We start from the raw sequence: 144,179 nt of genomic DNA on the forward strand, positions 1-144,179 counted from the left end.
GGAACCTTGAAGATGGATCCAAGCAAAGTGGAGGCAATCTTGAATTGGCCTGCACCTAAAACAGGGACTGAGGTTAGAAGTTTCCATGGATTAGCTCAATTCTATAGGAAGTTTGTGAGGAACTTCAGTGGCATATGTGCACTAGTCCTTGACACCATCAAAGGAGGCCTTAAAACTAAGTTTGAATGGACTGAGCAGGCTGAAAAAGCATTTCAATTGTTGAAACATGAAGTAGCCACAAAACCTATCCTTCTCCTACCTACGTTTGATAAGCTATTCACTTTGGAGTGTGATGCAAGTGGAATTGCAGCAGGTGGTGTATTGAGTCAAGAGGGAAGACCTGTGGCATTTTTCAGTGAGAAGCTTAATGAAGCAAAGAAGAACTACTCAGCCTATGACCTAGAGTTGTATGCATTAGTGCAGTCTCTAAATAAATGGAGGCATTACCTACTCCCAAAGGAATTTGTAGTGTTCACAGACAATCAGGCATTGAGTTACATCAACACTCAAGAAAAGCTAAGCAATAGACATCTGAAATGGATGGAATACATCCAATCCTTCACCTTCACCATCAAGCATAAGAAGGGGCAACTAAATAAGGTGGCAGATGCCTTAAGCAGGAAGTTGTTGATAGTGTAAGAACTACAGTTGCAGAGCATAGCAATAGAAGGTTTCAAAGACCTCTATGAAGGAGATGAAGACTTCTCATCAGCTTACAAGGTTTGCAAGGAGTTTGAGAACCATTTCCATGGTGAGTATGCAGATTACACTCTCCAAAATGGTCTCTTGTTCAAGGGTAACCAGTTGTGTGTACCTAGAGGATCCATGAGGGAGAATCTCATCCAAGAGAAACATAATGGCAGTTTAAGTGGACACTTTGGAGTCAACAAAACCTTGGATTTAGTACAGAGGTACTACTATTGGCCAAAGTTGCCAAGACATGTAAAGAGGTATGTAGAGCAATATGGAGTGTGTCAAAGAGCAAAAGGAGGATCAAGCAATGATGGTCTCTATCAACCATTGCCGGTCCCTAACAGACCTTGGGAAAGTATAAGCATGGACTTTGTAGTAGGACTTCCCAAGACTAAAATAGGTATGGACAACATCTATGTGGTAGTAGATAGATTTTCCAAGATGAGTCATTTCATACCATGTAAGACTACACATGATGCTAGCTATGTTGCACATCTCTTCTTCAAAGAGATTGTTAGGATTCATGGACTCCCTTTAAGCATTATTTCAGATAGGGACAACAAGTTCATGGGTCATTTTTGGCAAACATTATGGAGGAGACTAGGAACTAGCTTGTCATTTAGCTCAGCTTACCATCCACAAACAAATGGTCAAACTGAAGGCATCAATAGAGTGTTAGGCAACTTGTTGAGGTGTCTAACTAAGGAGTATGGACAGACATGGGATCTAGTCATTCCACAAGCAGAGTATGCATATAATGACAGTGTGAATAGGACTACTGGTAGAAGCCCTTTGAGGTTGTGTATGGCAGACATCCAAGGGGAGTATGTGAGTTGAGAGACCTTATTATGTTGGAGATGAAGAGCGGGCAAGCAGAGGACTTCACTCAAACCATCAAGGAAGTTCAAGAGCAAGTTAAGAAGGCCATCATTGAATCCACTCAAAAACTGAAGGCCAAAGTGGATGAGAGAAGGAGAGAAGTTCAGTTCAAGGTGGGTGACTATGTGATGGTACATTTGCGCAAAGCCAAGATGCAAAGTGGTAAGCCTACCAAACTGCAGATGAAGAGAGTAGGACCTTGTCAAATTCTAGAAAAATATGGTGAGAATGCCTATAAGGTTGATTTACCTTCAGACTTAGCCATTTCACCAGTCTTTAATGTTGTTGATCTGGTAATGTACAAGGGAGAGATAGCAGGGTAGACTGAGAACCAAGCTAAGGTATTACAAGACTTGGATGCAAATACCTTACCTCAAGTGAAGAAGCCTAAAGAAGAGGAGATCTTCAAATCAAGGGTGAAGAAGTCTACTAGACACTAGGTCTACATGGAGAACTTAGTGAAATGGGAAGATCAACCAGTATTTGAAGCTACATGGGTAGAGGAGAGAAGGTTCAAGACACTTGGAATAGACCCGACTCTCATTTCTTCTTCTTTTTCTTAGTTATGTGTAGAGGGGGAGTATGGTGCAGGAGCACCCTTTCAATCTCTCCCTCCTTCTTGTTTTGTTGGTGTTATGCTTCTTATGAAGCCATTGTATATAAAATAATGAGCCAACTACTCATAGGTCCTAGTGGAGATCTTAGGGGTCATAAGTCAAGATTGTGATTTTCTTGAAAATGGAGGGTATGTGTGTCTTTGTGGTGTTTAGGGGTCCTTTATAACATGGTGGTTTCCTTAGATTTTCCCAATGTGGGTTTAGGAGTCATGAAAAGCAACATTGAGAAAGTTGCTCAAAAGTTGCATGACAACTTTTAAAAGTTGTCAAGTAACTTTTCCACCAAGGGATCAAAATCCTTAATTTAGTGTGGAAAACCCTAATATGGGTGCACAAACCAAGGAATAGGTGGTATAAGTATTTGAAAACCCTAAATGAATGGGTTGGATGTCAGAGATTGTACGACCGAAGCAAGAAGAGCTTGACTGTGACTATTTGTTGGTTACCAGTCAGATTGAATGAAGTTACCGGGCAAGTAAATGGATTAAATTGCATGCAAAGCTATGTAAAATGTCTTCTATGGTGTAAATAATTTCATTGTGAGTGATTAGTTTAGGTTTTTTTTTACCGGTTGAGTGTTCTTGTAAATGGTTTGTAATTTGCAGTTTGACTGTCCAGGTTTGGACTGGTTGTGCAAATGAAGTCATAACTTCATTCCCCATTGTGGAATCACCATAAAACCATGGGGAATGGAAGTGAAGACCTTGTACTATAGTCCCATGCAAGCAGGGCCCTTAAAAATGCAGGAAGGCCAAGCAAAGACCCACTCCTAGATGAAACTGGACAGTGCCCGATTAGGAGAGGTCAAATTGCAGAGGTCTTGGAGAGCAAGGTTGGTAAGAGGAGAGTGCACCCTTTGGAGGAGGTGCAGAGAAGTGTGTGAAGAATCACTGGTGTGAAGGAGGAGCCTCCACCAATCCAAACAAGGTGGCTAAAACACAAAACCTTCACTGTGACCCAAGCAGACCCCAAAACCCTCACAAAAACACTTGAAAACCTTAAAATCCACCTAGGACAGTGTACGGACACTTGGAGGCCTAAAACCTATAAAATCCTTGAGTCCTTTCCAAATGAATGGTAGTCCATTTTGGGAGTTAGGGTTGTTTGTGCATCGGTTGTGAGAGAGAGCCCTAAAAGACCGGGTAGGAGGCCTAATTCGTCCTAATCCTTGTAGCCCTATTTGAAGGGAAAAACACAAAATGGTGAAATCAGTAAGGTGTTGAAGGCTTGAAACCTCTTAGGGGCACATGAGTGGGTGGGAAGACCATGAAATAGACCTATTATAACTTTTCTAGGACCTTGGAAGGTGTAGAACAAGCCTAGACCTTATTAGCCATAGTAAGGGGTTTTGAGTCTCATGAGTAGGTGAGACCTTAGGAGCAGCATAGAAACTCATTGGTGGGTGGATTGGGCAAGGTCAGGGGATTCCTCAAGGAAAGAAAGTCCTAGAGACCCTAGGGTGTGAGGAGAACACCAGGTGATCCAAGGAAAGGATCCAAGAGCATAGACTAGGCTAGTCTATCCCAGGCACCAACCCATCACATATATACAAATAGGAAATGGCACATCTATTCAATGTTTGAAGCCATTTTTTATTTATTAAAATTAAATGAAATCTGTGTTTAATTTCCGAATACAAACTCAACTCTAATCCACATTGTTCTAAACTTCATCCTCGTGATATTAATTCATCACCCCAATTATTCCCATCCTTCAAACATTAGTAAATACTCAACATCAAATAAATATATTCTACATTATCCATACCACTAGGATCCAACTCAGTCTAAAACACTAGTGTCCTAAAATTAGACTTTTTGGACATTTCAAAATTGTACTGGATTATTAAAATTAATAAATCTAATGATCACATATTTTTCGTTACGACCCCAAGTTTTATACAGGTCCCAAATATATCCTTGTAACCTTACAAAATTCATATGGTCAAAATTTTATCAATCCAAAAATATCCCAATAATTTAAATTTTGAGCATCCAAATGGTTCTGTATATGGTGAAAATGGATAACAATAATAACAATATTGAAAGGCTAAATGAATTCAACCACAAAACCCTAGCCTAACAATCAACAAAGATCCACCATAACATATGAAGATTACGTAAGACAATGCAAATCACATGAAATCACAAAGATTATACCATCACATGTCCAATAGGGTTTTGATCTCCATTCTTCCTATCTCCATTGATCTTGCTTGATATATTTGCTCTCAGATTCTATGTGCACAAGAGCTCAACAAAGAACGGAATGTGGTTGCGAGTAGGATCGTAGTGTAGTCAATTGATCAAGTCATTAGGGTTTGGTAATGAAGGAAGCATCTCCTTATATAGAAGACACTATATGAAATGGAGGGATAAGATTGAGAGGTGTAAAAGGAGGTCGGCTATGATTAGAGGGTAGGTAAAAGAAATAATAAAATAATGAGAGGGGTAGGTAGTGTATGAATTAAGAGATGAATGACATGTGTCATGGGTAGAAAAGGTTAATGAATTAATTAAATAAATAAAGATTTATTTAATTAATAGAAGAAGTGGGATAATTAAATAAATAAGATATTTATTTAATTTAGGAAAAGGATAATTTAAATAAATAAATGTATTTATTTAAATGAGAAATAAGGCTAGAAGAGGATAAATGAATTAATTAAATAAATAAGGATTTATTTAATTAATAGAAGAATTAGGCTTAGATAATTAAATAAATAAATTAGACTGGACAATTTTAGGTGTCTACATTTTGCCCCTCTTTGAGACAATGCGGCTTGTCGCGTTGTTTCAAAGAAGATAAGATGAACTGATACAGAGTTGCCCCAGGATGGGAATGATATGCCCCCTTGAGAGATTGGATGAAAATGTCTGAAAAGAGTGCAGACAATCTCTTGATAAGAAAGAATAGGCTAGAATGGACTGACCGGATAAAGTGACAAAGTCACGGGACAAAGAAGACTGACTCGGGAAACGAAGGCGAGGGCTAGGAGTAGTCTATAAGATAGACCATGGGGGAAAATACATCCTCATTATCATCCACACATCCACAAGAGCATATTGCAGAGCGAAAATAGAGCAGGAGCAGTCAACAGCGATGGCTTTCACTCATAGATTCGATCGCGTTCGTCGATTTCAGAGGCGAGCAGAGGCAGGAGAGCCGGTAAGTACCACCAAACCTCCTCGTACTTTGACGCATTTAATTTTGTCATTAATGCATGTCGAATAGGGTAATAAATGTTCTTAGACTAGGGTCCAAAAAGTGTCAAAAACGTCCAGGCGCGTCTGCGTTGGTGCTAGGTGTGTCTGTGTCAAGAAGGCGCGTCTGTGTTTTTCAGGCGCGTCTATGCAGTCTTTGAGCGCGTTTATGTCATGTAAGCACGTTTGTGTTTGAAAAGTATGAATTTGCATCTTCTAGGTCAAATCGGCAGTTCTGTGATGAACATACGCTATCGATTGGATAAGCTGCTGAGAGGATACACTCAAGCAGGTCATCTAGGAAGACTAGGATAGATCTAGGCACTTTGTGATGAACAGTGAGTACCAAGATAGAGTACTTTGTGATGAACAGGGAGTACTGAAATATGAGCAGCACTTTGTGATGAACAGGGAGTGCAAATGTGAGTAACACTTTGTGATGAACAGGGAGTGTCACGCACGTAGTACTTTGTGATGAACAGGGAGTACCACTAGGATAAATAGCAACACTTTGTGATGAACAGTGAGTGTCACTAGGATAGAATGCCATATGCATTTAGATAAAAAGGGTAGCATTTTGTGATAAACAGTGAATGCCACTATAACTGACATGATTGAGTTGTTTGACTGCAAGAGTACTTGCCGATGCTAGAGTCATGGGAGAGATTCCCATTGACTCAAAGGTTACGACCTGAGTTGACAGCCGAGGACAGAGCCGCTATCGAGGAGATGGGTTTGAGACATGTGCTGTATGTGCCTGAGTTTCGGGTGAACATGGGACTGCTAACTACATTAGCTGAGAGATGGCACTCTGAGACCTATACGTTCCATTTGCCGATGGGTGAGATGACAATCACCCTGGAGGATGTATATAGGATTATGAGGATACTGATCTATGGGGAGCTAATCCCCTACGATCGAGATGGCGACAAAGAGGCCCTGAGAAGAGTATTCCAGGACCCTGGACTAGAGATGAGGGCAAGACACGTGGCATGGGACACCATGACAGCCACCGGGTTAGCATTGCTGGCAGTGATCGGAGGAGCTATCAGTGGTTTCCTATGTCCGGATAGGGTGACTCAGGGATTGGCTGTGGGCTGGGGAGGAGCATTGGAGACGCTGGTGACACAGCATACTAGATATGCCTGGGGACCATGTGTGTTGGCCCACTTGTATTATGAGCTTCATCAGTTTGTTTATTATGGATCAATGGGATTGGGCTACGGAGTTACCTTGCTGCAGGTATGGGCTTACGAGCATCTGCCGGTTACCCGACCGATACACTTCAGGGGAAGAGGTTATGGATGCAGCTTTGTGCATTTGTATGATATGATCATATCGCAGCCACGGCTTGGCAAGCTAGAGTATTGGCGACGAGTGATTGATGACATTGATGAGGTCATATGGCGACCATATCTGGGCTGCGAGCAGTGGGAGGATGATGCAGTTGAGCTTCCCTACACCTTCCGGAGTAGGTATTTGATTAGGCGGACACCCTATGTGCTGGAGAGGCAGCTGGTAGACAGGATTGGCCGACAGTTTGGCCGAATTCAGAGGATGCCCCGGGGCTCAGGCATGTATGCCCGCACAGTTAGAGATCAGGCACAGTTTGGGCCGTTGCTGTCGTATGATCAGGCAGTGACACAGTTGGTGGAGATGATACCTCTACCCTAGGACATGTGGCCAGAGATCGAGGACGCCGACATGGATGCCGAGTATACAGCTTATTGGGCAGAGCATCCATTCCCACGGTTGACAGATCCAGGAGAGGCACTGGAGGGAGATGGGGGGGAGATGATGATGATGGTGGAGGTGATGGGGGCCGAGGCCGATGGAGGAGGAGGGGAGTAGTTGGAGAGAGGAGGGTTGCACCTCAGAGGGAGGGTGGAGAGGAGAGGCAGGCTCGGGTGGTGAGGGGTCGCGGTGGATTGTCGCTACAGGTGCCAGCAGCACAAGGTCCTTGACAGGTACAGGCACAGGGACAGGGACAAAGACAGGTACCAGTACAGGCACCAGTACAGATATAGGTATAGGCACAGGGACAGGCACCCATACAGGGGGAGCCACAGGCAGAGGCAGAGGGGGATGACCTGGTGGAGGCCGAGCTGCTAGATCTGAGGGAGATCTGCCAGGGCTAGGTAGATGAGATCCAGGAGCTAGAGAGGGAGAGGGATTGGCTCAGGATGAGGCTCAGGGATACTGAGCGAGAGCAGGATCAGGCTATCCAGTGCTACACAGAGGCTGAGACAGCACTAAGGGTAGGGAGATAGGCAGCTGAGGATACAGGGGCAGGATACGCTTATGTCCTACGGGCAGGAGAGGAGATAGCCTACTGGAGAGACCTCTACTACGGTGCAGTGCCAGTAGATCAGCAGGCGAGGAACTTCCATAGACCGTCGCGTACAGCGACAGCTACGGGAGGGAGCCGGAGGAGATAGGCATCGAGTGGTGGGGTTATGGGTCCTCCACCACCACCAAATAGAGGAGACAGGAGGGATGATCTTGGGGCGGGTCCTTCAGGGGCTCAGATTCCACCGAGGCCAGGCGGCTCCGAGGGAGGGAGTTCATCATAGCCTTAGAGGGCTCCCTATGTATCAGTTTTGTACCATTTTTGTATTGTAGACACCTGCGGGTGCTTTTTTAGCCATATGATTTTGACATCATTGTATCATGACACTTTTGATTATATATATGAGATGATTCATCTTTGCGGTAGCTATATGCATGTGTACCTATGTGATGAGATGTTCTTATGTGATGTTTGTTTTTATGCTATGGATGCAAATATGTATATGATGTAATGCAATATTTTTGTTCTTTTATGTTTTATCTATGTATGCATGATGCAAATGTGAATGTATGTAATGCAGATGAATATGATAATGCAAATGATTATTGTGCTAACAGGTGTTGTGTGCAGGATGTGATGCAGTTGTGATATCTATATGTATGTATGAAATGCTTATATGTGGTAATGTAGGTGCAGCTACATGAAATGCAAATGTTTTTGGTGTGTCATTATACTCAGTCATGTGATAGCAGGCTACGCAGACTCGAGAAGGATGATGGAAGTCAATCAAGAAAGGGGGGATGAAAGACAGAAGATATGAAAGTGAAAGAGCTTCTTGTGCGTTATCATCATTGAGCTTTATTATGGCAAGTAGGTTATGACAATCAAGGCATATGTTCGACCCAGAAAGTCATTGTACCTGTTTGCATGGAGATAAGACAGTCACAAACAAGGAATGCCCCAGTTCATACTAGACTCACAGTGTCCTCATATCCTTGGACAAGTCATAGAATTACTAAGAGATAATCCACAGACAGCAAATACAAATAGGTGACGATACCCCATCCTCGCCTTTCTAGTCAAAGACATCCTGGAGATAGAATCTCTAGTCAGAGACATCCCGAAAAAGCTAAAAGACATGTCACCAAAAAATAAAATCAAAAGAAAACCAAGACTTAACACCAACATCCATTGTAGTCCTCAAGTTTAGTGTCTCTTGTCACTTGTATAAATCTTATTTGATTGTGGTCACAATGTTTACTTTCACAAAAAGGATAGATAGCACTGAACCATAATGTTGTCTGAGTCTGTTGAAAAATTTGATTTGTTGAAGCCCATTGTTGCTACTATGTCTCATCTGAAATTGACTGAATCCATGAAACTAATACTTTATTGCGAAGAAGATGGAACTTTATTGCGGATCTGTGATGCAAATGCTGCTTTATTGTGGATTGTGCGCGGATAGACTAAAGAAAGCTAGAAGAAACTATACTCCTCAGAACGTGTGATGTTCTCAGTTCCACACCCATTACTAGACGTAGGATTTGCCTTAGCCACAGATAGGATTTGATTTATTATGGATGGAAAGGGATGTGAAAAGGGAGGTTTATTATGAATGGCTAACCAATCTTAGGTAGATCAATAACAAGCCATGATGGGAATGGGTAAGTTTATTATGAACGAATAGGTTGTGAGTGTGTGCAAAGTGAAAGGATGAAAGTGAATCCTGAAGGAGGGAGGAGCAATGTCTCTACGCATGGCGCTGGTGACCCAGTTTTCACCATGGTACTTGCCCAGGGCGCCACTGAAGTGGTTGGACGAAATTATTTCTCTTTACTTTTTTCGATTTTTCAATGTTTTTTTTTTTTTTTGTGTCACAAGGCCCCTGTTTGCCAGGTTTTCACCAAGTAACGATTTTTTTTGTTTTATAATTTTTTTGTATTTTTGAAATTAGTATACTCCGAAGAGCTATGTGTAAAACCTGCGAAGGTGCATGTGTTGATAGGATCCTCCAAAGGTTCACCTTTTGTAGTTGAGAGCTGATATGCACCAGATCCATATGCTACTGTAATGATGTAAGGACCAAGCCAATTTGGTTCAAACTTGCCCTTCTTCTCTCTGTCTTGTTGATTTTTAGGATTTTCTCTGAGATCTAAGTCACCCACCTCAAATGTGCGAGGCTTGACCTTGTGATTGTAGTTGCATTGTTCCTTGACTGAATGATGTGTAGCTTGATTGCATGTCTTCCTCGATGAAGGAACTAAGATAGAATTACTAGTGTGTGGACTACACAGGCCCATATGCGTGTCACCTGAAGAAGTTTGGGCATCCTTGATAACAAAGTCCCTTGAGGAAGCTCCATTAAAGGTCCATGACGTATCGCCAGAAGGGAATGGATGTGTGGAACAAGTGGATGAGTTATGAAGGCTTATGATTATGAAAAGAAGTGAAAGTAGGATAGCATGATGGAGACTTAGGATCAACAAGTATTCTTTTTGGCTTGAAATTGTAGAACTTTTGCCCCTAGTTATTTTGATATTAGGGGAGATCAACTCTTGTTCCTTTTCTTTCATAGGATTTTTATCCTTGACTTTGATTTTTGCAAAGTCCAATAGCTTTTGATTTTGATTTGGACTAAAGCACTTTTCTTTATTTTTGACTTTTAAATTTTTCTTTTCAAAGCTTGATTCTTGATCCCCAATGACTAAGGGCTTTTGTGATTCTTGTTGATCCAAGTTTGGGAGATGAGTGGATGAAATGGTAAGGCTATGTGAGTTCTCAAGAGGGCTGGAAATACGCTCAACAGATTCTTCTTTGGAACCACTCTTAGGACTATTGATATCAAGAGATGCTTGCACCACTAGAGGAGATTTGCATTTAGACTTAGTAGCCACAACACTAGGTGGTTCACACCCAATTCCTTGCAAATTGTTTATAGATTGTTCCTGTAGATTGAATGTCTTAGGAGACAATGAGAGTTGATCAACATGAAATATATACTCACCACATCCCATGTCTTTAAACTTGAAATTTTCTTTGATCTCTAATTGTTTGGATGTAGAAGCTTTCAATGATTCTGGATCCACATATGCTGAAGAAGGAATAGCTTCTTGATTGACTGGGATTGTTATTTCTGATGTAGGTCGCAGATTATTGCAATATATAAATGGATTTGGATCTGCTTTGACGGTCACTTCAACTCCATTGTGTGGAAACTTGATACATCGATGATATGTAGAAGGGACTGCGCTCATCTCATGAATCCATGGACGTCCCAAGAGTATGTTGTATGTGAGATCTAGATCTAGGACTTGACAAACCACATCCTTTGTAACTGGCCCAACTCTGAGAGGTAAGGTAACTGTACCCTTGGATGAATGTTCTTCATCATCATATGCCTTAATGGTGATTTGATTTGTTGAATTCACAGCTTTATCAGAATATCCCAATTGTGTAATAGTGCTTAATGTGCAGATGTTTAGACCTGCTCCTCCATCTATTAGGAATCTTTTTATTTGATGTTTGTGTATGAAGGCTTCAATGTGCAATGGTGCATTATGTGGCTGACTTACGGAGGCGTCATCGGCTTCTGTGAAAGTAAGTGAATGTGGAATGGAAAGGTATCCCACCATGGCTTGAAACTGGTCCACGTTCAGATTAGTAGGAACGGTAGTATCTCTCAGGATTTTGTCAAGAATAGCTTTATGTGCGGGAGATATGCGTAATAGTTCAAGGATGGAAATGAGCGTGGGTGTCTTCCCTAGTTGTTCTACAAGGTCATACTTAGGTTTGGTTGATGAAGAAGCGGTGTTCTTGGCTGGAGCACCTTGCAAAGTGATTTTACCTTGACAAGTTGTAACATTACATTCAGAGGTAGGTTCCGAAGAAGATCCAACACCTTTTAGGATGATCTTGGGTCTCTGGGTAGAATTCTCAGACGTTTTGTCCTTGATGATAATGGTAGAGACATAATTGTCCATCGAGATGTGATTTATGGTTGAATCATAGTTATAGGATGCTCTAGTATAGTTGGTTTGATCCTCTGTGGCTTTAGCTTTTCCCTTGTCATGTTTTGGGAATGGTTCCTTAAACATCTTATGTTCTTGATTAGATGAATGTCCCTCAATTTCAATGTCACCTCTATCAATGAGATCTTGTATGATGTTCTTCAGTCGATGGCAATTTCCTATCTTATGACCCTTGCTCTTATGAAATTCACAATACTCATCATCATTCCACCAATTTGGTTTAACCTTTGGTTCATATGGAGGAAAATCTGGAATAGTGATTACCTTGTTTGCCACTAGCTTTTTGAAAACTGACTCAAGTGGTTCTCCCAATGGGGTGTACTTCCTTCGTGATCTGGAAGTTGTTTGAGTATTCACCTGATTGTTTGTAGAACTTGATCCAGAAAAAATGAATTTGGGTCGCACTATGTTGGCATCAACAACACCATCATTGACTGTGTTCTTGTTCTTATTCCAAAATCTTGGCTTGTCTTTTCCTTTAAAGTCATCTTTGTTTTCCTTGAATATCTTAATGATTCCTTGTTCAATTAGGACCTTTTCTATTGCTAAGCCTTTTTCAATGATGTCCTTGAAGGTGGACAAACAAGCTTTCCTTAATTCATAACCAATCTCTTTGTTAACATTTTGGATGAACATTTCTACCATTTGTTTTTGTGGAATTTCACAAGAGCATCTGCTGGCTAGATTTCTCCATCTTTGTAAGAATGATGCAAAAGACTCTCCCTCTTTTTGCTTAGTGTTGTACAAAGTAGTGACTGATATGTCTGTCTCTATGTTGTAGGAGAAATATTGAATAAATGCCTCTGCTAAGTCACCCCATGACTTAATTCCAGGTGGAAGTTGGGAGAACCATTCCATAGCTTGATCACCTAAGCTTTGTGGGAATAATCTCATCAAATATGTCTCTTCTGCTGCTAACTCAATGCAAGCTATGAAAAAATGTCTTATGTGTGCCTTAGGATCCCCTTTTCCTCTATACTTATCAAATTTAGGCGTCACAAAGTGTGTAGGAAAAGGAGGCATTGGAATGCTCTTGTCAAATGGATAAGGACATATGTCTCTCATTGTGTATGTTGGCTTCGGTGTATTTATGTCCTCCATTTTCTTTTGTAAGTCCCTGATTTGTTGTTCCAAATTGTTCTTAGGTGGAGATCGACTTCTTGGACCATACCCCATGCTTGAGGCACCACTTGGAGGAGGAGCATGTTGCATATATGGATGATATTGATCATACACATGTTCATATGGAGGAGGTCTATAGTGATGCTGCATATATGGACCACTTGGTATAGATTCATGTTGAGGAACACCATATCTATTTTGCGCATGTATACCATATTCTACAGGCATGTCATGTTCCATTGTGTTGCCCCCAAATTTGACATGAGGTTTCCTTGTGTCCAAATTTTGAGCATGCCTTTGAACATCCAATTGTTTTGGTGGTTGATCCTTAGCATTAGTATGTGATTGAGCATATTTGTCTGCATAAGACTTCCATAATGGTCTATGAAGGTAAGTATCATATGTTTGACCATGTGTATGTGGGACCTCTAGCTTTTGAAGCAAAGCTGATGGTGATTCAGGTACCACGTGTGGTCCTCTATTTCCTCCACTATTAGGTCTCCTTTGATCCATGTTGGAGTTAGGTTGTTACAAAGGTCGATTTTCCATTATTTGAGACATTTCAAAATCATGAGGTATCTTGGCTCCACTTTGTGCCATCATTTGTAAGAAGTATTGTCTATCCCTCCTCATTATTTCCTCAACCAATCGATTGAAATGGGGATTCATAATGGATTCTTCCACATCTGCTGAATGTACTGAAAAGTTGTCCACATTGTCATTGTGTGTAGCATTGTTTTTTATAGTGTCCATGTTCTCAAAATTTGGAATGTTTCTATAGACATCCATGTCAGGTAATGTAGTATGATTAGAATTGAAAAAGATATCATTGTCATACTCATTAGAACTCATGTTTGTGGACTCTTGAGCCTCTTTAGTTTCTCTCCTAGATTTTTGAAGACGGGTTTCAACCATGAACTAGCTATTGACCAAGATGTGAGAGACTAGATGAAAAATGGAAAGAGTATGGAAGACCAAGAGTTGGATGGAATGTAAATGAATCTGAAGTGTACTTGCAATGTCCAAAGTGTAAGACCAAGTATGTATGTAGTAGAGTAGGTGTGACTTCCAAAGAGAGGATAGTTTCTCTTGATGAGGTAAGTTGACCTTGACTCTAAGTAAAACCAAATGAGACCCAAAGGTAAGAAACCTTGATGAGGGACCACTTAGCAAAGTGTTATTGTATGTAGTGTGTTGACAAAGTATGATGAGGACAAGCAAGTGACCTTTTGACTCAAGTTTAGACAAATGTGAATGTAATGTAAGATGTAAAGCAATGATGGATTTTGTGAGACCCAAAGACAAGTTGAATGCTAGATGAACCCTGGAGAGACGACCTAGGAAGCTCAAGAATTCCGAAACTGACTGTGTTTGTTTGCTGGACTCTAATAGTTTTTCAATTCTGGACACAGACGAACCTGTATACTTCACAGACGCGGTTTCCCGACACAGACGCGGCTCTGTTTAACATAGATGCGCTTCTGAGATTTTTTTTGCAAAGTGTAATGTTGACTGTTGGAACACAGACGCGATTCTACCCTTCACAGACGCGGTTTCATGACACAGACGCTATTATGCCCGACACAGACGCGTTTCTGCAAATTTTGTGCAATTTTTTTTCAATCTGTGAAGTCATTTTATTGTGACCCAATCTAACTATTTGACTTTTTTTCATGACAAGAGGACACAGTGTTGATGAAGACCCAATGTTTGCAAGTGTCTAGACTCAAAATGACTCCAAGAAAAGTGTGTTGTTTGATGTGAAAATGTTTTGCATACACATGAAGACACAAAAGACACAATGTTTTGTTGTTTGGTCTTGAATGTTTTGAATGTTTAACATAAGTCAACCACAATTCTTATGGCTGGCCAAGACAATAGTTGTTGATCCCACATGGGGTTTTACCCCCGAGGCTATGCTATTCAGAGCGGATACTTAGATGCTTGACCTCACTGGCTCCACCCTCAGCACTCACTTCTCGGGTCAGCCAAGCATCAGTCCCTATGAAAACTCCCCATGGCGAACTTTGTATCTCTACTAAGAACCGTATGTGTGTGGGCCGCTACCAGGGGTCCGACCTCCTGCCTCAACAACTAGAAGGATTTGGACCTCTAAAACAAAATGGTGCTAGTAAGGGCATCCGCTTGTGTGGCCATACATGTGGCACTTTCAGGTCTGTAAATACAAAAGGCTCCCAGCCGGTAGGGGTTACGCCCTACAACTGATCAAATAAATTTGATCAAATGGGTTTATGGGGAGACATAGTGTCGGTATGAACTAATCAGCACATGTTATTCATAGTTTTCACCATGAATACATTTGATTATAGTGGTTCGGATGAGGTGGGTTTTCCTCGCTACCACTTGGGTCGTTCTCTCCTCACTAGTAGTCCTAATGACCACACGGGAAGACAGGCCCTCTAAAGATTAAACAAAAAGAGCCTATTGCTCAAGACACAAAAGACAATGATTCAATTTTAGTGCACCAATTGAAGTGTTTTCTAGTCTATGAAAACAAGGCATACAATAAAAATCCAAAAACCCTTGCCAAGGACCTGCAACAAAGAGTTGTTAGTAGTTTGGATTGTTTCAAATGATCACCCCTTCCTGCAAGCACACAAGTTATGTAAATTTTAAAACCCAAAAGACTTTGTGAAAATAGGGGCCTTCAACCAAACGATTTTTCTTCCAAGACAAGCTACACCAATTTTGTTAGCTAGATCTGAAAATGTTAGTCCAAAAATAAACCAGATCTGAAACCCTAAATGCAAAATCCGAAAACTGAATCAATAAAACTTCAAAATTTTGAAACAGGTGATACACAGATGCGATTACCCTTGACACAGATGTGACTCTGTGACACAAACGCGGTTCTGTGAGACACAGATGCGGATAAAAACCACAGACGCGCTTCCCAGACACAGATGTGGATAAAAATGTCATAGACGTGTTTCCGTAACACAGACGCGCCTTTCGGAAACCTAGAAGATAAAATTTTGTTGAAAACACAGACGTGATTCTAGATGTCGCAGACGCGCCAGAAAATTAAAAACGCGATCCGAAAGTATGTAGACGCGAAAATGTCAAAAATGTTGTCAGAAATGCCAGATCTGTAACTTCAAACACAAAATCTGCAACAAAATTTTAAATGCAAAAGGGACAAGGGTCCCACTGGGCGTGCCGAAATGTATATGGTGAAAATGGATAACAATAATAACAATATTGAAAGGCTAAATGAATTCAACCACAAAACCCTAGCCTAACAATCAACAAAGATCCACCATAACATATGAAGATTACCTAAGACAATGCAAATCACATGAAATCACAAAGATTATACCATCACATGTCTAATAGGGTTTTGATCTCCATTCTTCCTATCTCCATTGATCTTGCTTGATATATTTGCTCTCAGATTCTATGTGCACAAGAGCTCAATAAAGAACGGAATGTGGTTGCAAGTAGGATCGTAGTGTAGTCAATTGATCAAGTCATTAGGGTTTGATAATGAAGGAAGCATCTCCTTATATAGAAGACACTATATGAAATGGAGGGATAAAATTGAGAGGTGTAAAAGGAGGTCGGCTATGATTAGAGGGTAGGTAAAAGAAATAATAAAATAATGAGAGGGGTAGGTAGTGTATGATTTAAGAGATGAATGACATGTGTCATGGGTAGAAAAGGTTAATGAATTAATTAAATAAATAAAGATTTATTTAATTAATAGAAGAAGTGGGATAATTAAATAAATAAGATATTTATTTAATTTAGGAAAGGGATAATTTAAATAAATAAATGTATTTATTTAAATGAGAAATAAGGCTAGAAGAGGATAAATGAATTAATTAAATAAATAAGGATTTATTTAATTAATAGAAGAATTAGGCTTAGATAATTAAATAAATAAAATATTTATTTAATTAGACTGGACAATTTTAGGTGTCTACAAGTTCAAATCCAAAACTTGTTCAACTAATGAACTTTTCATACATCTAAGTTTTCCAAACCTATTTTTAGAACCTTAAGTTACTCTTTGGTTTTAAATTAATACCCCAATCAAACCAAATCTATCCCAATCCTCAAATATAAATCCTCCTAATGATTATTAAGAACCATAAACCATAATTAATCAATAACCCAAACAATCCAAATGATCAAGGAAAGTTCCACGTTGGAGTTAGGGTTGGTTTAGTTGAAAACCCTTCCCATCTTATGCCATGGCACAATCTTTCTTACTGTCATAATTTAGATGTTTATCTGTGTTCACCAATTACTTATAATGGAGACAACTAATGCTAAAAAATATATGTGTAAGCCATAAATTTGTGTACATATGTAACAAATTATAATAAAAAGTTACTCTTTTGTCATTTATTAAAATAAATATTAATATTATATTAAATATATTTTTGTAAATATATGTGTAATTTGTTCATTTAATTACAATATTATTTGTTTATTTACTAGTAAATCAATATTTTGAAAAATTTATGTAAACAATGTCAAGAGATATCATTTCGAGAAGACTTAACCATTACTGTAATTCAATCTGACCTTTAAAATATCTAAGAAAAACTAAGATGTGTTTTTCATGCCTAGAAGCAATCCATCCACACAAGGAAATGGAAGCTCCTCCAAATTCATTTTCAGTTCTTTCTCTTTGAAGATAGCTTGGTCTAGGCAATAGATAGAGGTGTTGAAATGATTGAGATTATTAAATTGTCCCTATCTAGCAACTTGTTGAAGAGCTCAATACATGGAAAAATATGGTCATGTTCAAGCCAAGGGAACATAACTTGACATAAAGTTGTCCACCATTGCTAGGTTGACCAAAGTTGTTACAATTCAAGGAATCCATTAAATTAAATAAATAGATGTTTCAATAAAAAATTGGATAGAGACAGTTGAAGGTTTATGTTACATGAGATGTTTGGATTGTATATATATAATTTGATTGAGTTGTATGGATCATTTTACATTATAATTAGTATGAAATAGGAAGATTTATATATTATTATTTTAACCATTCTAAAAAGAATTCATATTGAATTGTCTAAAATAAAAAACAAATGTTACAATTTGATAAGTTTTGGTTCATGTCACAAGCTACATATTTCATAATTATGCTTTTATTGTAGTGAAAGATGCTTTGGATGCTTAAACATAAGTATATCTTATTTCTAATATTACATTGATAAACTCAAGTACATAAATATTAGTTTAAAATATAACTTATGTACCTTATATAACCATTTTCAATTCTTTCATACTCCTCTAAAGAACCCTGGTCATTTTTTTAACCTTTATCACCAAAATGTTTCAACACCCCAACACAAATAACACTTCCACACCAAAATTTCAATTATTGCTAAAAAGTAAGGACTCTTGAAAAATCTAACAATAATCACTGACATACTAATATCACTCCCACATCATAATTAGAAGTGATCGAAGTATAACAAGGGAAGCCCCAAGGCATAATAGAAGTTGCCCTGTCAAAAAAGTGAACAAACTATTTAGGATGAAAAATGGATGGGCTAAACTAGATATCAACTCAACTAGGACAAAACCCTCTTTATTAAACCTTGGAATACAAACCACAAGGGGTTTTAAGATTGACTTGATTTTACTTGAAGAGAGTCAAGAAATCTCTATGCTCTATTGATTTGTTTCTTGAAAGATTTCTTGATTGATTTAAATGTAAACTAACTAGGTCCTAAAGCATGTATGGATGAACACATAAAATAATTAAACTAATTGATAGAGAATATGAAAGCTAAATAAATTATACAAATGAAACAGATTCCTGGAAATGCACCTATGACATAAAGTAGAGTTGAAACTAGGTGGAAACTATGGCTAGGATACCTAGGCCGAACTAGTGCTCAACTAAATATGGAAAGGAGATCTGAAATCTAGATCCTCTGTGCTATATTCCTCCCAAATTTTGACCCAAACTAGGAGGACTATGCAACTAGGTGGTCTAGTCCTAGAGAACTATGATACTAGGCATTCTAATCTAGAGGACATGCGCACTTATTGTTAGAGTCCATGCCTTCTTAATCAAATTTCCTAAGAAGTTTTGTCTCTGAGTCCTAAGTGCTTATGTATCTTCCAATTTTGATTGATACATATTTTTGAACCTTCAAAAGAGAATGAAGATACATATCTAGCTATATAGAGTCTTTCCCCAATCAAGCCCCTATTTAGGTGATTTCCACCTCCATGAATAGACAAGTTAAATATGAAAACAATCCAATGTGTACATTGAACCTTAGGCACATCTAATATTGTGACGAGCGTAAGTGCATTAACATAAATAAGAGCCCTACTCAAATGTATTAGAGTAAAACAAAATTGAAACAATCAAAATTAATCCATAAATTAAATCAAGAATACAAAATCACATAACTGAATGATAGAACTTAGATATGAGGCTAAATTACAAAAATGTAATAATAACATGAAATCATACCAAACCCCTTAGGGAGAGGCTTAAACAAATCATTAGTCACTGGCTCTCTATCATGCTTCAATATTTCTTGAAGCTTCCATCATGATGAATAAATACTGATGAAGACTTGATGTTTATTGATTATTCCTCATATCTATAGACCTGTAGACTCACTTTTTGTTGAGCTCTCTCATAAAAAATATTGCACTTAGATTACTTGCAAAATGTGGAAATTTAATTTACTTATATATGAGTTCAAAGCTTTGAACAGATAAAAAGTTGAACTACAATGGTCATGTCACAATTTCAAGGTAAGATCTATAAATGTTAAGGCCAACACGTTACTCTCAAAACTTATTCTGCCAAAATCAATCAGACTATGTGGCTGACCCATATTGTCACAACAAAATAGGCTCCAATGGTTATAAAAGCAAGATAATAGGGCCCTAATATCAAATCTGGAATATATATTAGGATTGATGACATTTAAATGGGAAATAAAATAATTTGAAATTTAAAATAAGGTAGAACCCCAAATAATCTTGAAATGGTTTAGAAAATAAGGCATAGTAAAGTAAGGGCCCAAATAGGAATGTGTTAAAGTTTTAAAGTAATATATGACTTATATTCTTTAGTTGAGGATTAATTCAATGCTAGAAATGGTCTTAAAATGCTAAGGGGAATTTAAAACTAAAATGACCAATAGAGTGTAAAATCAAACTCATAATCAAAGGAGTATAATTTACGACACTATATTTAGCCCCCACTTTAGTGGGCGTATAACACTACATGCATATGCAAGGTAAATTATAGGAAAGTTAACGAAAAATGATTTTTTGAAGCATGTTGAATGAGTCCCCTAGTGTAACAATACCTACAATAAAATATTAGGAATTGCACTATGCAAAACCACTTTGTTAGTGCAAATCAAAATCACCTAGAATGCTTACTAATAGTGATGAAATTTGAAGGTAGATATATGCCCCCTTGTGTCTAATTTCTCATTTAGGATGTAGAAATAGGGTATCATGTGTACCATGTCAAATTGTGAAAAGTAGTGATGAAAAAATCCAACAATAATCTCTTAAAACCACTCGAGGAGTATTTGGTAAGAAAGAGAATGAAATCATGATTTCAGTGCAATGAACTACATGTAAATCATAGTTCTCTAGCTTGCGTTATAACAAATTGATTGAACTTTACTAAATTATGGTTTTAAAGAGAATTTACCTTTAAATAGTGAGAATTCCACTCTTCATTTGTCTTATTCATTTTTTGTCTCTAGTGCAAAGGTCCATGCTATTTCTATAGTTAGGACATTTTCTTTGCTTGAAATCATTTTTTTTAAAGATGATATCTCTTTGGTGTTGAAACTGTGTAATCTCTCATCAAGAATCCACTCTATTAGGAATTAAGGAAGCTGTGCATTCTTGATCTCCTTATCCTTTCTTATTGTTGAATATTTTATCTTTATTAAATATCTCCTCTCTTTTGAGAAAGATATCTTTAGGTAAAGATATATTTGTTAAGGATATCTCCATAGTTTTGTTCAAGTGTTTATTGTTGACGTGGATATCTATCTTCTATAATATGTCAATATAATAATATGTTTACATCTTAAATGAGACATGTGAGGCCTCCTTGTTGCTTATGCTTGGTGTCACTACAACACACATTTTTTAGTATCATAACTTGGTGCACATTGTAGCACCCATTTTATAGTCACATTTTCAAATTATCTAGAAAATAAAGATTTTAGTTTGTATTCTTCCTTAGCATGAGTCAAATAGCATAATGTACCTTGATAGACTTACTTGAGTCCTACCTCCTGAACATGAATCAAACAACATAAGGCACCCTTTTGGCTAGTGGAATTTTTTCCTTCTTGCATCATTAATTGATGTATGTCTTTGTTATTTATATAATTCCAATTGTTCTCTTATAACAACATTTCAAGCATAGTATTAGTTGTTGAGGCATTTTTCACATTGAGGTCTCTTCAACTAGTTCTGATTAGATAATGTGTGAGAGAGATTGAACCCTTACATATCAGCCTACTAGGTGGGGCAAAGGGATCTCACAAGAAATAAGAAAAGAAACAAAATCAAGAAGACCTAAAATTAAAAACAAGTTACCCAAAAAAGAAAATTTAAAAATTGCAAAAAGGTGAGGTAGTAAGACAAAGAAAGAACGGAAGGGGTCTCTTTAACTAGTTGACATGGAAACTTTTTTTTTAAAAAAATTTTAACATTGTATTTTATGTATATTTGATGGTTATTTCATGGATTGATAAGATCCTAGAATGTGATTATGATTGCCCCTCAAACATAGAGTCATCTTATCCATAGCTTGTCTTTCTATTAGCTGCTTTATCTCTTCATCTTTACTTTATCATGAGTATGAGCATATGTTGATACTCCTACTAAAGTGGGGCCTAAATGTAGTGTTGTAAATTATAAGCCCTTATAACTTCACACTTTTTTTTAGGCCTTTGTTTTAGTGTATCTCCTTTTAGGTCATTTTCAACCTTTCTTTTTGGCCTTATCTCATCCAATCTACCATCATGTACTCTTGAGGTGACTTGATCCAAACCTCTTGGCATGTGCATTATATAACCACTTGTATTTTGCAGTTTTTTGAGTGGACTATGTGTATTGGATGAAAAACTAGGGTTTTACAAGTTAATCCTTGTAAAATAGGAAACTAAATTTTCAAACAAAAAATTAAAGGAATGGAGAACTCAATTGTTCCAATGCAAGAGGATTGATTGCAAATTAAGTTATTTTTCCTTTATCATGTTAAAATTGATTTCAATGCTATATCTAGGTTGAATGATGAAGAATTGACTTGAAATAGTAGAAACAATAGTCTATAGATGACATATAAAGGCATGGAGAAAAGTCTAAATTAGAGAATCAAAGAACCATCTATGTTCAGCCCAAAAATGTGGGACCGTGCGACAATTTGCATCTTGATCCCTGATGTCAAATATGAACAAACTAGAATATTTGGAATTAGGATGTTGCTCAAAATCTATTCCTATAAGCTTAATAAAAATTCTCGGGACCATGGCATTTTTCACCATAGTCCTTTGGTTTTCACCTTTACAAATGTCAAAACTAATTGTCATTGTCTCCTCTATTGGAATCTTTTTCTATGGCTCCTCAGTTTGTTGTCTACACACATAAAAAGGCAATTGATGTTCTTGATAGGGGTTTTCCTATGTCAAACCCTAGGTTTGGAATTAACCCTTGAATTGAATTGAATTTGTAAATAGAAATGTTAAAGTAAATATTGAATGATATAGCTAAGATTTGTTGCAATTGATAGTGGATGATGATGCAATTATCTTTAGACGTGATCACAAGAATTGGTATAACAGCATGAATTAACATAACATAAACATGAATGACCTAATCAAACACATATGATTCCATAAATATTGTTGTATATTTCCTACTCCATGCATCATTTTGAAATGCTTGAAGGATATGGTGGGATGAAATTTTGTCTTGAATGCTTGATATTTATTGTTGAGAGATAAAAAAAATTATGATATGAGTAGATGTAAAAACTAATAGGAATAATACTCTTATATAGGGTTCCCAAGGTAATTCACCAATTAAAACGACCTCCAATGATCAAATTGTGACATCGAGGACCAAAACCACCAAGGTGGGAGAGTGCCCCAAACCATTTAAATTAGATCCTATTTAAGGAGGACCAATATGCCCAAGGCACCCTAGTCCTAGACCATGATTCCCAAGGTGTCATGGTCCACCAAAATAGGGAAAACAAGCAAGAGATCACAAGTGTTGGCATGAGACGTTGCATTGATGATCAATTCTTGTCATTGATGGTAACTGGCATTTGGTGAGTTAGATATCCAATCCACGATTTGTGATTCCTTTATTCTAGAAGATTGATTGAGGTTTAGTGAGGTCCAGTAAGAGAAATAGTGTAACCGATAAAGTGTGCAGTTTGGTGGTCAGCGGATTATTTTGGTTAAGTATTTTTCTTTGCGAATCTAGGAGATATGTTGTGGATATGCAATTCACCTTATTCCATGATTGTGACCTCCAGTGTTAAGTTTGGTGTTGGTTAGAAGATCTGGTAGACCATTTTTCAAGTATAACAGTGTTTTGGTGTAGTAGAGTGTAAAGATTGGTTGTGCGGATTGTGAGGAGTAATTTTGATAATTGTTTGTGTGCTCGAGGTTGATGAACTGAAATATGGGAAGCATGTGGAAATATTTTTTTGGTTTGCTTATCTATTTTTGGATTGGTTTAAGCCGACTTGGATTACACATTTCATGTTATGTTTTGTACAGTTTTTAGGCTGACATGGAATTGATCTAATTTGACGATGCGGATATATTAGTCTGATTAACATGATCATTTGGTAAGTGTGTGATGATGGAGGAATATTGTATGAGCGATTGTACAAAGTTGTGTGAGTGATTGAAAGTTTTGTGATCCAATATATGACACAACAACAAAGCAGAGCAGAGAGACCGAATAGTTGCTGAAGACTAATTGTTCTTAACCAGAACAACTTTTTAGCCTTTGTAGATGCTACTATTTAATTCAGACATTCTTGTTCCTATTTGTAATCACTTGTAAGGAACTGAGCCTTCCTCTAGGTTGTATCCCTCTTTTGTAATTGAGTAGTGAGCTCTAGGCAATATGCCTGAATGCATGTGCATTCTACTTTATAATATTATCATACTCCTGATCACAATATTATAATATTGTGGATCTCAATCCCACCATGTTTTTTCCCTTAACCAGGTTTCCATGTTAAAATATTGGTGTTATGTTGTTGATGATCTTGGATTTATGTTTTTGCATTTACTTTAGTTTATTTGCATAATGTGTTTGTATGATCAGGTTATTGAAGTCAATTTTGTTGAACACTGATTCCCCCCCCCCCTCTTAGTGTGCCCTTGATTCCAACAATAAGGAATATTCTGAGACATGGGTTCTATTCTTTGTGCAAAAAATATCATTAAATTCAAGTACAAGGTTCAAAATGGACCTGAGAGATAGCTAAGATTTAACACACAAAAGTAGCAACACAAAAGGTGGTGTAGATTATGTATGGTTACAATTTATAATGCTATATCTAGCCCCCACTTTAGTGGGAGTATGAGGCCATGTATATGCTCACTATAAAGTTGTAGAAAAAGAGATAGATATGATGAATTAAGAGCAATATCACAAAGAGATAAGGAATCACTAAATTCAAGGAAACAAGATCCCCAAGATTAGGATCTTAACTCATGCAATAATTTGAAAGGACACAGAAGACAAAACAAAAAGACAATAGACACAAAGGGGTTAGTACTAAAAAAAGGCTCCAAGTCAACTAGTTGAAGCAACCTCAATAGTCAAAATATCTCAAACACTAATATCATTCTAAGAATGCTATTAAAAGAATACAAGTGGTCACATAGAAAGAGAAAGAGCATACATCAAGAGATGAACCATGATCCAATGACTATTGAGGTATGTTATGCTTATTCATTCATGGGGGAGAGAACAGAAAAGCATGAATTCCACAAGCTAGCAAGTTGTGTTATGCTAAGTGATCCATGAGACAAAAAGAAAGAGGGAGTATGGATACCATATGCTAGCAAGTTGTGTTATGCTAGGTGATCTATGGAGGCACACATTTTTATGGGACAACAAGTTGCATTAAGTTGTGTCATCCATGTAGGAAGGAAGAGTCGAGTAACAAGATGTGTTATGGTGGATCCACTCATCATAAAAAGAGAGTAAGAGGAGTCGAAAGGTCTAGCAAGTTGTTCTATGTGAGTCAACTCAGTCAAATAAATTACCAAAATAAGGGTTGAAAGGTCTAGCAAGTTGTGTTATACTAGTAAACTCATCCTACCAAAATATCACCTAGTTTCAAGAGTTAAGCATCTCATTTAAGACTTTGTTCTAGTTTAAAGCATACAACAACTTGTATAAGACATGTAATAAAGAAAACCAAACAAAGCACATTATTTTTAAGGAAATCTATGACCTTGAATTGAACAATCACAACCAAGATAGTAATCATGAAAGAAAATATATAACTTGAATAGAACAAGCATAACCAAGCAAGTCAATAACTTGAATTGAATGCGAATAAGAAAGCAAGGCATCATGCAAGGAAATATGCGACTTGAGTTGAACAAGAATAACCAACCAAGGATGCATAGAAATATACAAGTTGAATTGAACAAGGATAGCCACGCAAGGTGTCATGCAAGGAAATCCACACCTTTAATTGAACATATGCTACAAAGAGGTTGTGATGTATACCCCTCTTTAAAATTTCAACATAACCCTATATTGATACCTGTTACAAAATTTTCACCTACAGGCTCAATCAGGTAGAGCCACTACGTTGTCAAGATAATAGTGCATTTTAAATCCTCTTACATTATATTCATTTATTAAAAGTGCAATAACTGTAAAGATTACAGAGTTCAAGGAAATCATTTCATTTCTTGTAAATGAATATAACATAGAAATATTTATACAATCTTTTCAGAAAAATAATGTCATCTTTCTTCATTGAATATGAAAATGTACATGTTGTCTCACACAAGCCATGAGACTAGCCTTTACTTCTTTGGAAAAAAAGAAGAGCATCTAATATATGAATAAGTAAATTAAAAGGCATAAGAATGTAGAGAGGGTAACTAGTCATTGCCTATATGGCTGGTTAAGCATTTTGAATGGCTATTTGAAGTTGGCTGTCCCTATGTGTCCTGAGTCCACCCAAGTGTCTAGTTTCTTGCATTTGATATATCAATTATGTTAGATCTTGAAGGATCTAAGCAATGACTAGTTATGCATACTACATGATCATGTTCTTATGCATATATTTGGTTGATCTCAATGTACATAAAAAAATTAAAGACATATATCAGTAATAAAGAAAGTGTCGTTTGCTAACTTCTTTTGTCATGTGCAGAAACAGGTATAATTAATGTTCATTATCATGCATGTGGGGTAAAATGTGGCCCTCATAAGGGTTGAGCCCACCATGCAAGTGAAATAGTTGCTTCATCTTCCCCTAAGGCTATTTAAGTCTAGAAACTTGTCAAAGAAATAATCAAGTTTAAAGGGAAAATATTGGTGTTGATCTTTGTATTCGTTATCAAAGTACTCATTTGACAAAAACTCTGGACTTGAATTGTCTCAGAGTACTCATGTTAATCATAGATATTAAACTATTAAAGGGACACGACTTTGTGTCCTAAAACCTTTTGGCTTAATCTTACAAGTCAACCATTATTAGAGTTGTAGTCAAATCTATGAAGTAGCATGAAAAGATGCATAAAGGACACATGAAAAACATAAATGTTGCAGGTTTGTGGTTACAACGATAGGGGAGAATGTAGATAAAAAATGTTTTAAAAGTGTGAAATCAGTTCATAATTGGAAAACACGATTAAAAGTAATTGTATAATTATTAAAGGGACATGATATTATTATCGTGAAACCTTTTAGTTAACAATTTCAGACCTAATAGAGCAAGCACTGAGACATTCAGCAAAGGCTTTCAAAAGGAACAAAGAGAGATCTTTACTTTCAATAAACCATGGATACAATATACAAGGAAAACTCTCTACACTCAGGCAAAAATATAATATTGCGATTAATAAACATGAAATAGTCACATCTTCTGAGAAAGTATGACTCAAAAGGGTTAGTGAAAACATAAATCAATACAATTCTAAAGAGCAAAGTAGCATGAAAGGATCATCATTTATAAGGGATTTTTGTGACTGGTGTCAATAAAAACCATCAATGGCTAGACATCTTCAAAAGCAGTCCTTTTACAGTTTCAAGGAGCCCCAGTCACTGTCATGACAATCATATGCCAATATCCAAAATTTGAAGATCAAAGAAAATAACAGAGCATCTCAAGTAGGGATAGTTCATAGGTTACAAATTTTGAATCATAGAGGTGACATCAAAAGATAGTAAAGTGCAGGCATAAAAGCGTTGTTCATAATGAGCAAGTGAATCAAAACATATACATGTTCGATAATGACAATAAAAAGACCTTGTCATGGTCCTGTTGTAGAACACTCATGCACAACCATGCACAAAGAAAATATACAATGATTAGTCCAGTCTCAAAATTACCATTTACTATCAAATGATTAGTGATATAGTTGTGATCTTGTTAAGAGCATATATAGTTAGGTGGAATATCTCATTCAAAAGGATAGTAAGAAAGTCTTAAGGAAGGTAATAAACAATGATCTTCGAATCTAAGGAAGCCTCACAAGGAGGTGAGATCAGGTTCAAAAGCCATCATGATTAGGGTGCAATATGACAGAGATCATGACATGAAAATCTACAGTCACAATACATGCTTACAATTGTGAAGACACAACTCTTTGTTACTATAAAGCTTTGAATAATTTGTTGATCAACAAATTGAAAACAAAGAATCACGCCCTAACACAACCCTATGTCAAGTGTTAAAGAGAATTTCTAGGTGGTAAATCAAGAATACTCAGCCGAGGCTACAAACAAATACTATGAAGACCCTTGTGGCTTTTTATTAAAACAACCTACAAATCAAGTGTAATTCAAGATGCATGGCCATGATAGTGAGGCCATCGCTTTTAAAAGAGGAAAATGGAAACTACAATAAGTCATGGCCATAGGAATGGAGGTCGTTAAGAAAAGAAGGAAAAATCCCTTCCATGAATAAGCCCCATCGAGATTTATAGTTTCAAAAAATCAGATACACCTTCGCAGTAACACACAAGGAGAAATAATGACTGCATAAAAGAAAGGAATCGAGAGATATCATGGAGAAATGAAAAATTGTGATCACACAAGAGTGATTAAAGAAGATATGAGAACCCAAAGAAAGTCCGATAAAACATCAAAAATAGAATTTTATCAGAGCAAACAATACAATCCACGGGTAGTGTTTTTGTCTCAAAGTCTGAGCTTGCAAGTTGCGTGCAATAGAGAAAAGGATATATTCCTTTTGTAACTCATTTCTAAGGTAGTTTGCATTATATAATTCATGCTTAGTGACTCTTGAAGTTCTGCATTTTTTGCCATTTTCATGTAACTCTTTTGGTCATGTATTACAATGGGAGCCTTGGAAATCAATAAGATAAGTTATTTTACCTTCTTAAATTTTTGTGTTACTGTATGTGTTTTTGAGTGATTGATCCTTTAGCTTGTGAATTTCTTCATTCCTAGTTATTGTGTCTCATTCCTAGTATCTTTAGACAGAAAAGTATATGTAGTTGTAGGTTGTAAGTTGTTTTAAGTTGTAGGTGTTTTGAGTTGTGAATGTTTATTTCCTTCAAAATCCACATGCATATTAGTCTTCTTGCAAAATATTGATGCAAATACATATCTTTATTGAGCTGTGTATATCAACTTTGTTGTTGATTGCTTTGTGTTTACAAGTTGTTCTGCAGGTCTTTCTTGATATTTAGGTGCATCACTCTTTATTTCTTAAGCTTTTAAGCTTTTTAGTTCATGTTCTTCCTTACCCTTTACCTCTTCAAGTTATTAGTATAGGTGATAACCAAATAGAACCAGCCAGGATCCGGCCTTATCCGAAGGTTAAGTCCAGTTATAGGTGACCCACAGCCTTGGATTGATCCCATGTTTCTCTAGAAAGCTTAGTTTTCAGATTTGCATAGGGTGCATTTCTAGGAGATAACAATACCTTCAGGAAAAGATAGAAACAATGATACTCACCTTCATCACAAATGAGATATCCTTTAGGCAATAATATACATAACTCCAAGCTAAAGAGGCATAACTCTTATGAGCAATGAAAAGATATTTGTAAAAGACATATATCCTACAACAAGTGTAAATGTATCCTTTTGAGGGATGCATAGAGAAAGATATATCTACATAAAGATCCAAAAATAGACAAAATATTTTATTGGGAAAACATCATTCGAAGGAGAATGGGACAAAGAATATATATCTTCCCTAATGCTAGGAAAATATAGATACTTAGTAAAAGATTGCACACATTCAGTAAGGATAGATTGTTCATAAGAAGAAGTACTATTTCAAACAAAGAACAAGTCTGACCAAAGAACATATACATACTCAAATGGAGGACCAACCTATGTAAGAAAGGACATCAAGTTATAAAAATGCAACTTAGCAAAGGAAAAAGGCAATATTTGGAAGGAAAAAGAGAGAGGATTGAAATGCTACTCTTTCCCCCAAGAATGATTGTATTATAATTTGTATCACCACATATGATAAATATACCCCAAATAAGGTAAACTATCAGTGTCACATAGTGAGGAGTAGTATAATAGGGCAAATAGAGTGCTAATGAACCACCTTAAAGTTTGGATCAAGAAAAGCATGAGATCTGGTGTGATATGGATAAGAGCTCTATCACATAAATCTTGAAAAATTCCTTAAAATATTTTCAATTACTAATACAATGAGAATAAATATGATGAAAGAGGTAATACACAATACCATATTTTCTTTTATAATTATCAATAAATATAGTAAAAGGAAAGGTAACATTTTTATTATATTTAAGCCTCCAATAGATTCTTGTGGCTAATTTTTATTGATTGTAAATATCGATATACATCTTGTCCCTTAAGATCCAGGGAAAGGTATACTAGTGGAGGGAGAATAATTTTTTTCTTGTGATAAAAGGATTAACAAGGAAGGAGGAATATTGTTTGATGTAGGAAGATTTTTGGATGGATGAAAATTTATCTCTTTTATGAAATAATATTCAAGCTTTTTAACTTTAGAGAGATCATCCATAGATGTTTAAGATGATGAGAATGGGTGTCCTAGACCTTATATAGTGTATTGTGAAGGAAGATCTATAGGGACCTTGATTTCTTGTTCTTGTTTTCTAAGTTTTGGTCCAATATAGCCTTGTTGTGTAAGGACATGTTCAATAGCCAAAGGAATGAATAGATGAAGAATGAATATCCTTTGTAGGGAGATTCTCCTTTTTATCATTATTCATGACCATTTTATTAGGTTTGGAAGGAGAATCCTCATCATCTAAGGTTGTATTTTCTCAATATTATATTAGGAGATAGGTCATGAATAAAAATCATAACATCATATTGCCTCAAAATATGTTGATAATTAGGATAAGCACTAGGAGAATAAGGAGGATCTAGAGTGATTGGAATACTACGATGCTTACCTTGCCCCCTATCTCTAAGATATCTCTATGGGAAGAGGATGGTTCAATATTACCCTTAAATGTTGATTCTCCCTTGGAGAGATCATTGATAGGAGTTGTATACGGTCAAAATGGATAGTAAAAATAACAATATTAAAAGATTAACAAGGATCCAACCACAAAACCCTAGCCTAACAATGAAGGAAATCTACCATACACAAATGAAGATACCTAAGACCATGCAAATAAACAAAATAAACCAAATATACCATTCACATGTCCAGTAGGGTTTCAATCTCCATTTTTTCCTATCTCCATTGATCTTGTTTGATATATTTTCTCTCCATTGATCTTGTTTGATATATTTTCTCTCCATAGATCTTGTTTGATATATTTTCTCTCAGATAATGAAGGAAAGTATCGTCTTATATAGAGAACACTATAAGAAATGAAGGGATAAGATTAAAAGGTGAAAAGATAAATGGTCGGATAGGATTAAAGGGTAGGTAGAGGAAATAATTAAATGATAAAGGGGGTACAAGTAAGAGAAGAATTAAGAGATGAGTGACATGTGTCATGGGTAGAAAAGGCTAATCAATTAATTAAATAAATAAATTTTTATTTAATTAATAGAGGAAATGGGATCAATTAAATAAAGAAAATATTTTTTTAATTTAGGAAGAGAACAATTTAAATAAATAAAAGTATCTATTTAAATGAGAAAAGGCTTAGAAGAGGATAATGAATTAATAAAATAAATAAGAATTTATTTAATTAATAGAAGACTTGGGATAATATAATTAAATAAATTAAATATTTATTTAATTAGACGGGACAATTTTAGGTGTCTACAGGAGTATTGAACATTTTTTCATTAAGAAAAGATACCTTAGGAGAGGTACAAAAACTCATCAAAGATTAATCTCTAATGGGTGTTGTATCATTAGAAAAGTTACGATAATATCATATTCTCACACCAAACTATCTTTATGGGTTAGATAAATTGTGGGAGAAGATAAATAATGGTTATGGATGAATGAAAAACACAAACTATTATCATATAAACAAAAGAGAATATTACAGATCTTGGATTGTATTTCAAATTGAATTAGAAAAGAAATATCTAACAACCTTATTTATCAAATTTACTTATGATATGCAATAATCAGAGTAATGTTCACTCAATGTATGCAATAAAATAATGACAAATCAGATCTAAAAATCACCATATCAAAAATATGCAAAATGTTACAAGCATCGAGTTCACCAAAATGCACTGGATGGAAAATTAGGTTTTTTACAAGTTAAGCCTTATAAAGTAGGAAAAAACCTAACTTTCAAAACAAAACATTAAAGGAAGGGAGAACTCAATTAATATAATGAAAGAGGATTGAATGTATATTAAGTTCTTTTTCCTTTGTCTAGTTGAAATTGATTTCAAAGTATTTAAATGCTAGATCTAGGATGAATGATGAAGAACTGACATTAAATAGTAGAAACAAAAAGCTACAGATGAGGATACTATGATCAACTTCAACAACTTTTTCAATGGTGGACTTTGCAGGAGGAGGTGAGCGGTGAGCAGGAAATTCAAATTTCAAATAGGGTGATGGCAGACTTTCTGTGCTTGGTGCTAGTGATCATGCAGGTTCCCAAGCATTCCAAGGTCCTATGGGGGACAGGCGACAAACAAATCGGTTGAAGATAAATGTTCCAAAGTAGGGGACCCACATGATAGAGGTAAATTAAAGAAATGGATGGATCTATTTCGATTTAGGCCTTTGGTGCATACTGGACTTCCAGAAGTTAAAAATGTTTCTGATCTGGCAACAATAGTTTTGGCTATATATGTGTCAGATAAGCTGGTTGATTTCTCTGCCTCTGGTCTCGCTATGACTTTGGCTGGGTGATTTTCTGGTTTTAGACCTAAAATTGATGTTATTAGGAACTTTATAAGGAGAAAATTGTTTCTCAAAGTCCAAGTGGATGTGGCAGCTTTTCCTAGGGGGGTTTTCTCCCTTTCTTTTAATATTAAAGAAGATTTGAATAAAGCACTCTGTGAAGGTCCGTGGATGTCGGCAAGTCAACTTTGGCTTTACAAAAATGGGCTCGTAACTTACCATTGGATGATTCCTTCTTCGGGTCGGCTCCTGTGTGGACGTGTCTTTCTGGCCTTCCATTGGAGTTTTGGAATGAGGAGGTTTTTAAAGGGATTGCGAGCTCCTTTGGGGAACTCCTATCGATCAACCCGATGACTGCAAGCAAATCTAGGTTTCTTTTTGCTTGTATTTGTGTTAATGTTAATCAAATGATGGATATGCCTCAATCCACTAAGATTTTGTCTAAACTGAGGAAATGGACCCAAGTGATTGATTACGAATCTCTCCTGTTTGTGTGTTTTCATTGTAAAATGTCAGGTCATTGGGCGAAATCATGTCCTTCCAAGAAGGGTAAGAATAGTAAAACTGATAGTAATCCGAAGTAGAAATGGAAAATGAAAGGGAAAAATTATGCTCCAACTTCAGAGTTAATCCCTGAGAAGGAAGCGGCCAATTTAGAAAATGAGGAAAATAAGGGTATGAATAACTACAAGGAAAACTCTAATTGCACCTATTCTAATAGTAAAAAAGAAAGTAATAAGGAGGAAGAGGATGGTACTCAAGACCTGGTTCAAAATACTGAATCTGCGGATTTGGAGGTTTATCTTATCATCTAGGGTAAAGTTGTTGATTTATCTAGTGATGATGTTTCAACTTCATTTAATAACAAGGAAAACAAGGAAGATTATAATGAAGCTCAGGATGGTAATATCTTGGAAACAGTGCCTTTGTTGTTATTAACTAGTGGAAGTCCTAAGCAAACTAGATATTTGAACCTGAACTCCCAATGTAAAACCCCTCCAAGAAGCATGGATACAATGGGTCTTGAGGGAAATCCTAGGATTTCTGGTAATAAAGAAGGCAAGTCAAATAAGGGAGGACCCAATGGAGGTATTTCAACCAGAAGCAAGAATAAGAAGGTTGCAGATATTGGGAATTAGAACAAAAAATAGGGGAGACCCTCTCTAAAGAATCAGAGGGAACAATAAAGTTGGAAGAACCATGCTAATGGAACACAGATTTCCATCAAGTCAGCCTTATCTCTGGTTGAATTATGAAGATAATTTCTTGGAATATCAGAGGGTTGAATGCCCCCCACAAGAAGGATGTCTTGCATAATATTGTTAGAGATCATAAACTAGATGTACTAGCCTGGAGGGTGCCTGTGGAGGCACAACTATCTTTTGGAATCAGAATTCCATTAGAGGTAAGGAAATTGATTCAAGGGTTAACAGGACCTTAGTTTTGCTTGAGCATATTAGGGATAACTTTGTCTGGGTTATATCTAATATCTATGCACCTAATACTAAAGATGGAAGAGATAAATTTTGGAGGAGTCTGGAAGAAGAGAGACAAATTTTCAGCTAAAAGTTGAATGATTATGGGAGATTTCAATACTCCCTTAAAAGAGGATGAAAATATGGGAGGCGTTCCTTTGAAGTTAGATGGAAGACAAGATCTCATGGAATTTATCAATGATCAATCTTTGACAGATGTGAATCTTAGAGGGATTAATTATACCCGGACCAATAGAAGAATTGGCTCTGATCTCATTCAAGTTAGGCTGGATAGATCTCTGATCTCCCCCGATTTTTTCTCTAAGTATAATTGTTCTCTAGTGTCTATCATTAAAATTGGTTCTGATCATTATCCTATCTCTTTCACTGCCAATCCTACTTCCTCAAAACATAATTTTCCATTTAGATTTGAAAAGCCTGGTTATCCCACCCCTCTCTAGAAAACTTTGTTTCTGAGTGGTGGAATTCAGAGGTTGAGGGTACTTATTTATTCAAAGTGGCCAAAAAGCTTAATATTATCAAAGCCAAAGTCACAATCTGGAATAAAAAGACTTTTGGAGATATCTTCAAAATGAAAGCCAATATTAAGATATATATTAAAGAAGTTCAAGATAAAATTCAAGTGGAAGGCCATTCTGAGGATTTGAGGAATTCTGAAAACGGGCTACTTTCCAAATACCATGAAATTATCTCTAATGAAGAAACCTTTTGGAGACAAAGATCAAGAGCATTATACTTGAAGGAAGGTGATAAAAATACCCAGTTTTTCCACGTGACTTCTCTTAAGCATAGGGCAGCCAACAGGATCTCAAGCTAATCCAGTAATAGGGGTATTTTGTTGGATGAAGATGAAATTAGAAAGGAACCTGTGGGTTTCTTTAGTAATATTTTGGGTGGTGAGGATTCTCTAGATATCATAAATCAAGACCTTCTTGCTCAAGCTATCCCTACCATTTTAAATAAGGATGACAACAAAAATCTATCTAGGATCCCTTTGAATTAGTAAATCAAAAAGGCAGTTTTTTCCTGTCTTGGAGAAAAGTCTCCTGGTCCGGATGGATTCCCTATGTTCTTCTTTAAAATTTTTTGGAATATTGTGGAGATTGACATCTGTAATGGTGTTAAATAATTCTTTGGGTCTTTATGGCTTCTCAAAAGAACTCAATGCTACCTTTATTGTCCTCATCCCTAAGATCCCTGGAGCTGATTCTCTCAATAAGTTTAGACCTATTAGTCTTTGTAATTCTTTTTACATGATTATATCTAAGGTGCTCACTTCTAGAATGCTAGATATCCTTCCTCACATAATTTCTACCCAACAAAATGGTTTTGTCCCTGGTAGACAGATTCTGGATTCCATCATTTTGGTTCATGAGAACATTCATTCTCTAACTGTCACTAAAAAATAGGGCTTTTTTCTGAAGCTAGGTATGTCCAAGGCCTATGGTAGAGTGAATTGGTAATTCCTTTTCAGAATTATGAAAGCTTTTGGGTTTATGGAAAAGGTGATATAGCTATGTTCTTAGCTGACTAGTACTACCTCTTATGTTTTTATTATTAACGGATCTCCCTCCAGTTTCTTCAAAATTTCTAGAGGCCTAAGACAGGGGCATCCTATATCTCCTATCTTCTTTACTATCTTGGTAGAAAGTTTGGGAAAATTTATTATGATAAGTGTGGAGGAAGGGAAACTCAAAGGCCTTAGGCCTTCCTCATCCAACTTAACCTATACTCATGAACAATTCGTAGATGACTCTATTACCATGGGAGAAGCTACCATAAGAGAAGCTAGAAATATGAAGATTGTCATGGATTCCTATGAAGCTGCTTTTGGGCAAAAAGTAAATTGGGATAAGAGTTCTTTGTTCTTCATCAACACCATTGTGGATAGACAAAGAAGGATTGAAAGGATCCTTCGATGTAAAATTGTAAAGTTTCCTTCTACTTATTTGGGTCTCCCTCTATGCTTAAAGCCTTTAGATAATTTCAAGATGAAGTTGGTTGATAGATTTAATTCCAAACTAGCTGGGTGGAAGGGAGCCCTCCTCAGCCAAGTGGGTAAGGTGATGATGCTTAAGGCTACTCTTTAAAATCTGCCTATCTATGCCCTTAGTTTGTTTAAGATCCCCAGGAAGTTTGGTGAGGCCATTGAAAGAATACCAAAAAAATTGTTATGGTCAAGAGTGGAAGATAAAAATAGAATCCATCTTATTGCTTGGAATAATATTTGCACTCCTAAGGCTTTTGGGGGCCTGGGAATAAGGAACATTATGATGATGAACAATGCCCTATTAACTAAACAAATTTGGAGAATGAAAGGGGAGGAAAGGGAATGGAATTCCATTTGGGAAAATAAATACCTTCATATGCAACCGTCTGATGAAGAATTTATCGATAATTCCTTCCTTGTGGATGGCTCTGCTATTTGGAATGTTATTCAAATGACTAAAGTCTGGGCTGCTACTGGAAGAAAGTGGAAACTGGGTAATGGGAGAATTATAAGATTCTAGGAGGATAGATGGCTAATGCATAAACCGCTAGAGGAAATCCCCATTCTTAATGAATAGAAAGACTAGTTTAAAAGAGGGTATGGAGACATTGTTAGGGACTACTAGAGAAATGGTAAGTGGATTGAGTTTAGCCAAGTTTTCCCGAGCCTAAGATTTTCAGAGACCTTTCTCTCTTCCAAAATCTTTATGGAGCATTCTGAGGATTGTATGATTTGGAAGGAAACTTCTGATGGGTGATATTTTGTTCCTTTAGCTGTCTCTATACATTACAAAGTTTCAGATGAGATTTCTTTGTGGGCAAAAGTGTGGATGAATAATTTGACTCCCAAAATTAATATCTTCTTTTGGATCTTTATCCAAAATAAGGTGCTAACAATTGATAATCTCCATAAGCATGGATTTGTTTTTCCTAACAAATGCTCTATTTTTTGTTAGGCCCAATATGGAAAGTTAATGTACTGAGAGGGGAGGGGTGAATCAGTACTTCAAAACTTTTCTTCAACAATAACTTTACTATTATGCATAAACCGAATAGTGCAATAACATAATATAAAGCTAAAACAAATAGATAACAATCATACATGATTCACTCCATAACACATATATTTTGGTTATGCAGAAACTCTTGGTTAGAGAGAAAAACTGTGGTGGGGATGGCACCCACAACTTCACTACTACAATAATAAAGGTTGCCCGGTTAGAGCTACATGTTTGGCTATTTCTGATAGTTTACCCTGTTAGGAGTATCAAGATCTGTTAGATCTACCTTGCTAAAGGCTTTTACAACACTTAATATAAATGATGCACCTAGTTAGAGGCTTTACAATTTATAGACTTGATTAGAGTCTTTTACCCTGTTAAAGGTTTCTCTTACAACTTCAAAATATTACAATACAATCTTAACAAATATCTACAACTTTACATCTGGAATGTTATAGCAGATTCTATGTGCCCAAAATAAGATTACCTTGCTTATATCATACCTCGATAACCCATATAGTAACTAGGTAAACCCTTCTGTTTACTCTGTTCTTTGACTATTCTCTGAAATCCTTCTCAGTGACCTTTGTGTCTTTGTAACAGTCATAACACTTAGTGCTTTCACATGTCTTGCTTCATATATTTCTATATCTTCCCTTCTGTCATACTACATGTATATTTATGATCTTAATCCATGTTGTATAAATAGATCTCTTATGTCAGTGATCCATTCATTACTTCAATCTTACAAACATGTTTTATCGAATGAATAACCATGCAAAATATTTCATTGGTTAGATGACCTCAAAATCATACACAATCTTTAAGTGTAATTTCCAATGTGATAACAGTTCTATGTGCCTCGATCTTGTAACACGTTTTCATATGTATGTCCAGGTTCAATGAATCTGATAACACATTTCACTCAGTGTATATCAACTCGGTGTGTCATCTTTGCTGCTCAGTAGACATGGAATGATACTCGGTAGACATCTCAGTGTATACTACGCTCTGAGACTACTTTCTTCTATAACCGACTGGACTGTGCATACCGACTGAATATTTCGGTAGAGATAATTGACTTAGAGTATATAGAATAACTTTGAACATAAAAACTAATGGCAACTTGATAAGTAGTAACAATCTCCCCTTTTGACATTAGTTGAGATGTTTGACAAAAAATACTTTCAAAGTTATAACTCAATAATCTATATACTTGCAAAATTTGACTACACTGTAAGTATATACAATAGTCAATGAAATCAATGAAATAATATATCCGAATATACTCCCCTTATCAATATACTATACAAAACTCTGATTTTGCATGCTCGGTGATCTGCTCTTGGTCTTTGCTTATTGTTTTGTTCACTACTCAGTTCACTACTCTTGGGTACTCTTCTTACTCTGCCCGATATACTCCACATGTATACTACACTCCTTGATTGATACTATACTTTGATGCTTTGAATACTATATCACTCCCCCTTTTTGACAAACATCAAAATTTAGTTACCATTGGGTGGTGGCAACTAGTCAAAAATGGATTTATACTTTGTCTGTGCTTCAGTGAGAGCGACAAAGAGGGCATCGTTTACACTATCCATTAAGGAATTTTGTGTTTGAATATCAGCCAATAATGATATAAAGCCATCTAAAGTGCTTCCCTCTTGTGTAGTAGAAAAGTATGTGGCTCGGTTGATTTGTTCTTGGACAGATGAAAGATGAGGAAGGAATAATGTTTGAAGTGTCATTATGTCCATCTTGATCTTGTGTTCTTCATTTCTTAGGTCCAATTGTTGAGCCATGAGCTGTTGTACCTTTGTATAGAAATTCTGAACTGAATTGGGCTCAGTGGTCAACTTATTTGAGAGATCAGCAATCTCTTTCTCAATTGCTTCTATTTTATTTTTGATGTCTTTAATGAATAAAGAAAATGTAGAGAGTTTTTGAAATAAATAATGAATGTGCTTGAATTGAGGGGTCAACTCAGCAAAAAATTTGACAAGTTTGACTTTTCCAATAGCTATAGATTTTTGTACCTCTTCTATCATTTTTGTAGTGAGCTCCTTGTCTTTTAGCTTGCTCAAATATTCCAATGCATCTACTCCAGATGTCTCTATCTTGGTTAGGAGTTCATCCAATTGAATGTGGATGGCTGCATCTTTTGACACTGTAGCTTCAGGTAGCATATCTATTAAGAGTGCTTTCACCTTCTGAAGTACTTTATTTTTCTTTTGAATGGCCATTTGCTTCTCTTGTTCGGCCTTTGCTTTGCATAGTTCACCAAAATCAATGAGTGCTTTCCCCTTTAATTTGGATATATCAACATTGGGCAACACTATTGGTTTTGACAAATCTACTTTGAAACTATGCTTTTTCATCTTCTTTTCTTTACCTTTCACTAATTGAACTAAGACAAGGGCTTATGAGGCTTGATGACCCTCGGTAGGTTGCTCGGTAGAGGCAACACTTTGGTCAGTTTCTTTAGCCTTTGTAGTGTCCTTTGGTGTCTCGGTACTCAGTGTCTTAGTTGCAACATTTTCAGTGCTAGAAGGTGCTTGAGATGTCTATTCTTGAGTAGTACCTTCTCCTGCTGTAGACTTGTGATCTTCAATGCTTTTATCTATATCCTGAGGGGTTTCGATTGAGACAGGTTGATTGACCAGTGGATAAGGCTGAACTTGTCCCAAGACTAATTCACTAGATACAAGTTTTTCATATGCATTGCCTTCTATCATTTCCTATTCCGGTGCCTCTGTATCCATGATATCTTCATCTATTTGAATGGTGTCAGCAGGATCTTACTCGGTAACATCAAGATCTTTCTCGGTGACATCAACTATTTCCACTTCAGCTTGCTCACCGACATCCTTGTTTCTAAAAATTTCCTGCCACTTTTCTTTTGTCTCATTTTCCACTTCAATATACAGCCCATTCATCAGTTTCAAGGCTTTTTGTTTGACGAGGAACTTTGTGTGGTAGGTTGTCAAATGTTCTTTTACTTCAGCTACCGACATGTTAGGAAAGAGATGTACCAAACTTCTTTCTCTGATCTATTTCTCCAAGTCCAGGGCATATTGCCACCTGTTATCAATATGTGCATATAATTCTTTTGGGAGAGAATTAGAGACTTCTAATGGGACCAATCAAAATTTTAGAAGTGTGCAGATGACAACTTCTTCAATTTGTCTCTTTTCATCTACATTTATGGTTTCATACTTAACATACCTGAATCCTCCAAATCCACCATATTCTTTCAGATTAGTACAAAAAATTTCAACACTATGTACATTTACCTTCTTGCTCTTGACAATCTAAAATTTGCTTTCATCCTTAGATTCTGTGTCACTAGACTCTTTTGCCAAAATGAGTCTCCGAGTAGATTTCTTGTAATTCTTTGTTACCTTAGAAATAGTAACACTCTTTGTTTTCTTACTCGGTGAAGCTACAGATGCTCTAGTGTTAGGTTGCTTTGCTGGAGGAGTCGGTGAGGCCTTTGATGTGTCTTGTTTCTTTCTTTTCAACACTTCTCCCATAGGCAATTTAGTGCTCAGTGTTATAGCTGCCTCTTGGGCTTCAGATTCCTCTTTCGTAATGGCTATAGTGCCTTTGACAGGTGTGGAGGAAGAATCTTCTCCGAATTTCTTTGATAACTCCTTTATCATCTTTCTTGCATTTCTTGTAGCTTTGGGTACTACAATGCTCATTTTTACTTTTTCCTTCACTTCTTCAAAGGTTCCATACCTCAGCTCGGTAGCATGCCTTGGCAATGTGACAAATGCATCAATTTGTTGTTGTGTGATGTCAAAATCAATCTCGTAACCCATAGGTGACAAAGATTGAGTTCTTGGTTCCACAACATTCACATAACAATAATCAGTGTCTACCTCAAAACATATGTCATCTTTGTATTTTTCCACTAGCTTGGGTGGAATCTGGTACTTGTTATGCATTTTCTCTTGAAATTTACTGAAGTAATCATCCATAATATCATTAAAATTATCACCTAGCTTCTTAATGAAGTCATTGATCTGATGGGTGATTGGTCAGTGTAGTTCCCAAACAACTTTACCGAATGATGGAAACAATTTTCAAAATAGAAAAACATGCATACAAGTAGTGATCCAAACTTTAGTGTATTAGCCGAGTTGTTCTTCTTCGGCTTCCTGATGGTGTTTAGATTCTTAAATAGGTTTTTCAGCAACACCTCACATAGATCAATTTTCATGCCTTTCTTCATATCTTCCACAACATTCACACCATATCCTTGTATTGTAATCCCATCGTACTGCAGAATACTGTCGGTAAGGATCTATGTGAGCTCGGTAACCTCTAGCATTTTCTCGGTGTGCAGACCACATATAGTTCTTTTGCTTAAGCCAACAATTCTCGGTACTATGTCCATATCTATTGCAGTTTTTACAAAACCCTTTGAATTTTGCCTTCTGATAATTGTTAACAGACTTTGTCCTACATTGATTAGATGTGTGACCATATTTATTGTAATTGTAAAAATAACCATTGGACTTAGTGACATTCGGTTGCTTACCTTTTCTGATTTGGCACATGTTGGCAGTGTGACCTTGATTTCCACAGTAGTTGCAAATAGGCTTCTTTCTTTTGATGTTCTTCTTGATTCCAGCTTGCTTTGATGATTCTCCTCTCTCAGTAGAGTCTTTTCCTTTGTAACTGAGTCCTGCATCTTTGTTGGGTCTTCTTGTATTCAGTTGCTCATCCAACATTTTTGATGCTTCATAACTCTTCTTCAGTGTTTCTTTGGATTTCATCTATGTTTCAAGTTCATTGGTCAACCTTTATACTTCAAGTTTCAATGCTTGATTCTCACCATCTTTCAGATTTGCTTCATGATGTGCATAACCTAGTTGATCTGACAGGTTTTGTTGAATTCCAATCATCCTTTTGATTTCATCATTCTTATCAGATAATAAGGCTTCAAGTTGTTGTTTCTCTCTTTCTAGATCTCTTACCTTATCCTTGGCTGTTCTCAATGCATCAAGATTTTCAGTCATCTGTGTGCTAAAATTTTCATGTTCTCTTTTCATTGCTTTTAGTTGATCAGCCAGTACTTTGTTCTTTTCTTTCAATACTAAAATCATTTCTTCAGTATCTTCAGATATACTATTCTCAAATGATGTCTCAATTTGTTCCACTAAATCTTGAGAGTCCTGCAAATCATCAGATAATCTTCTTCTCACTTTCAATGATTTCTGCATTTGTCTTTGCATATCTACAATCACTTGATTAGCATGATCCAGCTCTTCTTGCAGATACACAAGCCTCTGAGATTGTTTATAGCCTTCCATTGATAAGATCTTTCTCTTTAGGCAGTTAAACCTTTTTCCAAGATTGAAGCTCTGATACCAATTGTTAGGCCCAATATGGAAAGATAATGTACTGAGAGGGGAGGGGTGAATCAGTACTTCAAAACTTTTCTTCAACAATAACTTTATTGTTATGCATAAACTGAATAGTGAAATAACATAATATAAAGCTAAAAAAAATAGATAACAATCATACATGATTCACTCCATAACACATATATTTTGGTTACGCAGAAACTCTTGGTTAGAGAGAAAAACTGCGGTGGGGATGACACCCACAACTTCACTACTACAATAATAGAGGTTGCTCGGTTAGAGCTACATTTTTAGCTATTTCTGATAGCTTACCCTGTTAGGAGTATCAAGATCTGTTAGATCTACCTTCCTAAAGGATTCTACAATACTTAATCTAAATGTTGCACCTGGTTAGAGGCTTTACAATTTATAGACTTGATTAGAGTCTTTTACCCTGTTAAAGGTTTCTCTTACAACTTCAAAATATTACAATAAAATCATTACAAATATCTGCAACTTTACATCTGGAATGTTATAGCAGATTCTAAGTCCTCAAAATAAGATTACCTTGCTTATATCATACCTCGGTAACCCATATAGTAACTTGGTAAACCCTTCTGTTTACTCTGTTCTTTGACTATTCTCTGAAATCCTTCTCGGTGACCTTTGTGTCTTTGTAACAGTCATAACACTTAGTGCTTTCACATGTCTTGCTTCATATATTTCTATATCTTCCCTTCTGTCATGCTACATGTATATTTCTGATCTTAATCCATGTTGTATAAATAGATCTCTTATGTTGGTGATCCATTCATTGCTTTGATCTTATAAACATGTTTTATCGAATGAATAACCATGCAAAATATTTCATTGGTTAGATGACCTCAAAATCATACACAATCTTTAAGTGCAATTTCCAATGTGATAATGGTTCTATGTGCCTCGATCTTGTAACACGTTTTCATATGTATGTCCAGGTTCAATGAATTTGGTAACATGTTTCACTTGGTGTATATCAACTCGGTGTGTCATCTTTGCTACTCAGTAGACATGGAATGATTCTCAGTAGACAGCTCGGTGTATACTATGCTCTAAGACTACTTTCTTCTATAACCGACTGAACTGTGCATACCGACTGAATATTTCGGTAGTGATAACCGACTTAGAGTATATAGATTAACTTTGAACATAAAAACTAATGGCAACTTGATAAGTAGTAACATTTGCTGCAAGGAGGAGGAGTCTACCTTCCATATCCTCTACTAGTGCACTTTCAGTCAGGATATTTGGAATATAATTCTTAATAAGTGGATGTTGAGCTGGGTTTTCCTGAACTCACTAGAAGAGTTATGGCAGCAATGGTTTTTCCCTAGCTCTAATTCTAAGAATGTTGAGCTCTGGAAACTTATTCTCCCCATTGTTACCCAGAACATTTGGAAGGAGCATAACAATAAGATTTTTAGGGAAAAAAGTGTGAACCCTGAAGTGGTGGTGGATAAAATTTATAGAGGGATCCATGATTGCTTATATGGCATTGATATTGGGTTATCTGCTAAGGAAGATTTTAATGAAAGATGAAACCTTTCCAATAGTATAAATAGCAAGGATAAAGGTAGAGATGGTCTTTTCTAGAGATTTCCTCCCCAGGGATTGATCAAGGCCAATTTTGAAGGGCCATCTAAGGGAAATCCTGGCAATGCTGAATATGGGGGTATTGTCAGGAATTTTGCTGGAGGTTGTCTTGTGGCTATTGTTGGTCCTTTGGGTAACCAAACGAGCCATTATGTTGAAGCTTTGGCTTCCCTTAATACTCTGATTATTGCTAAAATTCTCAATCATACAAATTATGGTTGAAGGGAGATTCTCTTAATATTATTAAATACCTAAAGGGTGAAGCTGAGCCTTCGTGGTCTATCGAAAATATCATTTTTAAGGCCAGAGAAATTATTACTAGTTTTAAATCTGTTATTATTGAGCATGCTTTTAGGGAAAAAAATGTCGTCGTGGATGGTCTTGCTAACCTTGGCTTTATATCCAAAAAACAAAGCATATGGAATGGTGAAGATAATATTGATTTCAATATTAAAGACATCATTAGAAAGGAAAAAATTATGGGGAAAGAAAGATTGCATTTTAATCATGGCTATATTAATGATTAAACATCAAAACTTTAAAAAGGAGATGATAGCTTGTCTGAAAGGCAGAGTTTTAAATAAGAATATTTAAAATTTGTATGCTATGTGGGTTCTTATTTTCAAGTGTCCGAGTGTCATCTGGAAGCTCACTTTGAATTTGCTGAAGCATTTAAATTGCAGAACAAATTCAATAATGGGAGGTGACCTTAGAAGAGAGGAACCCGATAACCCTTCTAGATAGCAGGAGATGCCCAAGGTCTAGACGAAGTAGGAGAAGGTTTTTATGAAGCCGTTCATGGAAAAACTAGTGGATTATGAGAAAAGCAGAGTTAACTTGGCGGGTACTAGAGTGACTGAAAACCAGAAAAATGGCACTTTCAAAGTCCATGGTGTCAAATTCAAGTTGGACGCGGACCTCATCTCTACAGTCATAGGTATGCCCCATACTGGCCTCAATTTCTTTAGGTACCTGAATGTCTCGAATAATGCAGTGAAGCTCTTTCCGCGCAAAGATAAGGATAGAGCTAAATTAAGCAAAGCGTCTGGGGGGTATTATGAAGCATCTAACATTAAAAAAATTTGGGGTTCTGTGCTTGATGCCATTATGGAGTATATCACCGTGGAGGGTTGCTTCACTAGGATCCATAGCTATCACTTTGTGCTTCTGAACCACTTTAGGCATGAAAAATGGGTGTCTCTTCCTTATTACCTTTTCAGGTCCTTGTCACGCTCGTTGAACAAGCACTGCAAGAACCCCTCTTCTCCCATGCTACATTATGGTCTTATTTTACTCATTTATGAGCATTGTAAGATTTTGGTGATTCAAGAAAACAAAAGGCTATTGGTGTCTAGGCAAAGGAAAGAGGAAAAGTGATGATTCTAGGCCCAACAATGATGAGAAGAAACAGAGTAAAAAGTCTAAAAAAGGCTTTGCGGAGAAAATTGTGGAGGACACGGATTTGAGCCATAAGCATAAGGATGTGGAGGTTGATCCTGAGTATATAGGAAAATAAGGTAGTGATACGGAGACTGATGATATTGATAGGTGATGAATAATGATGAATAGAAAATACCCTAACTGGTACTGATAGGGGAGGTGAATTAGTACATACAAAAACTTCTCTGTAAATTATCAAGTTAAAACAATGCTAACCGATTGTCATCATTACTGGACTTAACCATGGCAATACTGGTTAAACATAGTAAGACTTCAAACAACATAAACCAGTAAAACTGAACACTTTAATTACATTCAATGCTTGATAACTACTTCACCCATAAACATATGCATGTGGTTTATCTGTAATACCATAACCATTAGCTCTGCATGCATAATCACTTAAACAAATAATTATTAACCATCACATGAAAAATGCACAACTCATCACACACAAATTTTTTACGAGGAAACCCAAATGGGAAAAACCAACGTGGGGATGAATACCCACAAGATTGTTTTTAACTCTTTTGAAGCTCTCTCTGTTAGGAGCCTAGTCCGGTTAAAGACTTTACAATAAGGTTCTGCTAGGAACCAATCCTGTTAAAACCCGGTTAAGGGATGACAATATACCCTATTAAAGGTTAAAACCTTGTTAAAGGTTACCTTGCTAGAGGATTTAAAGACCTCAATGAACTTGAGTCACCTGGTTAGAGGATTTTCAATAAGCCTATTAAAGCTACCCGATAAAGGGATTTTCCTTCTATTGAAATGGTTAGAAGACAACAGGTAAAACTCTGATCTGATAACAACACTATATGCTAAGGCAGATCCTTTTCAGTTTGTCTACTCTGCAATCACACTCTATAGTTTTCCACTCACTAGTCTAGAAAGTATCTAATCACTTAGATGCACACACAATATTTGCCAACACAAACAATAACAAACATTATCAACCTTATAGACAACAATTAGGTCGGTGGCATAAACCCTAAGCATTTTAGGTTTACAATACAACGGTCCAATCCTGCCCATCCAAACACTTTGCATAGAATAAAACAATCTCAAACAGATCACAAGTCATTTTGCATTGTCCATTCTTCACCACACATGGGAATCAGTAACCCATCACATTCTCTTCTCATACCACTAAGAAGAATGTTCATTACTGATGTAGACATTTAATGCAATCGATCTTCACATGCAAGATCCTCAAGGAAATCCTTCACGTGTACAAAAATGACATGGCATCTCAATCTCATCCTTATCCCTTAGTTAACTCATCACATAATATCATCGGTTGCATCGCACAAGCTGGATTGCCAAACTGGAAACCCTAGAGCTGAGACTACCAACTGGTAGTCACACTTAGGGAAACCCTAACACCGGTTCACTACATCTCTTCATACCGGTTCACCAACTTGATCAGTAATAACAACTTCTTCCAATCTTCATATCGGTTGACCTATACTTATTGACATCAATGACAACATATATTATCATCATATCGGTTTATCAAATGCCAACAACAGGGCGGAGAGATGGAAAAATGAGGAAGTGGGGGAAGAGGAAGGAAGAGAAGAGGAAGATTCCAGCTTGATCAAGGAAACATCCAGAATGGATAGTGGTAATGAGAAGGAAAAACAAGAAGAGGATGAGGGTAATAAGGAGGAACCTATCCATAGTGCGAGCTCTGGTGATATCAACAATTAGCCCATGGAGGAGCCTGATAACCTGAAAAACAGGGGGACAAGGAAATGGAAACAGAGCTAAAAAAGGATGAGGATACGAGCATGGAAAAAGATAGAGCTGGTGATGAGATGAATACTGGTATGCTTATCTTGGATAAGCTTAAGAACCAGTTTGATGCTCGTCTAGGTTTCAATAGATGGGTTTATGAAAGAATTAATAAAATGGAAAAAAAGGCTAAACATCAGGAAGAACAGGGACAGAAAGGTGAAAGCAACCTGGAGCAATGGAAAAAGGAAATGGATGAAAAGGTGGAGAAGTTGCAAGTTCAGATCAACAAGCTGGAGGAAGGGAAGGCTGCCATGAAGAACTTCCTGATTCTGATTCCCGAGATCCTCAACTTTGCGACCAGGAACATGGAGGAAATAGCCAAACACCTTGATGGTCCCAGCCCTACCAAGTCTATTGTGGACCTTGATGCTGAAGAGGTCTCTATTGAGGCTGGGAATTTGGATAGTACTCTTGGAGGTGCAGCTAAAAGGACCAGGGCGATCTTGAAAAAGGTTGGCTTGGCTTCATCAAAGGAATCCCTATCCTCGGGGAGAATATCAAAGAAATGCAAGGGACTAGCAAGAAATTGGCTAATGCCCTTAAAAACATAATGTAATTTGTCTTTTTTCTATTTTTGCTAGTTGTTGATGGTAGTGTTGGACTTTTGTGCTAGTAGTGTTTGACATTTGTGCTGGCTTTTGCTGGCTTTTATGGTTCCTTTGTAAAGGGTTTTGGGGTCCCTTGAAAACCTGGTTTTTCTGTAATCAAAAACAAGCTACAGATGAGATGCCAAGGCACAAGATAAAGTATGAATAGTAGAATAAAAGAAGCACGTATGATAGAAAGTTCAACCCCAAAATATGGGATTGTGCAACGATTTATGTCACAGTCCTTGATGTCAAATGTAGCCTGTTAGTGTAAACAAGGTTATTATCAAACTAGTTATGACTAGGTTTGACTTTTTCACACTTAGTTTAAGTTTAATTAGGCTAGTTGAGTTTGTTGTCAAACCTCATGTGGTGTAGACACGTGTCCTCCCTTTTGTAGACACCTTGTGCATGCACACTTGCCACTTGCCCATACACTTGTCAATTGAGATACAAGTGTTGCATGATTGGAGGGTTAGTTAGTGGTTGTGTCCAACCATCTCACCTTCTTCTCCTTGCCTACTTATGAAAGAATTTATTATCATGGTCATTGAGCAATCTAGAGCAATCTTAATACACTAAATTGACTTCATTCATTTCTTGTTGTTTATTTCTTAGATTCTAGAAAATCATTTCATGGTATCAGAGCAGTTAAGAAATAGTTTGAAGCCTTGTAAAAGTTTAGATGATGATTTTTTAGGGTGAATTTCTTCTGTTGTTTGCACACAGAGTCAATCTTAGTTTGGCAATGGCGTTTGAGGTCATAGAGGGCAATCCCTACCATCAGGCCTTTCATACTCCCTGTAGTCAAGGAACGCGCCAAGTCAAGCAATGCAAAAAGGCCAAGATCTCTCTACAGAGTATAAGGCCATTGCAGATGTGTTTCAACTGAGTAGCGCATCGACTAGTGAAGGAGCCTGGATGCGAGTTAGTTTGAAGGTCGAATTGGTGAGGGCGGCTATTGCCCTTTGTCACACCAATGTTGCGCCACAACAAAACTGCAACGCTGACTCCTTACACAACACCCTCCATGTTTGCACCATATGCGACATCCTCTTGCCAGGCATTTTGCAGATTGCAGGTCGAAATAGTTGGTTGGGTGAAGACGTTTGGGGATATTTTTGGTTGAAATGCGCACAAAATCAATTGTCGCGCTTTTCTCTCTTTCCCTATGTTTTTTCGACTTCTTCTCACAATCAGAGTCATCATCGTCTTCATAGATTATTTTTCATGCCTTGTCTATTTCAGCTTATATCATGATTGATTTTGTAGTTATTCATGAGTCTGTGTCATCATCCAATTTGACACCTTATGGTGGAGTACTAGATTCACATCAGTTCATATTTCACCTACATGTATGGTCCCTGTTCCTGAATCTAGTGTAGCTTTCACATCCATCTATGGTCCCTATTCTTAAATCTTGGTCACATGAGAGCATTGGCTTGGAGATCATTGAGAATTCTTTGAAGACATCATTTCTCTTTTGGAGAGGATTTTTATTTCCCACTGTTTTTTTCTCCTTTTTTCCACTTATGGGAAATTTGTACATGGGTACCTAACATGGCCTAGTAGCCGGGACCCATTAGCTTTTGTTTTACTTCTCCCTAAGTTGCACTTAACGGGGGGTGTTAGTGTAAACAAGGTTATTATCAAACTATTTATGACTAGGTTTGACCTTTTCACACTTCATTTAAATTTACTTAGGCTAGTTGAGTTTGTTGGCTCACCTCATGTGATGTAGACACATCTCCTCCCTTGTGGAGACACCTTGTGCATGCACACTTTCCACTTCTCATACACTTGTCAAGTGAGCTACAAGTGTTGCATGATTGGAGGGTTAGTCAGTGGGTGTGTCCAACCATCTCACCTTCTTCTCCTTGCCTTCTTATGCAAGGATTTATTCTCATGGTCATTGAGCAATCTAGAGAAACAATTGCAATAGACCTGAGTTATATCATTAAGTATTTACTTCAACATTTCCATTTAAAAATTCAATTCAATTCAAAGGTTAATTTCAAACATGGGGTTAGAATAAGGAAAACCCCTATCAATAACTTCATTTTCCTTCTTTTTATGTGTAGGTGAAAGATTCAGGAGCCACAGATAGAAATTTTGGTAGATGAGGCAATAGTGGTCAATTCTAACTTTTATAGAGGCAAAAACCAATGGAATGGAGAAAATCTACTACAAACCCAATAATTTCTGATGGGATTTCGGGAATATATTTTGGGTAATATCTTGATTCCAAAATATTTCAGTTTGTCTGTGAAATGTTTTTCCAGAATCTAAGAAATAAACAACAAGCACAAATGAATGAAGTCAATCTAGTGTATTAAGATAATGGATGATGATCCAATTCCCTTTAGATGTGATGGCAAGTGTTGATGCAATAACATGACTTGATATAACATGAACATGAATGACCTAATAAAACACAGATGCATGCATGAAGATTTATGTAAATTGTTTTTCTCCATGATGTTGAAATGCTTGAAAGATATGGTGGGATGAAATCATGCCTTGAATGTTTGATGTTTGATTTTGAGAGATAACAAATTCTTATGATATGAGTGGATGTAAAAATGAATAGGAAGAATGTTCTTGTATAGGGCTCCCAAGGTAAATTATCAAGTATGCCAACCTCTAATGGTCAAATTACAACATGGAGGACTGAAACCACCAAGTTAGGAGAGTGGCTCAACCCATTTAAATTGGATCTTGTTTAAGGAGGACAAGGATGCCTAGGGCATCCCAGTCCTATACTAGGATGCCCAAGGCACCATGGTTAATTGAAAATAGGTTAGACAAGTGGGATATTAGAGGACCCCATCTGACGAATGGGTTATGTTCTTTGCATGCAAATATATGACATTAGATTCAAGGTGAAAATATTGTAAATAGACATAGGAGAGAGAGAAGATATGACACACTAAAGTAGGGGCACAAAAGGTGGTGTATATTGTTTATGGTTGCAATTTATGGTACTACACTATGGTGCCTAGTGTCATAAATATTTAGTCAACTATGGTACATAGCTCCATGGTGTTCATGGACTATGGTGGCTAGCTCCATAATCCCCTAGAAGGGGTCCAAATTTTAATATATTATAGTGTCACTTTCTACCATTTGATAATTAATCTTGATATTTAGATATGACCATTGGAAGTTGGCCTAAAATTGAAAATACCTTGAGAACCCTATATAATGAAATAATATTTAATTCATTTCATAAACTAGAAATTTAATTTTACAAGAAAGTATTTTTCCATCAAAATTTGAGCTAAAAATGAGGAGCATCAAGCAACAACAAGTTATCTTCAAGAATATTTTCATGATATATTTTGTTATTATTTATCATGTTATTACATCAAACACTTGGAAGAAAATTATCTAAAGGTATTTCCATCACCACCATTATTAAATCAAAAGGTATAATCTTCTCAATTCAGAATTTAATTTAAGATTTAACGTATACCCTACTAGGGGTAAGCTTTCTTCTAATAATTAATAGTTGTAGTTGATGCTAATTCCTACATAGGGTTTGACTTAGGAAAACCTGTATAGAGACCAACATTTTTCCTCTCTCTATCTATAGGTTATAGACTGAACTATAGAAAGGTGTAGATTTGTGCAAAGAAGAATGAGAAACACAAACCCAAACATTGAATAATTTTTGGAGAGGGTGAAATATAGAACTTCCTGGCCAATGATCTGAAATCTCATCTTCTAGGACACTTGCTAGGACTATGGCACCTAGCTTTACTATCATACTATTTTAAACTTATATTTTAAATGTAAGTTCCTCTCTACATACCACTTCCAAAGTTATACTTTTGAGTTGATTTCCTATTCTATATCTTTATATTTATATTGATTAGTGCCTATTTTGCATTAGTTTCCATCTTAATCATACCCAATCATATCATTGCAGAAAGTGGAATAGTTGATCATAATGCCCAGCTCTCCTAAGAGACTAAATTTGGGCCTAATTTATTGTCCACTAGTGAAATGATAATGGCAATTGGAAATGTTTCCTAGTTTTAATTTCTTTAAGAAAGAGACAACCATTTTCATGATTTCAAGTTCTAAATATGTTTTATTTTTATAGCCTATTTTATAATAAGGATGGATCCATATGATCTTTCAACTAATTAAGGCATCTATTCAAAATTGTATGTTTTAGGAGGTCATTTAGATAGGATTCTTAGCATTTGAATTTAGTTTTTGTGCTCATGTATGGATTATTTTAAATCTCAATGAGATTTTTTATTTATTTGGAGCAAGAAAAAATGTTGAAGAATCAGGTGGTATGTGTGTTGTAAGGTATATTTTCCCTTCTTTCTTATCCTTATGAGTTTACTTCTAATTTATTTTTTATAATAGAGAAATATTAGGATATAGGTGCTATCTACTTTGTAAACCTTGAATAAGTTTACTAGATACCAACACTCTTGGAAAGTGTCTATAGATAATTGGAGTGATATTGAAATCAATGTATAGTAATTAATCCCACTTATTTACATTACACTCATAAGAAAGGACAGTCCATCAAATATGGCAAATATGACCTATAAAAGAAAATTAGTTTAATAAAAAATCAACCTACATGTGAAATTATTGGGAAACTGTACATGAATCTTCAAATCTAAACTTGTTCCTTTCAAAATTCCATAAGCTAGGTGCTTAGGAGATAGGATTTCGTTTGGATATCCTAAGGCATGTCTTTTTGAGTTCATAAATTTGGGATGATTTGAAGCTAGCAAAAAATATTTTTAGGATTTATGTAGCGAGAACAAGTATTTGGATACTATGTGTGATGTTTTTCACTTACCGTTTATCCAATAAATCTTTTAATTGGTATCTTCAATGGTAATGGGAGATAAAAAGAGAGGAGTGCAATAAAATAGCTTGAATAGGTTGAAGGAACTAGATAGGAAATTGGATTTGTTGTGATTATTCATTGGTATATATGTGCTCTTAGAATAGAATAAAGAAAGAGAATGAAAGTGTGATCATATTGTAATCTTAATTTCAAAGTTAATATGCAGTTGGGATGTCTTCTTGTATGCATTTATTTTGAAAGTAATTTTCCTTGTAAATATTGTGATATGTGATGCAATAATGGTTTTTTTTTAATTTTGTTTATTTGTTGATTTGAATCCATTAATTTCTTTAGAGTAATTTTGACTTTAAGAACGCTTAATTTTATATTTGTATGGAAGTTTCAAATTTCTATAGTATTGTAGCATAAGCCATTTATCTCAATGGTTGGCATCATAGCTTGATAATGAAGATTTTATCTTAGGCCATTAGATTATTGATCACAATTACCCAAAAACATTCCCAATCCTAGGTCCTTTCCTTAGTTCTCAAAAATAATCTCACATATTGTTAAATGAAACTTTATTTTTATTTTTTAAAATATTGATTCACTCTCTCCTAGTAGTCATTGATAGCCAAATTTTGGAGTAAATTTATTTTTTTAAATGTTATATTAAGAATCAATGCTTTTGAATTAGATTGTGTGAATTTTTTTTGCATAAACGTTTCAGATCACACCCTTTGATCCATCATCAGGATGATAGACAGCAATCAAAAGAGAAATTGTTATATTAAGAATCAGGGCTTCGGGATTAGATTTGTTATACTTGGTATTTAAATATTTTTTAATCATTTAAACATATCCTAGATAAATTTAACATCCAATGCAATTAGAAATAGCATACATAGGAATAATTGGATTTGGAGCATTAAAAAAAAAATAAACTTTGCATCAAAATCTTCGTAACATCTACTTGCTTGAGAATATTTCCTTTGATATTTACTCACAACTATAATTCCAATGTAATCAATATAATCAATGTAGGAATATTTAATCTTCATGATATGTTAATCTCGCCAATGTATTTTTCAATACATTAGCCCTTATGCATTAGTAGAAATTAGAGAGAAGGGAAAACCAAGACATAAAGACACACATACATAACTTGATCAGTCTTATAGATTTTATAGAAAAAATTTACACTTTCTTTACATTATACACATAATAAAACTAACCTACACTAGATTTTATGTGTTAAAATCCCAAAGAATAAACACAATAAACATTTTATTTTTTTCTAACATTAATAAATCGTTCTACTCTACATGAATTTCAGCCCTTGTTGTTAGCAATAAAGATGGAGAACAAGGAAGCCAATCTCAGCATCTCTGTGATATGTGGAGAGATATACAAGGTGCCCGCAACTGGAATGATTTGCTTGATCCCATGTATCCCATTCTCAAATCTGAAGTTCTCAGGTATGGAAACCTGGCAAAGGTTTGTTATGATACATTTAATGGTGGAAGTAGTTCTAAACATTATGGCCAATGTAACTACAGTAAAAAACATCAGTGTTTGACAAGATGGGCATGTCTGAATGTGGCTACCGAGCCACTATATATATATACGCTAATACTAATGTATTGGCCGCACCTTTTGTTGAAAAAGCCAAAGACAAGGCTGTTTGGTTAGGGTTTGTTGCAGTCTGCGAGAGTGAAAATGAGATTAGAAGGCTTGGACGACGAGATATTGTAGTTGCATGGCGAGGAACCCAAACAACTCAAGAATGGATACGAGATCTCAGGGATTTTCTTATACCAGCTAGATTATCTTATAAATGTGAAAGAACAAGCAAAGACCATGAAGCAGCAACTGCAATAGCAAATGATGGAGTTCAAATTGAAACTGGATTCCTGAGCTGTTATACTTCCACCATCAGCCATGATGATTCTAAGGGAAAATCTGTCAACAAAAGCGCCAGAGGTTTGGTGATTTCAGAGATAAGGAGATTGCTCAATGTTTACAAGAATGAGATCGACAATTTAAGCATAAATTATACTGGACACAGCTTGGGAGCTGCGCTCGCAACACTGAGTGCTTATGACGTCAATAAAATATTATCCTTTGCCTCGAAAAAAGTAGGAAATCTTTCATTTGCCAAAAAGGTGCAAGATATTGGCCTCAAGATTATGCGGCTTGTCAACAAAGACGACGTCGTTCGAAAAGTGCCTGGAGTTTTCATGAACGACAAGATGGGATTTCTTAGCAGGTGGCCTAGCTGGCTTCCATGGACGTACTTTCATGTTGGAGTTGAGGTCTGTTTAGGAAATAACTCTTCTTCCCACCAGAAGAGTGTTGCTTACTATCATCATCTAGAGGTTTATCTCCGCTTATTAGATGGCGGTAAGGAAGACAATAACTAGTTATTTGTTTCTTTTTACTGTGAGGTTCTATTCTCCTTGTCAAAAACATAAAGACATTGATCGATAAAGATCAAGCTCCTACCAAATCGTTGCAACTATCAAATCTCTTAAATGTCAAGAAATTATGTTGAGCTATTTTTTATTATGAATTTGTTGGCATGTTTGGCATAACTAATACAAATGAAGAATGATGACTGAACCGGTACAAGACTGTTTGAGATGGCATTGTGACGAAGAGATTGAGATTGCGTGATGGATGACTTTGATCAGTTATTTGTGTTGTCATTGATGGCAACTAATGCTTATTCATGTCTACTGATGTTTACTTATGTTGTATTGTGTCATCTAAATCTTTTGGTCTACCAAAAAGAGCTTATCGTTAAAGAATCAAGAAACTGAGAATTAGGACCTTAACCAGTAAACAAGGAAATATGTTAATTGTATCTGGCGATTGGTGATGATTGAGACTTTGTGGTTATGAATGTAAGTTTCTATCATTGTAACATGTATTTGACAACAACCGCATCATGTTGTGACAACCGAAAGTTATGTTTATAATTTTTGTTGAGTTTTTGCCCGGGTTTAAGGACCGATAAAGAATTCTCTTGACCGGTAATGATTTTTGGTTTGGCAGTGATCTACATCACGTTCACATGTTGATGACAATGCACCACAAACCGCATGAAGTGTTTGAAAGATGTTTTGGTGCATTTGGAGACCGGAGTTCTTGGGAATGTGCAAAGTGTTTAGCGGAATGAGCTAAGGGTTTGACTTTGTACCAAATCGACTTGTTGTGATGACTTATGATCATTCAATAGTTGATATTGATTTGTAATTGAGTGTAATGATCCATATGATGATCTGTAATGAGTTGTAAAGATCTGTGATGATCTATGTAGTACAAGTCTTAGGGTTTTGATGTCGACCTAGTTGTAAAGGCTATTTATGTCGGTAAGGTTGATATTTTGAAGAGTCAATGATTTTGAGAAGTGTGTGAAGCCAAACCAAGGTGTGTGAGAAGATCTGCCAGAGTGATGCAGACTTAGAACTTAATTGGATCTGATCAAGCAAGTAGTTGACTGCTATACACAAATCATTCATTGTTGTTCTCTAACAATTGCAGCAACTAAAATTCCTTAACCAGGTAGGTTTTAACATGCCTCACATTGTAAAATCCCCTAACAGGGTGACTTAATATCTGAGTTCTAAATCCTTTTGTGAGGTTGATCGTAACAGATCAAAGCTCCTAACAGGGCTGAGGTAAATCCCTTAACCGGGTGTTCATATGGTGAATGTTTTTGATGTGATGTTATGCTTTACTTTCAATTTCTGCATGGTTAATGAAAACTTAATGTGAAGCATTTATATATTAGTTTAGCAAATGTTTATCAGTAGATACCAGTACTGGTAAATGACTCTAGTGTTGGTCAATATTTGATTTGCTGAAATTTTATGAGTGCAAGTTTCTGATTTCAAATTATTGTTAATATCGATTCACCCCCCCCTCAGTATCAACTAGATCCTCTAAGATTAACAATTGGTATGAGAGTGTTGGTCCTCTGTGTGTAGAAACCCTAACAACTTGAGGGAAATATTCTGTGAAAGATGGTGAAGAAGGAGGGTCCCAAGTTTACTAAGGACAACTATCAGATATGGAGTGATTGGATAAAGATCTACATTAAAGGAATGGGTAAACAGTATTGGAATCATGTGATAACTAAGTATGTTTCTCCTACTACTAGTCCTTTGACACTAGATGAACTCAAAGAACATAAAAACATTCAGGCTCTTGAAGTAATTTTAAGTACTTTGTCTGAATCTGAGTGTATTGATGTTCATGGATTAGAAACTGCAAATGAGGTATGGGAAAAATTTAATTTAATTTATGGAGGAGATGAAAATGTACAAAGGGCAAAGGAAGAGAGTTTGAGAGGAAAATTTGATGATATGAAAATGGTTGACAGTGACAACATAGCTCAATATGGTCAAAGGATTAAGGAAGTTTGTAGATGGTATAAAGAGTGTCAAAGGTAAGATTGAAGATGATAGTGTTGTTAGTAAAATGCTTAGAACTCTTTTACCGTAGTATTCTATCAGAGTTTCTTCTATTCAAGAACCGAGAGCCATTTCAAAAGATAAAGTCATTGTTGATTCTCTAATTGGAAAGTTAACTACATTAGAACTAAATAGTTTTAATAATAGTGTTTCCAAACCTTTTGAATCTACTTTTAAGGCTTTTGTAACCGGTACATCAACAAGGAAAGGAAAAGATGTTTGTCATAATCATGATTGCAGATCTAGTCATGGCGGTAGCAGAGGTGATGGTGATGATGAAGATGATCTTATGGAACTTGAGGCATTACTGGGTAAAAGATTCCCTAGAAGAATAGGTAAATATAAAGGTAAATTACCCTTGAAGTATTTCTCTTGTGGTAAAACTGGAGACATTGCTGCTAACTACCCTAACACTAATAAAAAGGAGAAGTTTAGAAAATTCAAAGGAAATGGCAAGAAACATTGTTATATTGCAGTGGATGAAGGTGTGACTGATGATGAATCGGAAGAAGATGACAATGATGAGATATTATTTGTTGTTGTGACAAAAGTAAGTTCTTATCCCTTGAAGAGTTTGATGGAGGTGTTGTAAGATTTGTTAATAACTCTCCCTGCATGGTTAAAGGTAAAAGATCAATTTCATTAAATGGGAAGAGTAATGCAGGTGATGTCTTTCAGGTTGAAGGACTAGAACATAACCTCTTGAGTGTTGGACAACTTAATGATAAGGGATATCTACTTGAATTCAAAAGTGGAGTGTGCAGGATTCTTGGAAATAATGGAGAATTGATTGCTATTGGAAAGAAGACTAGAGGTAATCTATTTCATTTGAATACTAATATAAATTATTGTTTGGTGGCGAATATTAAAGACAACTGGTTGTGGCACAAGAGATTTTGTCATGTCAATTTTGACAATTTGATTAAAGTTAGTAAGTCAAGTATTGTGAGAGGTTTTCCCCAACTTGTGAAACTGGACAATGTGTTATGCAAGGATTGTCAGACGGATAAGATGACCTCTGTATATTTTAAGAGCAAGTCTTTCTCTTCAGAGAATATTCTTGATTTGGTTCACACTCATACTTTTGGTCCTATGAGGACTAAGAGCTATTTTTGTGATAAGTATTTTATGATCTTTATTGTTAATTATTCCAAAATGATGTGGGTAACTTTTCTGAGAGCAAATTATGAGGCATTCAGTAAGTTTAAAGCATTTAAAGCTCTTGTTGAGAAAGATACCGAGAAGAATCTAAAGTGTTTGAGATCTGACCGGGGAGGTGAATTTACTTCTGATGAGCTTGTGAAGTTGTGTGATGAGCAAGGAATTAAGAGGCAAATGTCAGCTCCTAGAACTCCACAATAGAATGGGATAGCAGAGAGAATGAATAGAACAATTGTTGAAGCTGCTAGAACCATGATGATTCAAGGTGAAGTACTGAAGATATTTTGGAGAGAAGTAGTCAACACTGTTGTTTATACTTTGAACTGGGTACTTGACAAAAAAGGTAATAACAAAACACCTTATGAATTATGGCATGGAAAGACTCCTAGTGTAATTTATTTCAAAAAAATTGGGAGTAAATGTTATATTAAGAGAGATGATTACACTAAAAATTGTGATGCTAAGTGTGATGAAGGCATTTTTCTTGGTTACTCTACAAATAATAAGGCATTTAAATGTTATAACAAGATAACTAAGAAGATCATTGAGAGTGCTAATGTGAAGATAGATGAACTCTCTGATAAATATGGAGAGACTAGTAGATCTGAGCCTAAGAAAGATGAAGAAAGACTCGTGTTTATTGAACCGGAAGTGCAGAAGACTGATCAGAAAAATGTTGCAAAAATAGGTGCTCAACTGGTAAATGTAGAGAGTGATGAAGAACATGAAGAACATAAAGCAGGAAGCACAACACTAGAACCAGTTATTCCAAGGAATGTCAGGCTAAATCACTCAAAAGAACAAATAATTGGAGATAAAAATGTTGGAGTACAAACAAGGAGGAAAATCAGAGAAAATTCATGTCTGATTTCTACTATTGAACCGAAAACAGTAAGAGAGGCATTAAAGGATGATCACTTGATTAATGCAATGAATTTGAAGTTGGATCAGATAGAGAAGAACAATACATGGACACTTGTTCTCAGATTGGAAGACAATAATGTGATTGGAACTAAATGGGTCTTTAGAAACAAGTTAAATGATGAAGGCAAGGTTGTGAGAAATAAAGCAAGATTGATTTGCAAAGGCTATGCACAAGAAGAAGGAGAAGATTATGGGGAAAACTTTGAACCTCTGGCGAGATTGGAAGGAGTAAGAATGCTACTTGTTTATGCTGTATTTAAATGATTTAAAGTCTATCAGATGGGTGTTAAATCATATTTTCTTAATGGCATCCTTGAAGAAGAAGTATACATAGAACAACCAGATGGATTTGCTTTGTCTGAAGACAAAGATATGGTTTACAACCTACATAAGGCATTGGATGAATTGAAGCAGACACTAAGAGCACGGTTTGAAAGATTGCATGTAGACCTGATCAAGATAGGATTCCAGCGTACTAGTGAGGACAGTAACATATATCTAAATAATGATGGAGATAAATTATTGATAGCTAAAGTATTTGTGGATGACATATTTTTTTGTGGTAATGATGATTTATGTATGGATTTTGCTGAGGAGATGAAGAAGGAATTTGAGATGTCTCTTATTGGTGAAATTTAATTTTTCATTGGGTTGCAGGTCCAGCAATTGGATGGTGGAATTTATATCTATCAGAGTAAGTATGTCAAAGAGGTGTTGAAAATATTTGGCATGGAGGATTGTAAACCGATTGGTACTTCGATGGTGACAAGCTGCAAGTTGTCTAAACAAGATGATTCACCATCTATTGATGAGAAATAATACATGTCTATGACTGGTAAATTGCATAATATCGCTCATAGCATATCGGACATTGCATATGCTGTTGGATTGGTTGCTAGATTTCAAAAGGATCTCAAGGAGACTCACTTGGTATTAGTGAGAAGGATATTCTAGTACCTAAAAGGCATAGTAGATTATGTTTTATGGTATCCTTATAAAGGACATTTTTCTTTGAATATGTTTATTGATGCAAATTGGGAAGGCAATGTTGATGACCGAAAAAACACTACCGGTGGAACTTTTCTTGTTGGAGGTAGATTGGTTACTTGGACAAGTAAGAAGAAAACTTGTGTTTCTCAGTCAACAATAGAGGCATAATATGTTGTGGCATCAATGAATTGCATGCAGGCATCTGGATGAGATATATGATTAAAGGATTCAGATTTGATATGTTTGAACTGGTAACTATTTACTGTGATAATACTAGTGCAATTAATATTTCAAAATATCCTATGCTACATGGAAGAACAAAGCACAAAGAATTTAAATATCATTTTATAAGGGAAAGAGTACAGGAAAAACAAGTTAGAATGGAGTATGTGACAAGCAAAGAGAAGCTAGCAGACATTTTCACAAAACCATTGCTGAAGACAACGTTTGAGTATCTCAATGGTAAATTAGGGGTCAGACCCCTACTTAAAAAGAACTAGAATGCAAGATGCATCAATCCAGCGGTCTTATTGACTATTTTTCACTTTGGATTGATGAGATGTAGGCTACTCCGCAGGGGTAGCAGCTTAGATGAGTTTGCAAACATGTTGAAGACAAAAACCAACATATTTGATGATTTGTGATGCTTATGCATCTTTGGCATTGTTGTCAAAGGAAAAGAAGAAATATGAGCAGGAGGAGAAGATGTGTAATTGAAGATAAAGTGTAACCGACAGATGAGGTGCAACAGAGAAGAGAAGAGTTGTAGAGAAGGTCCAGAATAGAGAGAAATAGTATAAGTTAAATATGTGGATGTTTAGTGTTGCCATCCATGCCAAAGGGGGAGATTTTTGGCATGTTTGGCATAACTGATATAGATGAAGAATGATGACTGAACCGATACAAGACTGTTTGAGATGACATTGTGATGAAGAGATTTAGATTGCATGATGGATGACTTTGATCAGTTATTTGTGTTGTCATTGATGGCAACTAATTTTTATTTCTGTCTACTGATGTTTACTTATGTTGTATTGTGTCATCTAAATCTTTTGGTCTACCGGAGAGAGCTTATTGGTAAAGAATCAAGAAATTGAGAATTTGGACCTTAACCGGTAAACGAGGAAATATTCTGATTGTATCTGGTGATTGGTGATGATTGAGGCTTTGTGGTTTTGAATGTAAGTTTCTATCATTATAACTATATCTAACCAAAACTGCATCATGTTATGACAACTAAAAGTTATGTTTATAATTTATGTTGAGTTTTTGCCAGGGTTTAAGGAGGGTTTAAGGACCGATAAAGAATTCTCTTGACCGGTAATGATTTTTAGTTTGGTGGTGATCTACATCAAGTTCACATGTTGATGATAATGTGACACAAACTACATGAAGTGTTTGAAAAAACATTTGGCGCATTTGGAGAGGGAATTTCTTAGGAATGTGCTAAGGGTTTGACTTTGTACAAGATCAACTTGTTGTGACGACTTATAATCATTCAACGGTTGATATTGATTTGTAATTGATATTAATGATCCATATGATAATCTGTGTTGAGTTGTAAAGATCTGTGATGATCTATCTAGTAAGTGGGTGAATTCACAAAACTGGTTCCCACTTTTGCCAACGAAAGAATTTGGCGAAAGTGGGAATTTCGGATTTCACAATGTTCGAGCGAAACACAAATGTTCACTCGGACTGCCCCTGGGAGTCCGAGCGAACCAAACAGTTCAGCTGGGTTCGAGCGAACACGATGGTTCGAGCGAACCCATTAAATATCGATATTTTAATGGGTTCGCTCGAACCCTTGGCAGTTAGGGTTTTTTTTTAAATTTTATAAATATCGAAAATGACAGTTAAAAGGTCATTGTTACATTTGACTTTTTCTGTCTGGTGGGGGTTGGATCGAACCAGTCGTCAGCATCACGTCATCGAGCCTTGTCTGCAGCAGTTAGCATCTTTCTTATTTCAGTTTTTGACCCTTGTTATATCAGGTGCACAAAATAACCCTTTGTTTGGTTTAATAATGTCTTTTTTTATTAAATTTGTAAATAATTTATTTGTTAATTTAATTTTTTAATTAAATAATTATATATAGTTATTGGTTTTGAACATTTTAGAAAAATGTTTGATAATTTATTGTTTTTCATTATTTTAGAAAAATGTTTGATAATTTAATATTTTGATTGAAATGTGTAAATTTGTTTTTAAAATTACATAATTGTATAGATGTATATTTTTTTCAACATTTTAAAAAATTGTTATGAAAAACATAGAAAACTACCCTGTAGTAAATCAGATCTTAGAAAAACATTAGCAAAAAAAGAAAAACGTTAAAAAAATTAATTTAAATAAACATTAGAAAATTTAGATACCAAATTTAAACAAATTAGACAAAATAAATTTCCTCTACAATGTGACCTATTTTCACATCCTATTACACGCACAACATGACCCCTTAAGACCACATATGACACTATACGTTCTCTTAGGAGGTCATAGAGGATCACATATAATATAATAGTGTACATGTATGACATTCCCTTTAGGATCACATCTAGTGTCCTAAGGGGTCATACGTGGTTCTAAGGGGTCACACGTGTTATAACACATGCGGGACCCCTTAGAATCGCATATGACCCCTTATAAAATTGTAGGGTGAATGACATACCCCTTAGTCCATCAAATAGTGTCTTAACACATACGTGACCCATTAAAATCGCATATGACCCTTTATAAAATCAATCTTAGTGTGAACGACATATCCCAAAACCCATCACATAGCGTCTTAAGGGGTCGTATGTGGTCCTAAGGGGTCACGCATGCTTTAACACATGCGTGACACCTTAGTAGGTCACATAGGACCCCTTATAACATCCTACTATACATATGACATTCCCCTTAGGATCACATAGTGTCATAAGGGGTCATATGTGGTTCTGAGGGGTCATGCATTTGTTATAACATATGCATGACCCCTTAGAACTGCATATGACCCCTTATAAAATCCTAGTGTGAATGACATACCCCTTAGTCCATCACATAGTGTCTTAAGGGGTCCTATGTTGTCCTAAGGGGTCACGCATGCATTAACACATGTGTGACCCCTTATAACATCCTACTGTACATATGACATTCCCCTTAGGATCATATAGTGTCCTAAGGGGTCATATGTGGTTAGACCCACATATGACCCCTTATAAAATCCTATAACCACATATGACCCCTTATAAAATCCTAGTGTGAACGACATACCCTTTAGTTCATCACATAGCGTCTTAAGGGTCGTATGTGGTCCTAGGGGCCATGCATGCATTGACACATACGTGACCCCTTAGGAGGTCACATGTATGACCCCTAATAACATCCTACTGTACATATGACATTTCCTATGTGCCCTAAGGGGTTGAATATGTGGTCCTAAGGGCTCACGCATGCATTAACACATGCGTGACCCCTTATAGAATCCTAGTGTGAACGACATACCCCTTAGTCCATCACATACTATCTTAAGGGGTCGTATGTGGTCCTAAGGGGTCAACATGCATTAACACATGCGTGACCCCCTTATAACATCCTACTGTACATATGACATTCCCCTTAGGATCATATAGTGTCCTAAGGGGTCATATGTGGTTAGACCCACATATGACCCCTTATAAAATCCTAGTGTGAACGACATACCCCTTAGCCCATCACATAGCATCTTAAGGGGTCATATGTGGTCCTAAGGGGCCACGCATGCATTGACACATGCGTGACACCTTAGTAGGTCACATAGGACCCCTTATAACATCCTACTATACATATGACATTCCCCTTAGGATCACATAGTGTCATAAGGGGTCATATGTGGTTCTGAGGGGTCATGCATTTGTTATAACATATGCATGACCCCTTAGAACTACATATGACCCCTTATAAAATCCTAGTGTGAACGACATACCCCTTAGTCCATCACATAGTGTCTTAAGGGGTCCTATGTTGTCCTAAGGGGTCACGCATGCATTAAAACATGTGTGACCCCTTAGTAGGTCACATATGACCCCTTATAACATCCTACTGTACATATGACATTCCCCTTAGGATCATATAGTGTCCTAAGGGGTCATATGTTGTCCTAAGGGGTCACGCATGCATTAACACATGTGTGACCCCTTAGTAGGTCACATATGACCCCTTATAACATCCTACTGTACATATGACATTCCCCTTAGGATCATATAGTGTCCTAAGGGGTCATATGTGGTTAGACCCACATATGACCCCTTATAAAATCCTATAACCACATATGACCCCTTATAAAATCCTAGTGTGAACGACATACCCTTTAGTTCATCACATAGCGTCTTAAGGGTCGTATGTGGTCCTAGGGGCCATGCATGATTTGACACATACGTGACCCCTTAGTAGGTCACATGTATGACCCCTAATAACATCCTACTGTACATATGACATTTCCTATGTGTCCTAAGGGGTTGAATATGTGGTCCTAAGGGCTCACACATGCATTAACACATGCGTGACCCCTTATAACATCCTATTGTACATATGACATTACCCTTAGGATCATATAGTGTCCTAAGGGGTCATATGTGGTTAGACCCACATATGACCCCTTATAAAATCCTATAACCACATATGACCCCTTATAAAATCCTAGTGTGAACGACATACCCCTTAGTTCATCACATAGCGTCTTAAGGGGTCATATGTGGTCCTAGGGGGCCACGCATGCATTGACACATACGTGACCCCTTAGTAGGTCACACATGACCCCTAATAACATCCTACTGTACATATGAAATTTCCTATGTGTCCTAAGGGGTTGAATATGTGGTCCTAAGGGCTCACGCATGCATTAACACATGCGTGACCCTTTATAGAATCCTAGTGTGAACGACATACCCCTTAGTCCATCACATACTATCTTAAGGGGTCGTATGTGGTCCTAAGGGGTCAACATGCATTAACACATGCGTGACCCCTTATAACATCCTATTGTACATATGACATTCCCCTTAGGATCATATAGTGTCCTAAGGGGTCATATGTGGTTAGACCCACATATGACCCCTTATAACATCCTACTGTACATATGACATTCCCGTTAGGATCATATAGTGTCCTAAGGGGTCATATGTGGTTAGACCCACATATGACCCCTTATAACATCCTACTATACATATGACATTCCCCTTAGGATCATATAGTGTCCTAACATACATATGACGTGTTAGATCTCTCTATTCTTGAATTTTTTATGTATGTCAAAGATTTAAATATGTACATGTACATTAGATCTCTCTATCTCTCTGAAATATATGTTATCTCTAGATCTGAAATATATGAACTCTCTCTCTCTCTCACTGAAATATTTGAAATTTTTACATGTATTTTTTGAAAATGAAAATGATCTCTCTCTCTCTGTCATGAAGATTTATATGTATATAATCTCTCTCTCTCTCTCTCTCATGAAAATGATCTCTCTCTCTCTCTCTCATGAAAATGATCTCTCTCTCTCTGCTTACGTATTTATTTTAACTTTATGACATGTACCTAGATAGATGGCATCCCAGGATATACCTTCGCAGGCTCCTGATCAGGATCCACCTTTGCAGGCTCCTGATCAGGATCCACCTTCACAGGCTCCTGATCAGGATCCACCTGCGCTGGCTCCACATCAGGAGCCACCACAGCAGGATCCTCCACAGCAGGATCCCCCCTTGCCCGATATTGCCACTATTTTTCATTACAGTGATCGAGAGCTGCATAGGTTGAGGGCCATACTAGATGACCCTCGTACTGATGGCGTGTACAAGAGTACGTGCACGTCCATTTTTGACAGTTTGCAGACATTGAGGGACCGCTTAGTATCTCATACCTCATTCTCACCTGAGGTTATAGAGGATATATATAGACAGTTGAGGAGTGAGGTGAGGGGTCCTCATTCTTTTGCTGATGTGGTGGGGGTGGTCTCGAAGGAGACCATCAAGGAGAGATGCTTCCCACAATATCAGGAGAAGAGTAAGGTGAGGGGATATCAGGTTACCAGATGTATTGACCCACAAGTTGCATCACTGATTTACCCATGATTCTTAGCAGCCCATGGTCGTTATCCTAATAACGACCAGATTCCATTATACTTTGCACAGCAGGTATTTGCTGAGGTTCATTGTCAGATGAAACCAAACTACCTTGATATTCTGGGATATTATGGACAGGGGAGGGGCAGGATTGCTGATAGAGATGCATACCGTAGGCGTGATAGAGCTCCGCCTAGACACAGGGACCTTGTTGGCCAGAGATTTCCTGCAGTAGTCCCAGCCATGGCACCCATAGCAGATCACGTTGTGATTGCTTCTCAGAGAGAAGCAATTGATAGGATTGGACATATTGCATCAGCAGCAGCCACCATATCTTCTGACAGGGTGGGCAGATATATGATGACTCGAGCACGTTCGCGATCATCCATAGATCATGCATCTTCTAGTCATGGGGGGGCTTCAGATTCAGATGATCGGTATATTTCTGCTGGCATCCCCTCCCCAGATGAGGTAGCAGCTATAGTCGGAGGTAGTAGACATGTACAGATGTCGCAGTATTTAGTCGAGGACCTACTACATGCTTATAGTTTTATTTCATCTCGACTTGGGATACCATTGGGTGATGTTAGAGAGGAGATTCTCAGAGATGTTCAGGCTACAGCGGCATCGACGCATACCCCGAGGCAGTCACAGCATTCTCATCACTCTACGCATGCTCCAGGTACTGACCCACCTATAGATCACTCTGTTGCTGCAGAGGAGGAGCTACGAGCTGATGAGCTCCATATCACAGATGAGGGCCGGTTGGATTCATGTGAGGAGATACGAGCTGATCAGGTACATATCACAGATGAGGGTTTGGACTCATTTGAGGATCAGCTGAGAGATTTGAGCCATACTGGATTTATGGACATGCTACTACAGTCAGACACTTCATCCACGATGCCCACTCATCTAGTTAGCCCCTTGCACTCCTCAATGATACGTACAGCTAGAGAGAGATATGCTGGCACGAGTGATGTTGTTGATATGATTACGGGACAGGATCAGTCTACTATACAGCCTACTCCAAGTGATACACAGGTATGTACATGTACATGTGCGTTTAAAATTTTAGAAGATATGTATATTTACATTGCAAATTTGTACCTAATAAATCTATATATATATATAGATCTCATGTTTAATTTAAATAATCTAGAACTTTCTAAGTTTTAATTTGTAGATCATTTAAATTGATTGTGGACTAATCCTTAAATTGACAGTTAGCTCATGTCACTCCTTCCTTGAGCTCTGAGCATGTGCGTAGGAGAGATTCTTTAGATGCTGACATTAGTGTACAGGTTAGTTATGGTTTTTGGTATATATATATATTTGATGTACATGCACGTCTAGAGAGATCTATATATATTATATTTAATATTTAAATAAATTCTACTTTTGCAGGACCCCCCCTCAGATGGTCGCTCAGTTCGTAGCCGACATGATGATCCCCAGTGTGGATTTGCTCCAAACTTTATAGCTCATTTACATTTATATTTTTATATACTTTCATATTATATATATATTCATGCACGTACATGGAGTTTAGACTCTAGATTATACTTTATACCTGGTTTATGTTTGACTCTGGATTATACTTTATACTTTATACATGGAGTTTAGACTATAGATTATACTTTATACCTGGTTTGTGTTTGACTAGAGCTAGATTATACTTTATACATGGAGTTTAGACTATAGATTATACATGTTATAAGTTTTATACATGTTTGATTATATTATATTTATACACATGTTTGATTATATTCTAGATTTATGTACATGATGTTTGATTAAATTAGATTTAAATACATGATTGATTAGATTGTATATTTCATGCATGTGTACAACGACTTGTTTAGACTCTAGATTATACTTTATACCTGGTTTGTGTTTGATCAAGATCTATTATACATGTTTGATTATATTAGATTTATACACATGTTTGATTAAAGATTAGATTTAAATTCATGTTCAAGATTAGATTGTATATTTCATGCATGTACAACGACTTGTTTAGACTCTAGATTATACTTTATACCTGGTTTGTGTTTGATTGATCTATTATACATGTTTGATTATATTAGATTTATACACATGTTTGATTAAAGATTAGATTTAAATTCATGTTTGATTAGATTGTATATTTCATGCATGTACAACGACTTGTTTAGACTCTAGATTATTCTGTATACCTGGTTTGTGTCTGATCATCTATTATACATGTTTGATTATATTAGATTTATACATGTTTGATTAGATTAGATTTAAATACATGTTTGATTTTCAAACAAACTTGATTTAAATGTATTCAATTATACATGTTTGATTTTCAAACAAAAGAGTATGTATGAAATGAACAAACTAAACTAAGATAGGTCATGTATTGAATAGTTCACATCCAGTACATGTATATTACATAGGTATGTATATTTGTAGGTATGTGAGCTTCTAGGTATGTATATTGTAGTTAAATAGTTCACAACATGTACATGTCCTAATTCCATATTAAATATATCAATTTTACAAATGTACATATTACATTCTAATTTAAATATGCATTTTTTAATTAAATACAAATACAATTACATACAATTAAACACGTGCACATTTAAATACATCCTAATTTGATATAATGTATAAATAAACTTAAAAAAATATTTATCCTAAATAGTTTCAAAACAAGTTACTTGAGATCTAGAATTTATCTTGAACTTTTACATTAAAATTCAATTCAAGTGGATTACTAAATTATGTATATATAGTTCATACCACATCAAGTGGTTCACAACGCTCTTCAATAACACTTAATATTTTGTCATGATCTTCACTATCTAGTCTCCACTTTTGAGTCCGCCCTCGACGTGGAACTGTTTGAAGAATTAGGCCAACAGCAATGACCAAGTGACTATACTGATATACCTTGTTATCAATTTGGTATTCAGTGAAATGAATCCCATGTTGAACAATTTTAACTTGTTTGAAATATGTCCCTTGCACTACAACTGATCCTGCATGTACATGTATATAAGAAACATGAGAAATTAAAAAAATTCACACAAGCGATTTGTATGTATGTACATATTCAAATCAGAACTCAAACCTGTGGGAAATGACATTCCATCACTCATCTCAGATTTTGATAACTTCTTTCTCTCTTCTGTGCAACGCAATAAATAATAACTAACACCTTCTATATTTCCATCTTCTGCTATGATTGCAAAAATATCTCCTGCAATTTGACACAAGTTAAATAAATTTTAAGTTATATGTCATTTTTAAGGAAATGTTTACATGTGTACGTCATGTACATACATACCTTTTTTAATCAATCCTGAAATATGATCGTAATCACCAGAAATCAAAGGAATGTCTTCAAAGTTTTCATCCTCATTTGAATCCTCGTATGTGTCAGAAACATCTAGTGGCACCATTTTCCATTCACTAACATATCCAAGCTCTTGGTTCTTGCAATCAACATAGTTTTCGAAAATGCATTCAGAACAAAAACATGAATAATCTCTAGTGTATAATGTCCATGGGCGATTATCTGTACTCATGACACAATGCAAAGATCTTGTCCTCTCCACACTCTTGCATCCATGCATTGATTTTCTATCCACATCTGTAAAATGTACATGTGTACAAGAATACATACATGTAGATCAAGTTGTTAAATTAAAAAAAAATAGAATAAAATACTAAAAGAGAACACGTACCGGTTATCTCCCAAAACACTCTATATGGAATGGGCTTATATGTTCTTGATGATGATTCCCCAGGATAATTAGGTTGTTCAAAGTGTTTCTTACACCATTCAACAACATCATGTGCATTTTCTATACGTTCTCCTGTGTACTTTATTTGATGCTTTCTTATAGCACGTTTGATACAAGCTCCTGCACCATCATGTTCACCCTTTCCATGACCACTCTCAAAAAAACTCCAAACATGTGGTATTTTGTCATTTCGATGATATCTACATAGTGCATAAAATGGCCTCGAAGATTTGAATTGTGCCGCACATCCATCAGACCAAACAAAATGTTTAACTATTGTTATGCCTCTATCTTTCAAATATTCAAAAAACTTCTTAAAGCAATGTTGTACAAAAAGTGTGTCATGCTCCTTATCATCACTGATATAGAAGTGGTACTCTTTCTTAATGACACGATTTTCAAATGTACTATCAACACCATCTAAATTCATCTGTGCATGTCGATAACACACATGCACGAAAATAGTGATTTGCTTTGAAAAATAATACTCTGATTGAATCTCTTTTTGATGCACAAAAGAGTAATTCTCTGCGAAGTCAACTACAGATAAAATAGTTCCAAGTGGGAAAGTGTCTCTTAATCTTTTAAATTGTTCTGCTTGCCACTTGGCAAAAAAACCATGGCATATGTATGGTTTTATCAACTTACGAAAATTTTCCATAAATGTTCCAATAGGTATTTCTTCTTCTACATAATCTAGTCTTGTAGATTCCTTTCCAAATTTTGTTTCAATTTTTTTGTACTTATAACTCTTGCAATTTACCATCTTCCTCATGTCAGTATCTTCATCTCTCAAAGGCAATTTAGCCAAGTCCCCGCATGTTCCACAAATTCCTCTTATGCAATTTATTTGACCGGTTGCATTATCATCTGATTTATCACATAAGATGGATGATATGAATTGACTTGTTCGTTTAGGAGGAGCATTTTCATAACCATCATTATCTTCTCTAATCTTTCGAAACACCTGATAGTACAAGTCAAATTCGATGTGATAACGACAACAACAAGTTTCGAAAACTTTGTTTAACTTCACATAATATGGCCTTAACCGTTCAAACATGGTTTGTCCAATCTTTATATGAGGGTTTGTTTTAGTAAACAATACATACAATTCATGTTTTGTTGTGTCTAGCCAATGTTTTACATGGAGATCATAATGATCAGGACCAATCCTTTGCTTGATAACATCTCTACTATTTGATGAAGGGCGAGTATTATCATTCCAAAAACTTGTCACAAAGTTCCTAACAACATCTTCAATTCTATCAGAACGAGGAGCTCTACACATAATTGCCCAATTCCCTTCTGAGGTAGTATCATCCAAAATCTTTCTCCTTTTAACATATTTAGATATTGTCCTTCTACTAAAACCAAACTCAGATGACAGTGAAGAGATTTGTCTTTTTTGAGGCAATCTTTCATTTACTAAAGATGTCAACATCACTCTTCTTGAAATGGTCTTATCTAGTTTTCGAGATTTTTTACCAATGTTCACCAAACCTTTCTTAACATTATCAACAATAGATTTTTGTAGCTGAGAATATTTCCTCTTTTGATTTGTTGTATCTATACCCAACAATTTCATTGGATCTATTAAGTCTTTATGAGTAAGTACAATTGATAACAATTGAGCTTTTTCTAGTGTAGTATCAAGATTGTTGAAATGCGACATTATTTCTTTTGCACTTTTATTCATTGACCTCCTTTTAGTATGTCTAGGTTCTTCACTGAGACGTTTCAACTCATCCACATCCATTTCAAGTAAATGATCTAATTTTTTATAAAAAATATTTCTCTTCACCTGTTTAGCTAGATCCACAATATGCTCATCCATATAAGTGGTAGGAGGTAAGGAGCCTGACCCCTCTCCTTCAAAGGTCTTCATTGGTTCAACTTGGACAATCTCCTCCCTATGTTCATCAACTATATTGTGTTCTTCAACAGGTTCATTTGCCCGTTCTACACATAATTTAAGAGTTTGTGTAAGGTTCTTGAATTAATCAGAGATTATTCAATTAGGATTAAGAATAGGGGTGAATTTGGCTTAAAGCTTTACATGTTAAAATTAAAGCCCATTCAATTTGGTTTATTAAATTTAAATACTTTTTTAAGACCTTATTGTTATAACTCTAATTAAATTACTTGTTTAGGTTTAAAGTTCAATTTGTTCTCAGGTTAGGATTAAAGTTCAATCTTTAATTTTGAGCACTAATTTAACACATAAAATAAAATTTTGATAAATTAGAAATTCCAATTTTGAAAATTAAAAGTACAAATATTTTGATGCATGCATACGATAACTTAGGTGACCTCATATTAATTTGTTATGGACCATAATGTAAGTGGACTATAATTTGTCACATGTGAGTATATTTAAGACCTATTATTGCATAATAGACCTCCTAATCTGAAATGTTTTTGCATGTACGTGAAGTTGAATATAAATAGTTCACCTAAATTATTCAACATTTTTAATAGGAGAAAAATGCAATTACACAACAAGCAAGTTGATGGAAATTGAAATTTGCAAATACACATGTATTATCTCAAATTAATTATGTTTTCCAATTAAAACAAAATTATTTTTAATCCTATTAAAAATATTAGATAAAAAATATTGAATTCTAATTAATTGATACGTAATACATATTAAATTAAATATCTTCTTTGTTATAAATTTATGTCACATTTAAGAACTATAATCAATGTAATAGTCCTAATAGGCCTTATTATTAAAATCAATATGACCACATTTGAAAAAACATTTCACAAAATTAATATACTTAACTACCCTTAAGACAAATATATTATGTGATATTAAAGGACCTATCACATGAAATTACTTGTACATGTAGATTAAATATTCAATATATATAATTTAGAACCTAAAAATTATGACATAATAGGTCTTATCTATTATAAATGAACTTAATTATATAGGAGAAAAATGCAATTACACAACAAGCAAGTTGATGGAAATTGAAATTTGCAAATACACATGCATTATCTCAAATTAATTATGTTTTCCAATTAAAACAAAATTATTTTTAATCCTATTTAAAATATTAGATAAAAAATATTGAATTCTAATTAATTGATACGTAATACATATTAAATTAAATATCTTCTTTGTTATAAATTTATGTCACATTTAAGAACTATAATCAATGTAATAGTCCTAATAGGCCTTATTATTAAAATCAATATGACCACATTTGAAAAAACATTTCACAAAATTAATATGCTTAACTACCCTTAAGACAAATATATTATGTGATATTAAAGGACCTATCACATGAAATTACTTGTACATGTAGATTAAATATTCAATATATATAATTTAGAACCTAAAAATTATGACATAATAGGTCTTATCTATTATAAATGAACTTAATTATATAGGAGAAAAATGCAATTACACAACAAGCAAGTTGATGGAAATTGAAATTTGCAAATACACATGTATTATCTCAAATTAATTATGTTTTCCAATTAAAACAAAATTATTTTTAATCCTATTAAAAATATTAGATAAAAAATATTGAATTCTAATTAACTGATACATAATACATATTAAATTAAATAGAAATAAAATTAAAAATACATACTTGCATCATGATATCTTTGTCTTCTTTGTTCTCGATATCTTTCTTCCGTTTCGGGAGAATAATTCCTTGCAGTCTTATTTTGCCTTCTCTTCTTGTTCCCCATGCTTTTACAAAAAACCTTCAAATTATTCGCTTTCAAAATAATTTTCAAATATCTTCTCTCATCCAAAAGTGCGAATTATTTTAATCATTTGAGTGATAAAAAGCGAAAAAAAATTATAGATATTTATACGATTCCACAAATGAAAAAAAAAACAAAAAATGCGTTGGCCCGTGTTCGAACGAAAGCCGACAGTTAAAAATTGTTGGGTTCGCTCGAACATGGCAGTTACCAAAAAATGCGTGCCAAAATTTAGCTCGTGGGTTTGAGCGAATGGGGGTTCACTCGAACCCACTTTGGTTCGAGCGAACCCAATCCGATCGAACATGTGTTCGATCGAAACCCCAAAATTGGAAGTTTCTCCCAAAAAATTTCAGAGTTCTGAAGAATTAATGACTTCGGAGCTCTAGTTCAGTACACGAATGAAATAATCTTCATAACCCAAAAATATTAGATGGTAGTACTCGAAACAAGCTTTCCAACGGATATAATTTTGTTATATTTTGAATTTATTATGTTCTTGATTTTTTAATTTTATTAAAAGTTGGTTTTTAACCGAACATGAACTTCTCTGTTCAACGCATTGGGAAAAATAAGAAACTAATTCAAAAAAATTTTGAAAAATATCCATGCCCTTGGTATTGATGTCTTCTTTCTAACAAAAAAAAAAAAATTGAATTTCGATTTATATAGAACAAGTTATGTGTTCAAACGTAAACCTATGTTTGAATTATGACTAGTCGGACTTCAAAACTTTATAAAATGAAAAATATTGAACATATCACTATAAAACCAAATGCATGCCCTGTATATTGATGTTACAAACCAAAATTCGAAATAATTGAGTTTTTATCATTTATAGAAAAAAATTTATGCGTTACGGAAGGCACATCACTCTTAAAAAATGTAGTTTGTTATAAAAAACTACTTTTCGAGGGAGATGAAAAATTTTTTTAAAAATCTTTCAAAAAAATTTGAAAAAAATGTATATAGAATCTACAAACAAAATGCTAGAAATCACTAATTTACATCATCTTCAAATTTTTAATAGTTTAAAAGTTATAGTTCTCGGAAGTTGAAGATTATTTTAAAAATGTACATCTCAGTGTCAAAAGTGGCAAAAAAGTGGGAACCATTATTGTGAGTTCACCCAAGTCTTAGGGTTTTGATGCCGACCTAGTTGTAAAGGCTATTTATGTCAGTAAGGTTGATGTTTTGAAGTGTCAGTGATTTTGAGAAGTGTGTGAAGCCGAACCAGGGTGTGTGAGAAGATATACTAGAGTGATGCAGACTTATAACTTAATTGGATCTAATCAAGCAAGAAGTTGAGTGCTATACACAGATCATTCACTTTTGTTCTCTAACAATTACAATAGCTAAAATCCCTTAACCGGGTAGGTCTTAACAGGCCTCACATTATAAAATCCCCTAATAGGGTGACTCAATATCTGAGTTCTAAATCTTCTTGTGAGGTTGATCCTAACATATCAAAGCTCCTAATAGGGTTGAGGTAAATCCCTAAATCGGGTGACTCCTAACAGGGTCTTCTCCTAATAGGGCATCATTGTAAGCTTCTAACTGGGCTTGGCTCCTAACAAGGCGCATTCTAAATGAGTGAAAAATATTTCTGGGTACCAATTCCCACTGTAGTTTTTCCCTATTTGGGTTTCCATGTGAAAATCATGGTGTTCATATGGTGAATGTTTTTGATGTGATGTTATGCTTTACTTTCAGTTTATGCATGGTTAATAAACACTTAATGTGCAACATTGATATATTAGTTTAGCAGATGTTTATCAATAGATATCGATACTAGTAAATGACTCTAGTGTTGGTCTATATTTGATTTGGTGTAAGTTTTATGAGTCTAAGTTTCTAATTTCAAATTATTGCTAATACTAATTCACCCCCCCTCTCAGTATTAACTGAATCCTCTAAGATTAACATAATTATGATGTAATTTTAAAATAGTGACATTTCATGTTATGCCAAGAAATATAAATTTTATTTTTTTTAGTTTGTAATATAATACAAATTATTATATTATCTTATAAGGAACAATATTTTCTTTTATAATCGATTATTTTTAGAATAATGATATCTTAATTTTCTAATTGAATTTTTTTCAATAGTTTACTTTGCTATAAGAATAAATGACTCTTCTAAGAATTACAAGGAACAATATAGCTAGCTAAATTAAATAACAAAAATGGATAATTGTATTTTCGTGCAAAATAGCATTTCTAGATTTGAACTAGTCATCAACTTCTTAGAGAAAATTGAAACAATTCAAGGATCATGTTGAATAATCTAATATTCTATCCGCACATATTCTACATATCTTATAAACTAATAATTCCCTACACCTGTCATATTTGAATTACACAACATGTCAAAGCATACACTCCACCATGGAGGTTACCACACAAATCTACTATTCTAGTTGTATATTTGAAAAATAACACTAATGGTTGTCTAGCTATTTGTGATCAAATTGCTAATAAGGTTTCCTAGAGTAGCCAATGAATATCAATGGAAGGGAAAACAAGGATAGAATAGATATAGAGAGAAGAATTATCATTAGATAATGAACAATTCCATAAAAAATAAGAGGGGGAATATTTCTTATAATTTAATATCTTCCACATCTAGGAGTATATTTTCCTAATGTCTCAAGATAGAGGTAGTTTGTAAGAAGGAGGTCTCTACAAATTAAAATACTAATATTTTATTTGAGAATTTATGTATTCATTTTTTTACATGTTTTTGTATCTCAATTCATTATCCGCTCATTTGAAAAAAGAGTTTTGTTGCTTCTGTCATTGTGAAGATTTATGTTCATATATTTTGTTTCTCGGTTGGGTGGTTCACCAATAGGTAGTTCAAGAACCAAAATTGGCTCACTTTTCATCGCATATTACTTTCCAAGGCCTTTTGATTGACTCAAGTTATCCCAATTTAGAGCTATTGACCCTTAATGTATGTTTTGTGAATAGCGTAAATGTCTTGAACACCTTTTGTAGTTTAATCCTAGAGATCATAGTGTTTGGACCTATATTCATCACTTTTTCAAGCATTTTAGACCAAAAGATTTTTTATAAAATATAGTTCTTTTAGGGGATTAGCCTCATATCTCCCAAAAGTTCATGTATATATAACATACTTTCATGGCGAGTATTGTCTTCAAAATATGCATAGGTATAACTTTAACTATTTTGTTAATTTTTCTATGGACCATCATGTTTAACTTTATTCTAAAGAGATTATATATTCTAATGTTTTACTATAGATTCAACTGCTAGCTAGCAAAATTATACTTAAAGTCACCTATTTACAAGTGCTCCTTGACCATTAGGGTAATGCCCCTTCTATTGTTTCTAGAGCTCCTATGTTTTTGTTGTCCTCTTAGAGAAATTCATCTGACAACCATCATCCCAAATGTCCTCTCTTTTCTTAAGGTAACTATGAGAACAACTCCTAGGCTTCTCCTATATGCAAGAAGAGATTGTAGCTAACATGACTAGTTATAGCTTACTCTTTCATGTCTTGCCTCTCTATTGCCTATAAGAGAAACTTATAGGTAGTCTAATAGAGGCACACATATAAAGTTTGATTCCTATAAATTCCCTCAATTGGTTATTGCCATTTTGACTACTAATCTATTGAAAAAGAAGTTAATGATAAAGATAATTATAATAAATGAGACCCTCACATGAGCACTATGAACCTCACTAATATATGGGGTAATCTAGATTCAACTAAGGTTTTCCTCCTCTATTAATTTCTATTTCTCTCACTATATAATAACTTTCTTTATATTTTTAATACTCTAGACAACTACTTTATATATAGACTATAATAACATGACTTTTTCTACAACTCTCTATATAACACTCTTTTCAATAATGATATAAAAACATACTAAGATATATATAAATTACAAATATCTATTCCGCGTGCATTGACACAGTTATTAGTACTTGCCTTAGGCTAGTACTATTGCAATCAATTGGACCAAATTTTCATTAACGTTGCATTGTAAATTCTCTTATCAAGAAAGAACATGAACATTAAATAGATCATGCAGATTTATTACAATTGTCATTTCATAAACTTAAAATTATGGTAAAAGTATTTTAAATGTAGATATATGTTTTTTTTTGGATTTTATTTCTATAATAGCTTTAATTAAGTGTAAATATGTTGAAAAATAAAATCTTTCTCAAATATTTTTTTTTGTTGTTTTATTTAAATTATTGTATTAGTTATTACATTTATCATGTTAGATTCATGAAAAGAAATTATTTTTAATTTTTTATTATTATTTATTAAATAGTTATGTTATCTTTAAATTATAAGTGAATAATTAGTTATTTTATTTTTTATTTAAAATATTTTATTAATACATTTTATTCAATAATTATTTTATTTTGTAATATTAATATAATAAATATTTTCTTACCTCTAGATTCAACCCCAATATTTATTAAGTTAGGATTAATATTTTAATTTAAACCCTATTCATAACTCTACATCAAATCATAACCTTGATATTGAAAAAAACCTCAATTTGAACCATAATCCTAATTGAACATTAAACCAAATTAAACACCAACACTAAAAAAAATGAACCTTCCCTAATCAAAACCCTAAGCCATATGAAACCATGACCCTAACCTTAAATCAAAATGAATCCTTACCCTAACTCTAAACCAAATGTAATTATAACCCTTAAATAAATTATTAATCCTAAAACTAACACTAAAATAAATTAAATCCTATTCCAGATATTTAATGCTAACCCCAAACTAGATTAAACCCTAATCCTAAACCTAATTGAATATTCTACCAAATTAAATTATAAAATATCATAATAAGTATAACTTTTTATACCTTAAATTAAACTAAATCAAATTATTAATATACTTTTTATAATAACTTAAATTTAAACAAATCAAATTAATTAAAAAATATAATTTAACAACTTAATAATTAAATCAAATAAATTAAATTAAACTAAATCAAATAAATTAAATTGAATTAAATTAAATGAAATTAATTAACTTAAATTACATAAATTAAAACATTTTAATACTATAATATTATATAAATAGTAAAAGTAATTTAGTATTTTATTCTAAATGAAATTGAATGCTAAACCTTAACCTAATTTAAGACTAAACCAAACTAAACACTAACAAAAAATCAAATTGATCCATAAACAAACCCATAACAAAATTTTAAACTACAACTCTAACCTTGCACCAAATTGAACCCTAACCATTAACCTAATAATTTATCTTAAATTTTGACAATTTGACTATAATAATTTATCTTAAATTTTGACAATTTGACTCTAAACCAAATTGTACCATAATATTAACACTATACCAATTAAATCCTAACCATAAACTAGATTTAATCCTAACCCTAAAAATAACCTTAAGCACGATCTAACAATAAACTCAATTCAATTGTAAACAAATTCTACCCTAAACAAAACTCAAGCTTCAACCTATACAAAATTGACCCTAAACCCTAAATCATATCTAACAATTAACCAAATTAAACTTAACCCTCATCCTAATTAAACACTAAAGTAGATTGAACCCTAATCTTAAATAAACACTAAACCAGAGTAAACCCTACCTAACCTTAATACTAAATCAAATTGAACACTAACCTTCAACCCTCACATTAAAGTTATATTACAATTAGGGTTATAATTTAACAATAGCTACTATTATATTACCACTAAAGTTTTGGTAAAATTAGGATTAAAATTTAATAATGGCTACATTTCAATTTTAATTTTGATTTAACTTCATTTTTTATCTATATTAAGATAATTTTATTAAAGTTAAAATATCTCAATTATAAAACAAATTATTCTTTAAAATTTATTTAAATAATTATTTAAATAAATTACTAAACTTATAAATATAATTTTCTGCTTGGATTGATATCCTTGACAAATTTAAAATTATTATCACTCCCAAAAATTTATCATAAGCTTGTCTTTTAATAACACGAGAACAAGCTTGTCTAGTTCTCAGTATTCCCATGATACCTTCATATTCGTTTACTTTATTTTAGGCATGTTATTAAACGTCATTTAGCCCATTTGAAGGTTGAGGAAGACATTTTCCCTCGTTGACATTCTCTGCACAAAGGATTCTCCAGTTTGTTCAGCATAGGCAATCCTCTAACTGCCTTGATCTTGCTGGCCTTCACAATATTATCAAAAAAATTTACAGGGTAGAGTCTCCTATGCCATATCTAATTGTCATCAAACTTAGCCATTAGACATTGACTGATATTTGTATTTAACTAAAATAGGTTACCTTTGGTCTGCATATTGGTGGCCATCAGTTCACCACTCTTTCCTTTTATTTTTCACACTCCATCTTTGAATTCCAGAGTGAGTCCATTATCATTCAGCTGGGCAACACTCAGAAGGTTATGCCTGAGACCTTCTACCCAATACACATTATCAGCACTACTTTTTCCATTTAGAGAGATGGACCCTTTCCCTTTTACCATACAAGGTGCATCATTACCAAATCGGACTATGCCTCCATCATACTCTTCTAGAGATAGAAACTTTCTCCAATAACTAGTCATGTGGTGAGAACAACCACTGCCAATAATCCACTAATTAGAATTATCAAAGCGGGAGACAAGAGCCTTCTTGTCTGACACATCTTCCTTAATAGAAACAAATACTATGTCTTCACTTTCTTCATCTTCTGATTCATCATCAGTGATACCTTCATCAACTGCAACAAGACAATTTCTCCTGTTTCCTCCTTTGAACTTTTTAAACTTCTCTGGTTTGTCCTTGTTATCACTATTAGGATATTTGACAGCAATGTGTCCTATCCTATTGCAAGAAAAACATTTCAAAGGGAGCTTACCTCTATATGTTCCAGTTCCCTTAGGAAGTCTCTTGGCAAGAAGAGCTTCAAATTCCATCAAGATCTCCTCATAATCCATATCTCTTTTTTGTCTGGGTTCACAACTCATTCCAACTTCTTTTCCTTTTCTAGATGGTACAGTAGATGCTGTAAAGGCTGATTTAGTCTTCTTAACACTAGCATCATAACTGTTTAGATCATATGCAGTCAACTTAGCAATAATAGAGTCAAGGGATACCTTTGTCTTATTAATAGATCTCAACTCTTGAATAGCGGCAACCCTTATTGCATAGACTGATAACAAGGATCTCAAAACTTTGCTAACAATGGTGGAATCATCCATTGTACCTCCTACACTCTTGATATCTCCAACAACCATTTTGATTCTTATCCCATATTGTTGAATGGTCTCTCCTTCAACCGTCTGCATGTCTTCAAACTTTCCTCTAAGGCTTTCTTCTTTAGCTTTCTTTACATTCTCATCACCGCCATAGATAGACTCCAAAGTATCTCATACATATTTGGGATTGTCTTTATCCTGAACATCTATAAACTCAATATCAGATAGACTGCTGATAAGAGCTTCCATGACTTTCCCATTCTCCTGAATTTCTCTTCTTTGATCATCGGTGAGAGTAACGGTAGGGACAACATAAGTATTCTCAACATAGGTCCAATGTTGAGCACCCATTCTTTTAATGTATATCTTCATTTTGTCCTTCCATATCTTAAAGTTATCTCTGTTAAACTTAGGACCTTCCCTCTTCATCATTAGAATAGGATCTTTTCCTCAAGCGGTTAAGTTATAACAAAGAGGACCTAGAGGACCACTCTGATACCAATTGATGAATAATGATGAATAGTAAATACTCTACAAATATTGAGAGGGGAGTGTGAATCAGTATAGACAAAAACTTCTTCAACAACTCAAACTGCAAAGACTGCACTATCCAACAAACTGTATCACCGATCTAGATCAAGACCCTACTGGTAGAACATGTTGGCATTATGTGAACCGGCATGAAGACATAATGATATTGTATGTTGTCATTGATGTCAATATGTGACATGGTGTGAACTGGCACATGTGATAGGCAAAAACAGAGAGGATTCGGCATATGTATGAACTAGTTTATATGCCAAAGTGAAGCGGCATATTTGTTCAAGAAGAACCGGCATGCAGTTGTGGGAACCGGCTCATGGAAGCATTGTGTTACTACCGGTTGGTAGGTAGCTTCCACTTCAGGATTTCCAGTTGGAGTATCTCAAGCTTGTGTGACTCAATCAGTGATCTTTGTGTGATGAGTTAGCAGTATAATGGAGAATAGATAGTGTTGCCACGTAAGCTCTGTGCACGTGAAGGACCTTGCATGAAGAAGACTAATCCTATCTACCTCAGGAATGTGCGAAGTATGTCAAATGGCGATAATGCGTGATGGGTTATCAGTCATCATGAAATTGGTGGAAAATGGATGATGGAGAATGTCTTAAGATTGATTCAAGATTGTTGCATTTAATGCAGTATGATTCAACGGTCAGGATTGAACCGCTTGAATTGCTTAACCTAACAAGTTTAGGGTTTAGGGTTTTTGCTATAGACCTGTCTATTTCCTATAAGGTCGATGTTGTGTTTCTTTCTAAGGTTGTTGGCAAAAGTTGTGAATGTGTATCCAAGGGAAGTGATACATAATTATTGCCAGACCAAAGGAGAGAAGAGATACCTGCAAAGTGAATGTGCAGAAGGAGAAGAGGAGCCTAAACGGATCTACATTAGCATTGAGTGCTGTTAACAGATCATTGTAATTCCTGTTGATCTCTAGCCACTTCAACAGTTGTAAAATCCCCTAACAGGGTAGCCTTAACTGGCTTGATGCAAAATCCCTTAACAGAGTGGTCTTAACAGGCTTGATTCAAATCCCTTGACCGGATAGTTCGTGGTTAATGAGTTCTGAGAAGCTATAGAGCTCTGGAGATCCTTTAGCTATTAAGTTCCTGAAATCCTCTAACAAGGTAACCCTACCAGGTTTAACTCTTAACCGGGTATTATAGCCATCCCTTAACCGAGTGATCCCTAACAGGATCGGTTCCTAGCAGAACCTATTGTAATGTCTTTAACCGGACAAGGCTCCTAACAGAGCGGACTTCAAAAGAGTTCAAAAGCAACTGTGGGTATTCATCCCCACCGTGGTTTTTCCCAGTTGGGTTTCCACGTGAAAAATATGTGTGTCATGTGTGATGCTTCTATCTTGTGATGCTTTGTTATTACCTGTTGAGCATATGATGGTTCTGTGTTTTATGCCTATCTATAAAACATACTGAACTAATTGTTGTGATGATCAGATGATAGTTTACCTATTCATGCATAAAAGTGAAATGGTAGTGTTGTTTTGAGTTGAGTGAAAAGCTAAGTGATCAACCGGTCAATGCTTGTTTTAGACACTCTTGGCTTTACCGATTGTAGTCTATGTGGAACAGGTATCCCAATTTGTCAGTCGTTTGGAATATTTGCTGTGAAACCGATTTTGGACTATATTTGTGTTTGTATTGATTCACCCCCCCCCTTCTCAGTACCAGTCTGGTACTAGTGGTTCATCATTAAGTTATCAATTGGTATCAGAGCACCTCCAGGTCCTCTATGTTGTAAGCTTAACCGCTTGAGGAAAAGATCCTAGTCAAATGATGAAGAGGGAAGGTCCAAATTTTAATAGGGAAAATTTTGGTATATGGAAAGATAGGATGAAGATATTCATCAGAAGCATGGGTGCTCAACACTGTAGTTATATTGAAAATGTCTATGTTGTTCCTATCGATACTCTCACCGATGACCAAAAGAGAGAGATACAAGAAAATGGGCAATTCATGGAAGCCCTTATTAGTAGTCTTTCTGACATCAAGTTTATTGATGGTCAGGACAAGGCAAATCCCAAAGAGATATGGGATGCTCTTGAAAATATCTATGGTGGTGATGAGCATGTAAAAAAGGCTAAGGAAGAAAGCCTGAGAGGGAAGTTTGAAGACATGCAGATGGTTGAAGGAGAAACCATTTAGCAGTATGGAATAAGAATCAAAACGGTTGTTGGAGAAATCAAGAGTGCAGGTGGGAAAATAGAAGATTCCACTGTCAGAGAAGAGAAATAAATGATGAGGAGTTTCTAATGGAATTTGAAGCTCTTCTTGCTAGGAAATTTTCAAAAGGAATTGGTAAATACAAAGGTAAGCTACCTTTGAAATGTTTTTCCTATAACCAGATAGGACATATTGCTATGAACTGTCCCAATAGCGACAACAAAGATAAACCAGAAAGGTTTAAGAAATTCAAATGAGGAAACCAGAGAAACTATTTTGTGGCAGTTGATGAAGGTGTCACAGATGAGGAATCAGAAGATGAAGAGAATGAAGACATTGTGTTTGTTGCTGTAAAGGAAGATGTGGTAGACAAGAAGGCTCTTGTCTCCCAATTTGATAATTCAAATGAGTGGATCATTGATAGTGGTTGTTCTCACCATATGACTGGTGATCAGAGCAAGTTTATATCCTTAGAGGAGTATGATGGTGGTGTGGTTCACTTTGGCAATGATGCACCATGCATGGTCAAAGGCAGAGGTTCCATCTCTTTGAATGGAAAGAGTAGTGCTGACAATGTGTACTGGGTTGATGGTCTCAGACACAACCTTCTAAGTGTTGCCCAGCTAAATGACAGTGGTCTCACTCTGCAATTCAAGAAGGGAGTTTGCAGAATTAAAGGAAAAGATGGTAAATTGGTGACCATCGGCATGCAGACCAAAGGTAACTTATTTCAATTGAATGAAAATGTAAGTACCTATCTTATGGCTAAGCTTGATGATAGTTGGATATGGCATAGAAGACTCTGTCATGTAAACTTTGATAACATTGTAAAGGCTAGTAAGATCAAGGCAGTTAGATAGTTGTCGGTGCTAAACAAACCAGATAATACCTTGTGTAGAGAGTGTCAATTGGGGAAAATGTCTTCCTCAACTTTTAAAGGTAAATCTTTCACTGCTGACAACTTGCTTGATCTTGTACATACTGATTTGTGTGGTCCTATGAAAACTAGAAGTGTGCAGGGTGATAGGTACTTCATGATCCTCACTGATGACTGCTCAAGAATGATGTGGGTCACATTCTTGAAAGACAAGTCTGAAGATTTTGGGAAATTCAAAGCTTTTAGAGCATTAGTGGAGAAGGAAAGCGATAAAAGGATCAAGTGTCTCAGAACTGATCAAGGAGGGGAATTCACTTCTAGTGAATTCAACAAGTATTGTGAAGAATTTGGCATCAAGAGATAGATGTCTTCCCCCCAGACTCCACAACAGAATGGCCTAGTAGAGAGGAATAACCAGACTGTGGTTGAAGCAGCTAGAACCATGTTGATTCAAGGAAAGGTAGCTCACACCTTTTGGAGAGAAGCAGTGAGCACTGTAGTCTACACTATAAACTGGGTACTCATCAAAAAAGGTAAGGACAAAACTCCTTATGAGTATTGGACCGATAAGACACCTATGGTTAGCTACTTTAGGGTATTTGGTAGCAAATATTACATCAAGAGGAGTGAACATCAGGGCAAATTTGAAGCTAAATGTGGTGAGGGAATATTTCTAGGATATTCCACCAAGAGTAAAGCTTTCAAGTGCTATAACAATAGGTCTCAGAGAATTATGGAAAGTATCAATGTAAGAGTTGATGAATCCTCTGAGAAAATTGAGGAAACCAACATTGAGCATACTGTAAATGAACCAGTTGCAACCTTCTGGGAACGGGTTGTTAGTCAACCATGTACCAATAACAGTGTTCCTGAACTGGTGAATGTTGATACTGATGAAGCTGAGGATGAAGAAGAAAAGCAAGAAGAACTAGTTAAGACCATTCCTCGGTATGTCAAGATGAATCATGATCCTAAGTAGATCATAGGAGATAAGGATGCAAGAATCCTTACAAGAAGAAAGATCAGAGAAAACTCATGTATGATCTCTGAATTTGAGTCTAAATCATTCAAAGAGGCTCATAAAGATGAAGACTAGATCAAGGCAATGGAAGAGGAACTTGACCAGATAGAGAAAAATGGTACATGGTCCTTGGTACCCAGACCAGAGCATAAAAATGTCATTGGCACCAAATGGGTGTTCAGAAAAAAGTTGAATGAGAATGGCACAGTGATTAGGAATAAAACCAGATTGGTGTGCAAAGGATATGCTCAAGAAGAAGGAGAAGACTATGGAGAAACCTTTGCTCCTGTAGCTAGATTGGAAGGAGTTTGTATGCTTCTTGCATATGCAGCTTTTAAAAGGTTCAAAGTATATTAGATGGATGTAAAATTTGCATTCCTAAATGGTGTACTTGAAGAGGAGGTATATATAGAGCAACCAGATGGGTTTTCCCTATCTGAAGATAGTGATATGGTGTGCAGGCTACATAAAGCCTTATATGGTCTAAAGCAAGCACCTAGGGCATGGTATGAGCACCTACATTCCCATCTTGTGAAGATTGGATTTGAGAGAACAAGTGAAGATAGCAATATCTACCTGAAGGCAAAAGGAGATCAGATCCTGATCTGTGAGGTTTTTGTTGATGACATTATCTTTGGAGGAGACGACAAGATGAGTCATGAGTTTGCTGATGTGATGAAGAAAGAGTTTGAGATGTCACTCATAGGGGAGATTAAGTTTTCATTGGACTGCAGATCCTTTAGATGGAAGATGGAATATTTATCACTTAGTCCAAATATGTCAAAGAAGTATTGAAGACCTTTGGCATGGAAGATAGCAAACCGGTTGGTACACCGATGCTCACCGGTTGCAAATTGACAAAAGAGGATGATTCTGCACTGGTTGATGAGAAGGAATACTGATCAATGATTGGTAAGTTGCATTATGTAGTGCATAGCAGACCGGATATTGCACATGCAGTTGGCATTACTGCAAGGTTCTAGAAGAATCCCAGAGAATCCCACTTGATTGCAGTCAAGAGGATTCTTAGGTATCTGAAGGGAACAGTTGACTATGGATTGTGGCACCCATATAGCAATGATTTCAACTTGAAAGTGTTCACAGATGCTGATTGGGCAGGTAATGTGGATGACCAAAAAAGCACAACTAGTGGTGCATTCTTTCTTGGTGGTAGACTGGTCTCGTGGATGAGTAAAACGCAGAGTTGTATCTCTCAATCTACAACAGAAGCGGAGTATGTTGTAGCCTTCATGAACTACACTCAAACAATTTGGATGAAGCATGTATTGGAAGGCTTCAAGATCCCTGTATCTAAACCGGTAAGTATATTATGTGATAACACAAGTGCTATCAATATATCAAATAATCCGGTTTTACATTCTAGAGCCAAGCATTTTGAGCTTAAGTATCATTTCTTGAGGGAAAAGGTTCAGAATAAGGAGATTGCACTTGAACATGTTTCCAGTAAGGAGCAGTTAGCAGACATATTCACCAAGCCTCTCCCAAAGACTACATTTGTACACTTAAGAGGTGAATAAGGGGTATTGCCCCTTCAAGAGGTGAACTAAAAGTATTGGTTCCACATCAGTCAGGAATTGTACAGTCAAATTTTTTTTTTTGATTAATGTGTTGAAGGATGCTACTCCTCAAGGGGAGTAGCATGATGGAACAAAGATGCTTGTGCCTCCACTTTGGCATTGTTTTCAAAGGCGGAGAAGGAGTGAAGCGAAAAGATATCTGCAGCAAATGGGGGAGAAGATGTGAAGTGAAGAAGATATCTTTGTATATTGCCATCAATGCCAAAGGGGGAGATTGTTGGCATTATGTGAACCAACATTAAGACATAATGATATTGTATGTTGTCATTGATGTCAATATGTGACATGGTGTGAACCGGCACATGTGATAGGCGAAAAGAGAGAGGAACCGGCATATGTATGAACCGGTTTATATGCCAAAGTGAAGCAGCATATTTGTTCAAGATGAACCAGCATGCAGTTATGGGAACCGGCTCATGGAAGCATTGTGTTACTACTGGTTGGTAGGTAGCTTCCACTTGAGGATTTCTGGTTGGAGTATCTCAAGCCTGTGTGACTCAATCGATGATCTTTGTGTGGTGAGTTAGCAATATAATGGAGAATAGATAGTACTGCCACGTAAGCTCTGTGTGCGTCAAGGATCTTGCATGAAGAAGACTATTCCTATCTACCTCGGGAATGTGTGAAGTATGTCAAATGGTGATAACGCGTGATGGGTTATCAGCCATCATGAAATCAGTGGAAAATGGATGATGGAGAATGTCTTAAGATTGATTCAAGATTATTGCATTTAATGCAGTATGATTCAACAGTCAAGATTGAACCTCTTGAATTGCTTAACCTAACAGGTTTAGGGTTTAGGGTTTTTGCTATCAACCTGTCTGTTCCTATAAGGTCAATGTTGTGTTTCTTTCTAAGGTTGTTGGCGAAAGTTGTGAATGTGTATCCAAGGGAAGTGATACGTGATTCTTACCAAACCAAAGGAGAGAAGAGATACGTACAAAGTGAATGTGCAGAAGGAGAAGAGGAGCCTAAACAGATCTGCATTAGCATTGAGTGTTGTTAATAGATCATTGTAATTCCTATTGATCTCTAACCACTTCAACAATTGTAAAATCCCCTAATAGGGTAGCCTTAATTGGCTTGATGCAAAATCCCTTAACAGGGTGGTCTTAACAGGCTTGATTCAAATCCCTTAACCACGTAACTCAAGGTTAATGAGTTCTGAAAAGATATAGAGCTCTTGAGATCCTTTAGCTATTGAGTTCTTGAAATCCTCTAACAAGGTAACCCTACCGGGTTTAACCCTTAACTGGGTATTATAGCCATCCCTTAACCGGGAAATCCCTAATAGGATCGGTGCCTAGCATAACCTATTGTAATGTCTTTAACCAGACAAGGCTCCTAATAGAGCGGACTTCAAAAGAGTTCAAAAGCAACTTGTGGGTATTCATCCCCACCGTGGTTTTTCCCAGTTGGGTTTCCACATGAAAAATATGTGTGTCATGTGTGATGCTTCTATCTTGTGATGCTTTGTTATTACCTGTTGAGCATATGATGGTTTTGTGTTTTATGCCTATCTATAAAACATACTGAACTAACTATTGTGATGATTAGATGATAGTTTACTTGTTCATGCATAAAAGTGAAATGGTAGTGTTGTTTTGAGTTAAGTGAAAAGCTAAGTGATCAACCAGTCAATGCTTGTTTTAGACACTCTTGGCTTTACCAGTTGTAGTCTGTGTGGAACAGGTATCCCAGTTTGTCAGTCATTTGGAGTATTTACTATCAAACCAGTTTTGGACTGTATTTGTGTTTGTACTGATTCACCCCCCCCTCTCAGTACTAGTTTGGTACTAGTGGTTCATCATTAAGTTATCAGAACACAGTATGACTGAGATAGACATAAACCAGTTCATCTAGATCATCTTTAGACCTAATAACTCATCTCAACTTCACCCATATGCTTAAGCAAGTAATATCAGAAATACTTATGACTATTGGAACAACATGCATTACCGCTTAATAGAAAACACTAAAACATCACATGAAAAAGTACCATACATAACATAGTCATTTTTCACATGGAAACCCAACTGGGAAAAACCACAGTGGGGATGAATACCCACAAGTTGTTCTTTGAACTCTTCTGAAGTCCAGTCTATTAGGAGCCTAGTTCGGTTAAAGACTTTTAGAATAAGCTCTACTAGGGATCACCCAGTTAAAGGTTAAAACCCTATTAAAGGTTACCTCACAAGAGGATTTGAAGAACTCAATGATTTTTGTATGCGGGAAAAGTGGGCAAATAAAACTTAATATATGAAAATATGTTAGAATACTAGTCCACACAAACACACAGGACTTCTTGATGCAAGCTATGGAGTAACATAGTGTTACTCAGCTTCCCAAGGAGGGTCCCATGGTTCTCTATCTCACAATGTCCCTCAAACCAACATTTTTGCTCTCAGATCACTGAGCAAAATGGTTTAGGGATGGCAAATATGAGAACGAGAGATGTTTTTGATTGATTTTAGTATGAGATGTGTTGTAAGATATGTATGATGCTAAAATGCAATAAACTAACTATAAGATGACAAGGTTAGTAAATAAACTATCCTAGCATACTATATTTAGTCTATGATTGAACTAAAATGATAAAGAAATTATTCTAGCATGCATATTTAGACTAATTTCTATTCTAAAAGAGGCTAAATGATGAGCATATATGAAATGAAAGCTTGAAAGAATTTGAGCATAAGTTTAATACTTCAAATTTGAAAGATGATTGTTAAGAATGGAGGAATGAGAGCTCTATTTATAGCAAAAACAGGGCAATGGATGGTCAGGATTGAAAGGTTTAATCAAGGGCCAGGTTTGAAAGTTGGGGATCCATGTGTACAATTTGTACCAATGAAATGGTGACAAGTGTCAACATAGGATTGGGTTGAGAGAAGAGGTTGGAGGAATTAAAGGCCTGAGAAGACCTCATGGTTATCTAAAGGCTAAGGGTCAAGTCTAAGTTAGGCTTACACACTGGATTAAGAGTTAATCCAAAGATAAACCTTTGTGCAAATGATTAAGAGATAATCATGGTCAAAGCATTAATGACCTAATGAGACCCTTGGGTTGGATAGAGGTTGAGTCAAAACAAATGTTTTAACCATGTGGGAAGGTTTGAATTAACCATTAATGGTTATTGGAGACTTTAGGGATTAAGTGGTTGAAGGTTGGAAGCCTTTAATGGTTTTCAAAGACTTTAAGGGTTTTAGTGGTTGAAGGTTGAAAACCTTCAATGGTTATCAAAGACTTTAAGCCATTTGAGAAGTGACTTCCCTTTGCTTAGGGATGTGACAAAATTTAGAGGAGGGTTAGGTTAATTAGAAGCGATTAGAAGATTCTAGAAGGGATTAGGAAGGGGTTTGGGATTTTGCAAGTGGATGGGGGGGATAATAGGATTTAATTGAATTAAATGATTTTCATTCAATTTGGTTGCAATTTGGAGAAATTAAATAAATATGATTTATTCAATTTAGGATAACTATTTAATTAAATTTGAATTTAATTAAAAGTGGATAGGGGGATTTAATTGAATAAAATGATTTATTCATTAAATGGTATAGTGAATTTAATTTAAATAAATTGAGTAATTTATTTAATAAAATAGAAGAATGTGGATAATTTAATTAAATTGGATTTAATCAAATAGAGAAATGAACATAAAATATTCATTTAGGAATATGGTCATTTTTATATGTCTACATTTTGCCCCTCTTTGAAGTGACGTGTGTGCACATGTTATTTCAAAGAAAAAATGATGCTTTATCATGATTTATGATCAAATGCAATTTTTGTTGTGTCGCTCTTTTATTTGCAAGTTGTGCCCCAGATTTGATGTGTGATGCCCCCTCGGGAGATGAATCAATTTTGAAAATTTTTGATTTAATGTGATAAAGTTCGTATGATGTGTAGGATGTTGTGTATAAAAAAAAGTGTGTAGATTGATTCATCTCGCGATAAGTGATAGCTGTTTTTGTATAGGGGATACCACGACCATTATTACAGGGCCAGTTGGCTAACCCTAATTTCATTTTCCTCTTATAAAAGGGGAAAAGGGGTCAAATTAGGTTCATTTGTGCTTTGTTGATTGTGAAGAAAGAGAATTTGCTCTGGAGAGAAAATGTCGATTCCCTATCACAGACACCATTTTGAGCGCGTTTGGAGGTACTGGAGGCCTGTAGCGCATGGACCACCAGTAAGTCAATGTTTTTGACCTCTTTTTGACTTGTTGTTTTGTCGTTTTTAGGCGTTTTTTAATTTTCAAAGTTCGGATATTTCATTTTAGCGCATTTAGGGTCTGTTATAGCGCATATGCAGTGTAGAGTAGCACATCAACTTTAAAATTTAGGGGTCGCGTCCGAAAATGTTGGTTAGCGCATAGGATTTTTAGGTTAACGCGTGCACATAGAACAACACATGTACAGTGTCGGGTAGCGCTTCGCATCCACAGGTTAGTGTGTAGGACTAACCTAGCGTATAGGAGCCGCCGGGGTTCGCATAGGAAAGGGGATTTAGCGCGTAGGAATAACCTAGCGCATAGGGCTAAAATGGTAGCGCGTAGGGAAGGGGATTTAGCACGTAGGGATAACCTAGCGCATAGGGCTAAACGGGTAGCGCCTAGGAGAGATATATTAGCACGTAGACAGAGTCTAGCGCATATGACAGGTTAGGTAGCGCAGTGGAGGAAAATAGTAGCGCGTAGATAGAGTCTAGTGCATAGGATAGATAGATTAGCGCGTAAGAGAAACAGCCTAGCGTGTGGGGGTGTTTTAGTGCATTGAAGATCTGTTTTAGCGCATCAGAAAAATTTTGCAGTTTTGGCCGAGTTGAAAATGTGTTTTGTGTGCCTGTCGTGATGAATTTACCCAAGATGAGTATTTGTATAACTTGTTTTGATGTGCAATTTTCCAAGTTATGTATAGATATCAATCTGTTTGTTGTGATCAGAATATGATGTATTTGTGTTGGTCTATTTCAAGTTCAATGTGTGAGAAAGCTTGAGTTGTTTTACAAGCCGATATGGGTTGGAAACTTGAGTTGTTTTACAAGTCTTGATATGGGTGGGAAACTTGAGTTGTTTTCCAAGTTTATGTGATTTTGGTACTTGAGTTGTTTTACAAGTTTTGATATGGTTTTTGAAGAACTTGAGTTGTGTTACAAGTTGATATGAAATGATATGATTTTGAACTTTGATTGTAGATGAGCAAATTGTTTCATGTTGTTGATGTAAGTTTGATTTTGATATCTTTGTGTTGATGTGGAAACTAATATTGGATATGTTTTTGTTTGTCCACAGGAGCGATTGGGTATTGTGCAGTCGAGGGAGAGATTCCTGAGACCATGGACACTGATACCGAGATTGTCACAGGCAGACTTGGAGATTATAGAGAGATGTGGATTGTCCTCTCTTCTAGATATGCCTCGGTTTACTGTGAACTAGGGACTTTTGACAGCATTGGTAGAGAGATGGCATAGCGACACGAACACTTTTCACTTTGCCACTGGAGAGATGACAGTGACACCGAAGGATTGCTACCGGATTTTGCGCATTCCTGTGGTAGGGGCACTGCTACCCTATGAGCAGTCAGAGGAGGGCGGCACAGAGGCACTGTGCCAGATATTTCATGATGAGACTGTTTGTGGATATGAGATCCCCTGGCAGGAGTTTTTGGATCTGGATTATGCACCGCTGCCATCTGTATTGGCAGGATTCATTGGGGGATTCCTTTGTCCTGATCGCAGGTCAAAGGGATTTTCAATGGGATGGGGGCTGGTTTTGGAGCAGATGGTGACGCAGGGGCGGAGATTTTCATGGGGGTCAGCGATGCTAGCGCATCTTTACAGGAGCCTTCATGAGGTAGTATACCTCAGTTACGGCAGTTTATCAGCTGGCGTGACATTATTACAGGTATGGTGCTGAGAGCACATTCCAGCAGCGAGGCCATTGGCGGATAGAGACAGGCCTGTAGGTGCAGCATACGCCTATGGATATAGAGGTCTAGCTGTCCAGCGTAAGCTGGGCAAACTAGAGCATTGGAGGAGGGTTATTTATGATATTGATACGGTCACCTGGAGACCGTATACAGATTGCGAGGTATGGGCAGAGGATGGGATAGAGATGCCTTTTGTATTCATGATGAGGTATCTTATTGGGAGGACCTCGTTCGTCATTGAGCGGTTTTTGGTGACCCGAGTTTTGCGGCAGTTCGAGCACCAGCAGGGGATTCTTCAGGGAGCGTGCCTTTATGCACGGAGGCAGCAGGATGTGGCTGATTGGGGGCTGACTATTGACAGTGCGGTGGTGATAGAGGAGTTTACAGGATTAGCTGGACAGGTCTGGGACTATGCCACAGAGATATAGGATGCCGGGATGACAGAGGAGTTTGCCCATTTGTTTACTATGCGGGCAGTGGCGAGGATCTCAGATCCAGAGGAGATGAGGCCAGTATTTGATTCGGATGGGGAGGAGGGAGACGAGGGGGATGATGGAGATGATGGAGGAGGTAGAGGAGCTAGAGGGAGGTGGGGAGGTAGAGGTGTGGAGAGAGCGGTACGGCAGGGGAGGATTGGCTATCAGAGCTGGGAGAGAGGGGAGAGTGACGAAGGTTTTGGCGGCAGTGGGGGGTGAGGAGGAGATGGTGAGACCAGCTCAGAGGCGGAGGGTAGATATACTCCCACCTCTAGTACCGAGGACAGCGCGAGTGGGAGGGGTTCCTCCAGCACAGGGACCACTGCAGGTTCAAGTGCCAGGTCATGTGTAGGATGCACAGATCCGGACCCTGCAGATTACCGTTCAGCAGCTGCAGCGCAGATTTTGACCTATCAGCGGAAAATTTCTCAGTTGACTACTGAGAGAGATACTGAGATAGAGCAGCGAGGACGAGCGGAGGAGGCCTTGGCGATGGTGCAGAGAGCAGCGGCGGGTGGTCCATTGAGAGACATCCTTAGAGAGCTGATGCGGAGAGTGCAGGAGGCTGAGTATTAGAGGCGGCATTATGAGGCTGCAGTACCTCGAGATCGATGAGTGGAGAGCTTTGCACAGTCAAGATCGAGTCGATCTCAAACTGCTGGGACACGATCGGAGAGCTGAGGTGTGACGGGGACGGTGAGACAGGACCCTCCTGGAGATCCAGGGGCGAGTGTATCTGGAGCGAGACAGGACCCTCCTGGAGATCCAGGGGCGGGTGCAGCTGGAGTGAGACCATCTCCGTCAGGAGATAGTCATACTTGAGAGACATGGTCTCTGTTGTATTTTTGAACATTGTATTCTTTATACTGGACACAGTTTTGACATATTTTGTACATTTTGGATCATGTTTGAGATATATGGATGGCACCATTTTTGATCATGTGATGTGTAGATGGATGCATGTTTATGTGTGTTAGTTCTTTGTCATATGATGATGTAATGTTTACATAGAGGATGTAATGTATGATGCAGGATGTATGCTTTGATATGCTGTGAGATGTATCTTGAAAATGAGATGTATGATTTAATATGCGACTAATTGGAATATGATATGATGTAAAAAAATGATCTAATAATGATGCAAAATGATATGTAATGAATGATATAAGAATGATATGTAACTAATTGTAAAATGATATGCCACTAATTGTAAAATGATATGCAACTAATTGTCTTTGGAGCATCTCTCATTCTGTATTTGCCATCCGATATAACCATTTATTTGCTTTCTTTGTAAATATCATCATGGAGCATTTATTGATTTTTGGATATGTTGAAAATTTATACAAGCATAATGGTATAATTGAACCATAATGACCTGAGAAAAATTTACATGATATTTGATTTGGCAAGATAGCACAAGCGTCAAGGTATAATTGAACCAGGATGACCTGAGTGCGTATTGCGTAAACAGACAAGATTTGATCATTTGTATGCGTGAAGTGGAATCAAGCCTTCAGTGATATTCGATGGATCATGTCACGAGGCATGTATTCACACAGTACAAGTGATCGCCTCCCAGATAGAAGACTAAGAAAATATTGGAAGTTCCTTATGATCTCTAGTTTTGAAGCTTTTTATGAGATAAGGAGAAGATTCCAATAATTTAAAAAGTTCAAAATGCAAAATAATCAAGACATTGATGCTATAATGCAACATTTAGTACTTCAGAAAATCATCCATCCTTGAGATTCTGGTGTATTGTTTGTGTTTTGGTTGTTGTGATGAAGCGTAGTTATGCTTGTTGGATGTCATGCTGTCGAGTTTTGCATCTAGTCTTGATGTCTTTGAATGTTTGCAAGATTGATACGATTTACATGCCCCTAGCTAAGTGTGCCTCTTGATTGTGAATACATATAGTGATTCCAAGTCATGGTGGTATGCGATAAGAGAATAGATACAGATGGATAACCCAGGATAGTGACTACGCTAAGTATGTCCTGAATGGAGATATGCTAAGTGTCGGGCGATGGCCGATAGTGTTTTGATGGATAAAATGGCATGGATATAGATAGAGAAGCCGGTCTTTCACAAGGGCGCCTGTTTACCAGGTTTTCACTGTTTGTTTTTATTGTACTTTGTATTTTTGTTTTTTCTGGATTTTTTTTATTTTTTTTATTTTTGGCTTTTTCCATGCACTAGGCTACCTTAAGTATAGTACTTCTTCAGATGAATGTTGTTAATTGGATCATCGAGCACATCTCTTTCAGAATTTGTTAGCTGATAGGCACCTGATCCATAGACTGATATGATGACATAGGGACCCAACCAGTTAGGTTCAAATTTCCCTTTCTTTTCTCGATCTTGCTGATTTCTTGGATTTTCTTTGAGGACTAGATCACCAACCTTGAAGTTGCAAGGAATGACCTTGTGATTGTAGCTCCTGCACATGCGTTGTTGATATGCTTTGAGATGAGTATAAGCATGTTGGCATCTTTCATCTAATAGTTCCAGTTCTTGCAGTCGGTTAACTCGATACTCTTCATCAGGGATTAAACCTTTCAAAGAGACTCTAAGAGATGGAATTTCTACCTCTAAGGGTAAAATAGCCTCTGATCCATATACCAATGAATATGGTGTTGCTCCTGTAGGTGTGCGAATGCTAGTCCTGTATGCCCAAAGTGCTGGATTGAGTTGTACATGCCAATCTTTGCCTGCATCATTCACTATTTTCTTGAGGATTTTTAGGATTATCTTGTTAGATGCTTCTGCTTGACCATTTCCCTGTGGGTAGTATGGTGTAGAAAACCGATGTTGGATTTTGAATTTTTCACATAGTTCTTGGACATCTTGATTTTTGAAGGGCCGTCCATTATCTGTGACGATTGAACTTGGAATACCATATCTGCAGATCAGATAATTTAGGATAAAAGAGGCAATTTGTTTCCCGGTCACTGTGGTCATGGGAACTGCTTCGATCCATTTGGTAAAGTATTATGTTGCTGTTATAATGAACTTGTGTCCATTTGAAGAGGATGGATGAATTTTGCCAATTAGGTCCAGTCCCCACTGACAAAAGGGCCAGGATGTTGTAAAGGGCTGCAGTTCCTGTGCTGGTGCATGTCTCAGATTACCATGGATTTGGCATTTAGGACATTTCTTGGCAAAGTGATATGAATCTTTCTCCATTGTAGGCCAGTAGTATCCCATCCTTAGAAGCTTTTTAGCAAGAGTAGTGCCACTTGAATGTGTGCCACAAATACCTTCATGAAGCTTGTGTAAAGCCAAATCGGAATCATTACGATCAAGACAATGAAGAAGAGTACCATCGAGACCTCAATGATATAGAGTATCAGCGGTAAGGGTGTAACGGGCAGCTTGTCAGATAAAGTTACATTTTTGGTTATGGGATTGGTCAATGGGTAAGATATTATGCTTGAGGTAGTCGTATATTGGTCCATATAGCGGAGAATCGGAACCAGTCAAGGCATAGATAACATGGGATTCAGAGTGGTCATAGGTGGGGGAGAACAGTTGCTCTACCAGGAACTCATAACGACTCTATTGTTTAGGAATTTGTAGTAGTGAAGCGATTGTAGCCATTGCATCGGCTGCTTTGTTGTTCAACCTTGGTATTTGCTCGAAGGTGATGTGCACAAAATACTGTTTGAAGTCATCCACCATTCGTTTGTAAGGTAGTAGCTTGTCGTCCTTTGTCTGATAGTTGTTATTAATTTGATTAATGACCAGTTGTGAGTCTCCATAGACTTTTAACTCTGTGATTTTCCATTCTATGGCCATTTTGATGCCTATGACCAGTGCTTCATATTCAGCCACATTATTTGTGCATGGAAACATAAGTCTGTATGATTTTGGCATAGTGTGTCCTTCAGGAGTGATGAACAGAATGCCGGCACTTGAACCATGTTGAGTATAGGATCCGTCAAATTATAGGGTCCATTGTTTAGTAGAAAGAGCGAGTACATCCCTTTCTAGAAATTCAACCTCCATGGTTTGTTTGCCTGGTAGCGGTGCTTCGGCCAACTGATCTGCAATTGCTTGTCCTTTGATGGCTCGTCTTTCTATGTATTGGATGTCGAATTCACTGAGAATCATGACCCATTTAGCCAATTGGCCTGTAAGAGCAGCTTTGCTGAGTAGATATTTGAGAGGATCAATTTTTGCCACTAGCTTTATGGTGTGTGCTAGCATGTAATGTCGGAATTTCTGAGATGCAAAGACTACTGTTAGGCAAGCTTTTTCAATGAATGTATAGTTGAGCTCATAGCCATTCAATGTTCTACTGATATAGTATATGGCGCGTTCCTTTCCCTGTTGATCTTCTTGTGCCAATAGTGCCCCCAGTGAAATATCTGTTGTTGAGATATATAGTATAAGAGGCTTTCCGGCAACTGGTGGTACTAGAACCGATGGATTCATCAGGTACTGTTTAATTTGGTAAAAAGATTCTGCACACTTAGTCTCCCATCTGAACGGTACATTTTTGTGTAGCAAGTGGTTAAATGGCAGACTTTTATCTGCTAGTTGAGCGATGAATCACCTGATTGATTGAAGTCATCCTTGTAGAGATCTAAGTTGACTGATATTCTTTGGTGGTGGCATGTCCATGATGGCTTGTACCTCTGCTGGATCAACTTCAATACCTTTAGCTGATACTATGTAGCCTAGTAACTTGCCTAATGTAACTCCGAAGACACACTTCTTGGGGTTGAGTCGGACTTGGAATTTTTGCAATCGATCAAAGATCTTTGTTAAGATGCCGAGATGTTTAGCTTTGGTGAAGGATTTCGCTAGTAAATCATCCACATAGTCTTCCATAAATGTGTGCATCATATCATGGAATATGGTTGTCATTGCTCTTTGATAAGTGGCTCCCGCATTTTTTAAGCCAAAAGGCATGACATTCCAACAGTACGTTCCCCAAGGACAGGTGAATGTTGTTTTATCTTGATCTTCAGGAGCTATCTTGATTTGGTTATAGCCTGAGAAACCATCCATTAGCGAGAGCATTGCATGGCCTGCTGTGAGATCTACAATTATGTCGATACTTGGCAGAGGAAAGTCATCTTTGGGACAAGCTTTGTTGACATCTCTGAAGTCAGTGCATATTCTGATACTACCATCTGGTTTTGATACTGGAACGATATTGGATATCCACTCTGCATAGTCAATGGGTCGGATGAATCCGACGTCTAATAATTTTTTTAGTTCAGTTTTGACCATGAGTGCCACTTGTGGATTCATCTTTCATAGCTTTTGCTTGAATGGCTTAACTCCGGTAGAGATGGACAAGTGATGCATGATTAAGTGTGGATCTACTCCAGGCATATCAGCATATGACCAAGCAAAGTTGATTTGCTGTTCTTTAAAGAAGATGATGAATGCCGATCTTTCTGCCTCTATCAGAGATTCTGCAAGATGTATATTTCTGGCGGCTTCTGTGGTACCAATGTTGATTGATTGAGTAGGCTCAATCAATATGGGCAATCGCTCATGAAAGTGCTCAGGAAGGGTGTCAAGTCTCCCATCGTTAGGTGCCTTAAAAAGGTTTTCACCCTCCGATGCGTCCTTTATTTTTATTTTTTTATGATCTAGAGCTGCCATTGACTGGTTTTCAGCATTAGATTCGTTATTTGATGCATTTTTGTGACTGAGAGACTTGGCACTCCCTGATTGACAGATATCATTATTTCGTTCACTAGTAGAGCCTGTTTCCGGATTTACGATACATAGGTAATGGACAATAGATGCATCATCTGGGAAAATAGGTATATCACTTGTTTCAGGTTCGTCCCAGTCAATGAGGTCAGGAAAGACAAGCGGTAAGGAATCGTTGGGTGGATCAAGTTCGGCTACCGTAAGTGTTAGGATAGAATTTGCATCGTGCTGGGTTTTTGGTTTAAAGAAATTTAGGATTGCGTCGAGGTCCTCGATGGTATCGTCTTCCACATTGATTTGTTCATAATGTTTCTGTTCACTTTCCGGAGCGTCATAGATATGTTGTGGTCCAAATTCAAGAGGTCTATCCTCTACGTTATGTTCTTCTGGAGAAAGGGATATAGAATCAGTATCATCCAGGATATCAGTAGTAGCATCAAAGTAGGTACCCCATTCATATTCATTGGAATCTATTTCATAGGCATCATCCCAGATTCTATCTGTGCTGTAAATAGGTGTGTTGTATGGTGAAAACAAATCTTTGATGATAGATACTATTTTGATATTTTGTGTTGATTCTGTATCAGATCCATCTTCTACTTACTGGATTTGTTCATAGACTGTGCTTCTTCGGGGAGGAATAACGGTATTTGAAGATGTCCTGATTTGTTCTTGAGATATTGGTGTTTGAATATGAGCTACTGCTGCAGATAGGGCCTTCTTATGACTTAGAAGTTTTTCCTGATGTAACTTCTGATCTTGACATTCTCGTGCCTTGCGGATTGTTTCTGCTGATTCAAAAAGTGTTTCTTGCCAGGATTCTTCTTTGTACTTCTTCTTTTCCTTCCATTGAGGTTTGATAGGTAGGTGAGGCGGCTGCTTTAATAGGAACGTGAGTTTAGAACCCAATCCTACTTTGTTTCTGCTAGGTTGTGAAGGAAGATTGATAGGTTCAGTAACTCCCTCTTTGCGTTTGCCAATGGGTCCTTTACCATCATATCCCATTTGCTTCATGATTAAGTATCCTTTTCCATACATGTGTGTTGGTAGAACAATGTCCAGAGCAGCTGCTCTATGATTTTCTTCTTCATCTTTGTATAACCAGCTAAGAATATCTTTTTCTTCTGATTCATGTGCTAGAGTACCCAATTGGATGAAAGTACCATCAAATTTAGTGATGGACTGAGTAGCCACTTGTGTTGATGTAGGAGGCAAACCATGCGATCTAGGTGAGGTGGGCAATTTTGCCAAACATAAAGGCTCCAAAGAGTATTCTCCCATGCCTTGGTCTTTGATTTGCATTTTCTGCTTGAAGTCTCCCCATAAGGAGTTTGATTTTGCTGTTTGTGGATCTGATGTTGAAGATTGCTGCTTTTCTCTATTATGAGGAACCAAACTGTCCTGGGCTGCCCCCATTGCATTGCAATGTTGAAATGGATTATGATCAGTAGATATGGAGATTTCTTGTCAATCATAAGGAAACTTGACACACTGGTGATATGTAGAAGGGACTTCTTGCATTTCATGTATCCAGGGTCATCCTAACAAAATATTGTAGGTTAGATCAATATCTAAGACTTGACAAATAGTATCCTTTTGTACTGGGCCTACTTGAATAGGTAATATGACTGTGCCTTTAGAGGACCTTTCCTCATCATCATATGCTTTTATGGTAATCTTTTTGCAAGGATCAATAGATTCTTCTGAGAAGCCTAATGCACGGATAAGCTTTAAAGTACAGATATTAAGACCGGCTCCTCCATCTATTAGGACTCTCTTGACGCGATGTTTGCAAACAATGACTTCAATATGGAGAGGGGTATTATGCGGATGACTTAATGAGGTATTGTCATGCTCTGAGAAGGTGAGGTTATGAGATTCTGTCATATGGGCGACCATGGCTTGAAATCTGTCTGTATCCAGATTTTGAGGTACATTTGTTTCCAATAATGCTTGCTCCAATATGTCTTTGTGCTTGGGTGATAGTTTTAATAATTCCAAGATAGATATCTGAGCTGGAGTCTTGCGTAGTTGGTTAACCAAGTCATATTGGATTTTAGGTGTGGTAGTTGTAGGTGCAGTATGTCCCTTCAAGACATATTTCTGAGTGTGGGTTGTTACATTGACAGATTCATGATCACGCTGATCTCGGATGGTGATGACATTTTCTCGATGATCTTCAGCTGATATATGATTGATAGTGTTATTGTAAATGTGATTAATACGAGCTCCGCGTGTATCATTTGAAGTTGATGCTCCATCTTTGTTGTAATTTGGGAGAGGATTTTTGAAGGCTTCATGATCATTATTTGTTTTGAGACCATCTACCGTTAAGTCACCTCGATCAATCATGTCCTGGATTATGTGTTTCAATCTCATGCACTCATTTGTTCTATGACCCTTGTTGCGATGGAAATCACAATAGTGTGAATCATTCCACCAAGGTGGTTTGACTGGGGGTTCATAATTGTTGATTGGTGGTAAAGAAAAAACCTTGTTTGAAAAAAGTTCTCTGAATGCGGATTCTAGTGATTGTCCGAGTGGTGTGAAGATACGCTTTTGGAAATTGTTTGTATTGTTGCGTGGATTGTTGTTAGGTCCTGGATTCATGTTTTTGCCTCGATTATCGTTGGTGTTGTTGGTGTTGATTTGTCCTTGATCAGTGTTTTGCGCATACGTATTAGTATTGGGAGTAGCATCTTTAGCATTTTTCATGTTCTGAGGATTTCCAGATAATGCAAGCACTGGTTGTTTCGATTTAGGATCATGTGGTTCATTGTTGCTTTCATTTTTGTTTCGAGTCCAAAATCTAGATTTGTCAAAGTTGGTGTTGTTTTGGTTATTGTAGTTTGATGAATTTGTTCCTTCCTTGTAGAATTTGAGTGTTCCCTTTTTGACACAAGCTTCCTCTACTTGAATGCCATTTTCAATCAATTTGGCAAAGGATGGTATGCATTGAAGTTTGAGTCTGTAACTCATCTCGCCATTTAAGTTATCAATGAAGATTTCCATTTTCTCCTTTTCAGGAATATCGCGAGGATATCTGGATACCATGCGTCGCCAACGCTGAAGGAACAACATGAATGTTTCATTGTTCTTTTGTTTGGTGTTGCAAACATCTAGCATGGTTATGGCATGTTGGATGTTGTAAGAATAGTGGGTGATGAATTTGTTAACCAATTCGTCAAATGATTTGACAGGTGGTGTAATCTTGGATAACCATTCCATTGTTTGTCCTCCCAGACTTCTTGCGAACAACCTCATTAGATAAGTGTCATCATTAGCAAATTCAAGACTCATGGTGCAAAATTCTCGAACATGATCCCGAGGATCACCTTTCCCATCATATTTATCAAATTTGGGAACGTCTGAGTTTGGAGGAAAAGGCACCATGTTCAAGCTTCTGTCAAATGGATAAGGACAGATTTCGTTTAAAGAGTACCGCACTGTTGTCCCTTGTTGCATATCCTGTATTTGCCTTTGTAACATTTGCATTTGTTGAGTAAGAGCAATCAAGGGTGCATTGCCTTGCCAAGGAAAAATTTCTTGCCTTGTATTGGTTCTCAGCTGAAAGGGAGTGGTAAATGGTATATGTTGCTCTGGTGTTTCTAGTTCAGGTATATGCATTTCTGGTATGCGTTGTTCTGGAATGTGTTGTTCAAAGTTATGTTGTTCAGGTATGTGAGTTTCTTCTTCTCGGTTTTGTTCTTGAGATGCATATTGCCGGGATTCGGTTTGAAAAAGATTTGGGTCGAAATCTTCCGGAAGTTTAACGCCCTTGCTTGTGAGCATCAACAAATATTTTTCCTTGTCATTTTCCATGAGCTTTTCGACAAGTTTTTGGAAGGCGGGATTTACTTGACATTCTCTAAGAAGGGTTTCGGTAATTTCAGGTTCTTCTACGGGTGGAACTTCAAAAGGATTTGATAATCTTCAATTCATACTTGATTCTGTGTGTGCCTCGCTTTGTTTGTCTCGTTGAGAGCGAGTAACAGGCATTTTAGTAGAAGCTTTCAGTGATGAAAGGAACAAAAGCCTCTTCGATGTGTTGTTTGGGCATTGGTGGTTCTGGTCGAGATGTGTTATATGTGATGCACTCGTCGAGTAAGAATGCTGGATTGATTTTCCCACCTCGGTTTATCTTTTGATTAAAAGCAGACTTTTGACAGTATGCTCTTGTTTTCAGGGGTTCTTTGTCAAATTCGCTAGATTTGTTTTGGATATAACATTTGACGTGATGAAGAAATACCCGATGAGATTTGAAGAGTTGACGATTGATGTATAAAAACTTATTTCGCTTGATGAATTTGGAAAAGCTAGGTTGTTGTTTCTTTAACGTGATGTTACGATAAAGGTTCTTTCTTCTCAGAATAAGGGGATTAGTCATGCAAGAGTGATCAATGATTTCCTCTGATTGGTTTGGATTCAGTTGATTCTTGTTTTGGAAATTTCAAATCTTACTTTATCAGAATGAAGGCTGCCCCTTCACGATAAAGTGTGTCAAATGATATGGATAAAAGCTTCCCGATCTGGAAACTAAATTTGACGATTGGAGAATTTCTAGACAAGTGTTTGTGAGATTAAAAAAATCCATAAGATGTTAAAGGATTTGATTGAGACTGATGACGAAAATTTTTCGGATTATGATAGGAGAGACGTCCTCTATTGTGCGATTCGTTTCAGATTCTGACAACTTTGTTTGACACAAATTTAACTTGGTAAAAGTTTTCAATGGTTTGTTTTTGTCACTCTGGTTTGAAAACAGATGAATTTTTGATGAAAAAGTCTTTTTAAAATGTTTTTGAAATTTTCAAAAATTCTCAGTTTCAACTTTCTGTTTTTCGGCTTTTAATCACATGCTAAAACAGAGATTAGATGCGCTACTTAATTGCTTTGATGCGCTAAAGGAAAGAGCACATGCGCTAATCTGCCCCGAGATACGTGCTAAAATTTAGATTTTGGAAAATTTTTGTTTTGACTGTGAAAAATATACGCGCTAGATTGGGCTTTAAATGCGCTAACTGTTGGAGAATATGCGCTATAATATGATTTCAACGCGCTAAGCTGTTTCTTTCATGCGCTAACGTTAGGTCTGTTGAAAGTTGCTGTTGAATTTTCTGAAAAAGTTACGCGCTACACTGGGCCTGACACGCGCTAGTTTTTTGAGTAGATGCGCTAATGTATGTATGCTACGCGCTAGGATGTGGTCGCTACGTGCTAAAATAGGACTATTGAAAATTGCTGTTTGAAAAATTTTGAAAAATTACGTGCTATACTAGTTTTGCTACGTGCTGACTATTTTGTTTTGTGCGCTAATCTTTGATTCCTACGCGCTAAGAGGTCGCTAAGAAGTGCTAGACTGTGTTGTGGCTGCGCTAAAGGATTGTATACTGGTTTACCTCAGGATTGAAACGCTAATGTTTTAACTACACGCGCTAATTTGATGTTTGGATGCGTTAATAGATGTGTTCCACACGCTAAGATGTTGCTCTTATGCGCTAGACTGCCCTGATTTTTCCGTTTAAGAGATTGTTTTGTGGATTTTGAATTTTGTTAAAAAAAATTTCAAGTGTGATGGATGATTTTCTGAAATAACAAATATAAGCACGGCACACAAAGTACAATCATTTTGCTTAATCTAACAGAAAGTGTATATTCTTGCGAGGATGTGTTCAAATCCCCAATATTTTAACAAGTTTGGATACAAGTAAGACACTTCAGAAAGACTCTTTATTCAAGGGTCATCAATAACATCATAGCCCCCTAGTCTCGATACTCCGTAAGCTCAAACAGCCGTGTCACCCCCTAGGGGGCGCCCGTTTTTTTGCCTTTTGCCAGAAGTTAACCCAAAGTGAATTGCTTCACAATTGAGTAGTTATCTTGGGAGATATATGGTGAGTAATCTTGGGGGCGGATTCTTCCCCACCCTTGCACTATGATGTTACAATGTTTGGTTACTGACTCGGCTCAAAGTTTCTAATTCTATGGTTCGTAATCAGGCTTCACATTCGGCCGTCAATGATAAACTCGCTCAGGAGGCTTCCCAACCTTTAGAACAAAGGCTTTACGTAGCTCGAGGATACTGGGGGAAGGCTAATCACTGCGCGCAACCGTTGAAAAGGACTTTCGTCACTTTCCACATTTGATTATAGTGGGTTGGAATTCTTTGCATCAAAGTCGTTCCCCACTTAGGTCGTTCCCTTCACACCGGCCATAAACGGCTTTAAGAGTTGATTGCAACTCCTCGGGAAGGCAGGCTTGCTAAAGGATGTATATACTTTGAAATAACTGAAAGCAGTAAGAGTGGTCTGGATTTTTGATCACCCAGTTAAGGGGAGAGCATATTCCTACCACTTTCGAGACAGAGCAATCAATTGTTCTTTTTAAACCTCCAATTTAGTGATTTGCTAACCTATGTAGAGATGTTGCTCCACAAAAACATGATGTTCTTTTTAATCTTAAAGAAAGATTTGCTGATCTAGAAAAATGGAAATGGTCAACAAAGCAAATTTTTTGTTTTGGAGGTCAACAAAAGAAATCGTTTTTTGTTGTTTGTAAAAATAAAATTCCTCGCTCTACCTGCAAGAAACCGTTAGAACCCTGCAAACAAACAAAAAGATAAAATGTCAGGTGATTCTGGAGGACTTCTACAAGTCTAAAATTTTAATTCGGTTACAATAATTTTTATTTTTATGTTTTTTTTTTTTTTTATTTTGATGCGCTACAGAAAAAACTGTACGCGCTACAATATATGTTCGATGTGCTACACTTTATGATAGAAGCGCTACTCTATTTTCTGGATGTGCTGATCTGGGTGTTGGAAGCGCTACTCTGTGTTTGTCTTTTTTTTCTGCGAATAGTTCTGCAGGAAATTTTAAATCTGATGCGCTAATGTTTGAGTTCAAAGTGCTGGATTATGTATTACAAGCGCTAAAATGGAGTTTTGATGCACTAATCTGTCAGCTCGATGCGCTACTCTATGTTTTGCCCGCGTCGAGACCTACAGGAAAAATTTGTTAAATAGACTCATGCGCTAAGAAATGGACTTCACGTGCTAAAAAAGAGAGCCCACGCGCTAAACAGTAGGCTAGAAGCGCTAGACTGTTAGGTGGATGCGCTATTATATGTTTTCGACGCGCTGATTCCTGTTTCCTGCGGACCTGCAAAAGTGATCAATTTGAAAAAATGATTTGTTATTTGGGGTAGGGCCCCACGGTGGGCGCCAGAAATGTATGCGGGAAAAGTGGGCGAATAAAACTTAATATATGAAAATATGTTAGAATACTAGTCCACACACACACACAAGACTTCTTGATGCAAGCTATGGAGTAACGTAGTGTTACTCAGCTTCCCAAGAAGGGTCCCATGATTCTCTTTCTCACAATATCCCTCAAACCAACATTTTTGCTCTCAGATCACTGAGCAAAATGGTTTAGGGATGGCAAATATGAGAACGAGAGATGCTTTTGATTGATTTTAGTATGAGATGTGTTGTAAGCTATGTATGATGCTAAAATGTAATAAACTAACTATAAGATGACAAGGTTAGTAAATAAACTATCCTAGCATACTATATTTAGTCTATGATTGAACTAAAATGATAAAGAAATTATTCTAGCATGCATATTTAGACTAATTTCTATTCTAAAAGAGGCTAAATGATGAGCATATATGAAATGAAAGCTTGAAAGAATTTGAGCATAAGTGTAATACTTCAAATTTGAAAGATGATTGTTAAGAATGGAGGAATGAGAGCTCTATTTATAGCAAAAACAGGGCAATGGATGGTCAGGATTGAAAGGTTTAATCAAGGGCCAGGTTTGAAAGTTGGGGATCCATGTGTACAATTTGTACCAATGAAATGGTGACAAGTGTCAACATAGGATTGGGTTGAGAGAAGAGGTTGGAGGCATTAAAGGCCTGAGAAGACATCATGGTTATCTAAAGGCTAAGGGTCAAGTCTAAGTTAGGCTTACCCACTAGATTAAGAGTTAATCCAAAGATAAACCTTTGTGCAAATGATTAAGAGATAATCATGGTCAAAGCATTAATGACCTGATGAGACCCTTGGGTTGGATAGAGGTTGAGTCAAAACAAATGTTTTAACCATGTGGGAAGGTTTGAATTAACCATTAATGGTTATTAGAGACTTTAGGGATTAAGTGGTTGAAGGTTGGAAGCCTTTAATGGTTTTCAAAGACTTTAAGGGTTTTAGTGGTTGAAGGATGAAAACCTTCAATGGTTATCAAAGACTTTAAGCCATTTGAGAAGTGACTTCCCTTTGCTTAGGGATGTAACAAAATTTAGAGGAGGGTTAGGTTAATTAGAAGCAATTAGAAGATTCTAGAAGGGATTAGGAAGGGGTTTGGGATTTTGCAAGTGGATGGGGGGGATAATAGGATTTAATTGAATTAAATGATTTTCATTCAATTTGGTTGCAATTTGGAGAAATTAAATAAATATGATTTATTCAATTTAGGATAACTATTTAATTAAATTTGAATTTAATTAAAAGTGGGTAGGGGGATTTAATTGAATAAAATGATTTATTCATTAAATGGTATAGTGAATTTAATTTAAATAAATTGAGTAATTTATTTAATAAAATAGAAGAATGTTGATAATTTAATTAAATTGGATTTAATCAAATAGAGAAATGAACATAAAATATTCATTTAGGAATATGGTCATTTTTATACGTCTACAATTTTGAGTCACCCTATTAAAGGATTTATAAAAAGCATGTTAAAGCTACCCAGTGAAGGGATTTTCCTTGAAATGATTAGGAGTCAACTTGTAATACACTGATCTGGTAACAACACTCAATGCTAAAGTAGATCCACTTCAATTCCTATATATCTAAAATCACACTCTACAGGTATCTACTCACTTCTTTGGTCTGGCAAGAATCAAGTATCTCTTCACTTGGATACACACATAACATTTGCCAACAAATTTACAACAACAAAAATCATCAACCTTATAGACAACAATTAGGTCGGTAGCATAAACCCTAGACCCTTAGCATCTAGGTTATCAATACAATCGGTCCAATCCAGACCGTTTAAACACATTGCATAGAGTAAAACAATCTTGAACAAATCTCAAGACATCCTCCATCGGTCATTCTTCACCACTTCTGGAAGCTTATAACGTGCTCTCCACCATTTACTATGATTTTACACATTCCCGAGGTGGATAGAATCAATCTTCTTCATGCAAGATCCTCAAGAAGATTCTTCACGTGCACAAGGCTGACTTGGCAACATGATCTGATCTTCATTTCAATGCTAACTCATCATAGAATATTGTAAGTCAAATCACACATATCTGGAACACATCAACCGGAAACCCTAAAGCTGAGACTACCAACCGGTAGTCATATCAAATGAAACCCTGATACAAACTTTTTATATACCGGTTCACATTCCAACATACCAGTTCACCTTTTTGCATATACCGTTTCATTTCAACATACCAGTTCACTTCATTCCATCATACCGGTTCACTTGCTAGTTTGCTTACTTCAATATACTAGTTCATACTTCAACATATTGACATCAATGACAACATACAATATCATCATGTCATCAAAATATACACATATGCCAACATCTTATGGTTGGAAGAGTAAATGAAATTATGAAGGAAACTCATGAGGCTTGCGTTAAATTCTTTGTGGATAAACCAAGTTTCTTTACATCACCGAATATTCTGCTTAAGTTTGACATTCCAGAGATCCCTGTTGATGCTAAAGGTAAATGTATACTAGGTGGAGATCCACTAGTTTTAGAATGAAAAAACATCTATGGACATTCCTCTGGCAGTTACACTTGTATAGGATGTTGAGATCAATAAACCAATAGATAATCCTCTGGTAATTGATGTTGATACAGTTGAAGTTCATGAGGTTGAGGTAGTGGAAATAATTGCACCAAGTGGAAAAGCCACCAGTGCTAAGGAGGTAAAGGATAAAGTAGATCAAAAGACTGAAGGTCAGTTTGAATAGACTAAGGTCTAGGTACCGACACCTTCACCGGCTATTGGTCCCTCATTGTTGGCACTTGACTCATCCAGTCAAGAATATTTTAATCCTCTTGAAATTAAGAACATTGAGCAGCTGAACAGTTTTTAATTGATGTTTGTTGTAGCTCATAAATTAAGGAAGGGTCAAAAGATAAGCAGGTTATTAAGCAAGCTATTCCTATTTTGCAGCAGCTTGCACCAGAATGCAAGATTGATCAGGTAGCTAGTCCATCTAGTAAGTTTAAGGGTTTGATTGAACACATTGCCAAAGAGTATAAAACTCTTCAACAAGTGTCACACCAGTAGTTGGTGGAAAGGTATAATGTAGCTAGGAAGGTCACTCATGATAACATGATCACACCCGACAAGGCAGGCCAGAGAGTTGAGAGGTTTTCTAAGTCCCCAACTAAATACTTTGTTACTTCATAAGCGGGAATGTATGGAATAGATGAGTTTTCCCACATCGGCAACCCTAATAGAGAAAGAACTGGATGCTTACATTCTGAATGGGTTTGTATCTATTTTGGGAACTTTTAAATCTAGCTTGGATACTAATTTTCTATTTTTGAAGGGTGCTTATTCAGATATTTTCAAGTATATCTAGATCTGGTAAACACATTTTGGTTTGTATAGAATTTCATTTCTTATTCTTTTTGCATTGGTATTTGGCATTGTTGTCAAAGGGGTTTTAGACAGCTCAAATAACCAGAGGACAACTGAGAAGGGGGGGGTGAATCAGTTATCACTAGATTATAGAACTTTCAGAATTCAAAACCTTGTTACCGGAACACATAAAATCAAAACCGTAATGCATAAATAAAATACCAAAATGACTGATATAGAAATTAAACATAAATATAAATCATAGAACAATAATCATAGAACAATTACCATCCATCTAGAACACATGACACCAAGTTTTGTATGTGGAAAACCCAGTAAAGGGAAAAACCATTGTGGGAAGCCTACCCATAGTCAGATAATAATTTTGCAGTAAGAATGTGATTACAATATGAGAGGCTTGCACATGCAAGAATGCCAACAACATAGAGTGTACTGCTCATCACAAAAAGGAGCCTCACTGACTACAAAATAAATCTAGACTACAATTCAGAATCAAGAGTGAACTGCAAAGATATCATCTCGTATGCCTGAGTACAGTTCCGATTAAGCTCAGTACCGAAGGTCTAAAACCTCTTACACAAAGCCAATTCGATCACCTATGATCGACCAAACCTTCTGCATATGATTACAATATTATTCGCACACAGATAATCCCATATGCTCATGATCTACAAAGAGATCTTACATCATATTTATACCAACCCAGGACCTAAACAATTAGGTCCACCACCTAAAAGATAATACAAGAAGTTAATAACATAAACCCATAATCCAATGATCAACAACGTCAACTTAGGCTGAAAGCAATGTAAACCAATCATTAAATCCCATCAGTAATGCATCATAAACATCCTCCAACATGTTCCATAACCTAGATAACATCGGACCCAAAATAGGTCGCCATAAACCAAATCCAACACCACCAATGAACTAGAACATGAACAAAATAACCATCTATAAGCTACACCAAAACCACTTATCATGCGCATCAAAAGATCTTCAACATATCTCTGTCAGTAAAACCCTTACCGATAACCAAAAGGCTTACTAGAACAAATGATAGGTCCTGAGTCAACAAATCCTGAAACAACTGATCATGATACACGTCTTAATAGCATGAATGACAGATCCAAATTAATTCCACAAACCAAAGCATACTGGATCAATATCATAATCCAACCACTCTACTGGAACCAACTGGAAATTGATAAGTAACCAAAACAATTGATGTTGCCATCAATGACAAAACATCAATGCAACAAATAATCAATTCCTCCAAATTGCCAACAATCTCCCCCTTTGGCATTGATGGCAACACTAGATGTGAAAAACAACCAAGTGCCAAGAAATACCAAACAAGTCTCTCCCTATGGAAGACAACCAACAATCTCCCACAAAATGATATAGGAATGAAGCTCTGAACCAAAATCCCCATTTGATTGATATTTTGTTAAGCTCTATTTTTCATAATATCTCTCCCCGTTTGACATCAATGCCAGAAGTCTGACATGAATATTGAATAAATATCATAAATCCTCTTATTCTCACAGCTGACTACTCCCCCTGAGTAGTAGAACCACCACATCAATCCAGAATGAGTAATAGCTCTGATAATGCATACTAGACTGATGCCAATCAACATAACTCAGGTCTCTACCAAAGGGCCAGAAACCCCCAATCTGTCTCTGAAGTACTCAAATGATTCTTTCAAAAAAGGTTTAGTGAAGATGTATGCAATCTTTTCTTTAGTGTTCACGTAAACCAATCTAAGTTTATTTTCTTCCACCTTCTCCTTAAAAAAATTATACTTGATAGATATGTGATTTGTCTTAGAATGAAATATCAGATTCTTTGATATATAGATAGTAGCAGAGTTATCACAGTGAATAACTACTGGTTCATTACAATCTACCTTTATATCCTTCAACATTTTCTTCATCCATAGAACTTGTGTACAATTAGTAGCAGCAACAACATACTCAACTTTAGCAGTAGATAAAGAGGTACATGATTTCTTCTTGTCAATCCATGAAACAAGTTTCTGTCAAAGAAAGAAAGCTCCACCGGATGTGCTCTTTCAGTCATCAACATTTCCAGTCCAATCTGCATCTGTATATGCACATAATGTAAAGTCATCATTTTTAGGATACCACAAACCATATTCAGTTGTTCCCTACAAATACCTAAAAATCCTTTCCACTGCACTCTCATGATTATCTCTAGGATCACTCTCATATCTTGATACAATACAAACTGCATTCATTATATCCATTCTAGTCTGAGTCAGATATAACAAACCTTCAATCATAGACATCTCAAATTCATTCTTCCTATTGTTAGATAATTCCATACACAACTTATCTTCACCTCCAAAAATGATATCATCAACAAAGACTTCAATAATCAGTATGTCATCATCAGTGATCTTATAATATAAATTACTGCCAGCATTACCTTTAGTGAAATCAAGCTTCATAAGATATTTATCCAATCTTACATACCAAGCTCTAAGGTCTTGTTTCAATCCATATAAATCTTTCTTTAACTTGAAACCATGTTTTTGTCATTTGAAATTGAAAATCCATCAATTTTATCAATATAAACTTCCTCTTCCAGATCTCCATTCAAAAATGCACACTTAACATCCATCTGATAAACCTTGTACTTCTTATATGCAACATAGCAAGAAATAATCTCACAACTTCAATCCTAGCTACCGATGCAAAGGTTTTATCATAATCAATTCCTTCCTTCTAAGAATATCCTTTACAAACAAATATATCCTTATTCCTCACAACTTGTCCATCTTCATTCAATTTATTCCTACAAACCCATTTAGTTCAAATAACATTCTTATTTTTAGGCCGGGGAACTAAAGTCCATGTGTTATTCTTTTCTATCTGCTCTAATATTTCTTCCATAGCTTTCATCTAACATTCATCTTTACAAGCTTCAATTATTGATGCCGGTTCAACTTGAGAAATTAAACATACCTCATCAGTTGCCAACCTTCTTCTTGTGATCACTCCTTTTTTTTGTCTCCAATGATTTGATCTTCTAAATGATTCAACTTTGCATACCTAGGAGTTTTATGATTTTCTATTCCTCTGTCCAGATCTTCAATTACTGTTGGATTTTTTTATACTGCCGGAGTAACTGATTCAACATTTTGTTTTGGTGTAGGTAGTATTAGTTTAGTTATGATCATTTCCATTGTTGGTTCTCTCTCATAAGTTCTGATTTGACTTATGTTCTACTCATCCACTTTGACATTTCTGCTCTCCACAATTCTCTGCAATCTTTTGTTATAACATATATATGTTTTTCTTTCAATAGAATAACCAAGAAATATTCCTTCATCACATCTAGGATCAAACTTTTCCAATGGAATCATCTCTTTTGATATAGAATTTACTACAAAAAATTCTAAAATACTTAACTATCGGTGTATTACCAAACCATAACTCATAAGGTGTCTTATTGGTATCTCCTTTGATATGAACTCTGTTGAATATGTATACCGCCATTCTTACAGCTTCTCTCCAGTAGACATGAGGAAGATTAGATTCCATCATCATAGTTCTAGCTTCATCCAAGATGGTTTTGTTATTCCTTTTCATAACTCTATTATGTTGAGGTGTATGGGGTGCAGACAACTATCTCATTATCCCATTTTTCTCACAATAGTTGTTAAATTAACCGGATAAGAATTTTCCACCCTGATCTGACCTTAAGAATTTAATCTTCAATCATGTCTATGTCTCAAATTTAGCTTTAAATATTTTAAACTTTTCAAATGCTTCAGACTTCTCCCTTAGAAAAGTAACCCATACCATTCTAGAATAATCATCAATGATTAGCATGAAATATCTATCACCCTGAAAACTTTTGATTGTAGCAGGACCACACAAATCAATATGAATAAGATCAAGAACATCATTAGATTTGTCTTTTATACTCTTAAAAGAAGTTCTAAATTGCTTTCCCATTTGGCATTCCTTACATACCAAATTATAGGGCTTTACAATCTTAGGTATATCTCTAACTACCTTAGTAGAATTGATCTTCACAATGCAATCAAAATTCACATGACATAACCTTGTATGCCATAGCCATCTCTCATCAATTTGTGCAATCAAACATGTCTTCCCACCATAGTTCAAATGAAAGATATTACCTTTAGTCTATGTACCGATTGTAATCTCCAATCCAGATATGTTGATAATCTTGCAGTTTCCAGCCTTGAACTGTAACTGAAATCCCCTATCCACCAACTGTCCTACACTCAAAATATTATGCCTTAAACCTTAAACATAACAAACATTGTCAGTTTTATTCTTACCATCCAATGATATTGTTCCTCTTCCCTTGATTATGCATTCTTTGTCATCTCCAAATGTAACCTGACCACCATCAAATTCTTGCATAGATAATAACTTCCTTTTATCTCCAGTCATATAATGTGAACATCCACTATCAATTACCCATTCATCCTTGTCTTCAATTTTAGCAACAAGGGCCTTCTCTTTAGCTACTGGATCACCTTCCTTGATGGCCAAAAATACCCATTCCTTTCTATTGTTGGATCCACTAGCTAAATCTTGTGTTGGTTCATCATTAGAATCAGTCACACCTTCCTCATCCGCATAGTAGCATGATTTTTCTTTGTTTCTCCTATACTTATGCTTGTTCTAATAATCATGGCTAGTCGTAAAAGATCTTCTAGCTCTTTCTTCAAATCTTGAATTCCTTTCAAGACATCTGCATGCAAAATGACCTATCTTATTACATGCAAAGCAATTAAAAGGTGATTTTCCTTCATACTTACTTCTTGTCAGTCTATTAGGTACTCTTCTAGCAAAAAAGGCTTCAAGTTGCTCAAATTCTTCATCTTCTTTCTTCATATCCTCTATTTCCTTTTCATATAAAGTTTTCCAATCACTTTTGTCGGTATATGATGTAGATGCATGAAAAGGAGGTTCAAATTTTACAACTCCAGAAGGTCCAAATTCCTAAAGCTCAAAAACATATAACTTCTCAACCAAGTTATCCCTTTTAACATAAGTGTTTTCCATAGTTCTCAACTGATTAATTGTAGTAGTCTTCATCTTATAAGCCACTGGAAAATATCTCAGTACTTTAGAAACTATTTCATCTTCGCTTAGAGATCCACCACAACATTGGAATCTCAAAATAATCTCATTAATTATCTCCATAAAAGCAGTAATCCTTTCATCTTCTTCCATCTTCAAGTTATCATACCTCACCTGGTAACCATCAAGTTTAGAAATTTTAATAGTAGGGTCACCTTCATTTAGAGTCTCCAATTTGTCCCATATGGCTTTTCCAGTTAATTTGTTAGTTAGTCCCGTTATTTGCTTATCAGAAACTGCACACAAAAGGGCTTCTCTAGCTATACAATCATTTTCAATGTCCTTATCCATGCCTGTCAAAGGAGGATTTCTAGATGTTGAATTATGAGGTGTATAGATATTCTCAGTGATCTCCCAAATATCCTTTCCAAGACATCTCAAATGATTCTCCATCCAAATCTTCCATACCCTGTAATTTGTTCCATCAACCTAGAAATTTCTCTCTGGAAAATAGTAGCAAATGAACTTGAACTACTAGATGCCATAGGATATTTCTCAAGAGGTTAAGATTTTGTAGAGAGGACCTAGCTCTAATACTAATTGTTAGACAACTCAAATAACCAGGCGATAACTGAGAAGCGGGAGAATCAGTTGTCACTAGATTATAGAACTTTAAGTATTCAAAACATTATCAGAACACATAAATCAATGCCGGAATGCATAAACCAAATACCAGAATGATTGATATAGAAATTAAATCAAACCATAAATCACAAAATAGTTACCATCTATCCAGAACACATGACACCAAAATTTGTACATGGAAAACCCGGTAAAGTGAAAAACACTGTGGGAAGCCTACCCACAGTCACATAATACTTCTGCAATAAGTATGTGATTACAATATGAGGGGCCTACACATGTAGGAAGGCCAATAGCCTAAAATGCACTTCTCATAAAAAAAAGGAGCCTCACTAACTAAAAAATAAATCCAGACTACAATCCAAAATGAAGAGTGAACTACAAAGATACCATCTCCTATGCTTGAGTACAGTTTCAGTTAAGCTCAATACTGGAGGCCTAAAACCTCTTACACAAACCTAATTCAATTACCTATGATCAACCAAAATTTTTGCATATTATTACAATATTATTCACTTATAGATAATCCCATAACCTTAATACCATATGCCCATGATCTACAAAGAGATCTTATACCATATTTATACCAACTGGGGATCTAAATAATTAGGTTGACCACCTAAAAGATAATACAATAAGTTCATATCATAAACCCATAATTCAATGATAAACCAAGTCAGATTAGGCCAAAAAAAATGTAAACCAATCATTAAATCCAGTTTTAATGCATTAGGAACATCCTCCAACACGTTACATAAACCGGTCTATAACCTAGATAACACCGGACCCAAAATAGGTCACCAAAAACCAAATCCAACACTATCGATGAACTGGAACATGAACAAAATAACCACCAGCATCTTAAGAACCAGCTAGAAGCTTCACCAACACCACTTATCATGTGAATCAAAAGATCTTCAAAATAGCTCTGTCGATAAACCATTACCGGTAACCAGAAGATTTACTAGAACAAATGATAGCTCCTAAGTCATCAAATCCTGAACCAACTAATCGTGATACACATTTGAATAGCATGAATGACATATCCAAACCAATTCCATAAACCAAAGCACACCAGAGCACACCAGATCAATATCATAATCCAACCACTCTATCAAAACCAACCAGAAACTGGTGAACAACCAAAAGGGTCAGTGTTGCCATCAATCAGAGAACATCAATGTAACGCATAATCAATTCCTCCAAATTGCAAGCAAGGGGGAGAGGTGGATGAAAAATCTATCTAGGGACATAAGAAGTAATGTATATAGCTCAGGGGGAGTAGTCTTCTGAGATTAGTTTTTGGATGGGATCCAGTACACCACTTTAGCGATTCATTTTTCACATGAGTGTTGCCATGAATTCCAAAGGGGGAGATTGTTGGCAATTGACACTCATTCGGGTTATAGGTGCTGTCATTGCTAGCAACACACTTCATGGGAGAACCGGCAATCAAGGTAATTGACATTCATTACACTGGCATTCAGGGAATCAACATGCGTATAACCGGCAAACTTGGAACCAGTATTCTAAGGCCGACATAGGAGATTTATCTGACAAGCATGAAAGAGGCAACGATCATATTGTTTTATGTTTATATTTTATTTGGGCCGACATGTGTCTTATATTTTGTTATATGTTTGTAAGATGACATAAGGCATTTGTGTTTATTCATGTAAATGGGTATATAAGTTAGTCCAGGTTAGGTCATTATTAATGATGTGGATATATGGGAGATAAGTGATGCGAAAGGTTTTGTGATGTTATCTCGATCGATAGAATGAAAATGTAAAGATCTACAATCGGTCTAGATTATTGGTCTAGAGAATTGGGAAGCGATCTAAGATATTGGTAAGGGAGGCTACAGTTTAACCGGTACAAATAGTGCTTTAACCAGAACTCATCTATCATAGCAGATGCACACTCCTAGTTCAGTTGTTTTTTGTAATCCAGTATTTGGATCTGTAGTCAATGAGGCTCCTTATCAGTGTGCTCTAGGCATTGTGCCTTCCTGCATGTGCAAGCCTCTCTTGTAATATTTATTCATTTCGTTAGTGGATAGATATTGTGGGTCATCAATCCCATCGTGGTTTTTCCTCTTTGGGGTTTTCCACATATAAATATTTGTTTTATGGTGTTGACTCATGCGGTTGCACTGATATTACTTGTTGTTACTTTCTTTTATACATACCGGTTAATAAGAGGATTTGTTAATAAGGTTAAAATTTCTCTAACTGGCTAAACACTGATTCACCCCCCCTCTCAGTGTTATTGGATTCCAATACAAACAAATATCACAACAACATAGTTTTTATGTCATGGTTCACACATATAATTATCAAACAATGTTTTTGACCACTCCTCAACCTATGTTTCATTCATCCCTTCATCTTCCACAATATGTTGGTAGATAGAAGAATCTTCTTTTGAAGCTTCACGCTACTTTAGTTAAGATCTTCCTTTGGGATATAATTCAAACTTCACCTACATACCATGTGTTTGCACAAGAAGCGTTATAGAAAGAAGAAGCCTCTCCTTCTATAGACCAAATGATGTAGCAATATTTTTTGATTGTATGCATGAAATAAAGATACATATTATGTTCTCGTGAGATGAATTTCCTTTTCTAAAATTTCAAACTCAACCTGATCCCCTCATGATCATACCTCATATTAATGAACATAGGATAAAATGTACCATAATTGATAATGGATTGAGTCTTAATATTTGTATCATAAACTTGTTAGATAAATCAATATGGATACTTTCCACATTTGACCTAATTTTCTCTATATTCATGGATTTAATAGCTTTGGTAGACAGTCCTTAGGTGTAATCACATTACGTTTTGTGATAGAACACATGAATTTACTCCCTCCTATTAATGTCGTGCTCAATGCCCTCACATACAATATCTTTCTAGGTAGACTATAGACATCCTATGAAACATGCCCCTTATACCATTCACCACATAATAAAGCTCAGGCATGACAATAAATTTTACACATTCAAAATTGATCCTAATAATTATAATGGTGTGTGAGAAGAAGTAGGATGCATATATTTCTTTAACACTATTATTCCTTCTACAATATAGTCTTCTATCAATGATTATTTCTTACAAATAAAATTGGGGTCCATTAGGCTTTACACACTCCTTTAAAGGAGAATACAATGATTCCCAATCTAGGTATGAATATTTGAATGAGCCCTGTGTATCATTTATCCAATATTTCTCTAAATCCATTCCAACTTTCTCTTTTATCACATGTCTTAAATATTATTTGAGCTAGTTAGACTTCGACCAAATTTAAACTAAGAATAAACCTTCTCCTCTTGCCATTTTAACACCCACTAGGGATCCTACAATTGATTCTAAAAATTTATACATAATGGAAATTGTCCAGGATGTATGTAACAAATTATTGATGCTCATGAGAAATATACATCACAATTATCTAAAGATTGTGTAGGTTTCCAGCATTCACCTTTTTGATATCTCCATCCCTATTGTTTACTACATCTGTCTTCGTAAAAAAAAGGATAAAACATAAAAAAAATGTCATGAAACATATTCTATTTGTGTGTATCATTATGTATTTCCATTCGACTAATGAATTTCAAGATTTGGAATGTAAAAATTAATAAATTATCATGACTGGTATCATTCAAATGACAAGCAACAATGAGTGATACCTTTGTCCTATCCTTTCTAAACAAAATATATTCCTATTATGTTTCTCTTCACTATGTGACACTCATAACTTATTTTGGAGGCTCACTATAATTCTTGTTGGTACAATTTCGTGAGCAATAATACTTTGATAGAAAAATAATTGCCTAATTATTCTTGTCTATATATTTGGGGGCAAGAATAGTTTTAAACACTCTCCTACTTTACAATCTTATTTCCCCTTGTTGGGTTGTACCATTCATAATGATTTTCCTTTCTTACTTATAATTGTTTGTCCATCTAGATTTTATCCTTTGTTGGATGAATATATCCTTATTAGGTTCTCTTCCTTGCTGGAAAGCATATATCTCTTAAATGATCTCTCATGGGTGTTGAATGTGTGTAATCCTTCATCAAGAATCACCTCTGATAGCAGTTGGAACAATGGAAATTATTGGTATCTTTCCTTTTATTATTTTTGAAGATGCAATCTTTGTTAGTGATCTCCTCTCTTTTTAGAGTAGATATCTTTAGGTAAAGATATGTTTGTTAAGGATATATCCTTGGTATTGAGGTATTTTCTGCTTGATGTGGATTTCTATATTCTCTAAGATATCAACATAATATTATATTTATTTCTTAAGGGAGGCATATAAGACCCCCTCGTTAGTTATGCCCGGTGCCATGAAAAGCCCCATTTTGAAATCTTATATCTCGGTGCATACTCCAACACCCATTTCTTAGTAAAAAAATTTATTATCTATAATGTTGAAAGATTTTTGTTTCTAATCTTCCTTAGCATGAGTCAACTAGAATAATGCACCTTTCTAGACCTATTTTAGTCTCCCTTCCTTAACTTGTATCACCCAATATAATACACCTTTTTGGCTAATGTAATTTATGCCTTTTGTCTCATTGATTTGTGTACATCCTTCTTCTTTTTATAATTCCACTTGTCCTCTTACAATAACATTTCAAGAATGAATGGGCATGCAATAAAAAGGGGAAGGTGGGCTGACACGATCGAGTTGTTGGGAATAGGCAAGCTAGGGTTTCTATGGGTGAAGACTCAAGTGATGAGGATTATAAGGACAATGGTACGGATGGGCTAGGAGAAGGTATTTTCCCTTTAGCCTATACTTTCTTCTTAGCCCTGCACACCACTTTTTCTCTTGGATATTATTTTCTAGAGATTTGGGATGAGTGCAGTGGAGAAGGAGGAAATCTTTTCCTCCAATTTTCCCCTGATCTATTTGGTAAGGGTTGGGGACTACAAGCTTTTTTTGGGTGATGGAGGTGGGGATATCTCTAGTTATAGGAAGGTGCAGTTATGTTGGTAAGTGCTCTTGGCTTTGGGTGTGAGAAAAATTCTTTGTGGCTTTGGAGATAAAAGTCCCATTCTTTTGGGGTTGCGGTTTTCTATTTTTTTGGTTGGCCTATTGTGGTTTTTTCTCTACTCGGGTTTTATGGGACTTCCAGTCTTGTGGGTTGTATGGCTATTTTTGATGGCCTTCTTCTTTTGTTCATTGGTTTTTCTATGTGGACCTTTTGTTCTCTCCTAGTTTATTCCTTGGTGAGGATTTTTTATTCTCTTCTTGTTCATTCTCATGGATCTTTGTATGAGGTGTTTTCCTCTCCTATGGAGGTGAAGTGGTAACATGGGTTCTGGGCTGAGTTTGGGTTGTCAGGACAATCAGGCTACTCTACTTCTTGTCTTATTGAGGTGGCCCTTTCTCCTATTGAGGTGGATAGTAGGTGTGGGGGAGTTTCTTGGCTATTGATATTCATGTTGTTGGTTGGGGGAGTTGATCAAAACCCTAATGGTATTCTTTGTAGACAGTTTTGGGTTTATGATTTTATCTATGTTTCCTAGAACGCTTTGTTGCTTGTGGGAGCTTGTAAAAACCCACTTGGCAAAATTGCACTTTCAGACAACATGTTATTTTTTGGGCCTTAGTAGGTTATGGGAGATTTGTAAAACCCACTTTCATGTTGACCTATTTTCCTTCTTTTCCTATTGAGCTGACCCTTTCTCCTATTGAGGTGGAGAGTAGATGTGGGGAAGCATGTTGGATGCTACAATTCATGTTGCTAGTTGAGGAAGCTCATCTTAACCCTCGCGGTGTTCTTCACAGATGGTTTTGGGTTCGCAGTCTTATCATTATTTCCTAAAATGATTTGCTGGTTGTGGGAGCCAATAAAAATCCTTTTGGCTAGAGTGTGCATACAAGTTGCATTGTTGTTTTATGGATCTTAGCAGGTTGTGGGAGCCTTGTAAAACTCACTTTCAAGGTTGAGGGAGCCTAGAAAAACTCTATGTTTTTAGTTTCTTTCTAGGACTAGTTGGTTGCTAGCAGTTTCCAAGGGCCCAGTTTGGCCAATGTTTGGTTTTGGTTAGGTATTGGTTGTGTCATCTCTTAAAGCTAGGATCTTATGCTACAAGTTATGGGATCCTAGGAAAACCTTTCTTATTGGTTGAGGGTGCCTATTAAAGCCCTTGTTCCTTTTATTTTGTGTTCTAGTGTCTATTGATTTAGACCATTTGTTTGTGTCAGCTTGTGTTGTAATATCTTATGTGTAAGGTTTGGATGGTGTCTGACTACATGTGGATGTTTTAATTTTTTTATTTTGATTTGTGCAGTCTTTGGTTTTGGGCTTTGGATGCCCATAAGTCCAGAAGGTTCTAGGTCCTTTCAAAACTTGGTGTTCATTGTCAGGTAGTCTAGTTCATTTCTTGTTGGCAACTTTCTAGTTGTATGGGTTTCAGGGTCCCATCAAAACCTGTTTTATCCTAATTAAAAAAATTTCAAGAATGAATCAATGAGAAAATAATTGAATTGAGATGATGAAACATGTATAAACACCCCATTGAGAATGAATTATTTTTTGGCCACTTGGAAGTTTCAATTGTGGTCTCCCACCTGCTTCCTTGTTGCTCCCAGCCTGTGTTGTTTCTGATGGATTTTGTAGAGGTGCCCGCCTATGGTAGTCCCCAATTCATGGGACCCATGAACATGTGATCTTTGTTGTATCTTATAGCCACTTGCAAAAATAAGACTCTCTAACTGAGGAAAATGGCTTGCATCCTTCCTTGCCTTAGTACCATCTTGATTGTTTTTTTTCTAATGATGAACCTACCAAATTCATCGACAAATTACTTGGCAGAAGCCCTATTAAGATGGGAAAATCCTCAGACCATTCAACTCCCCAAGTGGAGTGTGTGGTGAAGGATCAACAAGTGGATATTTCTGATGTGTTGTTGAATACGGCTATTGTTTAGCTTAGCCTCTCCCTTGTTAGTAAGCTTCTGGCCTTCTGACCTTCTATTAATTAGGTTAGGAAATGGACCACCACTAGATAGAAGCTGAAAGTTGGTGTGTCTATCAATGTCATGGAAAACAATATTATTCTCTTTAGTTTTGTTAACCAAGAGGATACAGTTTCAACCCTGACAGAAGGGTCATGGTCTTATGGGAGTAACATTTTTTTATCCTTGTGCAAGTGGAAACCTGGCCTTTATCCCTAGAAGGATCTAAGAGTGGTGTCTACTACTTGGATCTTCCTTCCTGTGTTACCCCCATAATTCTAGAATTTGGGGCTTTTTTAAGGGGATTGGTGACTCCTTTGGTAAATTCCTAGCCATGGACTATATCATGCAATTTAAGTCTAGGCTCCTCTTTGCCAAAATTTATGTTAGTGTGGTCATTAACACTATACTACTGACTCATGTAATGCTCATGTCTAGGCTTGGTGCTTCAATCTAACCCATTGAATACAAAAATGCTAAAACCTTGTGTCAGTCTTGCAAGAGATATGGTCATCTCAGCTTTGTCTGCAAGATGTTAGGACCTGGAGGCAACTGAGAGGGGGGAGTGAATTAGTTTTCTATTAATTTCAACCCAAATATAACTTAATCAAACTTGATGCATAATACCGGTAAATGAAACTTAATGTCAGTTGATAGTTTAACAGTTAATTACAATATCGGTAAAGTCTAATGCATGAAATAGAAAGACAAATAACATTCACAACACATAACACAAATATTTTTATGTGGAAACCCTGTAAGGGGAAAAACCATGGTGGGAAACCTTACCCACAATTAGATGATACTACTGCAGATAGTATGTGTGTACAAATGGGGTCTGCACATGCACAAAGGTCAATTTCCTAGAGCTCACTACTCAATCACAAGATGGGAGTCACATTGACTACAATTGAATGGTTAGATTCAATGATAATGTACTTCTCAAAATAGCATATTCATATGCTGGATTCAGTATCGGTTATGCTCTGATTGTCTTCTCCAAACCTTCCTTGAATCTTTAAATGATGTTTATGTGTATAGCTTTGTTTATATTCGCATACACCTAAATACCTTATTGCATTCCTTGTCCTATTCTCTATATCAATCTCACAAATGAGATCTTACATATATACCAAAACCTAAGACCAAATGTGTAGGTTGGCTCACTAAGAATATTACAATAAAATCAATTATAAATAAATCAATATGTGATGCATCATGTTGGCTCAATGCATTGAAAATAATAACCAAGTAAACAAATCATCTCCATAATGTGTTGTGCTGATTTGGAATAGATAATGCTTGTCGATCCATAACCTAGACCAATTTGTCAGTAACAACAAATATGCAAACTCAATTAGACCAATAACTAAATCACCAAAACCAAGTGTCCAAACAATCTCTTTGACATAACCAAGTAATCCCCAAATGATAACAGATCATCCTCAGTGCCGGTGAACAATATAACCTGTCGGTGAACCAGATACCGATGACTGTGCATAAGTCACTAATCATGTTGGTGAACATAACCAAAGATCTCTAGTGCTGATAAGTGTTGACAAGTGTTGACATCAATGACAAAACTAGTGCAACACATCCATAATACCAACACAAGAAATAACCTACTCCAAAACAACAAAGGCCTAATGCTCTATCTATTCTTGATGATGATAAATAAAAGACCTACACTACTTGTCTGACTATTGATCCCTTAGCGGGGCCCATCCTATTTTCTACTTAGATAGAAATTAACTTAGCCAGGGACAAGAAAAAACAAGTTGATGATCTGAAGACTTCCTCTTCAAGGATTCACCTGCCCCTCGATGTGGCCCCCAAACTTCTCCCAAACACAGATAGGGAAAGTATGGAATGTAAAGGTTCACCGGATATGGACATGGTGGTGGACCTAGATCAAAATCTACTCCACAACTTGGTAGGATAGCTTTGGAAGCTGGTTAGAAGGATCTTGAAGAAGAAATAGTTTTAAGTTTTCTAAATCCCAATATGGAGAATACTAATATGGGAAATACGATCAAGACTCCTCAGGGAAAATAGGGCACTCGTTTTGTTAACTTGAAGAAAAACCTATAGATTTTGGGGTTCTCTTCGATCCCCCCTCCTAGCAAGTCAAGAAATATTTTTGCTGATGAGAAAAATGAGGATTCAGACTAGACTCAAGTTGGTGCTCAGATTTAAAAAAAGTTAAAGTGAATGTGGGAATGGAAAATCAAATAGGAAGACCTTTGCAGAAAAATTCAAGGGCCAAGGATGCGACAAGATAGGTGGCTAATGGAAGATAGATGACCCTAGATGGTCTCTTGGAAACCAAGAAAAAGAATAAATAACTCCAATCCCTTGAACAAAAGCCTATTCTACTCAAGACTGAGTAGATCCTTTGCTACTATTTCTAATGAAGATCCTCTCTTGGAACATGAGGGGCTTAATTAGCCTTACGAAGCAACACATGTTAAAGTGTACACTGATGGAAAGAAAGAGTTTATATTATCCTATTACAAGAATTGAATATGAGATCTGATATCTTTTGAAAGGTGGCTAATTCTTTTTGGCCTTCGGCTACCTTCTTGGCCAATTATGTTGACAGTGTGTCTGGTGGCATTGATACCTTGTGGAATCCATCTTCCTTTAATGGTACTTTGATCCACTATGTAAAAAATTATCTAATTGTTAAGATGACATATATCAAATCTCACCTTGAGTTGTATCTCATTAATTTTTATGCCCCTAATGCCATATCTCCTTAGTCTAGCCTATGGTTTTCCTTAGAAAATTTCATTACAAATGATTCTTTAAATTTTTGGATGATGGCTGGAGATTTTAACTCTCCCTTGTTCCCTTCAGAGAAAGTTAGTGGTATTGAGGATTATTCTAAAATAATGAATGATCTTGCAGACATTATTTCTATAGTAGGAATGATGGGCATTCACGTCTAGATAAAAATTACTTGGTCAAATAGAATAATTGGCCAAAAGTTAAATCAAGTAATTTGGATAGGGCTCTAGTTTTGAGTAATTATAAATATATTGATTCCCTCTCCATGTGCTCCATCCCCAAGTCTGGTTGTGATCACAATGCAATTCTACTAGCTTGAGAAGATATTGATAGTAGAAAAAATTACCCCTTTAGATATGAGATCATGTGGTCTCTACATCCAGATTTTAGATATATGGTTGAGCAGTGGTGTAATGTCCTAATTAATGATACCCCATGTATCATGTGGTCCAAAAACTAAAACTTTTACAGAAAAAAGTGAAAGGGTGGAATAGATATTCCTTTGGAAATATCTTTGAGTAGAAAAAATCTCTCTGGTAACCTAAAAACTATTCAAAAGAAAATGGAAGATAACTATGCCACACAGGAGGAATACCTTGAGGATATTTTTCTAAGAGAGAAATGGTTTAGATTAAACAAGAAAGAAGAGGTCTTTTTGAAGAAAAAATCAAGGATCCAATGGCTAACTGAAGGAGACAATAATACTAAATTCTTTTACCAATCTACTATGAAGAATGGGAGTAGAAATAGGATAAGACATATTTTGAAGGAGGATGGCTCAATCACTAAAGATGAAGAGGAAATGGCAGAGTTCTTTGCTAACTTCTTCAATAATAAAAATACCAGTAATCATAGTTGTTTTAAAGATCCTAATGGTTTTCTTGAGGTGATCCTAAAGGTAATCACAGATGAGGACCTACTACTACTTAGTGCTTGGGTGTCCTTCTAGGAAATTAAAGAAGTTGTTTTTTTTCTTTTGGGGCTTTCAAATCTCCAAGCCTTGATGGGTTCCCCCCAGCCTTCTTCCAAGACTACTAGGATTTTATTGGTCTAGATATCTTCAATACCATTAAGGGTTGCTTCAGGTCTAGTAAACTCCTCAATCAAGTTAATTCAACCTACATTTCTTTAATTCCAAAGAAAGATAGGTTTGTCTCCATTAAATATTTTAGGCCTATTAGTCTTTGTAACACATTGTATAAAATCCTATCAAAAGTCATGGTTAATAAGCTTAGACTTGTACTTGCCAAAATGATTTCTACTAACCAAAAAGGCTCTGTCAAAGGGAGATATATCATGGATGCAATTATCACTACTCATGAACTTGTCCATTCAATCGATCATAGTAAACTACTGAGTATGTCCTTCAAGCTAGACATCTCTAAGGCCTATGATAGAGTTTCATGGAACTTCCTCTTTGAAGTGTTGAAGAAGTTTGGATTTAAAGATAAATTTGTTAACATGATCACACAGTGTGTTACCACCTTGATGTTCTCAGTTCTGGTTGATGGATCTCCTAAAGGTTAATTTTCCTATGGCAGAGGTCTTTGTCAAGGGGACCCTCTTTCCCCATACCTATTCATTATAGTTGTTGAAGTCATAGGGAGAAATATTAAAATACTTAAATGTAGTATAAGACTAAAGGTATCAAAGCAGCCTCCACTCTTGACCCAATTTTGTATCAATAGTTCGTAGATGACACTATCATATTTAGTGAAGCCTACATCTTAGAGGAAAGAGGTTGGAAGGAGGTCCTCGATAATTGTGCTAAGATATTAGGTCAACATTTAAATTATAAAAAGAAGAAGTTGTTCTTTATGAATATTATCTAAGACCTTCAAGTAAAGATCACAAAAATCCTTGGTTGTGAGGCTACATCATTACCTGTTTCATATTTGGGGTTACCTCTCATTTCTAAATCCTCCACCATTCTCTTTTGGAATGGTATCAAAGAAATATTTCAAAAGAAGTTGGTTGGCTTGGAAGGAAATTTTTTAAGCCTAACTAGTAAAATCCAATTGGTCAAGTCCTACCTTCAAAATATCCTAGTCTACTACCTCTATCTCTTTAAGATGCCTAATTGTGTTGCTGAAAAGATAGAAAAAATTCAAAAATGCTTCCTTTGGACGGGTACTGAAGAAAAAATGAGAATGGATCTTGTTTCTGGGATAAAGTTTTCTATTCTATAAGTGAAGGAGGGCTTAGTATAAGAAACCTCAAAACATTAAATCGAGCCTTAATTTCAAAAATTGGTTTGTAGTTGGTTGAAGGTGCTAAGGACTGGACAAATATTATCATTGCCAAATACTTCAATAATACTAGAAGTTGTAGATTTCTTACTAAGATTGTTCTACCCTCTGGTTCCTATATCTGGAATAATGTTTCCAAAACCAAAATAATTCTTAAAAAAGGGGAGAAAAAGGTGGTGGTAAATGGGAAGAACACTAATTTGTTGGGAGATGTATGGCTAAAAGACTCTACTCTATCTTAAATGTCTCAATTCAGTAAAATCAAACAAATCTTCATATAATGTTGTGGTAACCTTGCTCATGACTTTATCTTGTAGCAGGGGGACAAGGCTAGATGGAAAACTCTAGTGGATGAGGTGTTGGCTAATAGGGATTCTCCTGCTCATTCTCTAAATTAATTGATGAATGAGGCCTAATCCTTGGCTACCTACCTTGGTGATTGTTCTTTTTTTAAACCTCTCTTGGAAGATGAATGGAACTAGAGGTATAACTCTTTTGGTGCATTTTTTGTCAAATCTGCCTACAATAACATTGTTGAAGAACATAAGGACATTTTTTGTTGGAAAAGGATATGGATTAAAGGTCTAATACCCAAAATTAGTTGTTTCTAGTGGGATAATGCTCATGAAAAAATACAAACTATTGACAATTTAAATAAAAGAGGTTTCTCTCTTGTCAATAGACGTGTCCTATGTTGTAGAGATCTTGAAAGCATTAATCATTTGTTCTTGTACTATCAATTCACTAGGGAGGTTTGGGATGCGATTCTTGCAGCTCTTATGATTAGCTAGACCTTCCTAAGAAATATGAATAATTTGATTTAGCAATGGGACCTCAGCCCCTATATACACCCAGTCGTTAGGAACCTTTGGCTTCAAATTCATCCTTTCACTACCTAGAATTTGTGGAAGGAACATAACAATAGGATATTTATAGAAGAGTCTCATAGCAGCAAAGTGTTATTTCATATCATAAAATAGCAAGTTAAGAAGAATATAAATGTTTCTTTGTAGGGGACCTCCAAAGTGATGCGAAGCTTGATGGATTTGAGAATAAAACATAAATGGGGAATTACCCATAGCCTTCTTAGGATGAATTGGTAGAATTTGATCTTAAGGAGCAATTGTTTTTGAAACCCCACATTGGAAGGTTGGTTAAAATGTAATTTTGAAGGTTGTTCTAAAGGGAATCCTTGTATATCCGATGGAGGTGGCATAATCAAAGATTGCAAGGGCCTCTTGGTGGAAGGATATTGTGTCAATCTTGGAAAGGGATTGAATAATAGGGCAAAAGCGATGGTAGCTTGGCATGGACTCGTATACCTACATAATCTTAAATTCTAGAATGCAATCCTTAAAGGTGATTCTAAAATTATTGTCAACTTCCTGAATGGTAATGATAATGTTCCCTAGGAAATAAAAAGTATTAAGGAAGAGTGCAAAATCCTGATGTGCCTATTTACTAGTATCAAAATCCAACATAAATTCAAAGAGGGGAACTAAGCGGCTGATGAAGCTGCCAATCTTGGCATAACTCATATGGATTGGAGCTTTTTCAATTCTATGGAGAGCCCAATCGAGCTTATAAATATCCTTGCCAAGGGATGGATTAAACCTTACTTGAGTGACTCAGTTAATTACTTGGGCAATTAATGGATCTTTAGGTTGCTTTTCCCTCTTGAATTTTAAATATGAGTGCCACCTTTTTTCAAATTCAAATCTACCACTTGACGATTTGCAGGTTGGTGACAAAGATGTCGACTGAATGGCTTATTTGGAAGTAGTGTTCGATGTATACTAGGCTAAGAGGTAATGTGTATGACAGTCATCATATTTTCAACATAGGAAGTATGGAGCCTTTTCCACCCCAACTTGCCTTAAATACTAAAGATGAGGAAATCATTCATTGGAAAGGTGGTGGGTTCATTTTTCATGGCTTCTTAATTTACCATAATGTGACCTACCCTAAATCATGTTGGAATCCAAGAACACTGAGAGGGGGGTGAATCAGTGTTCTCCCAGTATGATTAATTTTAACCTTAATTATTAGCACAACGACTTAGCAATAGGTATGCATAAAAGAAAATAACAAGTAATAATGTAACCACAAAGATGAACACCAAAACATAGAGATTTATACGTGGAAAACCTCAAGGAGGAAAAACCATGGTGGGATTGGAGACCCACAATATCTATCCATTGATCAGCTGAATAAATATTTAATATAAGGGGGTTGCACATGGAAGAAGGCCAACAACCTAAAGTGCATTGCTCATCACAAAAGGAGCCTCACTGACTACAAGAAATCTTCGGACTACAATCTGGAAATAAGAATGAACTGCACGAATAACATCTCTTATGCCTGAGTACAGTTCCAGTTAAACTCAAAACTAGAGGTCTTAAACCTCTTACACAAATCCAATTTGATCACCTATGATTAACCAAATCCTCTTCATATGATTACAAATTTATTCGCACACAGATAAACCCATAACCCACGACCACATGCCACGATCTACAAAGAGAACTTACATCATATTTATACCAACCCGGGACCTAAACAATTAGGTCAGCCACCTAAAAGATAATACAATAAATCCATTACATAAAACTGCAAACCAATGATAGCCTAAGTCAGCCTAAGACCAAAACAACTTTCACCAAATAATAAATCCAACTGATAACGCATCAGGAGAATCCACCAACACGTTACATAAACTGGTCCATAACCTAACAGAATAACACCAGACCCAAAATAGGTCGTCATAAGACAAATGTAACACCACTAATAAACTGGAACATGAACATGATAACCATCAACCTCCTAAGAACCTTCTAGAAGCCACACCAACACCACTTATCGAATCCATCAAAAGATCTATTAGACAGCTCAAATAACTAGAAGACAACTAAAAGGGGGGGGGGGGCGAGAATCAGTTGTCACAAATTACTGTAACCATTAGAAATTAAAACTTTAATATCGAAACCCAAAAAATTAATACTGAAATGTAGTTAAACCAATTAAGGATAAACAATAATCACAAAATAAATACCATCCACATGACACCAAGATTTATACGTGGAAACCCGGTCAAGGGAAAAATCATGGTGGGAATCCTACCCACAGTCAAATATTACTTCTGCAATAAGTATGTGAATTACAATTAAGGGGCCTATACTTGCAGGAAGGCCAATAGCCTAGAGCGCACTACTCATCACAAAAGGAGTCTCACGGACTACATAGAAATCTAGACTACAATCCAAAGAAGTGTTGAACTACAAAAGATAGCATCTCCTATGCCTGAGTACAGTTCTGGTTAAGCTCAGTACCGGAGGACTAAATCCTCTTACATAAACCCAATTCAACCTCCAATGATCGACCAAATCCTCTACCTGAATGATATTACATTATTTTCACATTACATCCCTTTCCCATAACCATGATCTCTACCATATGATCTACAATGAGATATTTCATCTATATATACAAACCCTCAACCATAAACAATCAGGTTGGCCACCAGACAATAAACCCATTATACAATTACAAAACATGTTGACCTTAGACCAAAAAAATAAATTCCAACACATAACACATCCCCAAAACACATCGAGAGGTCAAATACACACATTACATTAAAGTCGGTCCATAATCTAGATCAACCGGGACTTAGTATAGGTCCACACACTAAAGAAATTATCTCCATCTGCCAATGCTCGAACATGATCACCAACAACATCCTGAAACTCCACCAGAAATTGCACCAACACCACTTATGCATAACATCAAAGATCATCAAAATCTCTGCTAGTGAAACCCTCGCTAGAACCAGAAGCCAAGGTTCTAAGCAAATAGGATAGCATCTGATCACCAAACCAAAACCAACTTACTGAATATGAACATGAGTATCATCAATAAGCCAATTCCATAACCAAATCATATTGGAGACTACTGGATCATGTCAGATCCAAACCAACCAGAAACCACTCAATCTACCAGGGACTAGAAGGGTGTCGGTAAAGCATGCAAATAGCTAGTGTTTGTGTTAGCACAAAAATTTTTAAATTATTTATGCTATTGAGATACTATTTTCTTATGTTTTAAACAAGTATTTTTATCATGAGAATAGTTACTACTCAAATTATGTGCAAGAGTAATCCTACAATATAAATTCCCATCCATTTTTGATCTGTCACTAGAGAGTTAACCATCAACCGAACAATTAGGGGGTGGCAATGAGTAAATATAAGGAGTTCACTAAAAAAATTTAGCCAAAGAGGTAAGATCTATATGATATCTCAGAGGTTGGGCTTGTGTGAGGTTTTCTTCAGTTTATATGTAAAAAATCATCAACATGTGTATTTCATTAAGGGGAGCACATTTAATAAGCATTTCAAACCATCAGTGTAGCCTACCCCAAAGAAAGCACCCTAGAAAAGCCAAAGGTCATCAGGAAGTGATTAACTATTGCTAAAAGGAGATAGGAGTTATCCCGATACCCGATAGACACATCGGGAGGATATGCACTAAACAAGTAATTACTAAAGTATCATCGGTGTAACTTTCACTATCGGAACATGTGAATTACTATTTTGTCGATAGCCGATAAGGCTATCAGTAAGACTTACACCGATAGAAAGAGAAACATTAGTCATTGGCATAACTTAAAGAGATTGGGATATATAATTTCAAGCTATCCCAATGCCCAATGGAAATAATAAAGTAGGAGTTTCTTTAGAGAAAAAGTAACTATCAGCAGAGGTTTTTCAAGGTTATACCGATACCCGATGGAGGCATCGAGAAGACATGCGTCGATAAAAAAAAAAGTGACTTAAGGAAAGAAATATTTTTGATGGTGCCAAGGGAGTAATTTGTCGAGAATGCATATACCAATGATCCGTTACAGATGTAATTCAAAAACTAAAACCAAACTAGCCTATATTTAATGTGTGCAATTGAGTAGATTGATGACTCACACAAGGGAAATTAAGAACCAAATGCAGGTTTCGTCTTAGTAAAAAACACACAAGGTGAGAATTATTACTCACAGTTCTTCATGCGTCATAGAGGTTTCAAGTTCATCAAGAAGAAAGAGCAGTGCTAAGGTCTCTAATCTAGATCTAAAAAATCCAAAACAATGGAAGTCCCTCCTGCATGGAAACTAAATCAAGATATTATTGATCAATTGCAGTCTCTAGGCCCAAAATTAAGGAGGTCGAAACAACATTTTCCTAGAAAAGACTAGCTTGAAGACAATTTTAAAGGGGTTGGAGATGTATGGACAAAGGTGAGAGGTTATGAACTCTTCTTGTTTCATTTTCTAAGAAAGGACAGAGAAGTACCAATTTGTAACCCATGGATAATCAACTTAGGTAAACTGGTTGTTTGAAATGTTTTCGCAAATATCAGACTAATGGAAGTCTTGGTCAAAAATTATAATTTTGTGAAGAGATGCATTCAATTTCCAATTGGCGAGGTGTTTATCAGATTTTGTCATGGCACCATAGATGAATTTTTTGGCTTAGACCCTAACCCTGATTTACCCTTGTCATTTGAAGAACTAGAGGACGAATTTGTTAAAATGGATACTACTTATAACGGGTGAAAATTAGCCTTACACAAGGTTGAGAAGGGCATTATAACCGAAGAGGATGGTCCCCCATTCAACATGGATATTTTTCAGACACTACATATAGTACACCTATATGTCATGTGGACAGGTTGGAGGAATAGAGGTCCCTGATGTAGCTAATATTGGGTCATTGGTGTTAGCAACAAATGTACAGATGTATGAGCTCAGACCCTTTGATTATGCTACTTATCTTGTATAAAAATTACATGAAGGTTTCTTTAAACTCAGAGATAACAGGGAGCCCACTTTCAATTTTTACTCATTGTTAATGCATTTGATTTTATTTTATGGGAGATTTAGAGGTATGTGGCCAATGAGTTTAAAATTGAACACAGTGGACAGAGCAGGTAAAGAACAACCAGTGCAGATGTGGACATCAATTTGGGACTCACAATATGTAAAATCAAACTACATTAGGTTTGAAGAGTTAATAGTAAATCCATTATACCAAATGTATGGTGTCCGTGTGAAGGATCTATTTCCACTGAAATTAAAATATTTCTAAGACCTATTGTTTTTTATGAGAGAGGTATTGTCAATCACAATTTGGGTGATTGGTTTGTTCATAAGGATTTTATTTTCTTCAGAATTTATTGTTTTGAAGGAACCTCATATGTGTTGCCAGAATGTGTACCAGACATAATTGCTTATCTTGATATTGTGTGATAGTTAAGTGTTAGGAATGCCAAATATTTTGGAGATATGTGTACGCAGGCTTTCCTGCCCGAGACTCTTAGTTTTGGGGATTTTACCATTGTATCAACAGTCTTATGAAGCCATTGATGGGAAACTGATTGAAGAATATAGTTTGTGCAAATATACTACTTGGGTCAATTATAACCCTGAAGGATATGTTCACAATTTCAAGAAAAATCAAAATCTGGGAGATTATCTTCATGTTTAGTTGGAAGCAGAGCATATGTTTAGAAACATGGAGGAGGAAGTGGCCTAGATGCTCATTGATGAGTTAAACGGGAAATTGGAAGAAGAAAAAAGAGATTTCAAGAAATGGAAACTGAAGAAGAAGAGAGTGAAGGCGAGTCAGAAGAAGTTGAGATGATATCTAGGCATCAAGCACTAGACACAATAGAAGAGCCAGACTTGTAGGAGAAAATTGTTGCTAGGCTGAACGTCCATAGTGATGCAAGATACAATGAGTATTTTGCCTTTCTGTCTGATCATGGTTTTATTAAGTCAAAAGAATTTAAATCCTTTTTATATAATTTCAAAGGTAAAAAATTGAAAGACTCTATCCCAAATACAATCCCTGAAAAGGAATCAGAATTGTTGGGGAAACTAAAGGAAGAAATCAGTTTGGAATTGACAACTATAACCCCTGAAAGGGGAAGACAACTTCTTCTTGAAGCAAGAATCATCATATTTCCACAATGGGATATGAGTGCATAATGTATTTTTAATAGCATGTTACATTCTAAGAATAAATATTTTAAATTGGATATTCAGGGGGTGAATGGTGTGTATGTTGGCTCTAGATTTGACCAGAATGAAGAGGCTTTTCTTTTATGGGCTCTTTACCCTCCAAATAAGAGGCCAATTATCATTGATGTGGATAAAGATTTTGGTCACATGATGAAATTGATAGTTGGTGAAGTGGATCCCATTGCCACTACTGATATGCGTATTGATAATTCAAAATTTAATAAAGCACAATTGGTCAAAGTGATCAGTGAAAGAGATCAGTACAAGGGATTATATGAAGAATTGATAAAAAGAGGAGGACAACCTGTGCCACAAATCCATGATGGGTCTTAGTGGAAAAATAAATGTGAGGAAGTGCAACTAGAAAATAAAAACTTGAAAAGGAAAATCCTGAGCGTGAGGGCTGACACAGCCTCTATTGTATTGACTAAGAGATTTAAAAAATTGCAGGGTTTCCTTGAGGATTTCTGGGTTATTTATCAAAAGAATATGGATAATGCAATATCTCACAACTGGATTTATAACAGACTAGGAACTCTATTGCATGATAAGACAATGGCCAATACAGATTCTGAAGTTATTAAAAGAATACAAAAGTTGTTGAAAAAGCATGAAGACTTTGACACAGAATTACAAAATGAATTCAATGAATGTAAGGTAATAGTACAACATGGTTTTCCAAAAATTGAAGATCAGAATGGATAGATTAAGGATAAGGATAAATGGATTGTGGAGTGCCAAAATCTTCTTAGTTCTTCCCTTAACATTGCTCGGTCTGATGAATTTGACATGATAGAGATAATTGAGCAGATGGAAAACTTTATCACTCTAGAGATTGTGGTCAGAGATATTATGTACGATGCAGATACCTACAAATTAGAGGGATATTTGAAGCATATTCAGAAGCATGCTCACATACTTGGAGACCAGTCATAGATATCAAAAGATGTTTAAAGATATGGCTTTGTATTTAATAGTTTTAATTTGTTAGGGAAGTTTCTAGGTAGTTAGTTTCTAGTTATTTTTTGTTTTAATGAAAGGGTATGCCCTTTCATTTTCATAGTGAATCCTCATCTATATATATAGAATTTTTTACGAAAGACAGATATCAAAAGTTTTTATATAGTTTTTATGGTTTTAAATAAAGACAATCTTTATGCATTTTCTTATGAACTCGTTGTTTGGAAGTACCAAGTTGATGGAGGATATGTACTAAAATCAACGGGTTTAAGTATTTTATTTTTAATATAAAGATTCAAGTGTTTTTTCATTCATGATGGTATCCATCTTTTCAATGGATTGACCAGTTCCTTAGATAAATCTATTTACATAGGTTGTTTCATTGTGAGATCTTATGTTGTTGTAATTATGATTGATTTTCAGTTTGAAGGACTGGTTGGCAAACTTTGAATTGTCTTACTGGTCTTTCAAAGTAAAGTTAAATTTAGTAAGACTAACTGGATGTCATATTTTTATTGCAATTCATATGGAAGCCTTTGAGATGATGGTATTTTTTCATTAACAAGTTATTAAAACTATCTCTTAGGTTAAATGTAGGATTTTTTATTTGGAATGATATGAAACTAGTAAGGAATCAAAGCACTGGTCTTTTATGGATTTTATATATTTGAATCAAGTATTTCCAAAGCAAGTTTCATTAAGGAATCATATTTCTAATTCATACAATCACTACTTTGGAAACATTCATTTACAAGAAAGCAATTACTATTTTCAGATAATAAGATTGGGTTCAGGAACAATTGCCATCTTGAAGTCACCTAATTTCTTAAATTCCCTATAGAAAAGTCTTAAACCTAGAGTTTTAGGTTTTAGGTATAGGTTCACCCACCTTTGTTTAGCAAAGCCTGAAGTAGAGGGGAATTTGATCTATTGATCATTCCCATTTGTTGGCCAAGGCTGATTTGGAATTCATCTAGAGAAGTGGCAAAACTCTTTGATTTCCAATTTGTGGTTTTATGATGGGATGAGGTTTGGGATAGACTAGCCTTGTCTATGCTCTTGGATCCTTCCCTTGGATCACCTGGTGTTCTCTTCACACCCTAGGGTCTCTAGGACTTCCCTTTCTTGAATAATCCCCTGACCTTGCCCAATCCACCCATGAATGAGTTGTAATACTGCTCCTAAGGTCTCACCTACTCATGAGACTCAAAACCCCTTATTATGGCTAATAAGGGCTAGGCTTGTTCCACACCTTCCAAGGTCTTAGCAAGGTTAGGTCAAGTCAATTTCATGTTTTTCCCACCCATTCATGTTCCCCCAAGAGGTTTCAAGCTTTCAACCCCTTACCGATTTCACTATTTTGTGTTTTGCCTACAAAATAGGGCTACAAGGATTAGGACCAATTAGGCCTCCTACCCGAACTTTTAGGGCTCCCTCTCACAAACGATGCACAAACAACACAAACTCCCAAAATGGACTACCATTCATTTGTCAAGGGCTCAAGGATTTCTCTATTTTTGGGCCTCCAAGTGGTCGTACAGTGCCTAGGGCAGATTTTGGGGTTTTTAAGGGTTTTGTGAGGATTTTTAGGCCTACCAGGGACACAGTATAGGTTTTGTGTTCTAGCAACTTTTTCTGGATTGGTGGAGCCTCCTCCTTCACACCAATGGTGCTTCACACACTCCTTTACACTTCCTCCAAAGGGTGCACTCTCCTCTGACCAACCTTTCTCTCCAAGACCTCTACAACTTGACCTCTCCTAGTCGGGCACTATCCAGTCTCGTCTAGGAGTGGGTCTTTACATGGCCTCCCTACACTTTCATGGGCCTTGCTTGCATTGAACTATGGTACAAGGTCTGCACTCTCATTCCCCATGGTTTCATGGTGATTCCACAATGGGGAATGGAGTTATGTATCCATTTACACAAACCAATCCAAAACTGGGCAGTGAGAAGGCAATTTGCAAACTATTTACAAACACACACAACCTGCAAATAAAAACCTAATCTAATTGCTCACAATGAAATTATTTACACCATAGAAGACACTCCACATATTTTTTCATGCAAATCAATCCATTAACTTGCTTGGTTGCTTCATTCAAACTAACTGGTAACCATCAAACAGTCACAGTCAAGCTTTTCTTACTCGGGCCATACCATGTCTGACATCCAACACATTAACTTAGGGTTTGAAAATACTTATACTACCCTCTCCTTGGTCTATGTGCCCATATTATTTTTTTCCATGCCAAACTAATAATTTTGACCTCCTGGTGGAAAAGTTGCTTGACAACTTTTAAAAGTTGTCATGCAACTTTTACAACTTTTGAGCAATTTTCCCAATGTTGCTTTTCTTGACTCCTAGACCCACATTGGGCCAACCTAAGGACACCACCATGTTATGAAGGACCCCTAAATACCTCCAAGGCACACATACCCTTAATTTTCAAGAAATCCTCAAATTTGGCTCATGACCCTAAGATCTCAACTAGGACCCTAACTAGGACCTATGAGCACTTGGCTCTTTATTTTATATACAATGGCTTCATAGAGAAGCAAGAACACAAAAAAAACAAATGGTGGGAGTCCTTTGAAGGCTGCTCCTGGACCATACTCCCCCTCTACAAAAAACTAAGAAATTAAGGGAGTGAGAAGAGACGGATCAATGCCAAGCTTCTTGAACTTGCTCTCCTCCACCCAAGTAGCTTCAGATACTGGCTGATCTACCCATTTCACTATGTGCTCCATGTAGACTTGGTGTCTAGTGGACTTCTTCACTCTTGACTCCAAAATCTCCTCTGCTATAGGCTACTTCACTTGAGGTAAGGAATTCATATCCAAGTCTTGTAGTTCCTTGGCTTGGTTCTCAGTCTGCCTTGCTATCTCACCCTTGTACATGATCAGATCAGCTACATTGAAGACTAGTGAAATGGCTAAGTTTGAAGGTAAATCAACCTTATAGGTGTTCTCACCATATTTTACCATAATTATACAAGGTCCTACCCTCTTCATCTGTAGTTTGGTAGGCTTACCACTTTGCATCCTATCTTTGCTCAAATGGACCATCACATAGTCACCCACCTTGAACTGAACTTCTCTCCTTTTCTCATCCATTTTGGCCTTCAGTTTTTGAGTGGATTCAAGAATGGCCTTCTTAACCTATTCTTGGACTTCCTTGATGGTTTGAGTGAAGTCCTCTACTTGCCCACTCTTCATTTCCAAAGTACCAAGGTCTCTCAACTCACATACTCCCCATGGATGTCTTCCATACACAACCTTAAAGGGACTTCTTCCAGTGGTCCTATTCGCACTGTCATTATATGCATACTCTGCTCAAGGAATGATTATGTCCCATGTCTACCCATATTCCTTAGTTAAACACCTCAACAAATTGCCTAACACCCTATTGATGACTTCAGTTTGACCATCTATTTGAGGATGGTAAGCTGAGCTAAATGACAAGTTAGTTCCTAGTCTCCTTCATAATGTTTGCCAAAAATGGCCCATGAACTTGTTGTCCCTATCTAAAATAATGCTTAAAGGGAGTCCATGAATCCTAACAATCTTTTTGAAGAAGAGATGTGCAACATAGCTAGCATCATGTGTGGTTTTACATGGAATGAAATGGTTCATCTTGTAAAATCTATCTACTACCACATAGATGTTGTCCATACCTGTCTTTGTCTAGGGAAGTCCTACTACAAAGTCCATGATTATACATTCCCAAGGCCTACTTTTGACCAGAAATGGTTGATAGAGACCAGCATTGCTTAATCCTCCTTTTTCTCTTTGGCATACACCACATTGCTCCACATACCTCTTCACATATCTTGGCAACTTTGGCCAATAGTAGTACCTTTGTACTAAATCCAAGGTTTTGTTGACTCCAAAGTGTCCACTTAAACTGCCACTATGTTTCTCTTGGATGAGGTTTTCCCTCATGGATCCTCTTGGCACACACAACTGATTACCTTTGAACAAGAGACCATTTTAGAGAGTGTAATCTGCATACTCACCATGGAAATGGTTCTCAAACTCTTTGAAAACCTTGTAAGTTGATGAGAATTCTTCATCTCCTTCATAGAGGTCCTTGAAACCTTCTATTCCCATGCTCTACAACTGTAACTCTTGGACTGTCAACAACTTCCTACTTAAGGCATCTGCCACCTTGTTAAGTTGCCCCTTCTTATGCTTAATGGTGAAGGTGAAGGATTGGAGGTATTCCATCCATTTCAGATGTCTATTGCTAAGTTTCTCTTGAGTGTTAATGTAACTCAATGCCTGGTTGTCTATGAACACCACAAATTCCTTTGGGAGTAGGTAATGCCTCCATTTCTTTAGAGACTGCACTAATGCATATAACTCTAGGTCATAGGCTAAGTACTTCTTCTTTACTTCATTAAGCTTCTCACTAAAAAATGCCACAGGTCTTCCCTCTTGACTCAATACACCCCCTACTGCAATTCCACTTGCATCACACTCCAATGTGAATAGCTTGTCAAAAGTAGGTAGGAGAAGGATAGGTTTTGTGGCTACTTCTTGCTTCAACAATTGAAATGCTTTGTCAGCCTACTCAGTCCATTTAAACTTAGTTTTAAGGCCTCCTTTAATGGTGTCAAGGACTAGTGCACATATGCCACTAATGTTCCTCACAAACTTCCTATATAATTGGGCTAAACCATGGAAACTCTTAACTTCAGTCCCCATTCTAGGTGCAGGCCAATTCAAGATTGCCTCCACTTTGCTTGGATCCATTTTCAAGGTTCCCTTAGACACCATAAATCCTAAGTAGACTAGATCTTGCTTCAAGAAGTCACACTTCTCTAGGTTGATGGATAACTTCTTCTCATGCAACCTCTCTAAGACTAACCTCAAATGCTCAAGGTGCTCCTCTTTGGTTCTGCTATAGATGAGAATGTCATCTAGGTACACCACCACAAATCTACATGTGAAGTCTTTCAACACCTCATTCATCAACCTCATGAAGGTTCTTGGAGCATTGGTGAGTCCAAATGGCATCACAAGCCATTCATACAATCCCTTTGTGGTCTTGAAAGCAGTCTTCCACTCATCACCCTCCTTAATTCTTATCTGGTGATAACCACTTTTAAGGTCTAGCTTTGTAAAATACATAGCACCTCCTAAACAGTCCATCAAATCCTCTATTCTAGGAATAGTTAACCTATACCTTATGGCAATCCTATTGATTGCCCTTGAGTTAGTGCAAAGTCTCCACTTGCCTCCCTTCTTTGATGCTAGCACTACCGGGACTGCACATGGGTTGATGCTCTTCTTAATTAGTCCTTGTTCCAATAACTCCTGTACTTGCCTTGCTACCTCCTTATTCTGATCAGGTGTGAGCTTATATGCAGCTTTGTTAGGTAGGGATGCTTTGGGAACAAAGTCCATTTGATGACTTACAGACCTTCTTGGTGGGAGTGTTGCAGGTGCTCCATCACTCTCTATGTCCTTATACTCTTGCAACATGTGCTTCACCTCCTTGGGTGCTTCTACCTGCAACTTGTCTTCTTCCTCCTTTGGCTTCACAAAGATGGCACACTTCACTATCTCCTCCTCATGTAGTAAGTTTAAGAACTCTTTACCGGTAGCCAATAAGACACTAGGTGCTCTTGAAGTTCCCTCTTCATTCTCTATCAAGGACTGAATCTTGAAGGTCTTGCTGTCCTTCTTAAAGGAAGTGGATTTCTCCTCTCCATCATAGATCACCTTCCTGTCAAATTGCTAGGGCCTACCTAGCAACAGATGACAAGCATCCATGGGTAACACATCACAAAGGATCTTAACCTTGTATCCTCCAATAGAAAACTCTACCCAAGTCTGTTTATTGACTAGCACACTCTGCTCATGATTCAACCATGTCACCTTGTATGGGTTAGTATGGGGTATCCTTGCGAGTTTTAACTTCTTGACTGCCTCCTCTGATATTATATTATCATTTAACCCTAAATCAACTATCACCTTGCAAACTTTACCAAGAATCTTGCATCTCACCCTAAAAAATGTTCTCCTATGCTTAGGTTCATTCTTGATTGGCTGTCTTATCAAGACCCTATTGAACATTAGATTTTCTCCAATCTTTGATTCAATATGGTCCACCTCAGGTGTCTTGCTGCTTGATGAGTCTTCATGTGCATAAGAAACCCTCTTTCCACTATTTGATGAGGTAGGCTTGTCAGGGAATCTATATGTTGGATGTCCCAATTGTCCACAATTGTAACATTTCATAGTTGCAAAGTAGGAATTACCTCTGTTGGTACCTCTACCCCTACTTCAACCACCTTGTACACCTCTTCCTCTAGAATGGCCTCCTCTAAGATTGGTTTCACTTCTATGCTCAGTCAACCTGGCTTCTCCTTGGTTCCTCTACTCATTTGTCTTGCTTTGGTAACCACCTCAGTAGATCACTTGATCTCTACCTCTACCTTTACCCCTAGTATTGGAGTCTCCTTTCCTTTTGTTCCTCTCTTCTACCTTGACAGCAAGTTGATGACATTTTTGAATAGTAGTAGGAGTCCATAGGCTTATCTCCTCTTGATTGTTCCACTTTAGGTTGCTTAGATACCTAGCCACCTTAATAGATTCATCTTTTTGGACTTTAGATCTAAGACAAAGTTTTTGAAATTCTTCGGTGTAGGAGGTCACATCAAGGTCTTTTTGCTTCAATCCCTATCTCTTCTTATGAAGTTGGACTTCATAATCCTCTAGTAAGTAGTTCTCTTTAATCTTACTCACCATGGCCTTCCAATTTGCAATAGGTAGCTTCCCCATGCTAACTCTCTCTTCTTGTAGGTACTTTCACCATGTCAAAGCTTCTCCCCTTAATCTTGATCTGGCATCTTTAACCTTTTGAGCCTCTGTCACTCCCTCACACTCAAAGTGGTTTTCCATGCCCTCAATCCATTCCATGATAGTGTCTATGTCCATTCTTCCACTGAAATGTGGCAATCCTTCAAAATCCTTGGTGTTCAAAGCCTTAATAGCCTTTACAAATGGTTCTTCATTGAACAAGGGATCTGGTTCAGGGATAATGTCATCTATGTCTATAGCTTTCTTTCCTTTATCCTTGGTATCTTCACCCCAAGGTCCTTGTGTCCTCTGATCCACCACTTCCTGTAGTTTATCCCTTATCTCACTTATAGCTTCTTCAAGGAGTTTGTTCTTCTCCTTCTACTCTTCTACCTCTCTAGCAAACTTTGCATTAGTGATCATTCTACTTTCCCCTACTAATTCACCAGTATATATAGACATACATAGTCCTCCAAGTCTTTAACTTGCTCTGATACTAAACTGATAGGATGGAGTTTGGGATAGACTAGCTTAGTTTATGCTCTTGGATCCTTCCCTTGGATCACCTGGTGTTCTCTTCACACCCTAGGGTCTCTAGGACTTCCCTTTCTTGAAGAATCCCCTGACCTTTCCCAATCCAACCACCAATGAGTTGTAATACTGCTCCTAAGGTCTCACCTACTCATGAGACTCAAAACCCCTTAATATGGCTAATAAGGGCTAGGCTTGTTCCATGCCTTCCAAGGTCTTAGCAAGGTTAGGTCAGGTCAATTTCATGGTTTTTCCACCCATTCATGTGCTCCCAATAGGTTTCAAGCTTTCAACCCCTTACCGATTTCACTATTTTGTGTTTTGCCTACAAAATAGGGCTACAAGGATTAGGACCAATTAGGCCTCCTACCCAGAATTTTAGGGCTCCCTCTCACAAATGATGCACAAACAACCCAAACTCGCAAAATGGACTACCATTCATTTTCCAAGGGCTCAAGGATTTCTCTAGTTTTGGGCCTCCAACTGGTCATACAGTGCCTAGGGTGAATTTTGGGGTTTTTAAGGGTTTTGTGAGGATTTTTAGGCCTCCGAGGGACACAGTATAGGTTTTTTGTTTTAGCCACTTTGTCTAGATTGGTCGAGGCTCCTCCTTCACACTAGTGGTTCTTCACACACTTCTTTACACCTCTAAAGGGTGCACTCTCCTCTGACCAACCTTGCTCTCCAAGACCTCTGCAACTTGACCTCTCCTAGCCGGGCACTGTCCAGTCTTGCCTAGGAGTGGGTCTTTACATGGCCTCCCTACACTTTCATGGGCCTTTCTTGCATTTAAATATGGTACAAGGTTTTAACTCTCATTCCCCATGGTTTCATGGTGGTTCCACAATTGGGAATGGAGTTATGCATCCATTTACACAAACCAGTCCAAAACTGGGTAGTGAGAAGGCAATTTACAAACTATTTACAAACACACACAACCTGCAAATAAAAACCTAATATAATTTCTCACAATGAAATTATTTGCACCATATAAGACACTCCACATATTTGTGCATGAAAATCAATCCATTAACTTGCTCGGTTGCTTCATTCAAACTGACTGGTAACCATCAAACAGTCACAGTCAAGTTTTGCTTACTTGGGCCGTACAATGTCTGACATCCAACCCATTAACTTAGGGTTTGAAAATACTTATACTACCCTCTCCTTGATCTGTGTGCCCATATTAGGGTTGTCCACACCAAACTAAGAATTTTG

This window comes from Cryptomeria japonica, chromosome 9, assembly GCF_030272615.1.
Source record: "Cryptomeria japonica chromosome 9, Sugi_1.0, whole genome shotgun sequence".
In the NCBI taxonomy this organism is placed as follows: Eukaryota; Viridiplantae; Streptophyta; class Pinopsida; order Cupressales; family Cupressaceae; genus Cryptomeria; species Cryptomeria japonica.